The sequence below is a fragment of the Sarcophilus harrisii genome, chromosome 3 (genome assembly GCF_902635505.1).
Source record: "Sarcophilus harrisii chromosome 3, mSarHar1.11, whole genome shotgun sequence".
NCBI lineage: Eukaryota > Metazoa > Chordata > Mammalia > Dasyuromorphia > Dasyuridae > Sarcophilus > Sarcophilus harrisii.
This window is the reverse complement of record NC_045428.1, coordinates 151,599,802-151,731,001: the sequence shown is the minus strand read 5'-3', so window position 1 is coordinate 151,731,001 and position 131,200 is coordinate 151,599,802. Positions and strand designations below refer to the sequence as shown.

General features: G+C 32.6%; 2 protein-coding genes across 6 annotated transcripts; one reads left to right on the top strand and one right to left on the bottom strand.

The window, feature by feature from the left end:
* Window positions 1-11,134: 11,134 nt before the first annotated feature.
* Window positions 11,135-24,511, top strand: METTL21C (methyltransferase like 21C). Its single transcript, XM_003765760.2, has 5 exons — window positions 11,135-11,799; window positions 18,021-18,228; window positions 19,340-19,494; window positions 22,804-22,921; window positions 23,294-24,511. Exons 2-5 carry the CDS (start codon window positions 18,060-18,062, stop codon window positions 23,686-23,688), a joined length of 837 nt encoding a protein of 278 aa, XP_003765808.1. The 5' UTR covers window positions 11,135-11,799; window positions 18,021-18,059; the 3' UTR covers window positions 23,689-24,511.
* Window positions 24,512-28,183: 3,672 nt separating this feature from the next.
* Window positions 28,184-112,390, bottom strand: TPP2 (tripeptidyl peptidase 2). 5 transcript variants are annotated; one of them, XM_031958633.1, is made up of 30 exons: window positions 112,057-112,390; window positions 103,356-103,484; window positions 101,147-101,242; window positions 99,783-99,887; window positions 98,226-98,350; window positions 95,673-95,836; window positions 93,092-93,246; window positions 88,147-88,223; window positions 86,500-86,627; window positions 82,143-82,242; window positions 80,176-80,324; window positions 78,691-78,806; window positions 78,271-78,439; window positions 76,605-76,762; window positions 75,404-75,480; window positions 70,813-70,919; window positions 64,327-64,481; window positions 58,979-59,095; window positions 58,394-58,494; window positions 56,762-56,858; window positions 53,107-53,244; window positions 51,340-51,584; window positions 51,065-51,143; window positions 48,982-49,020; window positions 40,061-40,212; window positions 39,637-39,733; window positions 38,401-38,542; window positions 36,461-36,696; window positions 32,184-32,303; window positions 28,184-29,102 (listed from the first exon to the last, which is right to left on the bottom strand). In XM_031958633.1, the coding sequence occupies exons 1-30, from the start codon at window positions 112,219-112,221 to the stop codon at window positions 29,013-29,015; spliced, it is 3,828 nt and encodes a 1,275-aa protein (XP_031814493.1). In that variant the 5' UTR covers window positions 112,222-112,390; the 3' UTR covers window positions 28,184-29,012. The 5 variants fall into 5 exon arrangements, with proteins under 5 accessions (XP_031814493.1, XP_031814494.1, XP_031814495.1 ...); XM_031958634.1 differs by having other exon boundaries at window positions 36,461-36,671; window positions 38,412-38,542; window positions 112,057-112,221; XM_031958635.1 differs by lacking the exon at window positions 48,982-49,020 and having other exon boundaries at window positions 112,057-112,221.
* Between the last annotated feature and the right edge of the window lie 18,810 nt (window positions 112,391-131,200).

Genomic DNA, 131,200 nt, shown 5'->3' with positions numbered 1-131,200 from the left:
CTCTTCTACTTTCCAAATCCCTGCTATTCTGGTTTATTTTAGATGAAGATCTTTTTCTTTGATTATCCCTTTCTTCTTCTCCTATTCCTGTTCCACTCATCCCAAGCATATCCAAGACCACTTTGCTCCTGTTTACCTTCATACCACTCTGCCCTTGGAATTACCATTCTATCATAAAGACTCACCTAAGTCAACACCAAATTCAAACAGAAATATATCTCTGCAAGTCATGCATTGACTTAGAAAATCACAAATTAATATTATCTATTTTCCCTAAATGTTTTGTTAAACATTTCCCAACTATGTTTAAATCTGATTCAGATAACACTTGGGAGTTTTGCAGGTGGGCCTTGAGTTTGACACTCTACCCTAAATTATCAATGCATTTTAGTTGTCACTTCCATTCCTAACAGAAATACACTTATTTCTGAGGACACAATTTGCCTGAAAACTCTTTTCAGTGCAGGTCCCCTTCTCATTCATTCCTCCTGAATTTCAAATTGAGGCAGAAGCAATGACATACATAGCCTCTTTCAGAACATTGCTCTGTTATGCTCACTCAAAAAAACCTCTTCCTATTTTGAATTTTTTTTGGTTAAAAGTAATGAATCGACTCCTCAATGCAATTATTAGGGGTTCCAAAAATAATATGCACATATGCATGTGTATATGTGCACATATATTTAAACACATATGAATATACATGCATATGTATTACATATTCATGTGTATATATCAATAAATATATCTATGTATGTAAACTTACAATAAACCAGTTGCATATGCCACATATTATGTTTAAAAGCTATTATTATATTATATATAAAATCAAATATTTTTGTACCAATAAAATCAATGTAGATAGAGTCTGGGAAAATCTTTATATCAAATATCATTGCTAAACACTGGTATCTATACCTTAGATATATCTATCTATCTATACCTTAGGTATATAGACAGATAGATAGATATCAACATATGTATATATATATATATATATATATATATAAAGAGAGAGAGAGAGCTGACACAAATCTATGAGCCTATTCCCAACAGATAAATACTTAAAGAGTATACTTTTCAAAAGAAGGAATTTGAACTAAAAAATAGTCAAAGCAATCCAAATCACTAATAAGAAAAATGTACATAAAACTTGGAACTTTTACGTCATGATTTGTCAAAAATATCTAAAAAATAGGAAAAGTCAAAATTGGAGAAAACTCAGAAAGACAGGAATATTAATATACTATTGGTACAGCTGTAATTTAGATAGATTATTGAAAACAATTTAGAATTATTCAAGAAAGGTGAAAGATGTATATGTGTATATGCACACATATATTATACATACATGCACACACAAACACACACACACACACACACATATATATATATATACTTTGACCCCAAAACCTTATGAATAGGCAAATACCTCAAAAAAGTCAAAAAGAAACAAAGACTGGAAACAAAGGGAGTGTCTATTGAATGGGGGAATGACTAGACAAGTTTAAGAATATGAATATAATAAAATATTTGTGTTCAATTTGAATTGAGAGACATGAGAAATAAAGAGAAATGTGGAAATAATTGCAAGAACCAATATCAAGTGAAATAAATAAAACTAAAAATAACTGTCCCTCCAATGTAATGTATATTATAATGTACATTATACAATGCAATGAAAAAGAAAATTCACTAAAAGGAAGCTGAACACTGGAAAAGCTAATAATGATCCTAGAAAGGAGAAAATGAAAATAACCCTCCTCTTGGCAAAGAAATGGGAGATTACTAGAGCAGAAAATTGCATACACTGTCAGAGGCAATTTCTGTATTGGTTGTTTTTTTTTCTTTCATTTATTTTTTTATAAGAGAGGGTGTGATTCAGGGAGTCAGTTGAATTTGGGAAAACATACAAAGAAATAAAAGTTGACTAAATTTATTAAAAGCAAGATATATAAAAGTACTTCAGTAATGGGCTACAGTACCCATTTTATTTGGTAAAAATATAACAATCATGAAATATCTTTTGTAAAGTCAATGGTCTTGCATCTATACTATACTGTCTCTTGTGTATCATCCATATTTAAGAGTTCCTATAAAGCTGTCCTGGGCTACAGATTCCTTATCTCTGAAGAGACTTAGGATTAGTCTGACTTCTATACCAAATATCACACAAGTCAATGACCACTGGCTAATGGAATCTCCCTAAATTTTTATTAAAACAACAGTTAGTCAGTTGACAAGATTTCTAGGAATAGGCCATGATCAGTTAATCCGATCAAGAAGGAGGAAATGTCAAAGAGAAATTCCCTCACTGGCCAAACTGAATCTCAGAAAATTATAAACTCCTCAGTGATAAGAATGATTGCATTAAGTGCTGAGTTCACAGAACCAGGTAGTTTACTTTCCCAAATACATGTTAAACAATTGGATATTTGGATCAATTCAGGAACTATATGAATCCTCCTAAGGTACTGATTAATGGATTGATAGCAGACTACAAAGGAGAAGTGTACTGGAATGCTCTAGGGTCCTGCCCTTAGCCCTGTTGTTTTCAACATTATTATTACTGACTTAAAGGAATAAAAAAAGTTCATGCAATTTTCCCCAAAGAGTTAGTTTGAACTAACTCTTTGTTATTGCCTAGTTCACAAACTATACCTGAAGAACATTAGCTTTTTTTGTCTAAAGTAACATTTGGCTCATATTCAGTTTGTAGTTTATCAAACCCCCCCCCCCCCCAGGTCAATTTTACACATTGATCATTTAGGTATACAACTCTCATTATGCATTGCTGAAATGGACTTCTTAAATCCAAATTCAAGATTCTACATTTATCTTTATTAAAATAAGTATTATTATATTCTTTTGAGAGGTTTTGCCAAGAGAAAAACCACTTCTGAAAAGGAAGATTTAACTTTACCTTAAATAAATAAAATTGAATTTTTCCCAGAAATAAGTTAGATTAGAGATTTCTAGCATTTATTTCCTATAATACACATTTATTATGACTACTAATTGTTCAATAAATATTTATTGAATGTGTAAAGAGGCATATTCTAGGACCTTGCCAAACAAGCAACACTATAATTTTTTATGCCCATATTTCCTGTTATACTTAAGAATCTGAGAGATATGAACTCAGTGCAAACTGAGACAACATAACAGTATAGATGCACAATCATTGGAATTTGGGCAGAAATAGCACCTTCTGAATTAATGTTACCTAGGGAAAGCCTTTTTCTAATGATCAAAAACTCAGTGTGTCTAATGCAGACAGACAGCTTCCAACTGAACCATGTGAGTTGAGGGTCAGTGGGTGACAATGACCTATAGTGACTCCTAGGTATGATTTATCAGAAAGAAAAGCAAATTGATTATGGACTTTAGAGAGCCTAAGGCATACCCCAACAACATCCTTTATTAGGTTCTTCCAATATGGACTCATAGGAACTCTGTAACACTTAAAGATTTGAAGAAATAGAGTAACTTGCTATGATAGACAATGAATCCTAATTGATCATTTTATTTTTGTTATTTTGTGAAAAATTCCTGCAAAAAAGTAGTTCTGCTGCCCAAATGCATAGGTCAGACCTCTATAGGTTGAAGAGAAACCTGGTTTTGGATGAGGATGCTATAAAGTGATATATGTATACTACATCTTGTTTGATGCTCCCCAGTTTTGCCATGCCTTTATTAATTCAATTAACCTATTTTTCTTTGGGTTGTAATAGGATGTATAAGTGATTTGTTTACAATAGTGAAATCTGAAAAGAAGATATATTCTATAGAATGGGGACTAAGTCAATGTAGAGTATATTGGATTATGTAATAAATACAGCAACACTAATCCCTACAGAACCTTTTATAAATGAATAAATGAAGTTCCAGAAATACTTGGGCAAAAAAATCAAGACAATATGCTAGTATATAAGCAAGTTATCCTATGACTTTGGTCACAACTGTTAATTTCTACATTGTTTCTTCATCTCAAAAGTTACACAAAATAACTTCTAAATTCTCATTTAGTTTTAAATTCTGTGATAATTACATTTGATTTTTTAAAAAAAATATAGCCTGAGGTTCCTCTCAGCTCTAAAATTCTTTAATTTTTGGATAATTTTATAATCTTGCAAAGTAATCATATAACATCCCTTCATTTGTACAAATTTTCTAAATGTCAAATGCCTTAAACTCTATCCATCATATTTTTCTAATAACAAGGATTAGGAAATGAAAAATGATCCACAGTTAAAGATTAAAATAATACAGGTTATATCACAAGACAAAACAAAAAGCCAACAAAACAAAGAACATGCTGTGTTGGAATCAGGGAGGGACAACCTTTGAGAATAAGGACTATTTTGGCCTTTCTTATTCCCAGAACTTAGTACATGGTACATTGAAATTCCTTTAAAAATGCTTAATCACTTGATTTGTTTCTAATATCAAAATCTGGAGTCACTTTGGTGTATATTTCTATAGAGTGAATTCTGTAAGACTTGAGACAATATCTTTGCTGGGCTCAAGACTCTCCATTTCCACTTCAGAAATAGGTCCCTAATGCCTAATACTCTAACAAAAAATTCTTCCTTTATGTACAGTTTCAAGAATCAAGAGAATCCTAGCAGAACTTAGAAAATAAGCTTCATAAAAAAAAAAAAAAAAGCCTCAAAATGAGATTTAGGGCATGACAATAGGTGCTGAGGCTATTTTAAGGACAAAGTTTAAAGAGAATAGGAATTTGTCAAATAGCAGTGTCTGAGATAAGAAATTTGAAGCTATTTCCTTCTGGACCACCCTTTCCATTCAGTTTTGAAATGAAAAAACAAAGCCGCAATTGAAATAGTCAAAATAAGTTTGAAGTTGACTTTTTGGTTACCTCATTCTTCAAGAGTATAGAGATCATGAAAACTGGATAGGGGGGAGGAACAGGTAGGAGGAAACAAAAAGAAAAAAAAAAGAAAAAAGAAAACTGAGATGCATTTGATTTGAAATGATTTGAAGTAGAAGGTGCTCCAGATGTCGACCTTTATAGGTTAGTATGGACTTCGGGTGTGAAAAAGAGCAAATAGGTCATTATGGCTGGATCAGAGTCTCAGAAAACAGTAATGTGTTAAAAGACTAGAAAAACAGGAAGGGGCAGGTTATGAAGAATTTTAAATGGCAAATAAAGGATTTTATATTGTATCCTGGAAGTAATGGGGGAATATTGGAGTCTGGTTTTTTTGAATATTCATAGTGAATATGAGCAGATCTATGCTATAGGAAAAATGGCTTTGGCAGCTGGGCCAAGGCTGGATTGGAATGAGGAGAGAACCATGTGGCAGGAAGGCCAACTGGGAGACAACTGCTATCATCCAAGCAGAGTCATGAATATTTGAACTAGAGTGGTAGCTCTGCAAAGTGATGGTGGTGATCTCAGGAGAAGCTGACCTCAATGGAAGAAATTGAAATGAATAGCCTTCAGAAACCTGATAGAGGAGGAAAATGGTCACTATTATAGGCAAGAAAATATTTTCCATGATATAGAAAACAACTCTAGCCTCAAAGATAAAACTAAACTATGGATCTTAACTGAAAAATGTTAGGAACATGTCTAGGTGGTAATATAAAAATTAACAGCTGATGCTTTATGCCTTTCAAGTTGTTAATAAAAGAGAGGGAGATGATATACTTTATCTTTTCATCTCTCAGTTCTAGTTAGGAAAGTAGACTTCAATTAGTCACATTTTTTTTTGAGGAGATTGTTTTCTGTTAGTTAATGAAACAGGACCTCTTTGATTCAATATTGGAGGAAGGAGGAGATATGCTGACCTTCAGATCTCACAGAAATAGAATGCAAGAAATAAGATATTGTTTTTAATGTTTGATAAGGGAGAGGTAAAGAGAAGGTAAGAAAGAATATAATTAGGAAAATGTGACTTCACACAAGTATGAATGTAAAGATACAGGCTATAAAATGATAAAAGACTTAAGGATCTAAATTCTATAAATTATAGAATTTAAGAAGAAATTTGCAGTGACTTTTAGCAAATCTATTTTATGTTTCCGCTTATGACAAGTAACACTGTACATCATACGACTAGTAATTAACAAATAACTTAAAAACAAGAACAAAATTGACCTGAAACTTTAATGACTTCAAAAAAGCATAGAAATATTTACCACTTTAAATGATCAAATGAGGTAATGATTATAAATGATTGTAGAGCATTATATAGTGGCATGGATGGTACTATGTAAATTGTAGCTATTATTATTACTAGCCTCTTCCAAAAAAGAATGATTAGGCTAAGGAACAGAATAAAAATATTTAGTGTGAATTAAAACTTAAGATTAGTCAGAAGATGGAAAGAGGAGATGTGGTCTCTGTCAATAAACTTGCCACTGAAGAACACTGCATCCAAGGGTCTTCCTTTTAGAGATGATAAAAAGAATGGGGGAATGCATCCAAATTCTGTAAGCTATCATGGGGAAGGAAACATTCTTTGAAGATTTAGAAGTGTTTCAAAGAGAAAGTGAAAAAATATGAAGACATAGAGAAGAATCCTAACCTATGGTAGAAAGCTAGGGATAGAAAATTATGAAAAAAGAGCATGAAAGGAAAAAGGACCACTGAATTCTTGAAACTATGTGATTAGTATAAGGATCTTCTGTAAAGCATAGAATTAGACTCTGAGATTAAGAAACTCTTTGTAGATCAAATAAATATAATACTTGTTATCATCAGGTATTCAAAGAAAGGGGATCATTCAATAATAGTCACAGGAAGATTAAATGAATAGTAATGGTTTGTGATTTACTCCTGTGTGAAACCAAAATGGATATTTGTTGATCTGACATTAACAATAAAAAGGCTTTTTATTTTCCCTGGACAGGTATCCAGGACATGATGAAGAATCTTTTCAGACTTGTCAATTCTATGAGGACAAATTTGGAAACTTGATCAGAAGTTAATTTGAACCTGAAAAATCATATCCCTTATTCAAGAGAGAAGACAGATATAATTATAGCCTAGAGTCCTCTATTTTTGAGGAGAGCAGAGTGGAAAAACTTCTGCCCCCAATTTCTTTCTTCTCTTCCTGGCAGGAATTACAGTTTTCCTTAGAGAAGTGGAGAGAAGAAGAGGTTAGAAGTGTCTATTCTGCCTCTTTTTGAGTTGTAGAATGCCACCCTATGTTATATGCACAGGGGAAGGAACAATCCTTGCTACATAAGATAATAAGTCTAATAGTTTTTATTCAAGAAAAAATAAATAAAAGAGTATAATAGAGTAGAATTATATATTAAAACAATAAATTCATATATGAGGAAATCTAGGAACTTGTAGGTAAAGCATATTGTAAAGTATTTGGGCACAACTCAATGGAAAAATAAATAGATGTGACTATTTTTACAGAAGGAAGAAATAGATAAGGAATTCGAGAAACATCAGTTTTGGCACAGAGGCATTTTATTAAAGTAATAGAGTATTTTAACTATTTGGACATGCTGGTTCTGTCTCTGCTTTTCTCTGTGTCTCTATCTCTCCCTCTCTCTCTTTGTTTCACTTTCTCTCTGTCTGTCTCTGACTCTGTCTCTCACTCTTTTCCTTTCTCTTGATTTAGGGACTTATGAACACATATTCTGTACTTTTGTTAGGAAGGCTTCATCAGATCTTGTAAACTAAAGAATCATTGATGTGCTTGAGTGAGACAAGATTCAAATCCTGTTTCCAAGCCCATTTTTTCTATTTAACCACTTTGACAAAGAAACTCATGTAATTTTTGTAAATGCCACAGAGATTTAGGATCTACTAGTGTAAAATTAGATGGTTTCAAAACTTCTCAAATGATTTTATATAAGGAGCAGTCCTTTAATGATTTCATCTTCAGGAGAAGGCTGTCTTTGGAGAACTGGTCATGGTCCTGTGCTATTCAAAATTTGTATCAATGATTTGAATCAAAGCACAATTCCATATTTGTCAGATTTATAGATGATTTGAATTTGAGAGAAATCACACACACAAGAAAGACAAAAAAGAGAGAGATAGAGAAACAGAGAGAAATAGAGTGAGAGAGAGAGAGAGAGAGAGAGAGAGAGAGAGAGGGAAAGGAGTCACTCTGGATGACAGTTTATTTTTCTCTTTTAAAAGATTTTTATAGGTTGAAATATGAGCTGGATTTAATAAGTTAAAATTTAATAGGGATGAATGTAAAATTCTACACTTGGAATGAAAAAGTCAATTCACAAGTACAGGACAGGAGAAATACAGATATATAAAAATTGATAAGAAAGATCTGGGTTTTTTTTTAGTGGATTACAATCCAAGTATAAACAAACAGTGAGTGGCACTGTAGCTAAAAAAACAAACAAACAAAAAGCTAATGTAGCCTAGCATTAAAAGGTACACAGTCTTCAGGGAAGTAATAATTTAGCTCTGTTATTTTCTGGTCACATCACATATATGCTTGTGGGGTCAGCAATGGAGTCCTTATCATTATAAGTGTTCAAATAAAACTTGGATGACTACTTGTCAGTAATGTTATAGAGTAATACTCTCAATTCTTCTTTTTAGAATTTCTAGCTTTCTTCAAAAATTTGAAGAAAGTATGGTTTATATCCCTTTCAATATAAGACCTTTTCTAAACTCTTCAATTGTCCTTTTTTCTTACTTTCATATTTAAGTAGTATTCCCTGATAGAATGTAGCCTCCTTGAAGGAAGGGACTATGAATTTCTGGGGCCTACCAGAATACTTTGCTTATAGAAGTTGCCTAATAAATATTTAGTTGTATGGAATTGAATAGAGATAACTCTTGTTATGTGATATAGACCATATTAGGGATCATTACAACATATATCTAGATACTGAAGTGAAGCAAAAATTATCCACTCCAACTTTCTTCATTTTATAAATAAGGAAATGATATGACCCAGTTAATGTAGGTAGAAGATGACTGAGGTAGAATTTGAATAGAAGTCCTATGACTTTATGGCCAATGCACTTCCCATAGTATCCCAGGTGCTCTGACTTCTTAGGTCCTTCTAATGATGAGTTCCAAATTTCTCAGTAAATGACATGAGCCTCATACATATATAATCAGCTCATAAATTGCTCTAAATAGTACTCTTTTCATAAATCTTAACATTCTATATAAATGGGAGTTATTAGTATCAACACTAAAGGATCATTTTGAAATCTCAGAGTAATTTTCTCCTCTTTCCTCTCCCTCACCTTTCATATCCAAGTAATTGCAAAGTCCTGTTGTTTCTACCTCTAGAGTACAGCCCCCTTTTTTTCTTGTTCCCTCTACTCATTATAATATAATCCTATACCCCACTCCATTGCTTCCCACTTGAATTAAAATAACTGGTCTATATATGCTCAGTCTCTCTCTTCTCTAATTCTCCATTTACACAGTTGCCAGATATTTCCCCCAGTGTACTAGTTTGACCATTTCACTTCCCTGGTCAAAAGATACAATGTCACCTTATTGTCTATAATACAAAGAGTTCCTTCTTCATCATGATAATTAGGGCTCTTAGTTAATGCCAGTCATATTTTACACTGATGACATTTATTAAGAGACAGCATGATATAGTGGATAAAGAGCCAATGTCAAAATCAGGAAGACCTAAATTCAAATCTCACTGCTATGTGATGGAGGGGAAGTGATTCAAACTTTCAGAACCCCAGGCATCTCTTCAAAGACTATCTGTTACAGAGCAGTTCCTGATTTGAGTTGAAAGATGTACTTTCTTCCAAAAAGACTTCCACAAACTGATGAAATCATAGGTCTTAGAGATAAAAAAAAAACAAAGCAAAATCTTTAATAAATTTTCGAAAAGTCATTAAACTCTTATCATTTGGGGGCAACTAGATGGCACAGTGGAAAAAATGCCAGATCTGGAGTTGGGAAGATTCATCTTGCCGAGTTCAAATCCAATTTCAGACACTTACTAATTGTGTGACCCTGGGCAAATCACTTAAGCCTGTTTGCCTCAGTTTCTTACTTATAAAATAAGCTGGAGAAATAAATGGAATGACCCCAGTATCTTTGCCAAGAAAAATCAAAATGTGGTCATGAAGAATTGGACACAACCGAAACAACTGAACAACAAAAAACTTTTAAAGTGCTAGAATAGGCATGGGGATATCAACAATAAAAATGAAAAACATTTCCTTGTTTCAAGGAACTAACATTTCACCAAACTTCTTACAGTCTTTTCTCCTTACCCTTGTACAGGAGCAGAAGCTTACAAAACAGTTACTTCTGTGGTTGCATTCATCCAGGAAAAGGAAAATGAATTTAAACAAATGATTGATCTCCTTGATTAATCTCCTCCTGGAGCAAAGTTCAACAACTTGTCTTCTGCAACTTAGAGAAAAAAAAGTGTTTTGTTGAAGGGTAAATTGGTTGGTGTATATGGTTAGATAAAAAGGAATGAAGTTCTAGGGGAAAAAAAGGAAAACAGCAAGAGTGCTCAGCTTGTTTGAATGAAATACAAAAGACCTAGAAGCAGCTTCTGGAATGTTGGGTAGATCCTACATGGAAGATCAATTAGAGAAGACAATCAGAGGCACTGGTGGGCTATAATTTGAACTGAGGGAGAAAATACATTTGCAGATGAAAGTATGTATGTATTCATGAAATAATTTAATTATGTACATGTGTGTACTATTTTTTTCCCAATTGACTTTTTATTCCTTTTCTACTTTAAAGCAAGCCTAGGACAAGATGATGCCCTTTTAATTAGTGACAGGTATAGCTGCCACCTACTGGATAGGTAGCAAAACTTCAGGCACTAATAATAGAAAAAAAAATTCTATATTTGGTTTTAGAATTGGGGGTAAAAGAAACAAACATAACAAAGCAAACAAACAAACAAACAAAAACCCCAAACACCAGAATTAGTAGTTATTTGATATTTATTAATTACTGATAACGTCCCAATTCCAGGATATAATACAGAAAAATATATTTGACTCTATGCAAAGAGTACAATTTGAGAAAACAAGATAGCAAAGAATGGAAGTAGGGAAAGGGGACCGTGGAAATAAAGTATGGGATTTTATACTTATTAATATTAAATTAACGCCAACGTAATTTAATTCCCAGACTGGAAATATTCAGTAAATATACTTTTCATTATGTATAAATTATTTAAAATTTACATTTACTGGGCTTTCATCCTAGGCTCTTCTCTTTTCTTAAATGAAGAACCTTTTCCCTAATAGACTGCCTCTCGTTTGCCACAAAATAACTGCAGGAGCTTCAGCTAATTTTTTCCAGATGAGTGTTCCCTGATTTCCTGCTCCCTGCCGTTTGCCCCAAACACTTCATTTTAAGATCCAAATCTTGGTCTCGCTTGTATCCTTTCACCGGAGCGTTCTACTTTAATCTTGGGAGTTCCTGCTCACACTACCCTGCTTTATCTCTAATTTTATTCCACGCCTGTTTGGCGTAGGATCTTTGCAGGGTACCAGAGAGCAAACAAATCTTCCCTAATCTTCTCCACCCCCATCCCAAAGGAACCAAAAAGTTACATTTTTCAAATGACATCTCAGCAACAGAGCGAACAGTTCCCTTTCTGGATCTTTGAAGAGAGCTTAATTGCATGGCAAGAACTACATTAAGAAGTGTAACATAGTAACTTCCCTGTAAGAGCGGGTGGGTAATGATACCTTAAATAGAACAAACTTCTGCTGGCTGGCTTTTGTGCAAGAACTAATTCTTTCAGGTGCAGATCTATATAAAACCCAGAAGGGACTGGAGGATGCACAGGCAGCTTCAAACTTGTTCTGGTGCAGAAGGTAATGACGACATCTCCTTAAACTAACAACTTGGAATGATTGTTCTAAGCACTAACAAAATTATTTTGGAAAACTTTTCTGATCCAGTATCGGTCTCTTAAACGCTGAAATTGACCTTGTAAACTGATAATATGGGACAATCTTTAGCAATGGAGAGTCAGTAGTTATTTTCTAAGAGGTTTATCAATGGGCACTTGGTTTTGGAAATGGAAAATAAATCTCACATATTATTCAGTATGATGGAGGAGGATGTTATTCTTTCATTACACTACAACACGGGTCTCAAATGGCCCTCTCTTCATTGAAATACAATTGAGAATCGGTATGCATTTTATGGACAGGGTCCCAATGTGATGGATGGCATTATCTGTGCTTGACTTCAATCTTGCATGTCTAAAGTTTTAGCATTGGAAAATAAAGCCAGAATTTAATAGTTATTTAATGTTTTCTAACCACTGGTAAAGTTCTCAGTTCCAAAAGAGAAAAAGAGAGAGAGAGAGAGAGAGAGAGAGAGAGAGAGAGAGAGTGTGTGTAAGCAGAGAAAGGGAGCCATGGGAAAAAGGTGAAGAATTTTATACTTATTAAAATTAAATTAACTCCAAAGACTTGGATTTGATGACATTTTATGAATTTAAACAAATGATTGATCTCCTTGAGCAAAGTTCAACAACTTGTCTTCTGCAACTTAGAGAAAAAAAGTGTTTTGTTGAAGGGTAAATTGGTTGGTGTATATGGTTAGATAAGAAGGAATGAAGTTCTAGGAAAAAAAAATCCCACTCCAGATAAAACACATGAAGGGCTTTCCCATATTGAGTTGTCTAATTAGTGAGAGAAATGTGCGGGACAATCAATTCACATGTCTGACAGTGTGAAATATTTTTCAAGCAATAGTTTTTTTTAATGAGGTGAAGTTAGAGTTTTGGTTTACAAATTATGCAATTTATTATTTCTATATAAATTGTATAATGTAGATCACCTTTGCTGTATGGTACAAAAATACTTTACTGCTGGGGAAAAGTTGTTCAGTTATATCTGGCACATTTTTTCTTGATAACTTTCAGCTTCTGAACTGACAGAGCCTCTCATATCTTTATGGGCAAAATTGAGAGATGAAGGCTGAGTGGTGGCCTTTTCTTTTGAAAGCCAAGGGATTGAGACAGACAAATTTATCTTTTTCACTTGTACATTGGAAGAAATCAATTGATTTCTAAATACTTGGGGGTTTTGACAGGTTATTCTCCTTAGTAGATTATCCTAGTGTTTTCCATACAGCCAATGTCCTCAGGTGGATTTGAAAACGATTGAATGACTCAGCCCAAAAGTGGTTATTAAAGATTTTCAACATGAAAAGAGTTCTCTTCTTGTTCTCTACAACAGTTCAGGGAAGCTGTTTTTAAATTAATTCCACTCAACATTTGAATCAATAATTTGGATGAAAAGATTGTATGCCCATCAAATCTGGAGATAATAGAAACCGTATCTAGAAAAGATTTTGACAGGCAAAGGATGAATTGAATGTATAAAAGATGAAATTTAATAGAGATAAATACAAAGTCCTTCATTTGGGTTAAAAATGTATTTCTTAAAATTTTGAAATATGATTTACTATGTTCCCCTGAGTTCCCCTTAAATCTTTTTTGGCCTCAATTTCCTTAATTGTAAAATGAATGTGTTGTGCTATATGATGCCTAGGATTTCTTCCAACTCAAAATCCTAGGTCCTAAATATATGAGGACTATCAGTTAATAGAAAGATTATATTTCTTCTACATGGTCTCAGAGGGTATAGTCTAGGAGTTATGGTTGGAAATGGCAAAGAGTAAGAATGTAACTTGATATGAACAATCGCCTAAGATGTAGAGATGTTCTAAAGTGGAATGGTCTGCCTTAACAGGTAATTCATTCCTCACAACTTGAGGTCTTCCAATAAGAGATGTTGAGGGGATTGCTGCTTAGGCAAAAGTTGCATTAAATCCCAGCTTCTTAAACTGTGGTTGGTGATTCCATATGGAATCTTATAACTGAATATGAGGGTTGGGAAATTATGATTTATTATCAATAAAAGATTGATTTGCATACCTATGTACCCAGGATCACACAAATATTTCTTAGGTAAAAAGGGTGTAAGCATGTAAGCATGAGTGTAAGAAGCCCTTGTTTAGATGACTTCTGAGATCTCTTCCATATGAGATTATATGCTTCTATGTTTTATGTTCTATCTTCTATAGGATTTGGCAGGTATCAATTAATAATAATTTGTTAAGCATCCACTATGTGCTCAGTACTAGGTAAGTGCTGAGAAGACACAGGCAAAAAGATAAAAGTTCCTGTCCTCAAAGAGGGGGGAGTGGCGGGAGAACATACACACACACACACACACACACACACATATATATAATACATACAAAAATTACTTTGAATGGTAATCAAGAAAAGCTTTAAGTAGAAAGTTTGAGCTGAGTTTTAAAGGAAAGCAGAGGTGAGAGAAAAATGAGAAGGGAATGCCTTCTACTGATGGATGATAGGGCAGTAACAAATGGGAAATGGAAGAGGATGTAATGGGATTGTAAGGAACAGAGAGAAGGTCATTTTGATTTGATAGTAGGGTATAGGGAAAAGAATAATATAAAGTTGTAATCAAATTGTGCAGGTCTTTAAATGTCAAATGTAGGATTTTGTACTTGATGTTAGACGTAACAGTCATTGCATTTTATTGAGTATTTGAGTGATTTGGTCAGACCAGTGCTTTAGGAAATTTACTTTGGCATTTATGTAAAGGATGGATTTAAGAAGGAAAGACCAGAAGCAGGAAGGTCATTTAGGAAGTTATTGCAATAACAATAAGGCTAACATTGGCATCTGCTAAATGTCCTAGGAAAAGCAAAAAAACAGCATATAGCATTATCATCATCAAGTGTATACCCATGGTGTTAAATGGATAAGGTAAAAATTAATTTTGTGTAAAATATCTCAGTGTGCCAATTTTTTAATTTCAGTGGAAAACAGGGAAGAGAATTCATACTAGGCTGGCATCAGTGTCTTTTTCTTTATTGATTGTACAAAATAGTTGGCACTGCTCACCAATTTTTCAGTAGTGGTAAAGCATTGCAGATGCTCCTAAAATTGGCTAATTTTTGAGAATACTTTGAAAGCTGTCAGAAATCATTTTGAAGTCATCATCCATCCATATATCTTTCTCTTATTCATAAAAAAATTTCAAGATGCTCTACTAAAGTCAAATATCATTCAGAAGCTGAGCTCCAGGAGTAAATATGCCAATGCCAGACTCAGTAAGCTTCCCTTTGGCAGTAAGTCTACCTTTGTACTATGCAGCAATGATGGTCCATATCTGGACTATTTTTAACAGCATGATCTGAGAGGTTTGTTTTCCAGATTATTTATCAAAAATTGTATCAATGATATAATTGCTGGCTAGTTTATCTTAAGACTTAGTCCAGACTGTTATTAGAAATATGGCCTAGGAATCATCAGTTTTTTCCCCAAAAGATCCAAATTTAACAAAAGAGGCTCAAATGAAATGGTTAAATTGGATCAAAACAAATTGCGATTATAAGCTATAAAGGTCTTAAGGAAAGAGATTATTTCACTTTTACATTCATAACTATCTTGATATATGGTAAGTAATCTATAACAATTTTATTAAATGATAAAAATCAGAGATTTAACATGAGGAAGAAAAATCAGAAATCATTTGGATTAATACCTTCATTTTACAGATGAGAAAAACTAAATTAAGCCAGAGAAATTAAGTAACTTGCCCATTGTCATATAGTTAATATGTTCTAGGACCTAAGTCCTTTAATTCCAAATTCAACCTCAAAAGGTCATTTCTTCTAACTAAGACATAGTTAGGTGGAGAACTGGTAGGTGACTAGTTGAAGTATATCATAAATGAAAGACTTCATGCTAGAAAGGACCTCAGTAATCATCTTGTCCAACTTATTTTACAGATAAGAAAATTGAGATCTAGATCTGGGGAAGGAAGGAAGGAAGAAAGAACAGGGGAAAAAGCATTTATAGAGCACCTACTATATACCAGGCACTGTGCCAAGTGCTTTACAATTATTATCTTATTTGATTCTCACAACAACCTTGGGAGATGAGTACTATTCCTACTAATTCCATCACCATCACCATCACTATTTCTATTTCTACTACTAACACTACCACCACTACCACTTCTATCACTACTACCACTAGTATTATTACTACTAGAAAACATATATATAATGCTTATTATGTACCAGTCACTGTGCTAAACACTTTACAAATATTGTTTCACTTGATCCTAACTCCAAACTCTATTAATAATTTTATGAGAGTCAGAGTGATTAAGTGATTTGACCAGAGTCACATAGACACAAATCTTCTTGATTCCAGGCCCCGTGTTCTATTTACTGCACCACCCACCCATCTCTGACACAGGAGATATGATAGGCATGGTATACAATACCAACCCACATCCTCAACAAGAAATTCTCCAATAGGGAAAGATGGTCTCTCCCACTTCTATGTAAACTCTTTGAAGATGACAATAGGCTACCTATGGATTTACAAATGAGACTGAATTTATCCTGACTTGTCATAAATTCACTTTTATATTTAGAGATGCTTTTCTTCTGGCCTGCATCTGAAAAACCCAATGAGCCACTTGTATTTTTAATACATACCCATAAGCTTTCCTTTAGTTAGGGACTTGAGTAGCTATAATAGCTATGATTTGAATCTTCTGTTCAATTCAGTAGATTTTTTTTTTGAGCCTTTAAACATAATATGAGGCATAATATAGTCTCTGGAAGATCTGGAAGATCAAGCCCCAATGCTTATATACCAGCTGTGTGTCATTGGATAAATCAGTTGATCTCTCAGACAACTTCTTAAGGTTATGGATAATAATCAGGTATTGATCTGCATTGGTAGAGGAAGTTCCCTATATGAACCAGATCACAAGTGAGAACTTAAAAACACAAGATACTACCTTAGGTCCTCCAGAGGCTATCAAAATGAGAAGAGTTTAGTTCCTTCCTACCCTCAGGATTTAAATCATATGGTTAATTTCTGCACTTCTCCATGACTGCAAATTATTGCTTAGCATTTTGGAATGAGCTATGCTAATCTTCTTTCTTTCTTTTTCTTTTTCTGTCTCTCTCTTTTTTTAAAAGCAGATTCCCCCTGTCCTGTCCATTTAGAGTCTTCCCTAAACCCTGTAGATTACAGCTGCTCAGGGAACCTGCCATTACTTGTTAAATAATTCTAGTCCAGAAGGGACTTGATAGGAAAAGTCCTTTTTAATACTAGAAGATTGTTTTCTGATATGATTGTTGGCAATCTGATCCTTATGTGTGATATGCTGGAAACCAATAGGAGAGAACTGAATGTCCCGCCTACATAGGTAAAGTATCACTATTATTTTAGAGGTGTCAAATGCTGACTTCCCCATTATAGTTATATGAAATGCCAAAATATTATTAATATTGATATTTTATATCAAAACTGATTTGGCCAAATGTAATAAAAGATAGTGATCAGGAGGACATCAACATTATGAAGGGTAGCGTATATTTTTGTCAGAAATTCTAATTAATGATTCAATTCAATACATGTTTAGCAAGTATACATATGCTAGATATTATGCTAACAAGCTTACAATTTTATAGGGAAGACAACATAAGGATGGGACAATTAAGTAGGTACTTGGCATAGAGGAAAACTTCTTCTTGGAATTGAAACCAGGCAGAATGGAGTGTCCTAAAAGTCTGCTATCTGCCTTCTATAAAGGAAGACTTTCAGAAGAGTTTAAACTCTATCATCCAGCCTCCAATAAGAGGGAAGAGGCAGAGGGAAGTGGTATTCAAGATTTGAGTAGCAACGTGGTGATGAGATTAGATGTGATAAATTTTTCCTGGGAGGAACATCTTGTTTCAGGGAGTTGAAACAAAGGAAGGAGTAGAGGAAAAAGTAATAACTAAGTATTCATCAACTTTGGCAGCCTTCTAAGAAATGTTGTGTCTGTAGATAGACAGATTCTTCTAAGAGTGACTAGATTCATGAATTTGGCAAAAATGAAAGTTTGGAAAAAGAAATGTTTGTTCCAAGACAACAGAATGCTGTCCAAACTTTATATGTCTGTAACTTGGAGCCCCTAGAAAAAGATGAAATCTCAAATTCTAAAACTTGTATTTGATTTGTGCTTTGTTTCAGCTTTTTGTGTGGGTATTTCCCATCTAGCTAGGTCACATTATGGATGTGTGTTCAAATTCTGCTAAACATCCTGTGTTGCTTAAAGAATCAAAAACAGAAAATAAGGACAAATCTCAAGTCAAATTTCAAGAAAATGAATTAATTCCTAAGTTACAGGAGAATGATGTTTATTCCCAAGCTAAAGAAGAATGCCCTGACTCTAGAAAAGGTAATGTAGCCTGTTAACATAAATACACTATGATTTGAATGCTTGTATAACTAGTATGAAAAGTACACTTGCAACTTTTTTCAGGATTTTGATTGTTATTTTAATTGTTATAGAGGATTCTAATTTTGTAATTTTTCTCTAATAGCATTTGTGTGGAACAAAATAACAGTGTTTAGTAGGTAGGGAGGAGTCATCTGCCCTACTGATACTATTGATGATATTCCTTAGGTCTTTCCATCAGCCTTGTTACAGAACCCTTTAAGACATTCAGACTTTTGTGTCTGTCTTGTAGCTGACTTTGTCTAATGAGTTGTCTTCCCCAATTGAACTATGGGCTTCTTAAGATCAAGGACTATTTCATTTTAAGAAATTTGCACCCCCAGCATTTAGCATAATACTTGACACATTTTGAATAATAGAAAATTTACATTCATGTTTTATATCCAATTTGAAATCTATGTTGGATAGTTGTTGGGGTTTTTTGTTTATTTGTTTTTACTGATTAGAAAACAATATTTAAAATAGTTTAATAGTCAGAGCATATCTAGAGGATTATCTAGGATGGGATGATTTTTTGGTAGCTATTTCTATTTGAATAGATTTTTAAAATATATTCATTCTCCAGATGACAAGCAGACATAGAAACCAATTATCACAACATATGTAAAATGTTTTTCAAACTATAAAGCTCTAACTTAATATCAATTATAACCAATAGTGATGAGTGAACATATTATTAACTTGTTTCCTTCTATTCAGGGCTGTTTTTACTTGGATCTATTTGTTATGCAAACTGGCTCATATGACACCAGCGAATAGTTAGAAACTTGAAATCATATAAATGTTAGAAAAATTGTTAAATGTTTTAGACAGAGATCTAAAAAGTTTTTTGGATATTTTGAATTTTGCATATATAAATATTCATATTCATCCAGTTCATACAGATATTTCACTACCACAGTTATAATGGACTATGTGAATAAATCTGGTTTCAGAGTGACATTAAGTAGCATTTCTCTACCTTTAAAGAACTACTTGAAAAATGTTTCTATTACAATAACTCTGTGTACTATTTCAAATAATAAAGTGCATTTTATTTTTTTACCTACAGATTTCAATGACACAGGATCCTCTTCTCTTCCTAGTATCCAGAAATTTCTTCCTATAAATTATAACAGTTATACTAAGGAACATTATTCATATGCAGGCAAGAATATTATAATTCAAGAATCAATAGAGAACTACGGAGCTGTAGTGTGGCCAGGTGTAAGTTGTTAACTTTATGATTAAAATTTTTTGGAAGTTACCATACTTGTCATCTATATTTATCATATACATGTGTTTATATATGTTTGTGTGTTCAGACACACGGATACATATATACAAACATGGGCACAGCCAAACACACATACATATATGAGGGAGAAAGAAGCAAGGATTTATTAAGTACTTCATACCAGACACTGGGCCATCATGACTAGGAAAAACAGAACATCCTTATTTCAAAATTCCTTTGCAGCAAAAAAAATTCACTCTGACAGAGAACTTGAAAATTAAAGATAAGTATGTCTAGGAATGTTTGTGATAATATTGTTAACCAATATATTAGTTGCCATAGTCTAAGATCCATAAAAGAAGTGTCCTTACTAAGTTCAAAAATGCTTACAAATGAATTCAAATTCAAAATTCCACTCAGTGAATTTTTTTTTTTTGAATTGGAAAGATCCTTCAAAGTCATCTTCATTTTACAAATGAAGAAATAATGAAATGACTTGACCAAGACTAATTAGGTGGTCAATTGAAAGCTGGTATTGGAATCTAGATCCTCTGATTCCAGCTACATTCTTTCCCCTATAAAACTAATGAATTTGATGCATTATTCAATTAGTTAGTTTCACAAAGAATTTGTGGCAAAAACAAGAAGAGTGTTTGATATCTTGGGAAGAGAAATGCTTTCATACTACAGCTCAGACCTATTGGAAGTTAAATATCATTATGGTCAAAATACAATATATATATCAATCATTTAAACTAAATACCCCCAAAACTCTAAGGGGTAGAACAAAAATGATGTATATTTATGTTTTATACCAGGATATTGTTCTGAACATACAAATAAAAAACAGAATATGATTCATTTGTTTAAATATGTTATTAAACTTAGTGTTGATTATTTCAGAGGTAAAATTGTTCAGAAGTCATTCCAGTCATACAGAATCTTGAAAAATAAATGGGGTCAAGCATTTAAAATACAAACTTTTCTTTGGGAATTAAGTTGTTCAGTTTTGTCTGAATCTTTGTGATCCCATTTGGAATTTTCTTGGCGGATACCAGCGTGATCTGCCATTTTCTTCTTTGGCTTATTTTATAGATGAGGAAACTGAGGCAAATGGGGTTAAGTGACTTGTCCAGGGTTACACAACTAATCATTGCTTGAGACTGGAATTGAATTGAAAGAAGATGAGTTTGTGACTTCAGGCCTAGCATTGTATACATTGTACCATCTAACTTCCCCTTGGAAATTCAAGAATTTTGCTCCAGCCTATACTTTGATTATACATCCTTCCCTCTCACACTTTCTTTCCACTCTACTTAAACTAAAGCGTTTGAGGGGCAGCTAGGTGGTGCAGTGGATAGAGCACCAGCCCTGAAGTCAGGAATGTGGTCTCAGACACAACACTTCCTAGCTGTGTGACCCTAGGAAGTCACTTTGACTCCAATTGCCTCAGCAAAAAAACAGAACAAAAAAACTAAACTGTTTGTTGTTCTTCACAACACTCCTTCTTGGCCTATGTACCTTTGAATAGGTGGTTAGTCCCTAAAATATCCTTCTATGTCTCTTCGAGAATTTGGCTTAATTCCCCAGGTTATTACTATGCCCTTCTCCCCAATCATTGTGTAATTTTTGGAAAAGAGTAGGGTGGAGGAGAAAGAATGTTTCCCTTAACTATGTTTATTATCTAGTACAATATAAATCTAAGTGTAGAAATTGTCTCTTTTGTATCCCCAGTATATAGCTTTATAGATATCCTGAGCATGTAGTAAGCAGTTAAGCACTTAATATTTGCTGATTGATCTAGAATGCATGCATATGACACTTAATATATATGGCTGTCTTTGGGGAAGGAAAAATCTACACCACTGATAAAAAAAAAAAAAGCTACATTGCACACCTCATTGGCATAAGGTGCCTGGGGTGAGAATGCTTCCTCTACAATTTAAAGCAACAAATGCTTGCAAGTTTTCTGACTTACCCAAGGCTACACAGACCTCATCCCCAGTTCTGACTCTGAGGACAACCTTTGTCTACTATGACCTCATAGAACTCAATTTATTGATTTAAATTTCAATGCCACTTAAAACCCATTTTATACCTAAATGTCATCTGGGATATATCCCTCCTTACAAACCTCTTTATTCTAAAGTAGGGCTACTTTACAAAAAAAAAAACCAAAAAACAAAAACTTATGTATAAATCTCCACTGAATCAAATAATACCTTATATGAATGTAATTATAAAATGATCATCACAATAACCTTGAGAACTGGTAGCGTAAATATTATAGTGTACACATGCGGAATCTGAGGTTGAAAAAGCTTAAGATGATTAATTTTATACAGTTGTAAGTTTCAAAACTGGAATTTGAATACAGGTTTTCCGATACAAAGTCTATACTTCCTTCCATACCATACATTTTTCTACGGTGCATCAATACAAATAAAAAAAAAAAATTTGAGGTGAAAGCTAGGAAAGTTTTATATGGACCAATTTATATAGGTTATTAAGTAACTTTTTAAAAGCAGATTTTCTGCATCTACTCCAATTTGAATACAGCAAAAGAAGTTACTCAAAAAATTTACAGTAAGATGTTTAGAACAATTAGAGGATCGCTATGACCAATGAAAATGAATTTCTTCTAGTTAGCATCACAATTTATTTACTTTGTAGGAAACAAGATTATTTGATGGTGTAGGGCCACAGATGATTCCTTAAATCCTTGGGGATTGCTTTAAAAACTATCACACAGGATTATTATCAGAAAGTTCGGTGGGTTTTGTCATTCTCATTTCCAAGATTCTATACTACAATGATGCCTTTTAAATCTTTAAAAGTGGACTAGACTTAGAGTCAAAGTGCTAAGATTTGAATTCTTATGCCATTTACTACCTCTGTAACTTTTCGCCTTGTTTTCTCATCTGTAAAACAGGGAGCAGAGGAAGTACTAGCTAAATCACAATCACCTGAAATTCTTATAATCCTAGGATCTTACCCATCAGTCACTTTTATATTCTATATTCACAAAACTTCAGAATTCTATACTTAAGGCAATTTGGAAATGGAAAGGTATTTAAGATCTATATATTCCAAATCTTATTTTTTTTTAAACATATTAACAACTTCACATAGATTCATAGGTTTTAAATTCTGCAAGGATCTTGGAAGAAGTCCAATCCCACTATGAAGAAAATGGAGTCATGTGATTTGAAATGGTTTTCTCTCCAACTAGTTAAGTCTAGAACTTTGATCCCCAATTTCTTGGTTGTGTCTAATTGCAGTTTTCTACTGTTTCTTAGGCTGTAGCTTTGTGTCAGTATTTGGAGCAACACAGTGAAGAACTCAAACTTCAAGGTGCTGCAGTCATTGAAATTGGGGCTGGACCAGGCCTTGTGTCAATTGTGGCTAGTTTATTAGGTCAGTATGGAATTTCTATTTTAATTAGCTTAATAAAGTGCTAAGATTTTTTAAGACTTGCGCCATTGCTACAACAGAATTTGTTCAGATTAAAGAAAAATGTAAATTCCTAAGATAAAAAAAAAAAGTTGTCATAGAAACATGCAAAGACATTTACAAAATGCAGACCATAGTCAATGTGTATAACAGTCCTTAAATTTGTGAAAACTTAACTGTACTTTGCTATGTTCTAACTTCCTCATACCTCCTCATTATAGCATAAAACTTGGTCAAAGTATGAAAGCGTTTCTCTTTTATAGCTCCCCAGGGTCTAATAATTGCCCAGCAGACATCAAAACATTACCTGGTTAACTGCTGCCTTTTTTTTCCTAGGAGCACATGTGACAGCAACTGATCTTCCTGATGTGCTAGGAAATCTCCAATACAACATTTTTGAAAATACACACCACTGTAAAGTACACCAACCTGAAGTGAGAGAACTGGTATGGGGGGAAGATCTTGAACTGAATTTTCCTAAGTCATCTCACTATTACGATTTCATTTTAGCTACTGATGTGGTGTACCATCATTACTTTCTGGATAAATTGTTGACCACAATGATACATTTATGTCAGCCAGGGACAGTGTTGCTCTGGGCAAACAAATTCAGATTCAGTACAGATTATGAATTTTTAGAAAAATTCAAGGAAATTTTCAATACAACACTACTTGCTGAATTTCCAGAGTCAACAGTCAAGCTTTTTAAAGCAACACTAAAATGGGACTAAAGTAAAATGGGGAAAAATGTATCATACTAGCATGCTTTTTAAAGGAAAAGCTGATGCACTGTATTTTAGGCAAAACGGAGAACTTAAATTTACATGAGAACTCAAATTAAGATGAATTTAAGTTAAGTTAAGCTTTGGAGACATACTTAAGTCCAGAAACTAATGTTATGCCAAATTTTATATGTATATGTCTCTATATAAATACATATCTATATAGACACATCTCAAATTTTATAGTAAAGAAATCATATTACATACTTTGAAATAGTAATGTTTACTTTATAATTCACATTACAAGTACAAACTCACCTTATTGAACTTACTCCCATATATTAGAAACAAATGCCCCCAAATTAACTGAATCACAACTTATACTTTTTAAAACTATCTAAGAAACGAAATACCAAGCAAAGATATAACCAACAGTTTAATATAAAACCGAATTCTCTGTAAATTTGGCCAGAATGTGGTCATAGCCTTTTGAAACCACAAATCCAAAGCTCTAAAATCTACAACTTTACACTAAATTTGTAGTATAATGGACACATACTTATGTGTTAAAAGATGCATTTACTCAATAACCTAAATTTAAGACAATTCTGAGTAATTATTAAGATTAATGCAAAACTCTTAGAGCAATGAAGGATTTAGGGAGATAAAGATAGCTGCTAGGGACAATTAGGCTTTTAATTATGATGTAACACCAGGTTTTACTAAATTAGTATACTTTTGTTACTTTTATTAGAGGTACACTAAAAGCTTGGTATTACAAGTTTTGAAAACATTAGCTTGAAATAGTCCTTTCATTATTCAATATGCTGTATTTTTTAGCTTGGTCAGTTCTACTACACAAATGGCTTCTTTTAGATTGTCAATACAGTCAATGACACTATACTAAATTTGCTCATTTTACTTAGTACCTATGCAGGTTTTAGTGTGAAGCTTCAATTTCCTTTAATATTGGCAGTTGCAAAGAGAAGATTTAGAGGAAAAAAATTACAGGTTTAATTTATGCCAAAGCAATGGCAAAATAAATATGAAAGTGGACATTATACAAGAAACCCAGAGAAAGTTTGCCTAAAAGTTTTGGGTTAGAAAGGCAGCAGCCCATGAACTATTCAGTGCTCTTCTTGTGTAGACAATGCTCACAGAAGAAAATAAAATACAGTGATCCGTACACTTACTGTTTGGGATATTTAGTTATATATAATCCATTTTTAATTCAGTTACCTTCTACTACATGATTTCACTACAAACGTTTTTGGCAAGTGCTTGTTGCAGATGCCGAATTGGGATGCATTTTGTTGAAAAGTAGCATTTTGGTTGGATATAACTAACCATAAGCTATTAAATGTTGAATTATACTAACTGCTACTTTTCTTTTGTTAAAATAAGAATGAAGAGTATTTACTAAAAGAAGGGGAAAGATTGATGAGAACCAAACAGCTACTATTCATAGGAATTCATCAGGAACTTTTATCCCATGAACTCAAGAATACCTTTATTGAAATATAGGAAACACCATATACAAACACTGTACTTTAGGCCATTCTGTATCACAAATGAATATTGTGTTTGGAGCCTTTCACCCATGAATGGATACAAATACTTTATTGGAATAGAATAATAACTACAGATGATGTGCAAAACTGTGTACACATTAGACCACATTAGACATTGGAAGATGCACTAAGATGTCACCCTTTGTCTTTAAGGAGACTAATGTAGCAGGGATGATGAACCAAGTACACAAGCAAATGTAATAACAAATAGAATATATAATAGGCACATACTGTCATGTAGTTTCTAGGATATGTTTTTTTGTGAAGGGATCTGACTCAGTTACATGAAGTTTTTGACACTAATCATATAGCTATTATTCAGTTCTCTTCATTAAAAAAAAACCAGTTACAAAGTTCAAATGAATAAAAGGAACAAGTTGTATAATATTACTTAAATTGCATAAAAATTACTAAAAAAATTTTTAGATAGGATTTGAAACTATTGCATCTTGATTCATTTTTAATACATTTTAATACTGACATATTTTTATAATATCTATATACCAATGAAAAACCACTGATATAAAAACTTGCATCATAGTCTACTTTTGAGGAAGGCAATTCTTCCATGAAATAAAACTGGTCTTGGCTGATTGATTTTCAAGTATTTATTCAATCACAAATAAAGTATTCCAGATTACTTAATTCACTTAAAACATTAGGCACTTACTGTTTGCAATTCATTGCATTTGTTTCGGGGGAGGCAAAGAGGAACACCTCTGATCCCAGTTTATCAAACCAAGTGGTGCCAGGAAAAGGCTCTCCTTTCCTGATGGCATGATCTACAGTTTAATGTAGTTTTTAGAGAACCACCATCCTCCAGCAATTAGCACACTTCCCCACCCTGTTTGATGAGAATGGTAATGTTGCATTTACTCAAAATTGTGCTTTATGGTATTTTTGGAAATTCAAAAATAGTGTATTTTCCCTACTCCCAAGTTTGAAAAATAAAATTTTGTAACCTTCATTCTTCAAACTTTGTTATTGAAGGGAAAGGATATGTTTGTCTTATTGGAACAGAAAATATTCACAATTACCAAAGTACAAAGCTGATGATTTTTGCTCCAAATATCTTAAGTTTGTGCAAGCACATAAAAAGTGTATCTACACTGTACTAAGATGTTATATATTTACAGCTCTTCACTTTGTAATTCCAAGTTCCTTTGGTATGTCAGCTGGGATAGATAATTCACCCTAGTTTCTGCTACCAACAAACTGGGAAGTTATCAGGGGATCTCTATCTTTGCTACCAATTTATGCCCAGCTGACTGCCAGCTCTGTTGGTACTTCCCAAAAGTTCAATTCTCATTTCCCTATCTCACTTCATATCTCCATTACAAGACATTTCATATGAGTGAAAAATTCACCATCACCCTTTCCCTATTCTACTGCTACTTAATTCTTTTCTGATTCTGATTCTGAAAGCACATGCTTCAGGGGTTCCTTACTGTAAGTTAAAATATCAGCTCCTTTTTTGGCATTTAAAGCTCTTTACACAATATATCCCGGCCTATCTTTACACATTACTGCTTCACAGTACTTCTTACCTCCCACTCTAGAAAGGATAAAACTGACTTAGTTTGTACTGCATATTTCTTGCTATTATTCCTTTTTCCCATGGCATTGCTTCTAGTATCTAATACAGAATCCTTTGGCTGGCATTTGTAGTTTTCACAATATAGCTCCAACGTAACTTTACAGAGTGATTTTACTTTACTCTCCATTGTACATAACATGTCACAGCCAAACCATCATCCTATTTGCTGTTCCTCACATGATATTTGTCTCATTGTATATGTAATCAATCCAGCCAAGGATGGCCTATCTTCCTAACTTCATTTTATAATTATACAGTTAGTAGTGGTACCAACAATAGCTTCTTTAATAGTTACAATCTCAAGTCAAAATAATACTTTTATCTCATCTAATCACAAAACAGAAAAAATTAGGAAAATTAGCAGTAATCATTGGGTCTATGAGTTGGTAGGTTATGTTTAGTGGACATATTTTAGTGGGATATTTCTATTTGGTGTTATAAAGCCAATGGCACTAAATTTTTTTGGAGGGGGGTGGGGAGGCTTTTTGCTGAAGCAATTGGGCTTAAGTGACTTGCCTAGGTCACATAGCCAGGCAGTGTTAAGTTTCTAAGAGCTCATTTGAACTCAGGTCTTCCTGACTTCAGGGCTGGTGCCACCTAGCTACCCCCAATGGTACAATTTTTTTTTTTTCATACTGGGTTCAAGTGTAGGAATGTGGGAGAAATAAGTAGACCCTGTACCAAGACTAGAGGTGATAATTCAAAACATGAGTGCTTTTCATGGAGTCCTACTTTCAATAATGAAATCTAAGAAAAAACATCAAGAATTATATTGTTGGGAGCGGGGTGGAGAGAAGGGTCTTTGTCTCCAAGGTTCTTTGATTCTAGAACCCAGATATTCAGATACTAATTCAGTGGTCTACCTACCTATTAAAAATTGTAATAATTTTGTAATTTATTTTAATTTTACTTGTAATACTTGTATTAACTGTAATAAAAGAGTAAACTGTGGGTGAATAAGAATAAACTTTTATCATGATTACTTGAGTTCTGAGGGCAAAGAGAAAGAAAATTTAAAATAGCCCATTAAATAGTATAGTGAGAATTTAAAATATATGAAAATGTGATCATAATATTACAGATTTAAAGTTAGAAGGGAACTTAAAAGTCATTTGGTGCAATTCTCTCATTTTACATATAAGAAAATGGAGATTCAGAAAGATTAAGTGATTCCACAGGAACATAGTTGATAGGTGGCATAGCCAGAATTTTAGTAATTTCAATTTTACAAAGAACATTTCAACATAAAATAATGCACTAATGAGAATTTCCCATAGGAGTCAATGATAGCTAAGTGTCAAAATTTTATTTATGAAAAATTAAGACCAACTTGAAGTAGCTTCAATATTCACTTTTATTAATTATAAAAAAAATTTCCTTAAGGTATCAGAGTGCATATGGTGTACTTTGATCTTCAATTTTGCACATTTATTCTTAAGTGTTTTACATTATTTCAACTTTAATAAACATACCATATGTATAGCTTTACAATACCTGATAAAGAATTAGCTGTCTGGCACTTATACATGTATCAGTTCATCCTGATACTCTGAACTTCACGTAGATATTTTAAAAAATGATTTGTCTGAAATAAGTCCAAGATGAAGATTTATAGGAGGAGCTATGCTCCATCAAAAGATACACACTAGTTGTGACAGTTTTTCATTTGAATCCTTAATTAAAATGTAAACGTTTGCCAACAACAAAAAAATGAAATGAGGTTCCATTACTTTAGTCTAATAAATAATTTTAGCTACACCTAATGTAGCTTATTTTTAAGGCCTTCATACAATTGAAAAAATTAAAGTCAAGCATTTTAAAACCCTGTCCATTTATAAAATAAAAATAGAAATTTTACAGGTTTGCAGTTCAAAGTAACAGTTAAAAACCTAATATGCATGCAATAAGCTGCAACCCAACTGAAAATCCTTGGTGCTGGCAGTAAAGACACATCCCATTGCCAGCAATGTGATGCACTAAGAAAACTTCTTGATGTCAGGGGTCTGAGTTTACATGTATTAAGCCACACACCAGTGAATTTTCTGATAAATACACATCATTTTAATAGTGGATGAACATGCATCAGAATAAAAATGTCACAAATTTGTTGTATATCTGGTCACTATAAAACATTTTTTTTTTAATTTCAAGTCTTAGTTGATATTTCAGAATACACAATAATCAGGAGGATACATGATGGGGAGCCAGTTTTCAGTAAAAGATGCACAATGGGTCCATCCAAGTAACTTCATCAGCTAAAATGAAACATATAAATATATTGATAAAATAGAAAAAGAAATGACTTTGAACCATCTAATTCTTTTTTTTTTTTTGGTAGTTTTTTTTTTTTTATTTTTTTAAATTTAATAGCCTTTTATTTACAGGTTATATGCATGGGTAACTTTACAGCATTAACAATTGCCAAACCTCTTGTTCCAATTTTTCACCTCTTACCCCCCCACCCCATCCCCTCCCCTAGATGGCAGGATGACCAGTAGATGTTAAATACATTAAAATATAAATTAGATACACAATAAGTATACATGACCAAAACGTTATTTTGCTGTACAAGAACCATCTAATTCTCAATAAATTCTGCACTAAACATTTTATGAGAAAGCATCCACAGTACAGAAAATGGTATTTATAAACAAAAGTAAAAGGAAATAATGTTTCATTATGGCTTAAAATAAATTTATTTACTCTTTTAGTCCCTGACTAAAATAACAATCCATTGGTAGATTGAATCTGCTTCATAAGTGTCTACAAAAGGTCAAAGCAACTCTGAGATAAGGTAATTTGAATTTATACTTATAATTAAGCTCTAGTAAGTTCAGATCGGTAAAGCAGACTCAATCATTTCTGTTCTTTTCTGTACTTTTGCCCCTGATCCCCTCCTCCCACCCCGCTTTTGGAAAGAAGTAGTGGGCATGGAGTATTTTTTTCCCAGTTTCAAATTAAAATTTTCTTTTGGAAAAACTTTAGTCTTGCTTTGGATAAAGTAAAAATGAAATTTTGGAAACTCTAGTAAAGAATGATCATTGAGGTTAAGTATGATAAGCAATAGGACTAGGCCAATTCTAGGACGCAAAGAGTAATGGGAATTATGGTAATATATGATTCAAGGATAAAGATGAATTAGTTTCTTTCTTCCCTTTTCTCTCTTTCCATCTTCTATTACTTTGGCCATTCCCTCATTAACAGCAAGTTAACTAATACTAAATGCTATACTAAACTTATAAAAATGGGAAATCATTTAATGTAAGCTATGTCTTGTGCATCTAAAGCTCGTAATCCCAAGAATATATAATACTTTACTAGTTTTTCTTTTATGTTTGATACAGCTATTCCTTTGTATTCTTATCCTGGTTTATATAGCTATCCCTTCTATAGGACATCACTTTTATATTCTCTTGACATTTTGGCTTTCTCCAATTTCTGTATTTTATTCTGCCTTTATTTTTTTTAAACTCCTAATCTATTTACTGGGGAAATAATCAAGAGATCAATCAAAAAATAAAATAAAATAAAAATTTCAATCATTATTAGCAATTTAAAAAACCACTAAGTGTCTAACAGTCATTCCTGAATAGATAAGTGGTCATAAAATATGAACAAACAGTTCTCAAAAGAATTCCAAAATATTTGCAAATATGTGAAAGAATGCTCCATTCTTTCCCTAATAATAAAGAGATAAATGTAAATCAAAATGAATGGAGGTTTCACCTAATATCCTGTAACTTGGCAAAAATCACAAATAAATAAATAAATAAATAGGCAATAGTCAAGTGTTGGAGAAGCTGTGGAAAGATATGCACATTGATTCAATGTTGGTAGAACTGGATCATGCACAATAAAATATTTATCTCTCGATTTGGAAAGCATTTCAGAATTAAGAAATAAAAGGACAATAATGTCCTATTATTGGGCTATACTCTCAGGCAATCTATTGATAAGAATAAAACTCCATATACACTAAAATTTTTTTATAACAGCAATTTTTTTTGTTTGTTTTTGGTGACCATGAAGAATATTAAATAAAACAAAGGACCCTACATTGGGGAATAAGCTAACATTCACTGTGGGTAGGTACATGAATGTTGACATGTCTATAAGAAATGTGATGAATACAGAAAAGCATGGCAAGATCTATATGAATATAAATGGAAGGAATAATCATACATGCACTCAAAAATCAAAAGTGAAAATAATAAAATTATAATAACCTTAAATGAAGATAAAGGAAGGGACAACTCTAACACACCCTTTTGTGGAGATGAGAGGTTTACTGACATAACAACTTTTTGGGGTGTGTGATCTTCAATGTATTGATCAGTTATGCTCATCCCCCCCCCCCTTTTTCCTTTTGTTTTTTAAAAAAATACTACCTATTAAACAGGATGGTTCTCAAGTACGGTGCTAGATAATTATGATGACATAAAAATAGAAGAAATCAATAAAAACCGTAAAAAAAAAAAAAAAAAAAAAGTAAAATACCTAGTGTAATTTCTTTTTTCACAGAAGCAACTGAATTGGGGTTAAGTGAGTTGCCCAGGATCATACAGCTAGGCAGTGTCTGAGGCATTTGAATTCAAGTCCTCTAACTTCAGGGTTGGTATTCTATACACTGCGCCACCTAGCTGCCCCCAGTGTAATATCTAAGGACAATCTCATGATGCTTCACTATAAATTGCTGCAATACATCTTTGTTAGATTATGGAATAGTATAATGGACAGATCGGCAGATACTTCCTAAATCTATTCTGCAATTAAAATCAGTATTCTAAATTACTGTCATTACCATTTACATATAAGCAGGCATAATTTTTAAATAAATAATTGTTAATCATTTTCAGACAATGTCTCTACTAAGTTCTTCAATAAATATAAAATCTTCTGTTATCAAAGATTGCTATACACTCCTTAAAGTGAGATGAGAAACTAATAGTTCTATGAAGAGATAACTAAGGCATTCTCATTTTCTTTCCTTCTTTAGAATTTTACTTTTAATTACATAATTATATCTGTTGATCTTTATAAAAACCTTAAAAAATCCAGACTGTTCCCTCAATCATGTTATACTTGACTGAAATTTCCCTATAATTCTTTTATGATTTCTAATGAATTAAATTTTTATATCACATTTCACTTTGTAATACCACTGATTTATGTTATTTAAATTTTATAAAAATTTTAATTTATAGAATATATATTATATGACATACTCAAATAAAATATAGAAAGCATAATAAAAATGATTTTAATAAATATTTTAGTTATCTTTCCTATGAACACATGGCAGAGACAATTAAGATTTTTTTTGTGTGATTACTTACTTGGATACAATTTTTCCAATTTTCTTTAGTTGGCTTTTCTTCCACAAGTTTGGTTGCAAATTTGAGGCCTCTCCCATACATTTTATTTACTAATGCATGTTTATATGCAAATGTCAAAACCTGCAACAGGTAAACAGACACAATTTAAATTAAAATTTAAACATTCGTGACACTACAACATAACACAGAAATTATTGTATCAGGGTATACATAGAACTTTTGATGTAAAACTATTAAGACTCTTAAGACATTTATGAATCATCAATTACAGATTTGGTAGAACGCTTGATCATGAATTTAACTGAAATATCAATGCATTTATAAAGTATATTTAAGTGAAATGAGGTTTTCCCATGCTACCCTCACAATCCTCTATTTGGATTAGGGAAGGAGAAATAATTAACTTAAACCCCTAGCAGATATATACTTTACTCAAAGACCAGGCAAATCCCCAGGAACAAAGCATTCAACTAAATATGAACATAAAGGAAAATTTAATAAAACAATTAAGAACACCTCATAAAACAATGGAAAATAATTCTCCTCATCTTAGGATCCCCTGCTAAGGAGAAAAAAGGGAACAAATTTCTGATGTGGCTAGATAAATTCACACTTCAAAGACACAGGGCTATTTTGACTTGCTGCTAAAACAGTTCTCTATGTATATCCTTGCCTTTTCAGTCATTTGGTTAGGCTATACCTCAATCACAGTTGGTGGTCTCCTAGCTATTAACCCTCCTTTGCTAAATTCTTTTTATCCCAGTAATTTTCCTTAAACAAGTAACATATTTTGATGATTCTATTAGCATCTCTCGTACATTTGCCTCCTTTTCTTCACTTACCTATCAACAACTCTCTAAGACTATATATCACTCTATTGTTCAATATGGTTCAAAAACTCCCTATTACTTTTAAGATCAAATATATAAACTCCCTTTTGGGCATTTAAAGCCCTTCCCAACTTAGCTCCAGACTATCTTTCTAGGAACATTATACATTACATTTTTTTTGGTGTGTGTGTGTGTGTGTGTGTGTGTGTATGCATGCAAACTCTGGTTCAAATAAATTGGCTCTCTTTCAGGTCACAACTTATAAATGACCCCCCATGTTGAAATATATTTCTCCTTTCTCACCTCTATCTCTTAGGACTTCTAGACTTCTTCAAGTTTCAATTCAAACATCACTTTCTACCTAGTTCTCAGTAGCCACTTAGTACTTTCTTGCCAAAAACACTTAGAATCAATTTTGTATATACATGTGCTGTCTCTCCTTGCTAGAAATCTGCCTTACTTACAACTTCTATTAAATGAACAGGCAAACAAAGCAATGGGTTTTAAGAGAAACTGATAAACAACATGTAGTATAGTTATAAGACTATTTCACTAAGAATGATGAAACCTAAGATCTGATCTTGCTAAATTGTCACTAAATTGTTTTTGAGGAAAAAATCATTTAACTTCTCTGAATTTGTTCCCTAATCCATAAAATTAAAGCACTACTGTATGTATACTGTACATTTCTAGCACAAAAATCCTATGACTAAATGAGAGATATTAAAAAAATTTCTTTAATTCAGAATAGTCTTGTTAATAATGCCTTCCTCCCAAATCAATCAACAAGAACTTAAGAAGCACTTGTTAAGTACTAGGAATAGAAAGACAAAAGTATAAAATAGGAACTTTAAGATTATTAGGGAGGTAACAAACACATAAATAAGAGGAAGTGTAAAGTCACTATACACAGATTAACAGGATAGTTTAGGAGAAAGGACCAGTCTTTCCCCTCCCCAAATCCATCTCCATCATTTCCCTGCTCAAGAAGCTCCAAGAGTTTCCTCCCAATTACTTCTAGGATGAAATATGCCTTGGACAATCTGAGTGAAAATGAATAAGGTACTCAATCTTTTCTAAACCTCAGTTTCTGTCATGTAAAGAAAATCCTTATTATTTAATTTATAAATTTATTGTGGAAAAATTATTTTCTACATCTCACAGCTAAGGTTTAACTACTTCAGAGATAAAAGCCAACAATCAAAAATATTCATGTGGATGTCCAAAAAACTATTTTTTCCTCAATACTTTGATAACTATTGGACTACTTAATAACAAAAAAGAAACTGAATATATTGCAACTTTTGAGATCCATGATAATGCCAAAGAAGTCAACAATCTTAAAATTATATGAGTTAATGAAAACTAAAAAATAATATACTCCAGGAAATGTTAAATACTTCAGCCGGAATAAAAAAAAACCTGTACTAAGGATTAAATTCTGTTTTTATTTTATATATTTATTCATTGAAGGAGGTTGTTATCGGTTACTAGTAGGAGAGATAAAGAGAACGTTCTACATAGGCAGCAAATAGTAAATAGTTTTATCCAGAAGAAGTTAGAAAATGTTTGCATGTTATATTCTCTAGTATTATCTTCATAAAGAAACCATTAAATTTTTTCCAGATTTTTCAAATTAAAATTTCCTTGGTTTAAGAAGACAAATATCCAGACCCTTAAAAATGACCATCAAAAACAAAATAAAAGCTTTTTTTTAGGTGCTCTCATCAAGCATAATATATTGGAGGGAAAATGATTATTCCACTGTTCTAAAATAAAGTTTCTGTCTAACCCCTGTTAGTTTTAAATGGTTACAGTATAAAAGAGGGAAAAAAAAGTAATAAAAACTTTCTAAATGGGAATGTCTGTGAATCCCAATTATTAAAAAAAAAAAGTTTTTTAAAACCAATTTTGTAGTGACCTCTTCTAATGCTCCCTTTGTTTGTTTTTTTAAACAGTCCTCCATAAAATTACAAAAAAAAAAAATTTAAGTTTCTTTTCAGCAAAATGATTTTTGATCTGAATTAAGAAACTCAATTCCAGCATACATTTAAAGCAAATATTGAAACAGTATTTTAAGTTAAAATTTAGAGATAAGGAAATATAAGTAGATTCTGAAGTCTACCATTTGTTTCAAATCTATTCAACTACCTTCCCAAAATGACATGTTATATAAAAAATATTCTAAGTCACTATTGATCAGAGAAATGCATTTTAGGTGGAGTTATAAATTGATCCAACCATTCTGGATTCTGTAGAGGAACTTGGGACTCTGCCCAAAAGGCTTTAAAACTGTGCATGTCTTTTGATATGCATACTGCTAGCTCTATAGCTCTATATCCCAAAGACATCCAAAAAAGGGGGAAGACACCTATCTACACAAAAATATTTATAGCAATTCTTTCTGTGGTAGCTAACAATTGGAAATCAAAGGGATGCTCATCAATTGGGGGAGTGGCTAAACAAGTTGTGGCATATTATTATAATGAAAGATTATTGTTCTAAAGAAATGAGAAGCAGGATAATTTCAGAAAAACCTGAAAAGATTTATGTGAACTGATATATAGTGAAATAAACAGAGCCAGGAAAATGTTTTACACAGTAACAACACAATTTTTGGATGAAGAATTGTGAATGATTTAGCTATTCTCAGCAACACAATGATTCAAGACAATCCCAAAGGACTAATGATGAAACAAAGTTTGACTCCAGAGAAAAGAACTGATATGATTGAACACAGGCTTCAGCATGCAATTCTTCATTTTCTTTAATTTTTTTCCTTCTTTTGAGTATTCCTATACAAAATGATTAATATATAAATGTTTTATATAATTGCACATCTATAACCTATATCTAACTGCTTATTGTCTCAAGGAGGGGAAAAGGGAAAGAAGGATATAAAACTTTAAATATATTTTTAAAAATTGGGGGGAGGGGAAGGGAGAGAAGGATGATATATATTGGTGATGTTTAGAAGCTACTCAATTAAAAACAAATGAGAAATAGAATCAGTTTGATAGAAAGTAATTTTTTAAGATGAAAATTCTTATTCAGCAATTTGAATTTCATAAAAGGGAAAATTACAATAATTCCCTGAATTTTCTATGGTTAATAACTGTATTGATATTTGTTAAAACTACAAATATTCTTAAATTGTTTTCTAAGGTTGATATGATTAAAGAATTTCCATTTCCATGACTAAAGGAATACCAGAAAACTTGGCTAAAGAGAATATAAAGTATTCTCAAGATGAAGAATTAAAAACCTCATTTTAGCTTCTGGTGCTAGTTCAGCCAAGCAATAGGGTGTAGCAATAAAAGAATAACTGAACAGATAAGGTATCCAGTAGTAGATGATTAGGAAAATATGCTTTGGAGCTAGGTAGGCAGAGGTAATGTATTACTTAGCAATTTAATGAAAACAAAAATGTAAACATTAAAAAACTACCTTAGTATCAAAAAGGTCAGTCCATTTTGTGGTTTCCCAGAAAGTTTCTGTCAGAGAATCTAAATAACTCTCTCGATCGTCCTCCTTTCCTTCTGTGTCACTTGATGAAACAGCCCCTTCTTGAGCTTGCAACTGAAGAAGTTGGTCAGCCAATGCACATCCTTTTCGACAAATAGCATCTACTAATGTAGATTTCTGTTTGTCCATGTCACTGCAAATCAGAGGGGATATAAACCCTGACAGTGAAATTTCCTAAATGCTGTCTATATCTACAATAAAGCTAACATATTTTCTGCATTAATTGTGCATAAAATCTTAGACTTTTATTTTAATTAATAAAAATCAAGTGAGCTATTACATACTGACTGATCCACTATGCCCCAGAAACCTTGCAGGGAAACCTTGGTGTTTACACCTCATCATTATTCTTTGCTCCTTTGAGAGGATACAAGCCATGAAATCGCCTTTTTTCCCCACTTGGCTACACTACTTTGGGACACTTCTGACTTGTCTACCATACCCCCATGTCAGATACAACTTCCTTTTATGAGGCATTAGATTATAAACTCCATTGAGATTGTAAGCTCATCTTTCTTTTTCATATTAGTATCCTCAATGCTTGGCATATTGCCTGGTACATAGTTAAGTGCTTAATAAATGTTTATTGACTATTATATATGATGTAAGTCATGGTATCCTTAAATGTGGCTGAGGAAGAGAGAACTCAAAAAGTAGACCATGGAAATAAGGGATAGTTGAAATTACTGTCTAGTTATAACATAATTCTAGGCTCTTCCTATCTATTCAATTTTCTATTGTGAACAAATATGAAAAAGACAAGGTGGGGGGAAGAACATTAAATACAGTAAGGATGTGTTCTATGCATCCTTTAAGAAAACTTGGATATACAAAATAATTTTTTCATGATCACAAAGACAAACATTTTAAACACCACAGAAAAGTTCATAACTGATGAAACAAACAAATGTATTCTGAAGTCCTAAAATTCAAACTTCATTTTCTTGTTATTTAGCTAGTAATTTGACCTTGTCATAGCAAGAAAAGCTGTAGTTTTCAATAATTTCAAATATGGGACCATGTATGAGTTTTGGCACATGAGTATAATATCAAAAATTGTTTTATAAAAGCAAGGCAGAATTCATTTAATTAAAGAACTTCTTGGAAAAACACCAGATTTCTCCCTCTACCCCTCCCCCAAAATCACAGTAAAACCAAAGTATAACAAAATCACTACAGAATCAGAACTGGAAGGAATCTCAGGTACTTGAGTCCAATCAATCTGATGTTAGAGATGAGGAAATTAAAGTCCAGTTTCAGTAACTTGCTTCAAGTCACATAGTATGTAGCCAGTCTATCCCCTCTTCCCCCTCCCCGCAAAGCCCAACAGCCTCAGGAGGGAGGTAGTTTCCCAGTATAGGAAGACTTCTAATAAAGGCTGGATGCATAATACTTTGAGAATTAGTGGAAGGAAATTCTTTCTTCCAAATCTAAGATTCTTCTAAAAGTACTTTATAACTATAATTAGACTGAATTCTTCTAGCAAGATATGCTAATATCTTTCCTAATTCAGTTTAGTTAATGTAACTATCCAAGCACAGAATAATTTTTAAATCATCTGTACAAGAATGCTATCCATTTTTCGTGCTAGTATATTTGAAAGTATATTTATTTTCCAATATAACCCCACACAATATCAATTGATATATCAGATAATAAAGATCACATATTATCACATATTTTCATATTATCATTTTTCTTATATCACAAATGGTTTAAAGCACTTAGACCCTCAAAAACAGAGAATGCAGATACTAGAAATAGCAAAATCTAATACTATTTTTTTTCTTTTTCTATATTCTTAAAAAGTATTAAACCCTATTTTAAGTGATTAAAAATGAGATGCAAGAAAGAGTATTTACTGGTCAGGTACTTTTTTATAGTAGCAGCATCAGGCCTGGGATCAGTCTTCATTGCAATATAAACTGCCAGAGCTGTTTGGTCTATGTGAGCAAGAACAGCATTTGCAGCTTCAACAATTTCATTAAGTCTTTTCATTCGTTCCTAAGTTGGAGGAGAAAAAATTTAAAAGTAAAATTTCATGTGTCTGCTCATTGAAACAAGTTTATTTACATTTGGATATCTCATTTCTGATGTCTTAATCACCTAGGAGATATAATAAACCATGTGTTTACACGTATTGATAAACCCTAGAGGCTGTATTCTGTTACCCAAAGCATTGCCATAATCTTTCATCTCTAAAAAAATCTAACTCAAATTTTAAAAAGCCTCATGTGCCTTTGTCAGTAAAACTAATGCTTCCTTTTACCTTGTTTACAGCCAGTACCTGGTAGAGGATTAGGAAGAGAGGGAACCACACAATTGGCTAGGGGAAACAAGAATCTTAAAAAAAACAAAACAAAACAAAACAAAACACAACACAACACAGCAATAATTTCTTTCTGAGGAGGCAGTGCAACTGACAGGAATTATGGCAATCTTAGTAAAATAACCATGCTTATAAAGTGTAATCATTGGATATGGAGCTTAAAAATATCTAATCTATCCCCTCATATTATACCTAAGGAACTGAAGATAAAAATTTTAAATTATTTTATTATATTCTATCTCTTCAAACAGCCTATTTAGAATAACTGTTTGATAAAGTGAGATTAATGCTCATGTCAACTTTTTCCTAAAAAGGGAAATAAAGCAATAGTTATTAGTTTCTGTGATTGCTGTTTTAATCTCAGAAATTTGTTCTCTTTTTTTGTAAATCTGATTCCTCTCTAAAATCACCTTCTGCAAGTACTCTAAACTTGCAGATATTTAGTTGGTTCTAGTTACGTTAGTTTTAGATATTAAACAGATTCCTATGTGTTATAAGCACCTGCGAGATTAAGCATTTTTAGAACTAAGTTCAAGTTTCTAAAAAACTGAAGTATTCTAAAATTACAAGTTCAATTCACAAATACCTTCAAACAGTTCATTAATGTAGATAACACAAAATAGGGTGTGTTATTAAATGTTAACACTGAATAAATACCAACTCCACTCATTCATTGTGCCTTCCAGGTTAATGCTACTCTCATCACAAAAATAAAAATTAATCTAAATTTCAAACACAAGACTTATCTATAGTATAAATAACTCATAACCTTTTCAGAATCCAGTTGATGAAGTCGTGCAACATACAAAGGAAGGTGATTAGGGAAGGTTTCTCTCAATTCGTTATAAATATCATTAGTATCCAACCTGCAAATAAGAGAGAGTCATTATTTTGTTTCCTTTAAAAACTGAATATTTACCAGGGCAGCTTTTCTGATTTGGAAGATGATCATAATGAGAAAATAATGAATCATTTATAAATGTAGTTCCTTAACAGATATTTATAATGGGCTTGAGCAAAGGAACAGGTAAGAAAAACATTAAAATACCTCTGCTGAACCCTACAATTGTAAAAAAGATAAATTCTCGAAGAATGAAATTAAAAGATGTGCCCAGATTTCATCACTCATTTTCTACTCAATTCTACTTTATATCAAGTTTTTAAAGCAGCATTAAAACCAAAACTTAACATACTTTGTCATCCACTGTATTTTAAGATCTCTCAATGCTTCAGCAAACTCTTCTTTGATGTCCTTTTCTTTTTCTGAATCCTTTTCTTTGTCTTTACTGCCATTCTTTGTCTTTGTTGGTGCAGGTATTAAGTAGTAATGAACAGGGATTATATCCTGTGTATGTGGGGGAAAAACATATCAGTTTCTTGGATCAAAGTAGGTAAATTAATAGCTTTGAAAAAACAATGTCCTGGTGATGATTTAACACATGAAATACAAGTATATTTACATATATTTTAGTGTGCTGTTGAAATGGACTATCCAAGTGTTCCAGAAACCAAAAATGAAGCCATTAATTCCAATGTGCACTGACTTTAAACTTTTTATCTCTGAATTCTAAATGAAAAAAATCATATTCTACTAATGGCATCAGAGAAGATTCAACAATAGAATCCATAGAGTAAAAAGTTAAAAGGGGAAATGAGGGTTCTAATTTTCTAACTAGCAATGGAAAGAGATACTAAAAACAAATAACATAGCCCCAGCTTTCTGTCAGGCTGGAATTAAAGTGGAATTGTAGTCATATGTAGAACTGGGGCATATTCTTAAAAATTCTTGGTTGTTTTAATTCTATCTGTAGTTAAGAATTATAGTTCCCCCTCCCCCAATAAAATTCTAAGTAACAATCATCAATGGCCTCAAATGTCCCTTCACATATTGACATTCCTTTATTCTAGCTACTATGATAATATATATCCATTTAAGTTTTGAAAAGTCAATGTTAAAAATTCACCAGAAAATAAAATTGCATACTACCATTATGAAATGACTGCTAAGATGCATTTTTGGACTATAATATCAGATGTTCCTAATGCAAACAGAAATAGTTAAATATATTTCTCAGTTTACATATAATACATAGTATTTTTACTGTACTACAAATTTTTAATCTTAATGCTGACTCTAAATTCCCCACAAAATCCTTAAGTATGTAACTGAAATGTTTTACTAAATTCTAAGAAAAAGCAATATAAGGGTAAGCAAAAGTATACTGAGGTAAGTAAAAGTTGGCTAAAAAAAAATGTGACTTTCATGCAAAGTATTTAAGAGAGGATTACAAGTGAAGGGAGGGAAAGGTCATCTAAATATAGTCCATAGCAGCATATCCATTGTAATACTTTTCACAATTAACTAATATTTTAGGGCCTAGCTTGTGTAAAGCATCATACCATCCCACCACCCAAACCTAATGCAATAATAAAACCAAAAGTATTCTTTTTCATGTTAATATTTCTAAAAACCATGCAACTTGAGAACATATTAAAAAACCTTAAGAAAAAGAAATCATTAACTTCTTCACTTGCTTATTAGCTTTACTATCTTACTAAATGTACTGTACCTGTGATGTTAAGTTGGGGGATTAAAAGATACATATAGGAAATTCTACTATGGAAATGTAAATAAAAGAAGATCATCATGGTGAACTAAAACAAGTACTACAAATGTCTGAGCAAAACTCTTTCCAAGGCTGATAACAAAGCTGAGATTTCAGATGTACTGTACTTAAAGACAATGAGAATAAAAAAAGCAATTAGAATGCGTTGAATTCTCTTGATTTACATCATTTCTGTTAACATTTTTTATATTAAAAACACTTGAAGAAAACAGATTTCCCAAAATGAATCAAATTAAAGAAGCAAAAGAAATTTCTTTTATATTAGAAGTTCAGAATAAGGAAATTATCATAACCAACAAAATATAATGATTACTTCATTTTCTTAGCAAAAAATAAAAGCTGAGAAAATGGTGACAGTATGTAAAACCTTTTTCCCTTCAATTAGACTGCTCTAGTTTTTTTCTATCCATTTTGAGTTTCTTTCCCAATTTTCTCTATTTCCCACTTTGTGTCTTTTTCTACCCATAACAAAGAACGTCACCCTGAGATTCTTATCTAGATGGCTTTTTTAAATTATTCAAGTACTGTTTATATGACTAATTTGAAATATAGTGGGAAGCAGAGAAAACAATTGTACATATACTGATTGCATACTGTTAAGTGTACTAATTGTATTGATTTTAAGCATGTGAACAGAATAGGAAAAAATTTCAGAAAGATGTAGTATATAAAGACCACTGGACTCAGAGTTAAAAGACCTGGTTTTAGTTATAGTTTAGCTTCTTAGTAGATGCATGACTTTAGACAAATTAATTATTCTCTATAACCCTAAATTTTCTCTTCTGTAAAATAGTGGATAATACCTCTAGTACTTACTACACAGGGTTGTTGAAAGAAAAGAAATAATGTAAACCACTCTGTAAACTAAAATGCTAGAGAAAATGAGCTATTATGATACAAGAATACATTTAATTGGACCATAAAACACACTTAAACTAACTTAAACTTGGGGAACTTATATTTTCAACATGACATTTTTTATGAGCAATTTCCTAGCATACTTCACATCTTTTAACATTAGCACAATATGGTAAATAAAATATAGTGGTTCTGAGTGAAAACTCCATTTTTCATTCTAGTTGGCTAAAAATTGTGAATTTTTAATATTTACTTTATTTACTACCTTCCTCCTTTATTGAAATCCTCATGAACTAACTGGTCCAAATTTTATAAAAGTGCCATTTTATTCTCAAAAAATGTTATTGTTAATGCAGTTACTAAAAAGTACTTGACAACAGCATATAGGTAAATAGTGATCTCAAATGGTATGTAAACTAAAATTTTACTACTACTACTACACACACACACACACACACACACACACACACACACACACACGTAAGTATGTATGTATAAACAATCCTCTCAGTCACATACAGAGAAAGCAGCCAAGTGAAGAGAATTAGGAGAATTAACATTTGACTATTGTAAATTATTTCTAAGCAATGAACATTATGTCATTCTATTCTTTTTACTTTCTCGTTAGGCCCATTAGGTACTTTATAATCAATATCCTCTTTAATATTAATTACCTTGATAATTAATTTACAATAATATAATTAATTTGCCTTGATAAGAACACCAAAGTTCTTAAAGTGTCTTATAATCAGGAATTGTCTATACATATCTTAAATAAGTACTAGCTTTCCTACATAAGAGAATATACAGCAATATAACTGCTTTAGTTTTTAAAAAAATGCAACCACAATTTAAATTGAAGTAATCCTGCTTTCTTTCTAGAAATATGTAGCTGAGATGTGAATGAGGCTAAGGATTCCATTTTAGGGGACTGGCAATTGTTTGAAATTCCAAATAAAAGTACATACAAAAATGACTTGTAGTAGAATAGGAAGCAGAGAAAACATTACTGTACATATCCTAAGTGTGTACCACTAATGACTTAATTTTTAAACTTTAAAATTTTAAAGAATAAGCAAACAAACTTAAAAATGAAGTAAATTATGTATCACAGCAATCTCTTTTCTCATAAATAGAGAAATTAATGCAAGTAATTTTATAAAAGATCCTAAGGGCTAAAGAGAAAACCATTCCATTTAAGCCCTGATGACCTATATTTCACACAGAAAAATTAAATTAAACCAGTGACAAAAGGATAATTCATTATTATAGTACCATATCAATAAAATGAAAAGGTGATTATTTAAAATATAGCAGAACAAATTTGATTTGGAAATACTGCCTGATTTCCAAACAGAAGAAAAAAACTTAGGTCTTTAGTAAGTTTATATTTGCTTTACCAAGCTCAAAATTTATTCTTTCAATTATTGACTATAACTATTATGATTTAAACAGTGTTAATTTAAAACAAGCAGAAGTAGCTATTTCTCATTAAATTTTGAGAAATCAATCTATAAGTTATTAGGACTGCAAAAAACAAATCAAACCAAAACAAAAAAACCAAACCCCAAACCACCCATAGCTATAGAGTACAGACACTTTTAAGTATCTGACATTTTTTATTAGGTCAAACTGTTTTGGCTGACCTCTGAAGCAATATTCATTAAAATAATTTTACCTATGATTTTCAAAGCACAATAAAACAAATACAGCTCTTGTTTTCTATTTGTAAAAATTATATCACTTCTCTACAAAAGTTCTACCTACTCCAGTCCCTCACTATGTAATAAACTTGACTTTACAATGCTATATTAGCAAAGAGTAACAAATATGGCCTAAGTAACAAATCATGCCACTAGACTCATCTCAATTATGTTGGAACAAGTCATCAAAAGATTAGTCAAAGGGTGAATTATTTTTGACCATAGTGAATATGGAATAAACAAACCCCCCAAAATAGGCCTATGTGGTAGTCTGCCACTTTTACAATAAAGAAAATCTAATTTATCAGGCTACCTACAAGGAATTGACCCACATCTATAACTAACATCAATAGAGATGAAACTAGAAGACAAAACTGCCTTAGCTAAATGGTAAATTCATGGATTCTTTTCAGAAAGATGAATAAAAAGCTTGGTTGGAGTTGGATTCATTGTGTAACCAGAGGTAACAAGAAACACCATTTCATGGGACACATCATCCTCCTTGCTTGACACTGCTAACAGTAAAATATGACAAATGCTATCCCATGAAAAAAAAAAAATACAGCTTTATGCACCAAAATCTACTACAGAAGATAAAGACAAAAAGGAAGATCAATGAAGACCCTGACAAGATCCTCTAAACTAAAACAATAAATATGTTGTCACACATATCCTGTCAGTTACTCCACTATAAAGGTAAATTAATTATAAGGGATGATGGTGAAAATGTTAGCAAATATGGTTTAAAATTGAGAAATTTAAGAAGCCAAAAGCTTAGAGATTATTCAGACTTATTCATCATAAACATTTTCTACAAGAATAGTTGTAGTCAGATCAAATTGTTAGTGCAAAGGTCAAAATATCAAATTAGAAGAAGAGATAAGATGAAAAACAAAATTACAGCTTTCAATCATAACACTCCAAATCCAATCTGCATAAATGACCTGTCCAACTACGAAAAATGAGAAATAGAAATAATTGAAGGCACTAAATATAATCTTGTCTTTAAAAAGGTTGTTTGTAATACAAAATAATTGCCACAAAAAGAAGGCCAACTGAGCTCAAACTCATCTGTGACAGCAACAATTTAAGGGCAATGTACAATCAGCATATAAATTCATTTAGTAAATATAACAGAAAAAGATAATAGAAGATGATGAGCACTTTAATTTCACATAAATGACAAAAAGCTGTCGAAAAAAAAAAACAAGCTTCTGGTTTGGCATTAATCCTAATTAAGCTATCCAAAAGCATAAATTGGAAGGACAAATACATACAAAATGAAACAGATCTGTAACTATTTCTACGGTGATCTATTAAGGAGTGGAGAACCTACATTTAGACTATGATAGAGCACTGGACTTAAAAGTGAGGAAGATCTGAAATCAAATCCTGCCTCAAAGGCTTGTTAATTGTATGACACTGGGCAAGCCACTTAAACATCTTTCTGTCTGTTTTCTCTATTGTACATTGGAGAGAGGAATATTAATATCTCTCACAGTTGTGTAAAGTGCCATAAACATGCTATCACATTCTACTATGTGTGGAAATGATAGTGGTATTTAAGATGATGAAATCAGGCAGAGTGAGCTGGATTTGAACCAAATAAATATAGAAGAAATCCATTTTGGTGTTAATAGCATATTGGAAATAATGGGAATTTATTTTCAAGTCAGTTCAAAGAGGGGAAGGAAAATTTCAAATGAACTAAGTTTACTGACAGAACTTTTGTTCCCCCCCCCCCCCACCAAAGATGACAGATTTCATCAACAACTACGAGCCCATATGCATCCCTCAAAGATACTCTTGATAAAAAACAAAACAAAGAGACAAGTAAGAATGAAATATCCAGGCAGGTTTGGTTTTTCAAAGGTGACCACTGTCACACATATGAATGAAAGTCTTAAAGGATGTAAGATGGTTAATGATTATTGCCTTCAAAAAAGCATCTGACTCAAAAAACAAAATAAAGATTTAAAAGCTTTTTTGTAAACAAGGTTTCCCATTCATAAAATCGCAAAAAATTCTATCAAAGAGTAACCATGGAGCTAACATTGTTCTCATGAGTCACTCTATATCAGCATCAAGCAAAAAGAATAAAATAAGGAAATATAAGTTCACCTAAGTTATCTGCCAATTAAATGAAAGATGACCTTTCTTAAGGAAACTGATTAAGGTTGATAACCAAACGTCAATTCTTATCTAAATAAACCCAATGATCTTTCTCCTCCTGAAGCTATCAGTACTAGGACTAACCTAAAGAAAGTTAGGTTCTTCCATTAAGGAAGGTGCCTTCTCAGCTTCTTATTCAAAAAAAAGTCACAATATAGATCTGAGAGGAGCCTCCGTTCATTCTATAGGAAAGTGATTCAAGAAGGAATGAAATTTTAACATATTAGAATTTTCTTTTTGAAGATTTTTATAAAAGTTACTTAAAATTATCTTAAGTTAAAAAATACTATCAAAGAACTTAATGGACGTGCCACAGTTTAGAATTTCTCCAAGACAGAAATACTTAAGATAGTAATATGAAATTGTTTCTTTTTAATATGAATTTTTTTTCCTTTTACAATACTAATTGCATTAAACCTTGGATATTATAAAACCTCAAGGAAAGCTAATAAACACATTAAAGGCAGAAAGACAACTAAAAGAGAGGGACAAAAATAAAGAGAAAAGTGGGAAGAATCAATTACAGGAAAGAACAAAAGTGACAAAAAAACCCAAAAAACAAAAAAACAAAAAACCAAACCATATAAGAAAGGAAAATTGAAATAAACTGTTAAAGGCAGAGATAGGTTTAGTGGGTTTTAAATTATTCATGTTAGTCTCAAATTATATATTTTTGGGTTCAGGTAATCAATGACCTTTAAACATCGATGTAACATTATTCACAACTGCAAATTTTAAAAATATTACAAAATTCACTAAATGAGCTAATAGAAGTAGCCCTTTAGATAACATAGCAAAGATACTAACAACAGCTCATACTTATTTAAATAGCTCTTTAAGGTTTTCAAAGTGCTTTACATGTTATCTCATTCAATCCTCACAACAATCCTGTGAGGAAGCTGCTATTATCCCCATTTTACAGATGAGGAATCTGAGGTTAAGAAAGATTAATTTACTTGCCCAGTCACACAGCTAATATCTGAAGCAGGATTCAAACTCAGGTCTTCCTGACTCCAAGTCCAGTGATCTACCCACCATGCCACCAAACAATTGCAATGATAAAAAGCCACTTTCATGAGTTCCAGTACAAAGAAACAGCTTCATTATGCAGACCCTTCAATATCTAAGAGATTATCTTATAGAAACAATATTTTGTTATTCTGGTTCCCCCATCACTCCCAAATTCTGACTTGTTACCAATACTTTTCCTAATTCTTTTTGATGTAGAAAGCATTCTTCATAATCAATGAACTTGGTTGTATATTGTAAATAATCAACAAGCATTGATCAGGAAGTGATACTATGGCCTAAATACTATGTTATGTATTGGGAACGTAAATTTAAAGAGAGAAAAAAAAGGGGGAACGATTCCCATTCTCACAGAGTTCATTAAATTGAATTCTAATAACTGAATTACTTATGTATCTTTTATGTTCCTATATTAAATAGCAATAACTCTTTAAAACCTTTCACCTTTAAAGCAACCAAATCTTAAATGCCATTAACTTTCAAAATGACATCCAAACATATAAGAGAAAAATGGCTAGAATGTTATCTGTCTTCTATAGATTTTCACTTGTTAATTGCCTGCAGAGTTTGGTCCTTAACTATTTCTAGGGAAATTTTTTTAAAAAATCAACTTAATGTTATATAATAAGAATGTTTTTAAAAAATTTTCTACTTGCTCTTACAAAATGGTGACTTCTAAATTTTGTTACAAAAGTTTTCAAAAAAAAGAACTACACTTTAAAAAATACATCCTGGTAAATTCTAATTTTCTTTTTTGTCAACTACTGTCTGAATCTGAATTTCAATTACCTATTTCCTTCTTTGTATAATATGATAATCAGTGAAACAAATGAAAATCTACTATTATACAGGGATAAAAATAAAGTCTGACCAATGTTCTCAGGAGTTCTTGTCACCTCTCCACCAAACTCCCAATATTTTAATCCTTTTCTTGACTTCCTTTTAACAGTCTCATTAAAATAAGAAATCAAAGTAAAATTTCCTTACTGGTTTCACTGTGGCTCTACGAGCAAGAAATCATAAGACTACATTAGAATTCCCTATTTGAATAGATCTTTAAGGGAATATGTATTCCATTCACAGATCTTGTTTTAAATCCTGTAGGATGCTCTCCAGACAATAATTAACTAAAGATTACTACTATTCTGTGCTAGGTTTATTTCTACTACTCTCTTCAATATCCCTAAACTGTCTTACAAATAAGTAGCAAATTTATTTCAAAGAAGAGAATATTTCATCAAACTAAATCCTTCAAGAGAATTTCTCCCTTAGATGACTGACAATAAAAACCAAAGTAAACATGTACTCTTACCTATACATACCAAGATCACAGATTTAAAAACACAATTTTCTCCAAATACTAAGTAATGTAGTCAGAAATATAAAATACAATGGAAATGCTTTGTACAAGGACAGAATAGCAGAGCACTTTATCCTAGAATACTACTAACTCAACATCATGAATATTTAAGAGTCTATGATTAGAAGAGGTAACAAAGACAAGATATAAAGAACTGGGGTCTTATAGCAATTCATGCTGCTAAAGAGATTTAGAAAAGCAGCATGTCAGTTTTTATAGGAGGTGTGGCTAGTAGCAATGAACTGTAGAACTTAAAAGGAAAGGAAATTGAGGGGAAGGTTTTAAAAGATATACGGACAGAAAAACGTTAAGTCATATGCAAAAAAGGCTTTAACACATCTTTTTCAAGAACTGACATTCAGTACCTTTTTAAATTTTCCTTGTCGTTTTGCTGCAGACTGCCCCTGGGAGTTAGAACAACATTCTGTAAGAAAACATGCACACACTACACAGGATGGAGATACCACCTCTGTCTGAATATGGTCTCATTTACTTTCCACTGGTATGGATTATACTACTTGAAGTATCAAGTCTATGATGAAGATTGACATGCTTTTAAAGCACTACTGCCTTTTCAATTTTTTAAAAAACTAATGTGCTTAGGCACAATTGTCTTTTACATGGTAATTATTCCAAGGCAAATGTTTGTAAACACTTCTCTCAAAGAACAAGCAGACCAAAAAGTTCATGATTATCAAAATAAATCTTTTTAGAAAATCACATTTAGCTATTTGTTCACAAGATGCTATACAAGTTATTTTTCTAAGGCTAGTTTAAATGACAACAATAGCACAATTTCTATTCATATGTTGTTTCCCAAAAAAGGACCATGCAAAGTAACGTACCACTTATGGTGGCCACAATAAGAAAAATTATGAAAAGTAACCTTTTCAAACAAGAAACTCCATAAAAGCTAAAAATCTGCTGAGGAATGATTATGAGAATGAGGTGGAAAATAAAATTAAGTCGAATGAGGGCTTTTTCCTCTTCTACTTCAAAGGAGACAGGATTTTATTAAATCTGACAATAGCTACTAGCATATCTCACAAGTTTTCCAAGTTTCTTTGATTGCCCAATTGCCCCAGAAGCTAATCAAAAACTAGTAACTAATTTTCATTTGCTAAATTTTATTAATGGAGCAAAAAAAAAAAAAAAAAAAAAAAAAAAAAAAAGCCACCTTTTAAATTAAGAGGATCTTGTACTATTTAGGCCTCACAAAATAGTTAAAAACAAATAAGTGATCTATAAACAAAAAATAAACCTTCCATTTCAGATTGAGAGCCATATTTATAAAGTCTGTACGTTAAACCAGTGTTTCTAAAAAGCACTGTACCAATAGATTCTACTCCCATTATTTCTACAGAACATCTGAGACAAAAGTTGAGGCAAGTGACGCCAAGGCAAAGATTTTTTTTTTTTTAATGTGCAAAACAAACCCTAAGAATACTGTTCAAGGTCAATGGAAAAATGGGAACGTTTAAAAATGGCTAATACCCTTATGAAATCTGTCCATTTCAATAACATAAACTCCACAAACTCCAACATGAGGAAATCAAAAGACTGACTTAATTTTTGCAGATATTATCAAGCTGCAAAATGATGAAAGGCTAGATTAGCTTTTGCAGGTCAGGTCAAGCTAAAATTGAATGAAATTATGGCATTTGACGGGTAATGTTCAAGAGAAGTGACTATAGAGAAATGTCATTTCCAGAAGAGAAATCTTAATAACACTACAGTGGATGAGAAAAGTTAAAAAAAAAAAAAAAAAAATTCTATAAAAAGAAAGCCTGAAACAGCATTTATCTGTTAAATAAAAGGCTTCTGTAAACTGTTAAATAAAAATGCAAACCAAATAAATCTCATTTTTACAAAACATGCATGAACAAAATGTAATCCAGAAATAGCATACCTATATATTTTAAATTATATTTCTCTACTCAATTATTCAAATCTTCATTCCAAAAAAAGTTTTATAGAACTATAGAAAAATCCTGTTGTGCATTATAGTATTTAAAAATAAAATTTTAGAAGCATCTTAATGTAATATTTTGATCATAGTTCAACAATTTTATTAGTCTAACAGAACATCTAGGAATAAGATGATTTTAGTTTTTTGTTTTTGCAAAACACAGTTTTGCTTTTTAAAAAAACACTTTAGTTCGAACTCCTTTAAAAATGCACATATAGTAATATAAACAGGAGATTCAAGCTAAGTTTAGCCATTCAAAATTTTAGGCAAATGCCTAAAAAAACCCAAGCAAATAATTCTAAAACTCATACAACAAACAAAAAGGAGCAGCAATATTGATAATATACAAAGAAAGTGATAGGATTTTTCATATCCAATTTTGTTTGTTTGACTTATCTGCAAGCCTGGGTGAATTCATATTTTTGAAGAAACATGATTTTTTTAGAATAGCATATTCATTAAGTAAAATAGATACTCACAGCTTTCTTTCCCAGATCAGTCTTTGATAATGTTAAGGATCCTGCAAGATAACATCCTGGCCCTGCCCCTTTGGGTATCCTAAAAAATTAGTTAAAAGGAGAGAGTTTTTAAAAAAATCAGAACCAACATTAAATTGAAATAACTGCTACATCTCTTGAAATTCTGAAAAGTACATAAGGAAGAAACCCTCATATATTAAAAATAAAGTTTATGAAATACAAGAAGTAAACTGTGATAACTATATGATTTATTTTATTAATTTAGTATTACTTACTTGTCATCAGATAAAGATGTAACAAAGAATGGCTGGCTATGTTTTGGCGGTAATGTTAAACTATTTGACTTCTTCTTCCCAAGGAGAGCAAGGCTATGGTTCTCATGAATATCTAAGCTTAAAGTATTAGACAGTCTATGAGAAATAACAAATGGAAGATCTTTAAGACGATCCAAATCACTGATTTGTTCATGACGTATTTGTAATCGAACCGTATAATCACCCTTCTCCAATTTGACAGAGTACTGAAAAAAGAAAAAAAAAAAAAAAGTTTTAAGAAATAAACATTAATCAACCAAATATATCAAAGAAAATGAATTCTAGTTTTAGCTAAAGGACAATTTATTTTAGAAGCTTTGTAAGAATAATAATATAATTCTTCCACTTCAGAGACACAGAATCACAGAAAAGGGCTTCAGATGTCATTCCAATCTAGTATCAAAAACTCACAAGTTCCCTTCTACAACATCCATGACAAGTTGTCATCTACCTTTCTTTAAAGTTAATTATAAGGAAACCACCAAAAGGAAAACAGACTAACTTAGAAGAAATGAGAAGCAAAGACTTTCATAGGAAAATTTTAACTGCTAGGGGATTTTTCTTTATATTACGTCTCAATCAGTTCATTTGTAAATGTCTACCCATTTTCTTGGTTCCTCCCTCCGGAGGCTGAGTAGAACAAATCTAATTCTTCTACACAGAGAGTTGCCATTGACTTTCCAAATCTTCTTTTACCTAGGCTAAATATTGATAGCTCCTTTAATTGAAACTTAAATGACATGATCTCTAATTTTCTCACAAATGTAGTCACATTCTGAAAATAATACAGCCTATCAACATTTTCTCTAAATAGCAATATTCAGAACTAAATACAATTCTGTAATTGAAGGTTAAACATTCCTGAATTGACAAATTGTGGGGAAAAAAATATTTCTTTATTGAGTATGGTTAAAAGTGCACTTAAACTCCCAGATTTTTTTCACACAAATCATCTTTTGCTAATTTCTCTAGTATCCTCTACTTATATTAGCTTTCTGAACATGAGGCTTAAACTTGGTTAAGATAGAAATGGATAAGAATAATTAAATGTAGATTCAGCCTACTCTTCTGGGCAATCAAGAACCTTGGGGATCATGACCATTCTTCAATGTTAGCTATCTCCAAGTCTGTAAATTTGATAAGATTATTGTTTAAGTTTTCATCCAAGTCATTGACAAAAATGGTGAATACAAAAGAGCTAAGAACAGATTGCTAGTGACATTCCTTCATGACTTTTCTTTGATTCTCGTACAACCATCTAACTAGGATATGTCTATCTAATCCACAAGGATGTCACAAATAATCTCCTTAAATAAATAAATGCCTTGCTGATTTATCTGTAGTTAAAGAGTTCTTAACTTTTTTGTAGGTATCACAAACCTTTTGGGCAATCTAGTGAGGTTTTTGGACCCTTGTTAGTATGTGTTTAAGTTAATTAAAAATACATGGCATTACAAAGAAAACCAATTATGATGCATACAATTAAGTGATCAAAATTTTTTTAAAAATCCTAACACCTGCTTAAATTGGGCCTGTGGACACCAGGTTATGAACCCATTATTTACAGGATAATCTATGCTCTATAAATCAAATGATAATCATGAAAACTGACATATATCAGAAACACAATTTTTTTTCTTTTTTGTAAATATAACATGATGAAAATATACGTTAAATAAAATGACTATATTTACTTCACAATTAATCAAGAAATTATTCTAAAGATACCTGGTGAGGATAGGCATCACCTGATCCCATTTGTCTCTTGTTCTGGTCAAAAATAATCCAGAGTTGGCTGTCAAATTCTGATTCATATAACAATTCACAAAGCAAAGGACAGCTTGGAGTTACTTCCCCACTCTTAGGCTACAAAAAACAAAACAACAACAACAAAAAATCAAACATTTCTTCAAGAAGAAAGTTAATCATTAAAAACCCGTGTAAAACAATACTATGAGATGATCAATTCTGATGGACCTGGCCATCTTCAGCAATGAGATAAACCAAATCAGTTCCAATGGAGCAGTAATGAACTGAACCAGCTATACCCAATAAAAGACCTCTGAGAGATGACTAAGAACCATTACACAGAATTCCCAATCCCTATATTTTTGTTTGCCTGCATTTTTGATTTCCTCCACAGGCTAATTGTACACTATTTCAGAGTCCGATTCTTTTTGTACAGCAAAACAACGGTTTGGACATGTATATTTATTTTGTATTTAATTTATACTTTAACATATTTAACATGTACTGATCATCCTGCCATCTAGGGGCGGGGGTGGGGGGAAGGAGGGGAAAAACTGGAACTAAAGGTTTACCTATCCATATATAACTTGTAAATAAAAAGTTATTTAAAAAAAAAAAAACCTTATAAAAGAATGTCTAAGATAATATCCCTAAAACTAAATTTAGAACAAAACCAAAACAAAAAATCATTCTAAGATGAAATAAATTATGGGAAGAAGGAACTTCACAAAGTATAGTGCTAATTAGGCTTATACTTAACAAAAGATTAGGGATTTCCCCAATATAAAAATTTCAAAAAAGTAAAAAACAAAAAATACTATGATTAAATTAAAATATTTAGTTCCAATACAAGCACAAAGGAATGATTTTACTAACTTCTTACATCAAGAGAGTGAGGAGAACATACAATTAGATCTTTAAAAAACATTCCTGAATTGACAGATTGTGAAGAAAAAAATACTTAAACTGAAAACTTTTTCATCAGTTATAGCCACAAATGAATGCCTTTTATAAAAATGTTTCATTTTTCCTCCTGTTTATGAGACCAAAAAATATCAGCATCTTCCATATAGAAAGATACTCAAGGTTCATTATAAGTATAATTAAAAAAGGTTCATAAATATGTAATTGCATATTGTACCTGATATGATAATATCAATTCTTTTTTTAGATAAAAAGAAACCTGAAGAAAATGCTGAGGGTGATTTTCTACAGAACCATAAAATCTTAGGCACATTACTTGGCATATACCTTATGCTGCTGTACAAAAAAACTAATGAAAGCTTACCTATTAGAAATTGTATAGCTGTGAAGGAGTATATGGGCGGACATATTAAAGATGCTATTCCTTTTCCCCCCTCATTGTTTAATACTGGTAAACCTAATGATAGTTTTATAATAAAATTTCCAAAGATATTCATGCCTCAAATGATAAATTTTACTGGTGCCAAGTAACTTTGGTACTTAAATTATGGGACTACATGATTTTATAATAGTGTCTGCCCTCTATTATACATCACATATCTATAACAACCTTTTCACTTTTTTCTCTTTATGAAGGCTTCTTTGATCCCTTCCCATAGAATCAACTGTTTTTTATCCTTGATTCTCTCAAGCCATTCTGCTTGAGCCCTCTTACATACTTTACCATTTTACAATTTACGTAATACTCAGATGTATACATTCACTGACTACTGTTTTTTATCTTTGTGTGTGTGTAGACATATATGCTGTACCATATATATATATATATATATATATATATATATATATATATACATATATATATAGTTAACAAAAACTGAATATATATGCTCAACACAACCCCACAGGTGATAAATTATCCCTGCTATCTATTCCCCTATATCTCCTGCTTTTTGTAGCTGGCTTCCTTAAGAAAAGCATCTATGCGTCCACTTTCCTTTTCTGGCTTCCAACTTCATTAAAATGAAACTGTTCTCCAAAGTTACTAATGGAGAGCAACTAGGTGGCACAGTGGGACAGAGCCAGCCCTGAAGTTAAGAGGATCCGAGTTCAAATTTGGCCTCAGGCACTTAACATTTGCTAGCTGTGTGACCCTGGGCAAGTCACTTAACCCCAACAGCCTTGCAAAGAGAGAGAGAGAGAAGAAAAAATAACACAACAAAGTTACTAATGTTATCTTAATTATCAAATGCATTGGCTTTTTCTTTTATCTTTCTTACCCTATTTGTAGTTTTTGATCCTATCAATAAACATCCTGTACTTAATACTTTCTTATTTCTAAGTCTTCATGATTAAATTACTTTCTGTTGCCTTTCCTACCTACAGGCTGCTCCTTTCTCCTTCTCAGTCGTCTTTGATGTATCTTCATCTTGCTCACAATAATGAGTCTCTGTCCTGAGACACCTCTTCTTTTCACCCTATAACACTATATCACTTGGTGATCTCATCATGAATTCAATTATCTCTATGCTGATGACTCTCAAATCGTTGTCCAACCTCAACCTTTCAGGTGATTGCCAGGGCCTAACTTCCCTATAGACATCAAGAACTAGAAATCTTGTAGATAACTTAAATTCAACTTATTTAAAACTGAAGGGATACACTCATCTTTTCCTCTCTCTCCTCTTCTTAACTTCCCTACTGCTGTCCAAGATACCATCACCCTTGCATTCAAGATTGAAATGTTAGTCCCAACCTCAAATATTCACTCAACCTTACAACTCATTATAACAGGTCAAGTCCTGTCATTTTTACCTTTTATAACATCCCTTTAAGAAAACTCCCTATCTCTCTGACAATGCTATCCCTTGGCACAGGTCCTCATTTCACCTCATAGCTGAACTTCTACAACAGCTTCTTGATTGGTCTCTCTGCCTTCTGACTGCACTCAAGTCCATCCTCCATTAAGTTACCAAATTATTCTTTCTGTTCTCTGCTTCCTTCTCACAAATTACCCTACCCTAATCATTATTCAATAAAATCCAGTGGCTCTCTATTATATCTAGAATCAAATACAAAATCTTTTAATTGGTTTTTAAAGCCCCTTCATAAACTGGTCCCTTCTTACTTATGCATACACCTTACTCCCCCACTACTCTGATTCAGTGATGCTAGCTCTCACTCAAATCTCTAGACTCTGAGTTTTTAATGGCTATTCTATACCTGGAACTCTTCTTTTTATCCTTCTTCTGGATTCCTTCATATTTCAGCTAAGCTCTAACTTTTTTCAAAAAGTCTTTCTCAATCCTCCTTAAACTTAGTTCCCCAACTCTGAAATCACTCCCAATTATCTTAGCACATCTATCATATTTGTACAGTTGTTTGCATGCTGTTTCTCCCACTGTACCATGAGTTGACTGAGTGTAGGGGCTATATATTTTTTTAAAACCTTTATCTGTATCTCCATTTCTTAGCATGGCTTAACACATAGTAGGCATTTAATAAAGATTATCTGTCTATCAGGAATTATGGAAGTATAACATATGAACTACTTCTAGAATGTTTTAGGATAAATAGTTTTGCTTATCATGCTCCAGCTCTGATATGCTATCCTTACTTTTCAATTATGATGATTTATAGAAGAAACAATGCAAACTTGGAATATCACATACTTTCAATTTAACATGTTTTCCTTTATGCAAATACTTACTTGATGAAAGTTATATGTCAAGACCATCTCATAAAGTTGACGATTATTTGGTAAAACATCTCTGGATCCTAAAGGTTTTGTTTTTGCACTTACAGGTCTGCAATTAGGTAATTACAGTTTTATTTAAATAAAATGATATTTATTTAATTAAATAGCACTTTATATTTCTAAAACTGGAATGTGACATTTAAATTTTAACAGAAAAAGATTAATAAACATATTTAACAAGCAAATTAATCTCTGAATAACAAAGATTTTTAAATGCTCAAAAATAATTAATTTGTTTAAACAGCAAATATAATCAAGACTCGCACAGCATAGGGAGTTTGCCTAAAAGGACTGGCAGTGTGCCTTTAATACCCAGATCATGTATGTAAAAATATTAAGTTGGAAATAGGGGTGAAATATTCCTTTTTTTTGTAAAAGTGATTAGAGAAAATATCAACTATAATTCAAAGTGATCCTTATTTTTTTTTACATTCTGAAATCTAAAGTAAGCATCAAGATAAAAAAGGATGCATTTAAAAATATTTTGTGATTTTTTTCTTAGATATTTAGATTACTCTATTCAAAAAGTCATTCCCAATGTTTTAAAACTAAACTTTCTACATTATTTATCCAGCTTTCAAAATGTGATGTTTAGGAAAACAAAGATAGTGAAGAAATTAAGATTTTAGTTCCAGTTAAGTCTAATGATTCAAGTGTAATCAAACTGGATAAAATAGCAGAAGCGTAAAGAATCTAAAATAAGACAATACTTAACATAGACAAAATAATTCTTTTTATGAGAATATCAAGATACTAATAGTTTAGAAAGAGAAGAAAAACAGTTTTCAGTACAATATGTAAATTGTTAAATAAAATTAGTTGTGAGGATCATCTACTTCCCTGAGATGCAGTTCAATTTTTGGTATTCAGCCTTAAAATGCTGACATGTAGTAACTTGGATGGCTGAATATCTTATACAACTTCGACTTTTATCATGCTTTGTTGTCAATTCTAGGTCATACTTCTAGATATTTTGTACATCACCAGGAGATTTCTTCCCAGCATTAGATTACTTGTAATGTACTTTGCCAATAGCGCCCATGCTGATATGAGTTAAGATCAGATTCATCTGAACAATAAAAATAAATAACACTTCCTTGTATTTACTATTGCTGTTTTTACAAAGAACTTTCACTTGATCTCTAATTCATCCTCATAGTTTAAATGTGAAATAAGCAGTTAGCATTCATTACTATAGTCATTTTACAGAGAGTTATTTGGGAAAGGAAATACTAAATTACTGCTATATTTGTACTACTCACAAATACTTTGAAGCTTTAAAGTTGTCTCTGAAAATATTGCATGCCCATGAAATAAAGTTAAAAATAACAAAGTTCTTAATTTTTAATCTAGTCATTGGTATTTTTAGCATACAATAAAAAGGTTAACTTCCAACATACCTGTTATACCCAGCTCATCAAACACAACTAATTTAAATGGCTGTCTTGATTTGGTCCGTGTGGGTAGTTCTAGTATTGGGAATATGAGGGTATTCACAAACTAAACTATCAAAGTTTTGAATAAGAGTAGTACCTCCCCACAAAAACTATTAATATTTATGGCTCACAGAAATACAATTAATACCGTAGAGTTTGGACCCAGCTCTTCAAAGTTATGCAGGGGGCAAGATCTTCATATTTCAGGGAAGACTGAACATCAAAACGATTTATTCCTTCTGAGGCATGCTACCACAAAAAAAAAAAATTTTTTTTAAATTAGTTTCTATATTAGCTTTAAAATGTTACCACTGGCTTCAAGGTGAGTCATATACCCAAACTGAGCTTCAAATTAAACTAAAAATTTTAAAGAAATACATCAGAATAATTTTGAAGCTAATTAAAACAACACTTGGAATTAGAACCATGGTCACTTTTTCATTTAAACTCAAATAACTTAAATTTCTAGTATACAAGATGGATTAATTTTTAATCAATATTTGGGGTTACAGGCCCAGAAGATTTCTGCTCTGCTATCTGCCTTAGTAGATTCCATGAGACTGAAAGAGCCTAAGTAGGTTTCAACAGACTTGTTATCTAAAATCAATCTAATCACAAAAAAGAAGCATCACCCAATTTGTAACCAATTTAGGTATGACTGCTATTACAAGACATGGTCTTACAAAAAAACAAAGAATTCTTATTTTAAAAGATGCAATCAGATTATACTTACAATGTTTAATTGAGAAGCAGTACAAACTATTCCATGGAACGAAATTGTATAATCAATATTGACATCGCTAAGACTTGCCCACCATCGAGCAATACAAAATTCAATTGCCTTTCCACCCTGTGAATAAAAAAATGAAAAAATGAAAAACAGCCTTTCCCAATATCAGAATATTAATATTCAATGCTTGAGGAAAGGCATACATCTAAAGTAGAACCTAAAATAACTCAAATTTAGGACAGGAGTACTCTGATAATGAATGATCAATTCATTATATTCTTGGCCTGAGTTGCCCTATGTTTAAGGGGGAAAAAAAACAGTTAATAAGAGGATGACAATCCACTAAAAAAGTTTACATCATGAAGTAACTATATGCAAAGAGTAAACAAAGAGAAAAACTAACAGATTTGAAAAAAACTATATAGACTATAGAGAAGACACAAAAACTAAAAGTCCAAAAATAAGATAATTTGAAATTTTTATGTTAGTATAATTTCTGTTGTTGAACTGGGGAAGATTTAGTATTTAAATTTGCAAAGAGTAAACAAAGAGAAAAACTAACAGATTTGAAAAAAACTATATAGACTATAGAGAAGGCACAAAAACTAAAAGTCCAAAAATAAGATAATTTGAAATTTTTATATAAGGTAGTATAATTTCTGTTGTTGAACTGGGGAAGATTTAGTATTAACATTTTTCAATAAGGGAAATTTTCAAAGATTTTGATAATAATAGACAATAATATTCCGGATGAAAAAGCTAAATATGTATCAGCAGATATGTGAAAATATTTCAAAGAAGAAACTATATAATAGACTGGAAGTGACTACATTATAAGTAGTTGAGAAAATGAAATAATCATGAAGCAAGGATAGAAAATTCTCCAAAAATATGAAAAGTAATCATAATTTAACATTTACTTTAATTCCTCTTCAACTGAAATTAAATAACTACATGATCACAAAGATAATTTTTGCACAATGCTACTCCCTAATTAAGACTTTGGTATAAGGTAAGTTTATTACTGTTACCCCTTTGTTTTGTTATTTAAAATAATTTCCTGAAACTGCTAATGTGAGCTGCACATATTTTAATTTTAAACTGGCAAGAGTTATTACTATTTATTTACAAAAGGAAAATGTTTAGTAAGAAGTAGATCTCTACCCATAAGTAATTAAATAAGCACCCTTGACCTAATTATATGGTAGTTTCACCAAAGCCAATAATCTAGGGAGATACCACTAAATTATCTAAATTTCATTTTCTGAAGTAAAACAGAAAATACCAAAAAGTGATTGACATTCATAGTGAAAAGAAAGAAAAAGAGAAACTCAAAATGTGTGTAGCATTGATGGAATCTGATTAGCTATTATAGTACATCAGGACTACTCAAAATTACAAAAGTTCCCCATCCTTTTAGATTCTACTTTAATATCCTAAAATATCAAATCTAAAATTCAAATAAAAGTTAATATAAAGTATCAATTTCAGATACTTTACAGAAAAATTAATATCAGGGAACACAGAAAATTACCTTTCAGATATATAAATAAGGGAAAAATTCATGAAAGAAAGAGAGAAGTTCATGATTGGTAAAGGGTATGATTACATAAAACTAAAGAGCTTTCTCCACAAACAAAAGCAAGGTCTGCCAAATTAGAAACTTGGGGGAAGGGGGGGAGAATCTGCAAAATCTTTTGCAGGAAGTTTCTCCAATAAAGGAATCAGTTCTTCAACACATGGAAAACTGATCCAAATTCATAAAAATAGGAGACATTCTCCACTTCATAAATGGTCAAAGGATATGAGCAAGCTAAATTACAAAAAAGCTAAATTAACAAAATGCCAGAGGGGATATAGAAAAAACATACATTAAAGTACTTGTGGGTGGAGCTTTCTGGAGAACAATTTGGAACTATGCCCAAAGAGGTATAAACTGTGCACATTTCTTAACCCAGCAAAATTAATATGAGTAAAACAAAACAAAATAGAAAAAGATACACATGTAAAAAAATATTTATAACAGCTCTATTTGTGGTGACAAAGAATTAGAAATAAAAGGATGTCCATCAATTGGGGAATAGCTGAATAAGTTAAGGCACATGATTGTGATGGAATACTATTGTATTCCAACTGAAAAAAAATGATAAAAAGAATGATTTCAGAAAAAGCTGTCAAGACTTTTATGAACTGTTGCAGAGCAAACAGAACCAGAACAATCTGTACAATAATCACCATATCATAAAGATAATTAACGTGAAAGGTTTAGTTAATCAATACAAAGATTCATTATATCTCTAAAGAACTGATGAGGTAAAATGCTGTCTACCTTCAACAGAAAACTGATGATCTCCAGAGTGCAGACTGAAGCCATGGATTTTTTTCCTCCTTTTTCTTTATTCTTCATCCCCTCCTGCCTTTTTTGGGGAAACATGGCTAACATGGAAATGTTTTGCATGACTTCATACATAATGAGTACTATTTCTTGTAACTAATGGGTGAGGAATGGCATGGCGGAAATGATATAATTTGTAATAAAATTTAAAAAAAATCTTTTTTAAATAAAAAAATTGTTATCACATAAATTAAGGAATGAAAAGGTATTTATTAAAAGCTTGCTCTGTGCTAGGTACTTTGCTAAGTGATAGAAATACCCGAAAGCAAGATATGTTCTAGTAAGAGTAACAAAATCTATGTACTCATATTTATACACGTATACACAAAGAGTGAGAGAAAGAGAGTGTGTGTGTGTGTGTGTGTGTGTGTGTGTGTGTGTGTGTGTGAGAGAGAGAGAGAGAGAGACAGAGAGGGGGAGAGAAGGCAAGTACCTAAGTGTAAGCATAAAGCATACATTTCTGGACATGGCCAGTGACTGTGCATATTTATTACAAGGTTTTTTTTCCCCTAAAACTCCCCTAATTCCATGGTGAGGTGGGAGAAGGGAGAAATCATAAATATTAGCTTGAACCAAAAAATAAAATAAAAAGTAAAGTGACATTTCTGAAACTTCTTCTGAGCTCATTTTCAAATTGTGTAAAATGAGACTGCAAAAACGATGCATTCTCTATTAAGTGAAAAATTGTATGGTCAATTCTGTCAATAAATTTAAAATTTTTTAAAAATGTAACACATAAAAAGGAAGTATAAAGTATAATGGTAAAAACAGAAACATGGTTGGGAAATTATAAGGATGCTTGGGAAAATAAGATGAAAACTACCACAGCTCAAACTGGCAGGGATAGATTTCAGGTTTGGGGCAGAGTTTTAGAAGATACCTGGAATATAAGTTGCATGGCCAGGAGATCTTAATAGTTAAGAATTTAAAGGGACATGGGGGTAAAAAAGGCAAGAAAAACAAAGCACTATTAAATTTCACATTCCTTGTATTTCTTGAATACCTCAATTACCACTTCCATGAACCACCCATTACACCCTGCCTGGCATATTATTCCTCCTTTTCTTACTTTCTATGACTTCCTTATTCAAATATCACCTCTTTAGGAGAATTTTCTTGGTAAACTCTACTAGCTAGAGCTACCAGAAATATACAGAAATATTTTTTCTCTTTTAATATGACTTGGTTATTATATATAGTCTCCTTCACTAGAATATGAGCTCCCAGAGGGGAAGAACTGTTTTGCTTTTCTTTATATTCAATACCTGGCATATAATAAATGTTTAATAAAAGCTCATTGATTATGTGTGTGCATGTACAGGTGTGTGTATTTATGTGTGTATATAGACATATATATATATATATACACATATATACACACACACGTGTGTACACATATATGTGTGTGTGGTATATATATATATATACACATATATAAAATAAAAAGTCTTTGTCTTCAAAATTATTAGGTACTAGTTAAAAAATAGAAAAGAACACTAATGGAAAAGGAAAGACAAGTTATCTCTTAGGTTAACTTATAGAACTCTTGCCTTTAGCTCTAAGAGTAAAGACAGAGTTCAATAACCTGAGAACACAAACCAGTGGAAAAAAGACTTCTTTTTACATGAACTTCTAGAAAACTGAAAAGCAAATGAATGAGAAATGACTTTATGCTACATGTTGCAATAAGCTTCTAATGTCCAAGCAAAATAAATACAAAAGATTACTTCAAAAAACAACAACAAAAAAAAAACTTCTAATGTCCAAGCAAAATAAATACAAAAGGTTACCTCAAAAAAAAAAAAAAAAAAAAAGGGGGGGGGGAAGGAGGGAAAAGAAATAAAAAGAATTTCCTTCAATACCAAAAATTAGGTGGAAAATTCATAAAACAAGGGATTAAAAAAAATTGGTCAAAAACAAAAGTAGATAATTTGCAAATAAACAATGCAAATTGAGTAATACATTATCAAATGGAGAAAAAAACCCTTTTGTTTCAAATATCACAGAATAAAAAGTCTGATATAAATAGTGATTTGAGCACAAATGAAACCCAAAAACCATATTCCAATTAATAGGTGATAAAATTATGTAAAATTATCAAAAATAAAAATCATACAGAAATGCTCAAAATCAGTAATAAAAGACAAATTTTAATATTCTAAGATTTTGTAACATTCAGAAAAAAAGGTAAAAATGCTTTTAAAAAGAAACAATATTGAAAGACCTATAGGAAGACATGTACACTAATTCACTAGTGTGTATTAGTGTACTATGATACTGGTGGAACTTTGAAGCAGTGCAATGCAATCATTCTGGGAAACAATTTGATATTACTTAAGAAAAGTTACTAAACTGCTGATACACAATGAACCGAATGATGGGCTTATATCTTAAAGAAGTCAAAGACAAAGAAATCACATATACCAAAATATCCATAGTATATTTTATAAGAGAAAACTGAGAGGCAATTCTGACATATACAGATGACTATGAAATTCTAAGTCTCTTATATGTTGTAGAAAAGGTAATGACTGCAAAGGAAGTTTCCTTATTTGGGACTTCTCTATACCAATGAAATCCTAGTTCTTAATTCAGTCCCTTTAACCCCAGTGCCAAAGGGTATCAGGCAAAATCATTGTGTTAGACAGTTTTGATTGACTGTTTATAACAATAGCAGATTCTACTGAGGATGCAAAGAAGGATATCAAAAATATTTATGATATAAAAGGCATCAATAAGAACAAAAAGCATACTTACTAGCTATGTGAGAATACAAGCAAATCACTTAAAACTTCTGAGAGTTCAATTCCTTCATTTATAGAAACAGTCTACCTCAGAAGGTTTTTATGAAGTAAAGTATTTGATTAATTTCAAGTCATCACATGAGTTTGTTTACTACTATAAGTTCACATAACAGTAAAGTTTCATAGTAGTTCAAAGTATTATATTAACTTACTAAAACAGGAAATGCTTCCGTCACAGTTCCTTTTTCTGGAAGGGAAGAAAACTTATAGAATTCATGACTTCGATATGCTCTTTGCTTCATAAGTTGTACAGCATGAAGAACAAACTTGGCTGACACATCAGATGAACATGAACTTACTGTAACTTCTAAAGTAAGAGAAAAGATTGATCTTTAAGTATGATAATATACATTAATATAAACTTGAACTACATCTGGAATGACAATAAGAATAATACTTTTTTGGCTATAGGATTATCAAGGTATGAAATTATACATCTAGAAAAAAGTCTCATCTTTTCTAAAAGATGTAATTAGCCAAAGTTTGTAGAAAAAACTAAAGGCCAAAGTAAAGGGGATCATATTGGGGTAATTAACCGAAAGTTTTGATAGCATAAAGCCTGGAACAATAGCCATAGATGCACACACTTTTATCCTTCATAGACATATGCTATGAACCTACCTAAAATTTGCTAAACAGAAAATTCAGCCCACCCTATTTTTGACTATTAATATTACTCAAAGACTTAGTTAAATTCCTTCTCTTTCAATTACTCTTTCATGCTACTTCACACCTTCACTTCCACAAAGTAGATTAAAATGATACACTTCAATGATCTCAGTTGTCACACATAATAATCTCCTTTTGATATTCAGCTTTCTCTGCAGCCTTTGACACAATTTCTCTTTTCTCCTGCATATTTCTCCTCTCTGCTATTCCTCCTAGTTTCCCTACTTGCCTGACCACTCCTCAGGCCCCCTTTCTGGATCTTCATCTAAATCACTGCCACTAACTATGGATCACTAAAGGTTCTGTCCTAGTCCCTCTTATCAGTTCTCCATAGATCTTTTCCTATATCTATCTGGCTGTAATGTCTCTTGTGACTTCCATTGTCATATCACCATCTGTTTATTGGACATTCTGAATTCAGTGTGTCTAAAATAGAACTCATCTTTCCCCTCTTTTAAAATTCCCTATTACTGTCAAGGATATTATCACCACCTAGGCTCTCAACATCAGCAACACTGTTGATTCCTTACATTTATCCCAAATATATCCAAACTGCTGTCAAGACTTTCTGTTTCTACTTTCATAAAAAGTATTTTATTTTGTATATGTCCCCCCTCTTCACTTACTTAGCTACTATTCCTGGTGCATGTCTCCCTTACTACATGCCTAGACTACTGGAATACCTCCTAGCTAGTGTCTCTGCCTTAAAGTGCTCCCCCTACCCCCCACTATTGGCCAATTTCCATTTAGTTGTCTAAACGATGCCTTACCCCTCCCCCCCCCAAGAATAAATTCCAAAGACTCTTGGTTACCTCTAAAAACCAAGACAAAATTCTTTGGATTAAAGCCCCAACCCCTTCTTCCCTTTACAGATCAACATGGATATTCTTGTTATTTATCATGTCCAAGATTCTATCTCTGACTCCATGCTTTTCTACTGGGTATTTCTTACTCCAGAAATGCTCTCCTCTTGTGATTTTTTTCAAGATTCAGTTCAAATGCCACCTTTTGCCAGAAGCCTTTCTGTCTACCTCTCTCAGTTCCTTCTGAAATTATGTCTCAATGACACTCCTGGACTCAAAATTTGTATCTAGATACATGGTATTTTTCCATTAAAAAGTGAGATCTTCTAGAACAAGGACCAAATTTTTGCCTTTCTTTCCCTAGTGCTTGGAATGATACCTCATAGATAGGAAACACTTCACCTTACTGACCAGATAAAGTTCAGAGAGAGTAGGGATGGATATACAAATTTGGGAATTCTCTCTCTGAATGTATTTATGAACATACATACATACATACATATATATATATATATAAAACAACCCCACCACCCTGCCCCCACCCAACAAATAAAAACATAAATAAATAATAGTTGAAACCATGGGAGTTGATGAGAAGACTGAAAAGAGGTTTTAAAGAATGCATCTTGAGGTACACTCAAAGTAAGGGGATGTAACAAAGATAAGATGAAAACCAAGAAAGTAGTGTCACAAAACTGAGGAGTGAAAATACTCAGGAGTCAAAAGTAGCACATGCTGCAAAAAGATCAAGAAAAATGAGAACTGAGAAAAGACCACTGGATTTCTGTTAGGAGATCACTGGTAACTTTGAAAACAGCAGTTTCAATTGAGCAATTAAATGTGAAGCTAGAATTAAAAAGGATGAGACTTGAGAAAAGGCAGCAAATGAGTATAAATAGCTTCTTCTAGGAGTTTGGCTGTGAAAGAGAGAATATATAGCTTACTGGTTGGATAGGAATAGGCAATAGAATAGCCAAGTGAAGGATTTTGAAAGCATACTTGTATAAACCTAGGAAGGAGCCAGTAGATAGAGACTAAGGTGAATAGGAGACAGGATGAAGGTAAATGAAATACAAACTAGGCACAGGGATCAATGGAACACGTAGACAGCTAGACCTTGGTAAGAAAGCCACATTTTCAATCAAGTCTGGAGAAGGAGAGAAAGAAGAATGATATAACAAGGGGTTTTTGAAGATGAAGAAAAAGGGAAAAGAGGGAGCAATAGTAAATGGACTATTTTCTCAGTAAAGTATGAGGTAAGGTATTCTACTAAGGAAGAAGCTAAGTACGTTATGTGGGAGACTTGAGAAGAAAAGGCTTGAGCTGAATGGAATAGGGAAGAATCAATCAGCTAAGAATAAGAGGATTGCCCAGAAATGAGAGCCCATTTAGAATTACTTAAAATAAATTTGTAGTGATTCAGCAGTGAGACTTCTACCAGCAATATGGTGGCATATAAGTTGGTACAACTACCTGTAGGACATATTAATACTAATCTGTTCTATCATTACCTAAGAATGCTCTTTGGGGCACCTCTCCTCCACATTTTCATGGGTGCCTGAAGGAAACAAACTAATTTAAGTATTAGTCTAGACAAATCATAAAAATGATGGTAAATAAGGGACAGTAACAACTTTGGAAGCTAATTTTAAATGACTCAGATTTGAATTATCTATGCTATTGTTTCCCTTTATCAATGCAGATAATCCAATTATATCTGAATTATATCAGGAATGTGTATCTACGCACGCACATATACATACACACACCACACACACACATTCCACACACTTTCATTTTCCTCCTTGAATTATATATGATTTATTATAATTTAAGGAAGCATGAAATGCCAAAGATGGGACTTCAGAGGTCGCCTCATTTTAATTTGAAGCAAAGATCTGCTTTACAATATTCACAACAAATGACCATTCATCTTCACTTAAATAATATAATCACGATACAATGCCAATTACGCACAGTCTTATGCTGCAGTAAAGACAAAAATGGTACAAAGTTCCTATCTTCAAAGAATTTATACCCTAATGGTGGGAAGGCCTGGGATAGGTTACAACCCTTAACACAGATGAGTATACTATGAGGTATTTGAGAGTGCTAATAAATGAGAGGGCGGAGGAAAGGCTTCACAGAGGTAGGTGGTACCATGTGAATTAAGTCTTGAAAAGAAAAATTCTGTCATGTGAATTAAAGGATAGAACAAAGGATGCTCCAAGAAAGTTAGAGGGCTTGCAAAAATAGAGACATAGGAGAGAGAATGTTAAATTAGAGAAAAAGTCAGTTTGATTATGCTGGAAAACGGCCCTCCAAAGATGAGGATCGCTACAACTCTAGGTATACAACTCCTCTTCTGGAGACTCTAAGTGAGCCTTCTTTTTAATGTTAGGCACTGAAACCCAAAGACATCTAGTGTCTGTGAAGGAGATGCAGAGCCAGGATTTAACTTAGACATTTCTGACTCCTCTGATTCTTCCTATTATAATACATGGAGTCTCTCAGGGAGTTACGAGAATTTCTGAAGGTCACATAGGGAGTCATTGGGGGCAAATCTGAACCCAGGGCCTCATAACAGTGTTTTTTCTATTATACCTACTAATCATTTCTGTGGACTACTGAATAAAATACAAGGCTATTCTTCTTATTTTGTTTCAATTTTTTACCACAATCATTCGTTATAGTCTTGTCCACTTAATGCACTGATGCCTATTGTTTCCTTGATCACCTAGCTATTTCCAAAATAATTTTTTAAAAGTTATTTTTTATATTTATAGCATTTGCTACAAACCACATTTGAAGAACAGATGCATTTACCATCCCAATTTTATGGACGAATTGTCTGGTAAGTAATTTATCTAAGGTCATATAGCTACTGTATCTGAGAATAAATTTGAACAAGTCTTCCTGACTTCAAATCCAGCATTCTTATCTTCCACACTATCTAGCTTGTCTCTGAACATTTTCTCATCTGTTACACTAAAGTTCAGAATTTCTCTCAAGATTATAACTAGTTATTACTTCTTCTATCACAAATTTCATAGCAACACAGACACTTACTAATAATGTTCCTATCATTTCTACTTTGGCTTCCTGTTATTTGTTTTTAGAGTAAAGCAAATCAAATAATTAATTAGCAGTTATTAAGCAACTAGTGTATTTATGAGACAAGTATTATTATGGGCACTAAGGATACAAAGACAGAAGTGAAATGATTCTTACCATAAGAAGCTATTGTTCTTATGGTCTAGAATAGTGCGTGCTAACTTCTATTTCTTTAAGAACAAATTATCTCAGTATCTTTCTCACATATTCAAGTACAGTCAGTTTTCAATGTTCCATGTAAGGATTATCTTAATTAGTTATGCTAAAACTCTCATTTCCAAGGTTATGGACAAAGCTTCCCCACTGTCCAGTGTTTAGTTGCACTTTGGCTGTTTTAGTCTGTTGTTTTCCCTATTTACCCTTCAAACAATTCTTTTTTGTCTTAGTGCTATTGCTGTCATTTCTAAAACTATAGCAAATAATAATTGGGAAGATGGGGAACAGATATCCTTTATTTGCTCTTGTACTTACTGGGAAAATTGGATGCTTGCTTTCGGTTTTTAATACTTATTATAGTATTTTTTAAAATTCCTTAGGGCTATGTGCCTATATTGTATAGAATTTTCAGCATAAATAAATGTTGTTCTTTGTCAAAGGTTTTTTCTGCACCTAGTACAATCCTGTGAGTTTTGGATTATTTTTTTTCTCCCAAACATCATTCATTATGCTATTTTCCTAGGATGCAAAACCATTTTGCTTCCCTAGTATAAATCCAATTTAGTCAAAATGAATGATTTCTTGGATAAAATACTATAATCTGTTTAACATAATTTATTTTAAAATTTTTGAATAGATGTTAATTAATGATACTAGTTTATACTTTAATGTTTTATCCTTATCTGGTATAGGTATTAGGAATACCTAATGACTATTTTAAATGATCTTAATTTCAAAACTGCTAAATCCTTGGAGACTAAATTTTGCTTATAGCGGTGCTCTCAAGTCCCAGAAATGTCTGGTTTACAGGGCAGGGTAGAAGAGATTGGTGGGAAACTGGTTATAGTTTGTCCTGGATTATATCTTCCAAAAATAACTTATTTTTATCCAAGTGAATAAGAACACCAAGCACAACTTTATTTAAATGTGTACATAATCCAAAGCAAAACAGCAAAGTGTCATCTGCCATTTCAGATCCATTACATCTATAGTTCTTTCCATTTAATGGAGATAATAAACAAATAACAGCATACTTTCTTTTGCTGCAAGTAAATGTATGACATATCAACATCTTAAAAGCACTAAAGTATTTAATTTAATAACACTGAATTAATATATCATATCAATTTTCTTTTCTTGGATATAGTGGATGGAGCACTGAACTTGGGAATCAGGAATATTCTAGTTCAAATCCTGCCTGAGACATCTTTAGTTATGTGACCTTGGAGCTAGGCACTTAAAACCTCTACGAAACTCAGTTTTCTCATCTGTAAAATGTGGTTAAAATGTGGTAAAAAGCACCCACTTCCTAGGGTTGTTGTGAGGACAAAATAATATTTGTAAAATTCTTTGCAAACTTAAAATGCTCTATAAATGCTATTTTTATTATTACTTTAAATCCCAAACAACAAATTAGAACAAATTAAAATATACCTCTTAACATATCCAAAAATGGAATATTTTGGTTACTTTGACCTATAAGGATTGTTATAACATTATGTAATTTTGTGCAATGGTAATAGAGACCTTACTTGAACTAAAAATTGAAATCATATATGTTTAACAATCTTTTCATTATTAATGTATCTATGAGATGACAAACTACCTTAAGATTATATTTTTACATAAAGAAAAATAAATTTCTTCCTAAGAATAAGATGGTTTATGTACTTATAAAAAAACATTCCAAAGTAATAAGCATACAATGCTTTCTGAATGAATATGTATTATCATTTTTCTTTTGGTTGACTAATTAAAACAAAAATGTGGCTGTAATCTTCATGTGAAAACAACACAACAATGACGTTCTTTTTGATGGCCTATTTAATTAGTGAACAAGGAAATAATACATATAAAATTTTAGTAAAAAAAAAAATTGTTTTTCTTTTCACTTACCAGCCCAAGTTGCCCCTTCTGGAACTTCAATAAAATGCCTTCGGATTTGGCCAGGTTTAAAATGTACATCTGTAAAGGCTAGGTCATAATGTGATGATTCATTTACTCTGAAAAAAATTAAAATTCACATATGTGAAAGCAGTTAAAAAAGAACATATGACAACGATTCGCTAAGATAAACTGTGAGATGTTTTGATTTTTTAAAATCTTAAATCCATTTTTTTTTCAATGTTTAAATAATCTTCAGGTAGAGAATAATTTTCAAATCTACTTGTGTCTAGAATTACTATCCATAAGACTGAATGACCATTCTTTGCAAAGGAATGTAATATTCAACAAAGAACAACATAAGTAATATTAGGATCTTGGAGACAATGTTACCTTAATTATTCCTGAACTGTCTTAATTATTATAAAGGTAGCATTAACTTAAGTTCTCTCTGGAATAAGTCATCCTTCCATACCACCCAGATGAAATAATATTCAATGAACAATCTGAGTAGCTTAATTTATTTTTTAGCTCTCTCCTCATGGCAGCAGGTGTGGTTAGTGCAGTAGTTCTGTTTTTCATAATATCCCATCCATTTAAGAAACAGTAAAAGAAAAATAAAATATTTTTATGTCTTCCTTTGTAATCAAGAAAGCACATGAAACATCCACGTCAAAGGTTAAATGTACAACTAGACATTGCATAAATTCAAACATACCTAAGGATAGGACTTAAAGAGTACTCTAAAATCATATTTATATTTCTAGTGAGTGCTTAATCAAATTGTGTGCTATTTATTCACTTGGCACTCAAATTATATACATAAGAGTCCCATCCAAATGTCTAGTTCAAATAATGGTTGATTGATTTGGGACTTTAAAATTTCTTCACAAGAACTGCACATGTTTAACCTACATTGTATTACTTATTGTTTATAAGAGGGGGCCAATGATCTAGGGGTGGGGGTAGGGAGTAAGAGGTGAAAAATTGGAACAAGAGGTTTGGCAATTGTTAATGCTGTAAAGTTACCCATGCATATAACCTGTAAATAAAAGGCTATTAAATAAAAAAAAATAAAAAAAAAAAGAGGGGGCCAATGGGTAGGGAGGGAGAAAAATTTGGAACACAAGGTTTTTCAAGGGTGAATGTTGAAAACTATGTTTGCATGTATTTTGAAAAATAAAAAGCCATTATTAAAAACATATTTCTTCACAGCACTAGTTTACATTCATAATCTCAACTTTGTTCTCCAACCAACCCTACATGGTAGAAAGAGCAAGAATTAGCAATTAAATTCTAGAGATCAAATAAATGAGAGGCAGTATTGCTTTAGAGTCATGGATTTATATAAAGATAAATAAGATAAAGTACAATACAAAATAAATTGTACTTATTATCAAGGAACTCATAATTTTGTAAGAAGCCTGAGACAAGTATGCAAATGACCACCATAAAACAGGGAAGTGATTCTAGGTTATTATCAAGGAGGAAGGCACAAAAATTTTCATGGGGGGAAAAAAAAGATGTCACTGGAGCTGGACCTTGGTTTCTGCAAAACTTCTGCAATCTAGCCTCTATCAATCTACAGAGGTTCTTAATCTTGGATCTATAAACCTGGTTTTTAATCTCCCTGTAACTATTTCTGATATAAATATTTGGCTTTTGACCTATTTTATGCATTTTAAAACATTACTGGGACTGCCAAAAGGGTTCATGATACACTCAAATTCCTGTAAATCAAATTGCTATCTCAAATGTCACCAACAGTCTCCCAAATGTTGAATACAATGACTTTCCTGTAAGTCATCAATTCAGTTTTTCTGAAGCACTTAACATTTCCTTCTTATGTTATATTCTTATCCTTTATCTTCAGATACTGCTTCCTCCTGATTCAGTTTCTACCTCTCATTTCTTCCTTTCATTCCCACTTAAGTATCCTCCTTTAGTTCAATTGAATGTGGAAGAATAAGAATAATGAAAAAAAAAAATTAAGGTATTCTAGGTTTTGATATTTTTAAACTCAAGTATAAAAATCTGTATTTCTCTCTACTGGATTTCGCATGGACAGTTTCACACTGTTAATTATCTTTCTGGATTTTAAATCTGTTAGCTATCCCATCCTAGTTTTGTGTAATTGAAAAAAATCTGACAAAACAGGAATAGTCTGACCTTTTCCCCATTATCGATTCATATCTTATCTCCCTTATAGAGAGTGAGACTCACATGAGAAGATCTTCATATTCTTACCTGATTTACCCGCCAAAGAAAGAATGGTACTGGAAGAGTGAGAAGATTAAGAAAGCTTTAGGATACTACAGCAAGATATGCTACTAAGCATCCATAAGTGTGGATAGGTAGATGGTACAGCAGATAAACTGACAGGTCTGGTATCAAGAAAACTCCTCTCTTCATGAGTTCAAATCTGGCATCATACACTTAGCAGTTTTGAGACCTGGGCAAATCACTTAACCCTGAGTTTATAGATGAGTTTCCTCATTTATAAAATGAACTGGAGAAGGAAATGCCAAATCACTCCAGTATCTTTGCCAAGAAAAACCCAAATGGGATCATAAAGTCAGACATGATGGACATGATTGAAACAATGTAACAGCAACAAAATAATATCTACCAGCACACTAGAAAAAAAAAATACTGAGAAACAAGAGTAAATGAAGTAAGTGAATACCAGCTGAAGCTTGGATAACACAAATATAAATAAATCCAAGAGTAGAAAAGAACTAAGATTTCCTATTCAAGATTCAAAATAGTTATCTATTCAATCTCCATTTGAACAGTGGATTACAGAAGTTCATTACTTTGGCAAGTTCGATCATGTCTCTAGCTTTACATATTTTTGCTTCCTTCCCACTGTCTTTCATTATATGTCCATTGTAAAAACTACCAACACCAGCCTGATATAACAGCATGAAACTGTAATCTAGTTTTTAGTGCATCTACTAAATGCACTAAAGTTTTCAGCATCTAGACAGGGATAGAGGAACTTGTTGCCTGAAGACTTTCTTCATTATTACTTTCATTCAACTTGGATTATGATCTGTAACAGTGTGATTACATGTTATACTACCTACTGACATTTCTTAGTGACTTTGGTCTTTTGAAAGAAAAGGGGTTCCCCATTTCTGGTCTAGAATGTGAATGTGATCTTATAATTAATTATATATGAGAAGAACAGTGGAGTTCCCCCCCTCCCCTTTTACTTCCTTTGATGTCTATCCACGATTCAAATATATTCCCATCTCTTCAGTCATGCACATATCTTCAGCTATACAAAATGGAGTTTAACCAGAGTACAGGGGTTATGTATATGCTTTTTTGGGTCAAAAGAGATTGTCTGCATTCACCTGTCTCCATGGTACCATTTCTCACTCTCATACCATATGCTAGGATGAATACAGAATTCAATGCATATTCAAGCCTCAGCTATTTCAATATTCTCTCTGGGTCATAATTCTGAAATGGTATTGCCAGACCAGAAAGCCTGAGTTTTAGGTTTATAAAAAATATATATATATATATATATATATATATATATATATATATATATCTCCTTAAAACATTTAAAACCAAATATTCTCCTTTCCTATAAATCTGTTATATTAATGTTGCTAAGAACAATGTGCAGCTATTTCAACCATTACTTGTTTAAAATCTGTTAGTTGAAGATCTTTTAGGTAAGAATAGGGAACAGGAATGGTGAATCTGTTATTACTGTACAAATGCTTTAATGGTATACAAATATGTTACTTTTATTCTAAAAAGTAATCAGAAAACGGCCTTTTGTGTGCTAATAATGTCATATACATATATGTAATTTATCTCTGTTGCCATATAGTCATGATAAACCAGAATAAAGATTCTGTTTTTGTGTGCTTTTTATTAAGAAAATTAATACATTAAAGAAAATCTTGCTGATCTTATTATAATGTACCAAATTTTGAATGTCTATCTCTAAACTTTTTAAAATCAAGGTAATTTTTAAAAAATGAATGCTATATTTACAAATCATTTCCTAAGTTGAATGATATTTGCAAATGGCTAATCTTATTAATTCTAAATTGATTCTCACTGGTTTTCATTTTCTATGGCAATTTTTTTTTAAGTTCATTCTCTCACTGGGCAAAAAAATAATTTAAAAAATTTATTTGAGGTCTAAGACTGTGGGTCCAAAAATATAATTTTGTGATTTTCCTCTACTAAGACTTAATAACTCAAAGATAAGATCAAAGAAAACCTTATATATAGGAGGCAATTAAGGTCCCAAATGACAAATATAACTTGTTTGAAGCAAAAGAATAGATTGTCACAGTTGGAAAGAACTTTAAAAGATTACCTAGTGATCTGATTTTACATATTATGTATTATAGGTAATATACTATAACATATTATAGTCAGTAGAGTTAAAAAAAAAAAGAGTCCAAGTCTTTTAGTTTTAGTGCAATGCGCATATCTAAGGCAGTAGTAAACTTTACATTAGAACTCAGTCCTCTTGGATTCATCTGTTTTTCTATGTTACCACATTACTTCAATAAACATTCCACATTTGTTTGAAAACAATATCCTATAATATGCTATATATACTCACTTTGCTGATATGATGACAGTTACTGGAATTCTGAATAGAGGGCCGGCTTTAGGTGATGATGTGTCATAACCACATACCTTTAAAAAAAAAAAAAAAAGAATAAAAAGTTGTATTATTTAATTGCACAATCATATTGAAAAATAAAATCAAGTATTAAAATGCAAATGTAGCATAAATTGATCCATATTTACAATTCAGGGACTTAAAAAACTCAATATACATAATGTAAACACAAGCATATTTGTCTTATCTACAGATATTGAGATAAATGTTGAATAAATTAAATGGCTGAATAATTTTCCAGTTTGGCATTTTTTAAAAAGGATAGAATCTCTGTGATCTATTGTGATCTCTGTGATACTGACAAACAATTTTTACCAAATTATGAATCAATCAAATGCATGGATCTCACTAGTTCACACAAATTCTTTATTTAAAAGAAAAACAAGGATAAGGAATGGATCTGTGACTTCAGCTGCCAAGGTAGTTCTGCACTTTCTCTGGAATTGAGTTTTTAGAATTACTCAGTACACTGAGATACTTAGGAATTTGGCCAGGAATACTGACTGAGCTATTGTGTGTCAGAAGTGGAATAAACTCAGTCTTCAGGCTCCAATGAGAATTTTCTGTCCCCTATGTTATTTAAAAAGTAATGAAAGTTTAATTATTCTATATTAAGTACTAGCAAGTTGGTGACATGCATAAGAATTTGCATCAATAACAATTTCTATGTTAAATGGCTACAAATATCACCCTCCACTTAACAATGTTTCAGTATTCATTATAGTGCATTTCCTTCTCCATTGTGTCCTCATTTTTACATAAGAGGAACTGAGACAAAGAGGGATTAAGTGACTGCTCAGAGTCACACAGTGAGGATCTGAGGCTGGGTTTGAATTCAGATCTTTCTGACTCCAGACCTGGTCCTCTATCCACTATACCACTTAAAGCTTTATTTTACCCATGTTTTAAGCTTGAAAATTTCAAATTACAAGGAAGTTTAAAACATATTTTACTGTAATTAAAAGCATCAAAAGCATCATGACCCACAAATTTTTTTTAATGCATAATATTATTAGCAGTTAAATTGGTTAAGTTATAAGAGTTATTTCCTAGAAATCAGTAATTATTTTGGAGTTTTCCATTTAAATATGAAAAGGCAGAAAGAAGGAAAATTTTAAGAGAACTTAAAAAAAAATACCTCTGTAAAATGTAGTCCTTCTCTCAGGCCCCGAGGATCCACTCGTATATTTACATGTCTACATTGATTCATGAGCTCTAGATGAGTAGGACATTGAACCCATGATGAATTTGAAGTTAAAGCTAAATGAAGCTGAAGAGATATTCTTTCAGAATTATCTGCCATTAAAAAAAAAAGCTACATCATCAATATTTTTGACATTTAATGTTCTTATTAAAAAAAAAAAAATCTAATCCTTGTCAATAGATTTTTACAAAATTATTGCAAATAACCCAGGAGGTTTGATCTGCTCTGAGTAACCTGTGGATTCATCATATTGATACTAGACTTAGTGGAGGAACCTAACTTAATGACTACCAATGTAGAGTGCAACTAATACATAACCTTCTTGTACTGAGTTATTCTTACCCATGTCCTTTTAATAAATCTCCATAAGAGAACTAATCAATGTTCTGAAGGCTTTCTCTTAACTCATTATTTCAAGCACATCAGTCCCATACTTATGCTGTCTAAATATTCTAATCTCATTCTAAATGACTCCCAATCAACTGCATTTCATAATCTGGACAATAAACATTTTATTCACTTCTTCCTGTTCTTCATGTAGGAACTGCTAGGCCATGAATTTTTCTAAAATGACTAAAGAATATTAGAATATGCCCTGAAATCAGGATAATGTCATCTGTAAATAAGAATTTCTGGAAAATTCCATAATTAACCTGGAATCCTTTCATTTGATTGCAGAAGAAATTCTTTGGTGAGTATACAAGCTCCTGTTTGTGCCTTGCTTTATACTGATAATCAGAGAACTTTCCTTCTATATATATGAAAAGGAATCTTTAATATATGTGATTTCAATATCTTTTCTTAGACTATTTAAGGGTATTTTTAAAAAGCATTGTTTATTATTGTGTATCTAATTTATATTTTAATGTATTTAACATCTACTGGTCATCTTGCCATCTGGGGTAGGGGGTGGGGGGTAAGAGGTGAAAAATTGGAACAAGAAGCTTGGCAATTTTAATGCTGTAAAGTTACCTATACATATAACCTGTAAATAAAAGGCTATTAAATAAAAATTAAAAAATAAAAAAATAAAAATAAAAATCAGTGTTTATAACTCAAAATCAATTGTATCACTGAAGATGTAGTATACTCAGAATCATTTACAAAACCATATTATCACCCAAATTTTCATCAAAGAAACCCTCATTATATACAAAGACTTTTAAAATTTTTTTGTAGAGATGAAATTTTTAAAGAAATTCTTGGACACATATATAAAGTCATAAATTTAAATATTTAAAGGATATGCCATTATAGTTCTGCCTATTCACTTAAGAAATGAGGAAACTGGCCCAGAGAGGATGATTTGTCCAAGCTTGAACCAGGATCTGAACTCAGGTCCTTTCTAAACTAGCATGTTTTCTGCTGAAATATGCTACCGCCTTAACTCATATAGTTATTATTATTTTCTGTCTGTCCTATACTATGATTATGCATTTAAATAAATTTTTTAACTAAAATAGCTTGAATATGCATCTCTAAACCTGGAAACTGATATATTTTCCTTTTGCTCCTGTATAGAACCTAATGCATAGTACACATTTATCAAATTTGACTACAAATACTTCTAGGAAATTTATTTTATTTATTAACTACTTACCAGTATTCTCAGGAAATACAGGTTCTATGCCAACCCCATGATCTGAAGGTGCAGCTACCTGGACAGGATCTCGGAGGTAGATGCCACGGTTACTTCCAACAGTAATAGTAAAACCTATTTTATTAGTGAATGATGTATTTTGAACGAGGTAGTCATATGCTTTATCAACCTAAGCAGAACAACAAATTGACAATTAGGAAAATGTAAATTTAATCCTAAAAACTAGTTTGGTGGCAAATCACCAGGAAATTACAATTAAACAAAAGTTTGTCATAGAAGAAATTACACTAAATCAAAGAATGAAATATTCAACATAAGATCTATACAAATAAGACAAGTATTAAGGCATCATTTTTTAAAAAAAATCTTGTGCTGGCCTGTCTTGTTTATAATTCATTTTCTAGTCCATGAAAATAATACCTGAATAATACCATGTCCTTGAGCAAATACTTCTATATTTTCAGCCTTCACTGCAGTATTTTCCAGTGCTCTTCTGACTGAATGAACCGTATAATGAATGTCATTAGCTTTCAGTCCTAAAATATCAGAGAAGAAAATCCATTTACAGAGACATGGCTTCAGGAAACATTTTCTTTCAACTTGGGTTCACATGTAGGTTTTTTTGTGTTTTAGACCATCATTTCAAATTTGAATAAAAGGCAAATGAATAAATGAAAACAATTTTACTGATTAACAGCAAAACTTTACATGATCCTTTGAGATTTCTAAAGTATTTATATATATATATGGTCTTATTAATAAAAACTTGTGAAGAAGATGCCACTATTATATTTTACATATGAGGAAACTAAGAAACCAAACTAATAATGAACTGTGGCAGGATTTGATTTCAGGTCTTTCAGAGAACTATCCATCCTCTAATCCCTATTGCTTCCTGGTTAGCACTTCAGCTACTACATCACAGTATCAAAATAAAAACTTTGGATGGCCAAAAGAAAGATCTAACTATATCTAAACCAACCAAAGGGTAACTAAACCAATGATTAGTAGGTTAACAAAATTTATTATCAACAATAACTTATTTAAACTACTTCCTTGTAAAATGTAACAAAATATGCCACCCATGCATGACATGATGGGTATGATCAGAAAAGGTTTGTCATAAAACATGACCAAAATACCTATGCTGCCTGCTACCCAAAAAATGTTAAAAATAACTAAAGAATTAACCCCTAATTTGGACAATTACAAGCCTACCACTTCTCTACTCAAACTCCAGTGGTTCACTATTGCTTTAAGACTAAATATAAATTTCTCTATATGGCATTTAAAGCTCTTCCCATTTAGCTCCAACCCATCTTTCTACGACAATCACATATTTCCCTTTTATATTTTGCCATCTAAAAAAATGACCTTTCTGCTGCTCCTCACACATGACATTCCATCTCCCCTCTCCATACTTTTGTATTGCTTATTATCCATGATTGGAATGTCACTATTGCTTCAACTCCACTTCAAAATCCCCTTGTTTCCTTCAAGATTTTCTTTTACACCCTATCTTCTAACTAAGCCTTTACTGATTTCTAAAAATTCTTAGGTCTCCCTCCTCCTCCCTTATTTTGCATTTATTTTGTATGGACTGTGCATGCTTTCTTCTACAACAGAATGCACACTCTTTGACAAAAGAGACTGTTTCATTTTTAGTTTTGTGTCTCTGTGTCTAGGAATGCTGAACACAGAACAGATGTTTTAAAATAATGTACTGATTGACAGGAGATTTCCTACGAAGATTCAGGGGACAAATTCTGGAAAAAATCTGCATAGTATGAAAAGACATGAATAGGTTGTAATTTTTATCACTGAAAAGAATACCTATATATATGCTTCCACAGTTGCATTAAAGAATAGAAATAATTTATCAAGAGGCATGTAAGATTTCTTTACCTGAGAGTATCAAAGCAATGCCTCCACAAGCATTAGGAGAGGACATAGATGTTCCATTCATGAGCTGGGTTCCCCGTAATGTCCAGTTAGGAACAGAAGCAATAGCTCCACCTGGTGCACTAATACTCACTCCAAGTGCCCCATCCGTACTAAGCATAAAAATAAAAATTATTAATCTTAATTAAACAATATAGGCAATTATGCTTTGAGGAACAGCAATTCATTATAGGGCTAATGCTTCTTTCTTTTCTTATCTACACTGGAATAATGGTAAAATGCTGGGAAATGCTAAAATACCACATTATTTACAATCAAAGGCAGTGTTGTATAGTAAAAAATCTATCAGACTTTAAATTTAAAAGACCTAGGCTTATATTCTGGGTCCACACCAAACATATGAACATAAAGTCATGTGACCATAAGAAAGCCTCAGTTTCTTTATCTACAAAATGAAAATATGTACACTTCTTATTTATTATACTGGGCTTTTATAGAGAAAGCACTTTATAAACATGAAGCATTTTACATGCAAATGTGAAAAGGTTATATGATCCTACACTAAAAATGCAAAGGCTTTAAATGTGATTGCAGTGAATGACTGAATGTCTACTCTATATGGACCAATTTAGCTAAGTTCAGAAAAGCTTATCATGAAATGAGCTTCAGAGTGATATTTTTTTTAGCTCCAGCAACTCTGGAAGACTAATGGGTCACTATTTATATTCTGCAAAGACAATATATACACACACAATGATAAATTAATAGATCTTTTACATATAAATAGTAGTGTGTTTCTCATTATAATGCACTTTTAAGCCATGAACTTTATATAAATGCTAGCTATGTTATTTTGGTTATCTCATTTTATTCCATTAAAATACAATATGTTCCTGGCCTCAGTTTCCTTAAGTACAAAAGTAGGGGTTTAGAATGACCCTGAGTTTTTTTCTAGTTCTATGACAATGCAAACTAAAAAGTTGTCAGGTGGTAATTCTCCTAAGAATGGTACTGTTTGCAATGAAAAAGAGGTAACTCTAGAAATTTATACAGCCATCACCTAAGATCACATAAGGTAAGAGCTCACTTTGACTACACTATTTTCTGCCCATTCCAAAGCCCAGGGGAGAATTACTTAATTATTATTTTACCAGATGACTGATCTCACTGCATTCACTCACCATTACTTTGAGAAAATAAGTGTATATTATCTCTGGGATTCTACTTTCTAGCTCACAAAGGGCTTCATGATCTAAAAAAGAAATAATTCTATCCACTTAAAATTATTCAGTTGCTTTAAGTCCTCAGACTAAAATTTTCCCAACCCAAGATATTACTTTAAAAGCTAATTTTGGAATTGGTCCTCAAAGGACTTATAAATCTGTAATTTTAATGCAGCTCTTCAAATGCCTGAAGAAACATTTGACTTTATCACAACTCTAAGCTGTAATACTATAAGGTAAAAATACCTACACAATTATCCTAATGATATCAAGACTGTAAATGTTGTAGCTATTCACATTATAGTATCTGAGACCTGAGAGAAATAGAATTTATTCTGTATTTTAAAAAAATTTGGCCAAACTATATATTGAAAATACATTAAGTTAATTGAACTAAGCTTCATTCTTCTATTCATAGTTTACTTTGTGCTAATATTATCAATAAAATCAGAAACTGCCAAAAGAACAACAAATAAAATTAAACTTCTATCTAGAGTCCAGGTGGAGGCAAAAAAATAATTTATATATGTAAATCACAAATGAACTCCTGTGTCCCTTCAGGCACTAAATATTAAATCCAATCATTTTAGAGATGAGGAAATTGAATTCCACAAAGGAAAAGTAGTTTAGTCTAAGGCCATACAGTTGTTAAATATAAGACATGGATTAAAATCCAAGTTCTCATACATCTTCTTTCCATTGTACCATAATACTTTTAATACCTTCAAGATACTAATTTTGACCTACCTAGGTCCTCTAGAAGACCAAGTATATTGATTTGCAGGTAATTTTTCTCTTAGTGAATACTCAGCCACCATCATATCAGGAGAAACATAAGCACCAACACCTACAAAAAATAACAAAAGAATTAGAACAAAAACAAAAATACTTTCCAATGTTATATATTATGGAAATAAAAATTATTTCACAAAACATCACTAGGTTTATTCCACAACATATAACTACAATATTTATTAAACTATATTAATAGACAGAGAAAGTTGCAAAGAACAGATGACTACATTTGTTAGCAGAGTTCACAATTTGATGAAGAAAACTAATGTAAATAAACCTAAGAAACAAACTAAGGTATGACAAATTTTGACAGCATAGGAAAAATATACAAGTTGAACCATTCAAAAAGAATATAAATATTCAAGACTTCAGACCTAGAAGAAACTTTAGGAATAATCTAGTCCAATCCTCTTATTCTGCAGATGTGGGCAGATACATTAAATGATTTTTCTTACAGTCAAAAGGCAGTAGAGTGAATTCCCAAACAAATGAATATCCTTTCATTTATATAATACTGCCATGGAACATAGGTGTCAAAGGCTGAGAACTCAAGACAAAATTACCAATAGCTTCTAAACATGTGTAGTACTAAATACGTTAAACAAACTGTTTCCTTCCCTATTCCAACAATTGTTATAAAACTAACTGCTTGATAAAAATATACCGTCTTTTTCTTCATCATCATTAGAAAACACAATTATTTTATACAACTTAATACCACAACTTTATTAAGTGGCATCCAGTGGTTTTTCACCCGATGATCCTATTGCTTTTCTCCCTTCTTCATTTTTAGCTATCACAGCACAATGTTAGGTTCTAGCAGATCTTTTCTATTTCTGATTTGTTATCTTTAAGAAACTATTGGAAAAACTGATACACTTTATTAAATCTGCAAAAGTAGATAAATGTCTTCAGTCTCTAATAGTTTTATAATTTTGTCATTTTAATTCTGGCAGAAAGAAAAAAGGCATCAATTGAAATAGATCACGAACCACTTACTCAAATCAACAAATACTTGATATAAACATATGTAAGGTATTTTATAGGTACCAAGAACCCAAAGATAAAAAAAGGCATTCCTTCATTTTTGAAGTACTCAAATTTTACTTAGTACTCAATTCTAATGGGCAGACATACAACATATTCCAACTATATAGAAAGTAATTTCAAAATGAAGAGAGTGAGAATACCTGAGAAGATTATGAAAATTCATATGGAAACTACAATCTGAGCTGTGCTTTAAAGGAAGGAGCACATTTCAGACATAAGGGAGATAAGGGAGGATGAGTACAAAGATATTGCCAGGATAGGAAGAGAAATTCCATGTAGCAATTAAAGTTAACAGATCAGTATATTACAACAATGTGTGTGATGGTGAATTATATTAAAAAAGAATGAAAAGAGAGATGCGAACCATATGATGAAGGGCTTTTGATAAAGGAAAACTGTAGACACTTTAAAGGAAATAAGAAGGAAACCCACCAAATAAGAAAAAAACTTCCACAAAGGAAACGATCTACCAGCATGAGGTAATATAGGAAATTTGCCTGTCAAAGCTAACATTATGGCAAAGGAGTTTTGATACAAAAGATTAAATGGAAGATGAAAGGAGAAAAAAATTTTTAATACTGAGTTCTTGAAATGAAAGAAAAGAAAGCAGTTAATAGAAGGGAAATGTACTGTTTAACTGAAGACTTTCAAAGGAATCACAAAATTTAAGAATTTTACAAATAAAAACCAAGAAAACAAAGGTCAAACACCTAACATCTACTTAATAGCAAAGCTGGTATTAGAGCTTAGCACTCCTAGTTCTTCCACAGTATTATATCACATTATTAACTTTAGATATTTCAAAAGTTATTACTTTTATAGAATTTTGCTGGAATACAAAATGAAAAGACATTTCTATACATGAACAATGTAAGGATTTATTATGCTTGACTATGCACATTTTGTTTTCTTTTTTAATTGAAGGGAATAGAGAAAACAAATTCTTATTAGCTGGGGGAAAAAAGAAAAGAAATATACAGTTACACTGGAAAACTGTGTTCACAGATGCCATCTTGAACAAAGGAAAAGTTATGTTGAAATTATCATTCTCTGCTGCCACCTCTTGGTGGTGACCTAAATCTGAATTCTTTCAAAACTATTAAAGTTACAGGTTCATGATGAAAGGTTTAAAACAATATTTCTGCTTTTACAACTCTAAGCCAACTCCAAACCTTCAAATAACTAAAAGATTTTTTAACCAAAAATTGTCTTATTCTTTTTATTTCATGACAGATTTAAAACTCCTCTAATTTAGTAGCAGCTAAATAAAATTATATTTCCATAGGATGGATTAACCATCTTGGATATTTCCTCTTCTCAGAAAAGGGAGATGAATTAGAGGAAAAAAATGTTGTATGTGCTGTTAAATGCTTGTTTTACTTTATTTCTTGGTTAAAAAAAAAAAAAAGTGGGAGAGTCTATAGAGAAATAAAATTGGTAACAAAACAGCATAAAAATTTTAGAAACTAGAATACACTATAGAACAAGGTTATTTTGCTAAAAGCCTTTTCTTGGGAAAACTAAAAATATTATTTAATATTTAAATTATGATAGCAAATACAGCAATGTCATGACATGCCCTCAGAGATGACAGGAATCTATTTGCTATAAAGAACATATCAGCCACTATAAATCTAATTAGTGAATTTATTTTAGACTACTAGAGAATGGGTGAGTGAAAAGCAAGATAGTTTCCAAGACCTGGCAAAATGCTGGGGATGAAATTATTTGGAGACTTAACAAAGGAAAATTCTTACCTAATGATATAACTGAAGGCAAGGACAATGGCTAATATGAGAGAGGCAAATTGGATACATTCCTGAAATGAATCGCAAATATAAACTACTTGTTTGAGATTGCTGGAGTAGAAAAGAGGTCGAAGTAGATTTTTATTTTTCAGCCATATCTGACTCTCTATGATCCCAACTGGGGTTTTCTTGGCATAGGCACTGGAAAAGTTTGCCTTGTCCTTCTCCAGCTCATTTTACTGATGAGGAACTGAGACAAATGTTAAATGACTTGCCCAGGATCACACAGCCACTAAGTGAATAAGACAATGGATTTGAACAGGCAGATGAGTTCTCCTAACTTCAGGCCCAGCACTCTATTCACTACGCCACATAGCAGCCCTAAAGTGATATACACAGTACATAAAAGAGGTTTTGCCATATCAAGTGCTAAGACCTAGATAGGGAGATTTTAGAAGCTTTTCAAATTTAATCCATGTCATTTGGAAATGCACAACTCGATTTATCTAGTATTCAGCCCAAATGAAAATGGAAAGGTTAAAGAAAAGTGAGAATCAATTATTTAAATAAAATATTAGAAACAAGGACTAAACAAAAACAAAAAACCCCCAAAAGACCAAAACCTAGCACATATAGGACAAGAATTAACTGATAATAACATTTTTATAATTCTAAGCTTTTCAAATGCATGTATAAGTCTTCCCAAATAAGCTTGCCTATAGCACTTAGTAACAAAAATCCCAAAATCTTTGGGGGAAAAAGTTATTTATGTTTTTTAAGGAGGCAAGCAAAGGAAAATAAAACATTTGTGTGATAGGTGACTTTACCTTATAAAGACAGAAGGTGTCAATAAAGTATGAGGAGGATCAAAGTTCAGAGTTTTAAAGTCTTTTGATGGAAAATGACTATTAATCATCTTTACTTTTGTTTATTATTATATGCATACAGAACAAATTTAAAATAATATAAAAGGCTGAGGTAACATTCAAACTTTCCAGTCACTCTTGTTTAATAAATGCCAAGTGATAACAAGAAACAATGCAATTCTAATACATATATCATTTACCATTGAAAAAAACTACTCTAACTAAAGACTTCTATATCTGTCTTCCCCAATAGAAATGCGAACTCATTTAAGAGAAAAAAAAAAAAAAAAAAAAAAAAGATTTAGGTCTAATATTTTTGGTACTTTTGCTGGGTGCTATAATTAAAAAAACAAAAAACAGTGCCCGAACCCAGAGACTTCTTGAATTCTTGATGGTAGAAAATGAATATGGGCAGGTGAAGGGACTTTTACAATATATCTCTCAGCTTTGGATTTTCAGACTGTGCAATAAGAATCCAAATTAAGTTCAGTTTAAAAAAAAAAATCACAATAAAAAAGGTCCCCTCCCCCACCCCTCATCAGATACTCTGGCTGCCATTCCTCACAATGAACAAATCTTATAAGTATCAATAAGTAATTTTAGAATAAAATATGCACAAATGGCTTTTTTAAGCAAAGAACTAACCTATTACACTTGAAGTAGTTCCACCTGGACAACCTACTGTGGAGAGACAAGGACCATTATTCCCAGCACTTGAAACATAGATAATATTATGCTTCCACACAGCTTCATTAATAACTTCACAAATCCTCCTGAAAGAGAGACAGAAGCCTTTTGAATACACAAAACATTTTCTATGGAACTCAAATACTAAGCTGTTTTGTAGTAAGTACATGAAGATGAAAAAAAAAATATTAGAGCTTAAGTTGTGTCATTGTCGACCTAAAAGAATTATTAGTGATGACCTAAAACAGTAAAGAGAAAAAAAAAAAAAAAAAAAGGCAGGAAAAATGGTATCCAGAACTTGTCTGATCTAGAGGGGAACTGAGAGATTATCTTGGTAGAAGAGATGGAAGAACACAGATTAGAGAGAAGAAAGAAAAAAATCAATTCAAATTTATTAAGTGCTTGACCATGTGCAGTATGCCATGCTAAAGGCTAGGGATTCAAAGATAAAATGAAGCAAGGATCCTACCTTCTTACAACTAAAGCTATAATGGGAAACACAGAATTGGGTTCATCATGAAAAGGATTACAAGCTAGAGGAAGAGTTTGAGCACGTTACAAAATAGTAAGCCTGAGCAAGAGCAAAATAAAGAGGAAACTGATGAAATTTCAAAATTAAGGAGATGGAGTTAATATAAATAAGCTTTAAAAGAACACTGGCACAAAATAAGTAAATAAATTTATCTTAAAAATAAAGAGCACAAGGTTTATTCAGATAATAGGTGTTAAGAGCATAAGTAAGATCAAATACAAAAATGAAATGATATAAGATGTTATAAAGGATGAACAATTAGCAGGGCAAACCGATTTCTCAGCAAAGGTTATAGTTAGATTTGATTAATGCCTTCCCTAAATGTATTTTATTTAAATAAAAGAAGGATGAGTTTAATGGCTTATCTTCATAATTCCAGAAAATATACTTAAGTAATGAATGACCTAGCTATATTTAATGCTTATCTTCTAGTTACTGCTTATCATATTATCAGTGATAACATTCAGTATGATCATTAACAAGTTCAAGAAAGTTGGCTCTACTGCATGTTTGAAAAACATGTAGATCACTATTATATTACTTAGGCATTTTTAAACCACTTAACATGTATTTATTGGCTCATTTTTTTATATGTCAATGCTAAAAGTTTGGAGGACTATCTCAACACCACTTTTCTCATGAGCTTAGTGGCTTTTATTGCTTGATTTTTGTGTATCAAGATGCTAATGTAATATTTTGCTGTTCTTCTTCATTCGGATTTAACTCTTCCCGACTGCATTTGAGGTTTTCTTGGAAAAGATACTGGAATATTTTGCCATTTTCTTTCCAATTCCTTTTACAAATGAGACATATAAAGAGATTCAGACAGAGAGTTAAGTGACTTGCCCAGGGTCACACAGCTAGTTAAGTGTCTGATAGATCTGAACTCAGGAAGTTTATTAAACTTCTTGACTTCAGACCTAGCACTGTCTTCACTGTGATATCTAGTTACATCCCAAAGGCATGTAAAATCAAGCAATTAAAACCATTAAGCTTAAGAAGAAAACGGGGTTAGGAAGAAAGGTTTTATAGATATGATCACAAATCATTAGTCAAGTTTTATTCATACTCACCCAGAATTTGGCCAGTGGGTTGCTTCTCCATAACTATAATTGACAAGATCACATTTATGATTTATGGCTTCTATCATCTGTTTAAAAAAAATGTTCAGAGTTTTGCTTACATTCTAATCTTAGAAATAGAGTACTTTCTGTAGACCAAGCTCATGCTATTTTTAAAAATTCAAGGTTTCAGATAAAACATGCAAACCTATACAAGTGATTCTTAAAACAGTTCATAACCATGAACCACAATTTGGTTATAAATTAATTTTGTAGGTGCTATTATCCTCAAACAATTTTGAGTTTTGTACCTCCAATATTGATCCTGTAATTGAACTTAAAGAAATCAGAGAATTTTAACTCACTCTATTCTTAATTTCTATTTCTGCTACAGATTTGCCATTTTATCCAACATCACCACACAATTCTATAGCTCAAGTTTTGATGACCTCTTCAGAATTCATCCACCTGCATTTCAGGAAACCTCAATTATTGGTTTTGGAAACAATGCTCTAAAAATCATATTGTATTTTATCCAAAAATTATATGAAAAACAATTTTTTTAAATCAAAAAATTTCAAGGATTTTACTTCTAAAAGTATTTTATGTAAATTATTTTTAAAAACTTGGAGAAAATAATTAACTTTTAAAAATAAATCTTTTCAATAAAAATTTCCTAATCACTTCATCATTTACATTAATAACTATAGTTCATATTTTCCAGCTATCTCAGAAAGAGTTTTTATTTTTATAGATTAAACACTAGACATAAATACTATACAATAGCGGAAAAGCAAGGAAATTCCAGGAAGATCTCAATTCTAATTAACATGATATAAGATAATGTTAGATATGTTTAAATAATTTGAAATGTTAAATGAAAGGAATAGTATAGTGAGCATTGTGGTATAGTGGGAAGAATCCTGGTCTAGGATCAGGAGAACTGTGCTCTAATCTCAGTTCCACCACTAATTAACCTCTGGGCAAGTGACTTGAGCTCTTGAGGGCACAGAGTCTCTTCTTTCACTGACTGGTACAGAAATAGATGATTTTCTATGTTGCTCCTTTTTCAGGTTCTAAAAATTTACTGTAGGCAATATTTAGTTTCACAATAAAACTCATTTTTACAAAATGAATTTAGGATCAAGGTCACTATATGTTAAAAAAGAAAAAAAATCATTCAGGAAAACAAACGACAAAATGAAAATCTCCACTAAAGTTGTTTTTGCTTACCTCATAAAAATTTTTATCCCCAAAGATCTTTTATCCCCCCCCCAAAGATCATGGTGCCAAGTTAGTGTGCCAAGTACAAATCATGTAATACCATATGTAGCTAAATAATCATAAGCACATTTGAATAAAGAACAGTGATTAGTAGGCATAATAGAAGAAAATGAGAAAAAATTTCAAAGTAGCACAAGAAAACAATCTCTACAGAAAATATAGACTTGGAAAGGACCAATGAGAAATATATTCCAGGTAGTCACTCAATAAAAACTTATTGAGCACCCACTATGTGCCAAACACTGAGCTAAATAAATAACAAGAATACAAAGAAAGGCAAAAGAATCTTTGTCCTCAATGAGTTCACAATCTAATGCCACGGGAGATAGTTTTGGGAAATTGAAGGAAGTAGCAGACATATCAAACTTGGGGAATCTGATGTGGCTGCATTACACAGGATACAAAGAATAATGTGAAATAAAAATCAATTTGGAGCCATATTGCAGAAAGCCTTAAATGTCAGGCTAAGGAGTTTGCCTCTTATTCAACAAAGAGGAAATAGAGAGACTTGCAAAAGGTATGAGGCAGGAGTATAGCAGTTCAGTTTGTGTCTTTTAGGAAAATTATTTTAGCAATTGTGTGGAGAATGAACCCCGGGGGAGGGGGTAACCAATTAAAAGGCTATTTAATAGTCTTATAAAAGTCAAGTCAAGAAGTGATGGGGAACTGAAGTGGTAGCCAAGTGAGCAAAACAAAAGGCAGAATACAAGAGATATTCTGGAGATGGAATAAAATTTGGCAAGTGGTTGATTTGACAGGTAAAGACAATGAAGAATCAAGGATAATGAAATTATAAGATTATGTCAAGATTGGTGATGTCTTCTATAGAAATAATGAGGGGTTAGAGAAGAGGGTTTGAGAGGAAAGATAATTAGTTCAGTTTGGGAGAATTCAGTTAGCAGTCAATAGATGCATGCCTGGGCTTCAGAAAAAGACAACGCAAGGGGAAAGCACTGAATGTGTAATCAGAAGACTTAGATTCAGATCCCAGTTAGACTTGTTATGACTTTGAGGTCAGTCTTTTAACCTCCGAGATCCCTTGTAGCTCGCTCAATCTGATTTTATAATCTTATTATTTTATCCTAGTGTCATAGAATGAAAGGGAAAAAAAGAATACAGAAGAAAAATGTGAAAATTTCAAAGGCTACAGAAAAGTTAAGAAGGATAAGGGCTGAGGAAAAGTTCCTGAATACCAAGGAGATTTTAAAGTACATAAGAAAAATACCTTATGTTCTATGCCAACACAATACAAAGTATAACACAGCCTCTAAGCAAGCTGGAAAGGTACTATCTTGTGCACTCTGCCAACACAACACCAACTGTAAAAGGCTCTATGCAAGCTGGAAAGGTAACATGTATAGGCCCAAAAGCACTCTAAAGATTTCATGGCCTAAGGAAACAGAATTAAAGGGGAAGTACAAAAAGCTGGTCATTAAGTAATAAGTTTTAGGGTCCACAACCACTCATGAAGACTGCCTATTAAAAAAACAAATGAAATACCCCACATCAATAACTTCTCTGATATTCTGAAATACTGAAGATAAAAAAAGGTTTAATAATCATGTTCTATAATAATGCTTTTCCATTTTTTATTTTATTAATAAGTCCAGGAAAAATTTTAAAAGACATAGAAGCCTCAAAAATATTATTCAATTTTTTTTCACTAATCACTTCAATTTCCCAGGGTGGGGATGGTGCATAAATAAAGAGAACACAAAAAATGTAATTTTGTTAATCTTCTTCTCAGTTACAGCATTCCCACAAACTTTTCAATTGTGAACAAGGAACATTAAACTAAAATCTTTCATACTTCCTTGGCTTGTCAGAAACATCTATAAAGAATGAAACTATCAGTAATTGATACTAGTCTACCAGTAAAGCACATTAAGAAAGCTTAAAAACAGTTTATTTCAATACAAATCTCCTGTATCTAGCACTGTTAGGGAATTGTTATCCTATCTATATCAGTTAATTGTTAAAGTGCCTTAAACCAACTCCTTTAAAAGTGAAAACATTTTAAGCCATTTTTTCTTGGAAATTTAAAATACAGTATTTATTTATTTGTCATGTTAAACAGAGTATGCTAAATACAACTTTACTTTTTCATATCACCTCAGGATTATCATTATATAACAACATCAATGATCTTTTTTTCCTAAAATATATATATAGAACCATTATGGACTTCTGAAAGATTTGGGGCTCTTTATCACTAAAATGAACATGCCCAGGCTACTGTGCTTCTTTTTACAGTTTTTCTATACACTTTCTGTTTTAAGACAATAGTTTCACTTCCTGCTGTTATTACCATGTTTCTCATAAATAATCAAGTGCATGGATTTGGTATATTTTGTTGGCATGGCCTTTTTCACTTAACTGTTTTAAATTAGGTTTCAGCCAATTGAGGCTGCTAAAGGTTAATTTCCAGATATAAGAATGCTTTTTTAAAAAACTTTGTTTAATGGTTAGCACCATACACGAATTAAACATTTAATATTTTCATAATGATGACCTCATTAGCACTACAAATCCTAAGATGGGAAAGAGGACTTTTCTTAAAAAAATCACTTTAGGAATACAGAAAACTGGAAAAGAAAAAAGAATAATTTAAATAAAGCCATATGATAAAATTCTGGCATGCCTACAATAAAAACATGTTTTCTATATTTCCATGTGCCAATCTACATTTCCTTAGTCATATATTCCTCATTCAAATCAAATCATCTTCTCGGTCAATTTTACACCTTTCATCATCAGTCATACTCCCCATTCAAATCAAATCAAATCACCTTTTCGGTCATTTACACCTTCCATCACCAATCATATTATCTGTGTATATTCTTAAGTGCTTGACATCAGAAATATATCTACTTATCTGCAAACAAAAAAATAAGAAATGAAGTATTCACACACCGAAAAAGGTCTATCCTTGAAAAGCTAGAAGGGGAGAGACATGGCAGTTGTATGAACTTGACCGAGTCACTGTATCTCCAACGGCCTCAATTTCTTATCTGGAAAATGATGAGGAAGGTCAATTTGATCTCTAAAGTCCTTCTAGCTATATTACTTCATGATTATAATAGAGGACAGAAGAATTTGATCACTTTCATTCCCACTTGCTCCATAACTTTACTTTGACTTTGTGGCCTCTAGATTAGTTAGCAGGAATAGAAGGTAGACCTAAGAAGTTCATAACTAATTCAAACTATTCAAGCAAAGCCTAGATAACTACTGTGGGGTGATTCTGGAGAAAGAGATTCACACTATGGGTAGAGTGTTACAGCTCTAGGATTATGTGACTAAAAAAACAAACAAACAAACAAACAAACAAACAAACCCCCCCCAACAAACTACGGGTCTTGAACTCAGAACCAACATAACATTTTTTTACAAGACATTTTAAAAAAGTTAGTCTATGTAATTGATAAAAAAGACCCATCTATTACATAAAAAAGCTTTAAATTCTTGATAGTTTAATGTAATGAAAAAAAATGTGAAACTGAGAATCAGTTCAAATCAGTTCAAAGAATTTTATTTTTCTTTCATTCCCTGATGGAGGGGCTAATCAGACATACAAGTGAGCCAGCCAACAAGTAAACAGGCAATTAGAAGGCTATGTTAAAAAAAAAAATCTTCTATATCCAAGGTCTAGATTAATATATTGAATACTCACAGCTCTTATAAGACCTGTGCCAGTTTCCATAGTGCTTAATCTTGTATCACCAATTTTGATTGCAAGAATCTGAGCACCAGGAGCTATACCATTTCGTTCAGGGTCTTGTGGAAAGTATCCAGCAGCTATACTAGCTACATGTGTCCCATGAGCTCCTATGAATAAGAAAAGAAATGCTGTATATCAGTAAATTAAATTTTATAATGATGATTTTGCCAGTTTAATTTACACATCTATAATTATTAAAATGAAAAAATCTTTAACTTTAAATTACTAAATGAGAATAACATTTTTCTGAACCTGGCATATGGTTATTCGAGTACCTAATTCATATCACTAACTCAAGAGCATTAAAACAGTTTTCTAACCCCAGGCCTAGAATTGCATCACTTCCTTGCATTATATCCCAGAATTCTCAAATGATGTACAATTAAGATTAACTAAAAGCCTTTTTTATTTAAGACTAGATTAGTATTACAGGAATTTAAGGTTCATAATAATCCCAACTATATCTAATTAAAAGTTGACCTATATGACAGATAAAATAATATATAAATTTAGACAAAGGAAATATAACCATAGGCTAAGATCAATCAGGAAAGGAAAATGTGTAGTATGAACTATTCATCAATGAAAACTATTCATCAATGCACTTTTTAAAATTTCCTACAAAGGCAGAAATCTGTCACCAGCAGTGGCAAAGTACAAAATTTTATTGTCATTTATAAAATGGCAGGATTTAGATCTGAGACTAGAGATGTAATTCAAGTACCTTACTTTGCATTTGGGAAAGAAGAGCTGAAGTTAAATGCTTTGTTCAAATTCAGATATTAAATATCAGATTCGATCGCACAACATTCAATAGCCTGTTCTCCTAGTTTTTTTCACCTTTTAAAAAACTTTTGTTGCAATTAGAAGTAGTGACATCGGGTAGTACCACTGCAGCCATAGCCACACAAATCACACAATAAAGCTTATGGCATAACAAGTGTAAGTAGGCAAGATTTTAAAATTAATATAAGCATAGTTTACTTTGAAAGGAAAAAAAAACATCTCACTAAAAACAAATGAATAATTGTCTGGGGAACAGATGATTAAAGGGTGATATAATGTAATATGATTGTAGAAAAAGCATTGATTATAAGGAAATTCAAGGAAATATGGAAATGACTATGAATTGATTAAAAGCAAATCAATCAGGTAAAATCAGACCAATAATATACAAAATGACTATAGCAGTGTAAATCAAAAAATTACTAAAAGGAAGCTGAACTATTAGCAACTGAAAAATCAATAATGATGCAAGAGAACAGGAAATGAAATATATGTGTATAAGTGAGGGAATACTAAATACTATAGTAGAATGTTATATACACTATCAGATATGGTTCTAAAGGATGTTTTAACTTCTTTATTAAAATAAATGTTTGGGGATCAGAAAAAAAAAGTAAAAACATTATCAATAAAACATTTTTAAAAGTACAAAATAATCTTAAAACCCTAATCTTAATAAAGTTCTTTCTTATTCAATGGTAAACTGGTACCAGAAAAATAGGACTCAATATTTCATAGCAAACAGTAGAAAAGAAGGTTTAATTGTAAATTTATTCAAAAAAAAAGTAAAAATTATTAAAATTTATTTTATTCACAACAATATTTACATTACAATAGCAATTTGTGCTTTAAAAAAACAAACAAACAAGAGATAAATCAGTGTTGAAATTTCTGATGTAATTTTTCCAACAAAATTGTATGAGGGCAGTTATGACACCCTATAGTTTTCTTTTAACTTTCAAAGCAGGAATATATATGTGACTCATTTGAAACTATCAATTTTCTTAACCTTTTGCTATTAAAACCAATTTTTAAAAGTACCTGACCAACAAAAATTTCAAATGATGGGTAGAGCAGGGGATGAAGAGAAACCGTATTACAGTATTCCAGGAAAGAATCATTAGTAACTATGAGTTGTGATAATTTTTGCTCCCCTAAGCCACCTCACAGAAAAAGAACATGCCAACCTCAAATCAGGAAGATTGAAGTTCAAATCTTCCTCTGGAAAACAGTAGTTAGATGGCCATTTAACAAAGGCCAAGGCATTTAAATCTTTCAATGATCTAGGCAACTTTTTGTAACCTCAAATTGCAGAGCACTTGCTGATATGCACTGGCAATTTTCCTGACAGAAATATCTCTACAACAATAAATCACAAATATATATTATAAGAAGCAAACTTTTAACTATAAATACCTGATGAGTATATGGATACCTCATATGGATGAGTATATGGGTGAAAATAAGCTGACAAGTAAAGTACATTCAAACGTGGAAACATTTAAAATTTGGTATTTATATTAGTACTTAAATATATATATAGTTTATATACAGTTTCACAATTTTTAACATGTTTTCTTTTTAAACATATTAAAATGGTGACAACTATTTTATTATAGGCTGGAAATCAGGAGGCATGAAGTTTAGTTCCACTAATTAGCTGAAATAATCTAGGATTTGGATATTTTAATCCTTAGCTTTAAGATACTTTATCATTTATTAGCTACATGGATTAGAGAAGAAATACCTCCACTTGTCACAATAGAAAGTAGGTTTCCGTCATCATATATATTAACAGAGTAATTCAACATCTCAGCTGTGCCAAAAGAACCATATTCCTGGGCTTCTTTGTAGTTTCTCAATACAGTACTGTTACTTAAGTCCCCACCTTCATTTGAATCAATGCAGGCTCTGTGAATTGAAAAAAGGACTAATTAATATCCAAACTTCCATTTTATAGACAATTGTGTCACCAACTATACAATCTCTCTTCACCTCTGCCCACTTTCTTCAAATAAATTTATTTATATTTCTGAAATTCTCATAATCTCTATTCCTTAACGACAACAATCTACCATAGTTATTTCTAACACAAAGCTTCTTAAAACTATGAATCACGACTCCATGTTGGGGTCATGAAAAATTTGACAAGAGAAAAAGGTACCAAACACTCTGTCAAGATTTAATTCTTTATGTAAAAATGAATAAGCACATCCGTCTCATTAGAATGCAAATTTGCTTTCATCTTTAATAAATGGTAAATTTATATGTATACCAATTTCTTTATGATTCTTCTAAGTAAATATTTGATTTGTATATCTATTTTATATATCCAGGGTCTTGTAAAAAATTTCTCAGGTAAAAAAAAAAAAAAAAAAAAAAGAATCAAGAGTGGAAAAGACTAAGAAGCCCTGATTTAATGCATATAAAAGCAAATGCCAAATTTTTACCTCTTCATTCAAAGGACTTTAAGAAGAGAGTAACCAAATAATCAACTAACACCTATTAGCATAAAAGAAATCATATTTTGTTGGCTACAGCTTTAGTGCTATTTAAAGTGAAAGGATTAATTGATTCACCTCACTAAAAGCCTATAAATCTATGATTGAACCATCAGCAAAAAGACATAGTAGAGGAGAACTGGCCCAACCTAGGTTAAAGTTCTGCCTCTTGACACTTTAAATGCTTTGTTAATTATGAGAACATGAGCAAATCATTTAGACTGAGCTTCAGCTTTCTCATCTGATATCTCATTTCAAATGAGATATTATCTACCAAATGAGATTAATGTGAGCCTCAAATGAAAGCACTTTGCAAACTTTAAATAACTGTTAGTGATGATCATTTTATATCAGCCTTATGCTGCTTCCTGAACTCAAGTTCGTATTATCTATTTGCATGTTCCTCTAGTACCTCAAAACCAATATGTCTAAAACCAAACATCTTTCCCTTAAAATCCATCCTTCTTTATAATCTATCAATATCTGCTAGTACTGCTACCACCTTCCCAAACACACATTCTTAAAGTTATCTTCCTTATCCTTCATATCCAACAATTTATGAAGTTTTGATGATTCCACTTATACTATCTCTTTTCCAATTCAATGCTACATTCTAACTAAAATCCTTGGAATATTACTTATTGGTCTTCTGATCATATAACTAGTCTATCTGTCATACAGCTGAAATAATCTTTTCTAAAGTATAGGTTTAACATATTCCCCTGCTCAAAAAAAAGCTTCAATGGCTACCTAATACCTACAGGGGCTTTAAAAAAAAAAAAAAAAAAAGTCTCTAAGCTTGGGATTAAGGTTCTTCCAAAATATGATTCCAACTCTACTTTTCAACTTTATTTCATACTATTTTCCATCATACATTCAGCTTCAGCCAAACACCACATTTCACCTACATAATTCCCCTTTTCCTTTAGAGCTTTCAATACTCAAACCAATCAGAAAATAACTGGTAGGCACTATTGGATTCCCACCCTCTTCCAACTTGGGGCAAGGTCCTGCCTCAACTAAAAAAAGTGGATTAGTATAGCTGTTAGTAAGGAGGGAAAAAAAAAAAGGATGTGTGTATGTAAACCCTACTGTACAGGGTAATAGTACCACATCAATGGAATTCTTCATTCCCCTACCCCTACCTACATGAGAATCCCCAAATATCTAGGGACCAAGGAAATAGGATAGGGTAGAAACAGAACGCAATACCATTAAAACACTGCATTGTCTCATATCTCTAGAAAAACCCAATTTAAGGTTTTATAGTTAAGTTTTTTTTTTTTTAAACAATTATGTCTTCTTTCATTTGTAATGAACTATCTATAAGCACAGTGCATCATATAATGTAATTTGCCAAACATCATCTTGTTTGTGGAACCAGTTAATTTCAGTTAAATATTCATAACAGTTCCTTTAAAAAGTAACTACATTTAAAACAATTAAAATTTCAAAATCTTCACTTAAAATACAAGTTATTATATCTGTGACAAAAAGTGAAGTATACTTCTTTAAAAATGTAGTTCCCAAATGAACAGTACAAAACTCTTAGTGCATTTTTATGTTTTAATAGCCTAAAACTGCACTAAGAGTTTTGGGACACATTGTACAACTAAGCATGCAATCTTTCCAAATGCTTCATACAAAAATAAATATCAACTTTGTTTTCACATGGTTCAGGGTGAGCGTAATTACTGTTACATAAGACAATAATCAGGAGACTTTGTATGATTTAATTTTGCTCTAGACTATATTTAAAAACTTTTAAAAATAATATATAAGACACAAAATATGTTTACCTCCAAGTTTCACCATCATGCCAAACTATGCAGTCATACACAGGGCCAGGGTCGCTATATTTTTTCTCAAAAGAATTTAACAGTTCTATTTGACTTTGAAGCTCCTCCTTGATTAATTTGCTTAACTAAAAAAGATAACACAAACATACAAATTTGGGGCACATTTTTGCTTCTAAAAACTGAAATATATAATACTACTCCACTTATTAATATAATCTACATAAATACAAGACTTTTAACACTTTGTTGTAAGAACTTTATTCCAGAAAAATAAAGATCATTTTTATTTTCCTACCCTAAATTATGATTCCATCTAAAGAGTTAGTGGTAAATTAAAATCTCAAAACTTATGATAACAATGTGTATATTCTCTTATTTGTATAGCAGTTAATAAAATAAACAGCTACAAGTGCTCTCTAATTAGTTTCATAAGCTATTTTAAGAACTGGTTATAAAAGAACTCATATTACTTAATCCATCAGCTCATATTACATAGGTTATTAAAGATGTAGAAAAAACCCAATTTCCTTAGGTAACCAGTTATAGAAACCATAGGTTTTCTTTTTACTTTAATAGGACAAAGAAAAAAACAGTACTTATTAGGTTAAGTAAATATCTATTTTAGAGTTTTGAAATCATGCATAAATCCAGAATGTTTTTTAAAAGATTTGAAATAACAAATATGTAACAAATGGCTAATAGCAGTCATCATTTCTATTACAAAAAGCTTTTTTTTAATCTAGAGCATTCATCAATGCACATATAACATTCCTATGATTAATCAAAACATTCAGTGGTAAATTAGGTCTTTTATAGAGTTCAAAAATGAGATTTCAAAATAAAATCAAAAAAAAAAAAAAAGAAAGAAAGAAAGAAAAAGGTTAAATTGAGCTGAAAGAAATCTATATGATTCTCTGCATAGACAGAAAGTGTGAAAATTATATATGAGAATGAAACTACATGAAAAATAGTATTGAATAAAAGTACACAATACTTTCAAGTTTGTTACATAAGCTCACTGAAAAAAACAACTGCTATACAATATAACTACATTTTCACATAAGGGATTAATTTTCTTCAATTAGTAGAAGTAGTAGTAGTAGTATTCAATTAGCGGAAATTGGTATTGTCCTAAGTGTTCAAAAAAGATCTATTCTAATGATTAGTGAAGAGAAAATGATTCTCAAGTGTGTCAAATTCACTGTTTTAGTCTTGTCCTTTAATAATGCTTAACATTCCATTATTTAAAATTATTTCCTATCAATGAAAAAAGTGGCAGAATTTTTTTTTTGTTACTGAGAAACAAATGAAATGAAACAAGAACCCACTTTTAAACTAAAGTTTTGTATAGTCAAAGACCATATTTAACTAGTTTAAGGTATAGAGTCCATGTCAACTTTTAAGAGAAATGGTATTTCAAATCACAAAAAAAAAAAAAAAAAAAAAAAAAAAGAAAACCACAACTGCTTTTCAAGAAAAATTTCTAAAAATAGAATTTTCATTCCCTAAGGAAACATATTGTTTACCAATATTTTTATTTAAACTATTAGCACCAACTTGAGAAGAAGAGCTGTTAACAGCATCAAACTCTTCTTGTTTCCTACAAGCTTCTGCAAGTGCAACTCTATGAACAGGGTCCCAAATTTTCTCCTTACGTTCTTTCTGAAAAACAAAGAAATTACCTGAATATTTTACAGTATTTTTTTTTTTTTGTCATTTTAAACAATTTTACTTTGCAAGTCTTTCTGCTCTTGCATTTGGATACCTTATACAATTAACATAAAAAAATAATAAAGTTAGAAGACTATGAAAATACCGAAAAGGAAACTATAGTTTTCATTAAAAGCTTAAGATATAACCATTTATAATGATTGATAGCTAATGAACCACAAGCACTGTAATGCATTTAGCATTTGGGTTTTTCAGTAACTTTAAACTTATACTGATTTTTAAAAACTATTTTGACTTTATAGAATAGTTGAATATAGACAAAAATACCTGCCATTTATCACCAACTTTTTCCACTAAGATTTAGTTAGCATTAACACTAAAGCTTCAATTCTGATAATATATGGTGTCTTATCTGAACAAAACAAAACAAAAACCACCTAGCAACAGATGCAATTATTTATGCAGTTTTAAAAAAACACACACAAATTTTACTTCTGAATATCAAATGGAATTTTAAATGTAAAAAGGATCTTATTAGTTAAGAAAAGCCTACTCTAAGCAATAATCTATCCCTTTTTGACTAAACTGAAGTCTCTAATTGCTACATCAAGATAATCTTAGGATTAATGTGCAATTCAATATGCCACTGGAAGAAAATTTGGGTTCATTAATTTTTTAAATACAATTTTTAAATAAAATTTACAAAAGACAGAGAGTGAACTGTCTTAAAGCTTGCATATATGTAGTTTGTATATAGTAAACAACCTCCCAATTAAACTGGAATTAAAGAATTAGAATACAGGTATACTAAGTTCCCTTTCATGGCCATTTCCTATACCACTACTTCTACTAATAATCTACTCCTTATAACAGCAATTTTAAAATAATATTTCCAACACTAGCAGACAAAGTTCATGAAGGTTAGAACTAGTGAGAAAGATCAAGAAGGAAGGAAAGTCACAAGTAGCTGCAAGTAAGGAGGACTAAATCAGAAAACAAGTAGAAAAAGAGAATACAGTTCCTAAAAAGACGGCTTTCAACTAGTCTGGCACAGACCCTTACTTCTTAGAGAAGCCTAACAGCAACAGTGGTTGGCACACTAAAGAAAGCAAAAACACCAATGTCTATGAGACTATATAGGGAAAACATTTTCAAGTAGAAGTGAGGATTCATCATCAGAGTAAAAAAAGAGTAAATATAGTCTTCATTGGCATTAACTCTGAATACAAATGACAAGTAAAATACATTACCTGCATTCTCTCTTTAAGAGCTTTAGGATAGAAGTCATAACCATTTTTTATACCAATATGGTATTTGCCTGAAGGATTTATCCAATTCGTTGGAATCTAAAGGAGGTAAAAATGAAATAATTTGTTCTTTCATTAAATGTTCTCCCTTAAATTACACACTATTCTGAAAATTGAGATTAGAAAGAATGTTATTGTAATGACAAATCTGATTCTAACGTGACAACAAGCTGGTTAGACATCTTTCACAGGGAGAAGAAAGACATAAAAAGACAGATAAGGTGAATAATTAACATTTAAATTCAGATACTGACATCAAAAAGTCTCCAAACCTGGGATTTCAATTCTACCTGATTTATTCATAAGTAGTGTATTCAAAGGTATTTATGATTTGCTTACCACTGGAAAATACTTCAGATCACTTTTTTCTATGTCATATGAAGTTGCAAAAATCCCAAAATTTTTGTGCTATCTGGAACCAGTCCTACCTTAGCGTAAACTACCCATATGTACAACTTTTCAGAACTGATCAAAGAGAGGCCACAGAATGGTAATGAGGTAGATACATGTCTTGTATTCTTTGGATGAGAAGTTAAACCATTATTATTTGTGGAATCAATTTCATTACTTTATATAAGCTAGCCCCTAAATTTTCCTGAATCCTTAAAATAATGAACATGGTTTAGTCTTTCCCTTTAGTGTTACATGTCATTTTCTCTACATTTAACACCTTTCTTATTCTTCAGTTTGCCATTTCAAAATTATTATATGCAAGACAATCATTTAACAAATAAACACATTAAAGCCAGAAAGAGCTACAGTTAAAAGGGACCTCAAAGAATCTATGATCAACTATCAAGTAGTAATTGATTATGCTAAAAACAAAAAACTGTAAAGATTACTCTTGGTCTCAAGAAGTTAAGAACATTAACTTATGAGTAATACAGCTTATGAAAATCCTAAATGAATAATATGGCTGACTGGAGGAAAGTGAGAAGTACAGCACACTGCTTGAAAAAAAGAAGTGATTCCCTCCTTTCTTGAGAAGAAATAATGGTAGCAAACACAATAGAAAAATGTCAGAATTTTCTGATGCTAAATTTGCTTAACTTTTTTTCCCCCTTCTCTTTTAAATCCTTCAATCTCTAAGTTACTATATTCACCTCTCAGATTTGTAATATTATCTTAGACTTCTCATTCTCTTTCCATGGATCCAATCGGTAATGCAATCTTGCTGTTACTATATCCACAGGTTATACATATTATATCCAACTCCTCCTCTCTTTACTCTCACAGCTACTAGTTTATAATTCAGGCCCTCATTATCACATTACCACGTGCATTGACTACTGCCAATGCCCTAATTGTCTTGTACTAACTTCAATCTGTCCTCCATCCAGATGCCAAAATGACCACAACACTCACCTACTAAAACTCCATCCAGGGTCTACAATTCTAATTGTCTCTAGGAAAAAATATAAACTTCTCTTGTTATGTTTCTGAAGCCCTTCAGAGCTTATCTTTCCAATTTGATTTTATATCATTCCCCATCCCCAGTTTAACAAAACTATACTTCTTTCAATTCTTTCCGTACAATGCAACATTTGTATGGTAGCAATGTGTTGGCCTATTGTAGACTTGCTTGGGGTTTTAGTCGGTGGAAGATATGTGTGAAATATCCTAGTATGTTCGAGAAGTTGTGTGTATGGATTAGGGGTTTGATTGGTATTTTGTTTGTCAGGGTGTTAAGTTCTATTGCGATTAAGATGCCCATGATGGTTACGATTAGGGCTGAGAGTTTTGTTAAGGTAGGTATGGTTATTGGAATTATTGTGGTACTCTCTTCATACCTTTGCACTAGCCACCTTTCCATGCCTGTTAACTCCCTCCTCCCCCTCATTTCTATATAGTATCCCTAACTTCCTTTAATGCTCAGTTCAAGCACTACTTTTTTTTCATGTTGTCTTTCCCGAACTGGCCAAGTCACAACCTCTGCTTTAGTTTCCTTACTTATAAAATAGAGATAATAATGGCACCTATCTTTCCCAAGGTTGTTGTGATGATAAAATGAGATTTGCAAAGCATTTTACAAACTTTAAAACATTATAAAAATGCTATTATCATCATCATTCCAAAGATCGTCTGAAGTGAGATTATAAGGACACTAAAAATATAACATGAAGAAGTAATAGTAACAACAAATAAGTATTACCTTAAGAGTTCTTCCTGAAAGCCCAACAATTTCCCCATCTTTTGATTCTACTATTGTAGAAGTATTCACATCTCCACTTCCTGTTGTATCTATGATATCAATGATTTTAGGTTTCCCATCAGTAGTAATCTGAAAAAAAGAAATAATTTTTATGAATTGAAGCTTTTAGTGGAGAAATGACTGTATTACATACTTAAGATATCATATAATGAGAAAACAATTCAAGAAACCAGGATCCTTATAACTGAATTAAAAAAAGATAACACTATTAAGTAAAAAAGACCAACACACCCAAACTACTATTCAATAACCATAAAAATATTACTGAGTAAGTTTATTGCATAGACTTGCTTTTGCAAGTAAGACTTTGAACTAGTATAATATGAAAGACAGGACCCTGTAATTTTTTTCAATCTGTTTGTTCTTTTATAACATGACTAAAATGGAAATACCTATATGAATTTGCTTACTGTCTTTACAGAAGTACTTACTGCTTTACTGAAGAAAGGAGGAAAGAATTTGTTTTTACAAAAAATGAATATTAAACACTGTCTTTTACATGTAATTGGAAAAACAAAATACTACTTTAAAAAAGAGAAAGATGGAATGAAAGAGAATGAATAATTTATTAAGGATATAATAGATTGGTTCAAAAACAACATTAACTACTGAGGGATATATTTGAATTAAGATTCCCCATCCATATTGGCCGTCAACCTACAAAAAGGTTACTTTCTAAAAGTCTGTCTCAATTCCTGTTTAAAGTTAAGAATAGTGTTCCCCCCCCCCCCCCCCCAGAGACAATGCAATAGGATAGCTAAATACATTTTCCCTTTGGATCCAGGAGAACACTTGATCTGAGTTTCAATCTGAGAACTTGGGATGCTAGGGAACAGTCTCAACCAATAACTGGATGAAGGAAATCCTTTTTATCCTCAAGAGAATTCCCCTCTAAATTGGGTGGGGAAGAGGATGTCATCCAAACCTAAACCCCATCCAAACCATTGTTGATAGGAGAGTTCCTTATGGTGGCAGAGGGAGTATGGCAATCAAGTGTCAAAAAGGGATGTGCCTCCGTAGAAAGATGTGCCTCCAGACACCTGTTTATATTCATATAAAGTCATGTTTCAGAGACTGCCTGAGTTAGCAATAATTGAATGGCACGGGGATTATATACTATGCTTGGTGGATAAAAACAGTAATATTCCACAATAATCGTATTATTGAAACCAGACCCAGCTGAAAGAAAAATATTAATAAATCAGAGGAAATAGTATCCACTCTACACACAGCATGGCTCCATTATGAGTTTTTATATTTGTAGACTTTGAATGGAATGGTAATGGGGGTGTGGTTGGGGGGGGGGGGGGGGGGGGAAGCTAAGATGTGATAGCTTCCAAGAAATTCAGATGGATACAGTTTAGAGCACATGCTAAATGAACATGGTAAAAATTATTTGCTTGTTATACATATAATGTAGAAAAAAGAGTTCCCACAACATTTTAAAAAATGCTTATCATTCTTTGCCTTATCAGTCATACAGTCCTGTCCAGTACTCCTGGTGAACTAGAGTTTAGAAAATGTATCCCGGGCAAAGCAGATGTGATTACTCCCAAGAAGAAAACCTTATAAGCAGTAGTGTGAATGAAGTTTGTTTCAGTGGTTCTTTTCCCACATAGTCTTTATTTATACAGAATTTCATTGCAAATGCTCATGGGTATATCTTATTATAAGAGGTAACACTGGTAATGTGTGTAGAGTATCGATGTGCAAGCCAGGAGAATCCGAAGTCTTTTTAATAATAGGGGAAATCACTTAATCTCTCTGAGCTTCTTTCTTCATGTGTCAAATAGTTATATTAATTTCACAATAGTGTTTTATGTGCTATGTGACAAACAAAATAATACAAGTGCTATGTGAACTTTAAAAGTTACATAACTATTTGCTATTATGCAAATAAAGGAATTCCTGAAAAGTTGTGGGTAATCTAACTTCCCATAAATAGATTCATTTCCCTAGGTGACTTAGATTTAAGAGTTGATTTATGTTTGCTTTGATAAGTTGAAAGTAGTTTTTACATTTTCTTATTCATCATCTAAGAACATAGATTATATAATGAACTTCTGAATTTAATACTCTAAAAACTTTATTTAAAATTATGTTTAAACTATAAATTAGCTCTTAGTGATAGGGCTTGAGAAGTTCTTCTTTGAATCAAGCACTTAAGCTCTAGTCCCTATATTTTGTGGTATCCATTTTCACTACTCAGGACCTTACTTTGGGGTTTTTGTCAAGGCCTTCCCCCCTCCAAGTGAGGTGCTATTGTTTTCCTCCCTAAATCAATGTTGAATTCTTTTTAAAGTTTTTAATATCTGTCAAAGAAAAAGGCCAAATATTCACAAAAATCCTAGATTTAGAATTGAAAGTTGAGACAGGCAAATATACAAAACAAGTTACAGGTAAAATTTTAAACTTTATCTTCTAATTCCAACACTAATTTTCTTTCCACTTTAACACTGGCAAGTATTTGAAAGAGGTTTTTTTTTTTTTGTTTGTTTGTTTTAAAGACATTTCTCTTAAGTTTAACATCATGTTATATTTGGAAGGTTTTATTTTCAACTTTATAAAAAGCACCACGCTAAATACAAAATCTCAAAAATTCTTGCAAAACTTGGAAAAAACTAATTTGTCACAACAATTATCAATTAATGACAAGTAGTTATCAGTGACTTTCAACCACTCAAAAGGCAATTTTTTTTTCCTTTTCTAAGACTGTCATCTAGAATTTTCTGGTCAATTTTAATACTAGTTAACTACTACTAATATTAATCCAGGTTTATAAATCCCAAGAAATATTTAACTGAAAATAAGAGATTAAATTCTGTCACAATGGGTCTCTACCTAATCTAACTTCTGTTTCTCTGCATACACCTTGCATTCTAATCAAGTTGGTCTCACTTCCAAGAATGTGCCACTTTAGCTTCCTTATCTTAGAATAATACCAGCCTTCCCTAATTCTGGAATATAATCTCTGTTCCTCTATCTAAATCCTACCTAACTCTGGTCCCACTTCATTCTGTAAGCTTTTAATAATACATTATTCTTCATGCTTCTGAAAGCTAACCTTTTCAGCATATAGAATTGGTTTTGTGTATGATTTTGTATTTATTTATGCATATATCTTCTCCAAAGTATTATCAAATCTAGTCAACAATCATAGCAAATACCTATTCCTGGATACACAAGGAAAGGAAAAAAAATTCCTATCAAGGAGTTGTTCATAATCATAGCGGGATGGAAGTAGCATTTAGGGAAATTCCTAAAGGCTTCTTACAAAAGGAAGTCAGAGAAGCCAGAGATCAAAATAAAAAGAGAATTCCAAGCTTGGAGAGATACCAATGAAAATGTCTAGTCAAGAGATGGAATGTACTTTATGAGGAGTAGCAAGAAGGTCAATGTCACTGGATTGTAAGTGGAAGAGACAAAGTTGCAAGAAGACTAGAAAGGTTGGAAGAAATCAGATTGTGAAGCATTTTAAAAGCCAAACAATTTATAGTAAGGATTCAAATACTTGATGATTAAAAATTTGTATTTCTTTTCTTCTCTTCAGTTGTTCTATTTCTTGCTTGAGAGAGTTTTCCTGTATATGGTTAACTCCTCCTTCTGGAGAGAGAGGGATTCTGGGTTATCTCCCGGAGTGCTCTCTGGCCCTAAGGGAGGTGTGAATTCGGATATCTCATACTAAGCCTGAAATCTCCCAAATGTGTGAACTCCATCGAGTACTTAGATACTTATGAGCTCTAAAGGTGTGAACACAAGCATTGTTTCCATCAGTTGTACTTAGTACCTTGTTTCAAGTTCTGGCCCAAAATATCTCCTTCTAAGATCAAATCAATCATATTGAACCATGCTAAATTAGATAATTATTGTTTCTCATCAACTCTAATGGCTTAACACTTTGTAAAGATTCCAACACCTTTCCTCCTAAAAATGACAGAAGATTAGAGCAGCTAGTTGGTGTAGTGCCTAGAGCACCAGCCCCTAAATCAGGATAACCTGAGTTTAAATCTGATCTTAGACACTTAATACTTCCTAGCTGTGTGACCCTGGGCAAGTCACCTAACTCCAACTGCCTCAGTCCTGTCCCATCCCACCACACCCCACACACCCCCAAAAAAGGAAAAAAAAAAAAATCAGAAGATTCACTATAAGGAAAACTGTGCCAGGAAGAAAGAACAAAATGTACGGTGTTAACATTAGATTCTCATTTTCAAAAAACAGAATTACTAATGCCTTTCCTTAAGATTCTTTGTTCTTCCAATTTTTGGTCTTCCTGAATATACCACATCCTTGCCTACTCTAATATTTTCCTATGCGATATATTTCCTTATATTTTCAATTTAGAAGCAAAAACAAAAACACTTTTAAAATGTCTAAGTAGCAAAAATTCCATATTTGGAAGATAACACTGTAAATTACTCAAATTTCTTTACAAAATGATTTTATCAAGTCTCATGGATTCAACTATAACCTACATGTAGATTACTACCAGATTTTTATAGCTAACCCAATCTCCTGAAAACTACTTTAATAATACATTGTAAATTCCCTATTTGACATTATTATGTCAAATTATTAATTTGACATTTTAAGACGTCTCAAACTCAACATGCCCAAAACAGAATTCATTATCTTTTCCTCCCAAACCATTCCTTTTGTAAATTTCGTATTTTTCTGTTGAGTGTGGCTGCATTCTTCTAGTAAAACAAAGGTCTGCAATCTTTGTGATCATCAAGTCACCATTCTGAACCCTTGTATTCCAAATAAGTTGCCAAGTCTGGCTGACTTGCCACAACATTTCTTACCTCTCTTCCTTCTTTCCACTCACAAGCTACTGTTCGTTAGGTCCCTATCACCTTAAACTTAAATAGTCTAATTGCTCTCTTGCCTCTCTGCTCTCCAATCCACACCAGAGGTGCCAAACTGCACAATCCTGACCATATCACATCCTGCTCAATAAATTTCAGTGGCTTCCCTCCTTATTCAAAGATATAAATTCCAGTTTCAATTTTAAAGTTCTTCAAATCTATTCTAGTCTACTTTCTTGGGCTTATCATACTTAAACAGTCCATGTTCTAATCAAATTAACTTACTTGTTCTTCTTCATAGGTAATATTCTTAGTTCTTTTGTACAATCTGTCACTCATGACTAGAATGCACTCCCCCCTTTACCTTACCCTCCCTTCCTTCAATATTATTTCTGTAGAATGCCTAGCCTGATGTCCATCAGTTGGAGAATGGCTGAATAAATTATGGTATATGAATATTATGGAATATTACTGTTCTGTAAGAAATGACCAACAGGATAATTTCAGAAAGGCCTGGAGAGACTTACATGAACTGATGCTGAGTGAAATGAGCAGGACCAGGAGCTCATTATATACTTCAACAACAATACTATATGATGACCAGTTCTGATGGACCAGGCCATCCTCAGCAACGAGATCAACCAAATCATTTCCAATGGAGCAGTAATGAACTGAACCAGCTATGCCCAGAAAAAGAACTCTGGGAGATGACTAAAAAGCATTACATTGAATTCCCAATCCCTATATTTATGCCCACCTGCATTTTTGATTTCCTTCACAAGCTAATTGTACAATATTTCAGAGTCTGATTCTTTTTGTACAGCAAAATAACGTTTTGGTCATGTATACTTATTGTGTATCTAATTTATATTTTAATGTATTTAACATCTACTGGTCATCCTGCCATCTAGGGGAGGGGGTGGGGGGGTAAGAGGTGAAAAATTGGAACAAGAGGTTTGGCAATTGTTAATGCTGTAAAGTTACCCATGCATATATCCTGTAAATAAAAGGCTATTAAAAAAAAAAAAGAATGCCTAGCCTGATGTTGGCCCCAGAAATTGCTTTGTATAGATTTTTTACTTACTGACTTAATTTTTCCTTTGACAGATCTTTAAATATCACAATATGAATGTTCCTAGAAGATGCAGGTTTAGATTTACATTTGATTTCATCATGTTATCTATCAGGTTATTATTTATTAATTATGTTAATATATCTAGTGTATAATCCAATGACACTGAAACTGAGGATATGTTTAAGACCTACAGTAAGTCTGTCAATAAATTCTACTACTTAAAAAAATAAGTGATTATATGATATTATTCTTGAGCACTTTAAAAGCTCACATATAATTTAATCCTTACCTCTAATTAATTTTCAAAGCAATCCTAGGGATGAAAACAATATTGTTGTTTTGTGGGGGGAAAAAGAAAAAAGAAAAATTTGATGGACAGGTACATTTTTGTATTCATTTATCTCAATAAACATTTATTATGCACTTACAAAGTGCAAAGAATTGTATGGAGATATAAAGTTTAAAAAAATTCAATTCTTTGCCCTGGAGAGTTTTACATTCTAAGGAGTTAGAAAAATACCATATTATAGTGGCTTCTAAAGATTTTCATTTCTTAAGCTTTTTGATACACTTATACGACAAGCTAACCAGTGAACTTTATTAGCCTTTAATATAAAATTCATAAAAGCTAATGTGAAGACTCAAATTCTCAATGAGAATATTAAGGAAGTGATTTCTGAAGTTTTTTTTTTTTTTTTTAAATTTAGTGTTAAGGCAATTGTGAAATACTAAATCCTTTAACAGACCTTTCAAAAATCTGCAGTACTCTTAGATATTAACAGTAACTCCTACCATTATACTTGGAGAATCATTAGGATCACAGGATTGTACAGAACTGGAAAGGACCTCAAAAATAAAATCCTGTTTAAAAACTTCATTTTACAGCCGAAAGATCTGAGACCCCAAAATAGCAGAAATCACATAAAAAGTAAAGTTTTAGAATTCTTTGTTCTAAAAACAGAGCTTTAAGGATTGCAAAGCACTTTAAAAATAATAGTTCATTTATCTTAACCACAATTGTGAGGTAAGAGATATTCATTCACCTTATCTTACAAAGGAGGAAACTGATATTAAGTTAAGTAACTTGTCCAGGGTCACACACCTGTGTAAGTAACTTGTCCAGGATACACACACAAGTGTATCAGGTTGGATTAGAACTCAGGTGTTCTGATTCCTGGTCAGGCGTGCTGTCCAATAAGCCACATTGCTTCCTAGTGAGGAAGCTCATAAAGAGCTGCATATCCAAGAGCTAAGACTCAAAGAATGCTGCTGCTTACTACCTAAACTTTCACTCTTTACTCTTACCAAAGATACCAGATCAAAACGCTAGAAAATCGTTGAAGGAACAATATTCAGTTACAAGTCCACTCACCAAAAAAAAAAAAAAAAAAAAAAAAAAAAAAAAATCTGGACTACATTTCAGCAAGATTTTCTTTTCAAGTACTGCAAATCACCCAAGCTGACAGCATATTTAACAGCCGATAGAACAATATTAGTGTAGAGTCCTTAAGAACTAGTTAAGGAAACCAGAAGTTCACCTATCTTTGAAACAAAAGTTAAGTAAACGATATGAAGTAGCAAGAATACACCGTCTGGAAGGAATGCCAACTAATAGAATAATCAATCCGAGCATATTTAGTCAGTTCTTGTAAGCGGGTTAAAAGTCTGTTCTTTTCCCAGTGGATCTTAAGGAAAAAGGAAAAAAAAAAAAAAAAAGCTAGCTATCCCAATGCCCAAATTCTGATCTTAATAGTATTACTGATCAACAAATCCCAGAGCTCTCTGTAAACTTTAAATGCCTTTTAAAAGTCAGAATGTTTGTAACTATAATAAATATGAGAAATTCTTTCACTGGAATTCTATCTTTTCTCTAAAGATTTATCAGTTGGCATAATAAACTTTTTAAACAATTATTTAAAACAACTTCTTCCCCACGTTAAAACAATAACTAAAACCTGACTCAACTTATCCTCAAGTAAAACAGCACAATTTGTAGTAACTTCATTTTATTTCGCCATTTTATCTCATGCAATACAGATTCGAAACAGACCATAGAAAAAAGGAAAGCACTAGATTTATTTAAAAAAAAAAAAAAAAAGGACAAAACTACACTTGGGGAACTTTCCGGAAGCTGTCTAAAATTCGCGCCTCCACTAAAGATAACTTAATGGAAATCTCGTTTTGATAATAAATGCAAACCACCTTTAAAAACTCCCTCACCCCATGCAAAACCACACTAATAAAAACCAGGAACTTCAAAAATATAGTTTTCCCCTGGATTACCCATTCAAAACGATTCTCCCCATTCCCAGTAATCGGGCACTGAAAAAAGCAGAAACCCAGATTATTTATATAGTCCAAAGGGTTCATGCAGAGAGGGTCACCAGGCAAGGAGAGGTGGTAGCCCTTGGGCACAAGTCAACAAGAACCTGCAGGGCCCGCTACAACGCTATTGTCTATTTGAAGTGCACCCTCCGGCCCTCCTCTCCCCCTTCTTCTCCCAAGAGCCTCGGACATTCCCGCCCCCCCCCCCCGCCCCCGAACCCACGGCATGCGCGCGAGGGTCAGTCCCCACCCTCGGCTCTGCGCGCGATCTAGTCCTCCCCTCCTTCCGCACACGGCGGCAGCGACCCCAGCAGCCTCGGCTGCGCCGGAGAGGCCGCGTTCCCATCTTCCATTCCCCGAGAGCCCCTCCCCTCGTTGCGCCGGGCCTCCAGCGTCCCCATCCCCGGGGCCGCGGCCTCCGAAGCTCCCTCACCTGCATGCCCTGCGCCCCCGGGTCTACCCCGGTGTCCAACACGGCGATGAGCACCCCTCGCCCATCATACTCCGGGTAGCGGGCGAGAAACGAGGCGGCCCCAGTCTCCTTTTTCGGGAGAAGCCCGTGAAAGGGGAACGGCTCCTCGGTCGCGGCGGTGGCCATGGATAGGAGGTGCGAGGACGAGGACAAGGCAAACTGCCAGGCGGCGCGCGGAGGAGCTCGAGGACACCCTGCGGCTGGGGAAGGGGGCGGAGAGAGGAGGCGGGAAGTACGAGGCCCCCGGCTGGCCAGCCAGTCCCTTCCATGCAGGGGCGCGCGGGGAAGAGCGCGAGACTGCGACGCCGCCAAGAGGCGGGACCCCGCCGTCGAAACAGCCAATTGCCGGCGGTCACGCAAGCAAAGGGCGACACGCGTCTACGTGTTGCGTCATCCAGAACGTTTCCATGCCTACCGCTGGGGGGGGAGGGGAAACAAGAAAGAAGAGAGTGTCTCGGAACCTACCTCCTTGGGTACGGAGACGAAGCCCGAGGGCCCTTCAGGAGACTTGGTCTCCTAGAAAAGTGCTGTCCTAAGAGAACCTTTGAAGATTCCCGGCAAGTCATTTTGACGTGAGCTAAGACGTTGGCTGGATTAATTTCGGGCTAGTCTGTCAACCCTCTAAAAGCTAGAATTGAGCTTCGACATTCTGGAAGCAGCGAAGGTGGCTTTCGGGCCTGAAACCTCGGTCCTCAGCGCTGAGTTCTGGAGGGAGCAGGACAGGGCCCCAGGATAGGTGCGCGCGAGCTCGAGTCTCGGTCTCCGTGTCCGTCTGTCTCCCCATACTTCCCCTCCCCCCATTTCGCCACAACCAAACTTTTCTCCGGGAAGCCCTGGACTCGTATGACAGTTTTCAAATTCATTCGTCTTAAAATCTCGTGTTTCTAAAGCGGGAAGAGTCCCTCTGAGCCTCCGTGAATCCTTTGTAAAATTAAGTAGCGTAGTGTGTGGGCACGTGCACATATAATACCGATTTCTCATTTATAAAATGAGGGGGGTGGGTGGGTGTAAAACACAGACTTTTGGTGTCCAAGAACCAAGACAGACCCCAGTTGCTTCTTTTGTAAGTTGTGGATATTGTAAAAACACCGGCTTTTGTATCTTAAGTTGTGGGTTCAAAGCCGACTTCAGCTCTTAAATGTCACTTTCACTTGTTTCATGAATTTCATTTCATTAATTTCATTCATTTAATTTCACTTAACTTAATTTAACTTAAGCAAGCGCCTAACCTGTGCCAGGCACTCTACTATGTGCTTGCATCTAAAGGGGAAGTCAAGAACTACGCAAGAAAAGTGGGAAATAACTAAAAGAAGGAAAACGCAGGAATTAAGAGCGGTTAGGGGAGGCTTCTTATAGAAAATGGCTTTTTAATAGGCTCTTAAAGGCAATCCAAGAGATTAGTTGTATGTGTGGAGGAGAGAGAGAGAAAATGTTTGGAGTGGAGAAATGGAGAGTCTTCTTAATGGGACATCCAGGAGGCTAGTGCCACTGGTCCAATAGTTATGTTTTGGGGAGCAAGCCTCCAAGCTATACTGTACCCGGCTTTGAATGCCAAACTGGAAGTTTTGTCTTTTCCCCTGGAAGTGATAGGCCATTGGAATTTATTGTGTAAAAGGGGGAGTGACTTGATCAGAAGGTAAATTGCTTTTGGTCCTGTTTGAGTGCAGGTGTGTTTAAAAGCAGAATTGAATTAGCCCAGAAGAAAGATGTGAGTTGTGCAAAGTTAGAGAAGCTACCCCAAATGTTCATGTGGACTGTTTGGTGTCCCACTTGTGGCAGAGTATTTGGAGGTCTCATAGGTCTAATCAGCCACAGTTGGACATCCTGCGATCAATTGTAACATATTAGTATTATTTTGGTTCTCTTCCAGAACAAAGGACAACCAACCATTTTCTCTCAACTTATAGTTTTTGCCTATAGTAGATACTTCACTTATTGGAATTGAATTCATTAAATCATCAAGAGAAGAACAAGTTAATAAAGAGGCAACACAAGCTAATAGAGAGGCATCCTAGTATAGTGGGGGAAAGGCAGGAGTCTTCATCTTGGCTAAGTCATGATTAACTGATAGTCCTTGGGGAAATTTACTTAACACTGGAGTCCTTGTTTTTTCCATCTGTGAGCTTGGGAGATCTTTGTGGCCAACATTTATATAGCATTTGAAGATCTTCAAAGCACTTTAGATGTGATCATCTCATTTTATCTTCACAACTGTGAATTGCTAAGAACCATATGAAGTTTAAGTAATTTTTCAAAGGTCACACATCTAGCAGAATTTGAATACAGGTTTTCCTAACTACAAGTTTTGTCAGTCAGTTAATAGTTATACATTAAATGCCTGCCATGTGCCAGGCACTGAGCTAAGTACTGGAGATTCAAGGAAAAGCAAAAAACACTAGCTCTTACCCTCAAGGAGTTCATAGTCTAATGTTTGCAGCATGTAAACAACTATCCAAATAAAAAAAAAAATGGAAGATAAACTGGAGATGTTCAACAAAGGAGAGGCAGTAAGGGGGAGGGTGTGTGGAGCAAGATTTTCAGTATAAAATGTGATTTTAGCCTGGGCTTGAAGTCAGAAGGGACAGATAAGAAAAGAGAATTACAAAGCTTGAGATACAAGCAGTAAAAATACACACAGGAGATAAGAGTATCTAGTATAAGGGGTAGCAAGGAGACCAGTGTCACTGGATCACAGAGTAAGTTGGAAGAAGATTAGTGGTAGAGTCATGGAGATAGGAAAAAATTATAAAGGGATTTGAATATCAAATAGAAGTTTTGTATTTGCTCCTGGAGGTAATAGAGAGCCAGTGGAATTTACTGAACAGAGGAGCAGCATGATCAAGTTTGTGCTTTAGAAAGATCACTTTGACAGTTTGATGGACTAAAGTTGAATATTGTAATGGACAGGTCAACCAACAGGTTATTGAAATAGGTTAGGTGTGATGTGAAGGACCTGATTGGTGATAGTGTCAAAGAAAAGAAGGGGATGTATTTGAGAGATTTTTATAAAGGTAAAATCTACTAGTCTGGGCAAAAGATGGGAGATGGAAAGCAAGAGAAATTAAGGAATCAAGGATGACACAAAGACTGAAGGGGAAAGTATAAGGGGAGAGATAATGAGTTCAGTTTTAGACATTTGCTTAAGATGTCTACAGCACATCTAGTTCTGAGGCCCTTAGACAAATGGAGAATAGAAACTGGAGATTAGCAGAGAGGTTTAGGGCTGGATAAATAGATTTGCGAGTCATTAGTATAGAGTTAATAATTGAATCCATAGGAGATGATGAGATCACTAAATGAAAAAGTGTGCAGTGAGAAAAGAGCACCCAGGTTTCCTAAGGGATAGTCCCAGCTTGGTGAAGATCCAGCAAAGGAGACAGAAGAGTGGTGAGTTAAATAGGACAGTCAGGAGATCCTCTGGAGAAGAGAGTATTAAGAAAAAGGTAACTGACAGTGTCACTTTTCAAAAATCGAGAGGTATGTGGATTGAGGAAAAATTATTAGAATCAGCAATTAAGAGATTGTTAATAATTTTGGAGAGAGCATTTTAGGTTGAATGTTGAGGACAGAATCTAGTCTGGACAGAGTTAAGAGATTGAAAAAAATAGAAGTGGTGATATCTCTGTATGTGTGTGTGTGTATGTGTGTGTGCACATGCATGCACTTATGCTTGTAAGACACAGACCTATTTGGGGCAACCTAAGGAGAACCTATAAATATTTAGCCAAATTTATGTTGGTTAGTAATTTGTACTGTTTTATGTTACATGCCTACTATTAAGCAAACTTAATAATGCCTGAAAATTTTAAAAAGCAGTGGAGTAGGTAGTACAGTAGATGAGAGCATGGAATTCAAGAGGACCTGAGTTTAAATTCAGCCTCAGACACTTACTAGCTGTGTGACCCTAGGCAAGTCACTTAATCCTTATTGCTTCCAAAAAAAATTGAAGATTATAGAAAAGGTAAAAAAGTTGTGTGGCATTATAATGCAGCAAAGCAATGCCTCAAAAAAGGGAATGAAAAAATACACAAACTAGAAACCACAGGGCAAGAGAGGAGCAGAACAGGGTAGGGATAGTCAACATAACTATCATTCTAAAGGAGGTAAGGATTGGTTATGTGACAGAGAATGAGCTATACTCTGGTGTTCAAAAAAAAGGAAATATAGAGTCAGACTTGCTGGTCGTCTTCTATTATTTCCCCTATCAAGACTGCTGGCTCACCCCAAAAGCCAATACAATTAACAAATTTTCAAAGCTTTTACATATATTTCTGAAGTATTTCATGAATCATTTCTTTAATAAATATGAATATATGTGCTACAAATGATTTATGTATATAGATTGTTTCTAAACACCTAAATTGTGCAAGAGTCCTTTGAAATTCTACTACTGATTTGAAGACTTACTCTCCCCCCCCCCAAAAAAAAAAAGAAATAATGAATTAGTTTCTATTTTAAGGCTAAATCTTGAAAGGGTTTTTCTGCATTTCTTTTCAAGATTTTCCATATTCATCATACTGCATAATAAAAATCAGATCAAAAGGTGAAAGAAAAAAACATGGAAAAAAAACCCACAAGCAAACAATAACAAAGTGAAAATACTATCCTTTCATCCATATTCAGTCTCCATAGTTTTCTCTTTGGATGCAGAAGGTTCTCCATTATAAGTCTACATACAATCTTGCTGTTGCTGTGTACAATGTTCTCCTGGTTCTGCTCACTTCACTTAGCATCAATTCATGTAGGACTTTGCTAGAGTCAGTCTGTTCATCATTTCTTATAGAATAATAACATTGCATTGCATTCATAATTCATCTATTCTCCAATTGATGGATAGCCACTCAATTTCCAGTTCCTTGCCACATGTGGGTCCTTTTCCCTTTTTTATGTAAATCTTGAAAGTTTTGACACTCACTATTAGAAACTAACATATATTCATGTGGGCTTTGATTTGGTATCTTTTTGTTTATTATTTTTGAGTTTGTATAAAACATATTACCATCACTTTTTCAATATTCTGTTTTTATTTTGAAAGTCATATTAATTAAACAAATGTATTTGAACACAATTAATGAAAAGGCTTAAAACTATATTTCAGGAAAAGAACTATTACTTAATTCTGAATATTTCAAAATGCATAGTCTATGCTTTGTTGATATATTCTGTTCTGTACATTAACATATAGTATTTGTCAGTCTTTTAGGTTCAGGTTCATAACCAGAAGGGTTTTTATACAGGATGTTTGAGTTAGAAGGGACTGAAGTTTCTGGAGTCATAGGACCAGTGTTCAAATTCTCTGATGCCAATTACATGTATGACTTTGAATTCTTTATTTAGCCTTCTGAGCCTTTCAGTTTTAAAATGAGGGACTTGGATTAGATGATCTTGATAGGAGAAATAGGACAGAGTAATTTAGTCCAATTCTCTCATTTTAAAATTGGATAAAAACTATCTTGATATTTGACAGCATTTGTCTTTCATTATGATGATGATATTATATTTGTAAAGCACTCAGTATAGTACTGGGCACACAGTTGCCACTTAAATACTTGTTTCCTTTTCACTTCTGTGTATAATCTAGATTTGAACCACAGTTCTGCTACTGCTTATGTGAACCTACTTAACAATTTTGCATTTTCTCATCTATAAATTGAGGTCATTAGACTATATAGTAGATTTCTAAGGTCCCTTCAAGTTCTAAAACCTATGTATCATCTCTGTGAGTGACTATAGATGGCCAGAATTCTGGTGAAGTATATTTAAAACAAGGATACTTACAGCAAGGTGTTAACTCAGTGGAATTGATGAGATGATGGTTCTGTAGTTCACATATATACTTAGTAATGGTTCTCTAGTTCACACATATTCAGTATGCTGTAATGATGTAATCATACCAAGGCATTTAAGGTCTGAGAAGGACTGGAAATGAGACATTCCATTTTTGACCATCCTCCTGATGGCTCTCCTGGTTCCTGCACTCCTCTACTAAGATCAAGACTGGGCCAGAATAAAGAGTAGACTATATTCCTGACCATTCTTGTGATGTCTATCCTGCTGAGACCAAGGCCCATCTGAAGGACCTCCAGAAAGCTAGCCCGAACATTACAAGTGACTCTCAGTAACTTTTAATGACTAGCCTCATATTTCCTTCTGCCTTCTGGATATTTCAATTTGTATTTTGTACCATTACCTCAGACCTAATATATCAAAAAAATGATATCCATCATGTTTTATCCCAAGTCAACTCCTCTTTCTGACATTTCTAATGTAGTGGTTCTTTTATTTTCTTCTTCATACAGTCCCAAAGTTTTCAGTCATCTTTGTTCTCTAGCCTTCCAGTTTACTAGTCATTAAGTAATGTAAATTCTTCCTCCAGAATGCTTTTGTCTCATCCTCAGAATGTGTGACTAAATTATTTAAGTTTAATGAATATCACCAAGCCCAAACATTCAAATAAAAGAATATGTAAAATCATAAACTTCAAACTATTAGTTTAACAAAAAAGTATATGACAAAAATAGCAATGACATTTGCCATTCTGTGATATTAATTTATTTATATATGCAATAGATCTTTAGGATTTCTATTCTTTTATATTCACCAAGCACATCTTTAGTCAGGAATTTAGAAGCATGGCAATCTTTTTTCAATATTTTTCCAAATATATATATAGTTTTCAACATTCATTTTTGTAAGACTTTGTGTTTGAAATTCTTCTTCCTCTCTTATCTCTCCCCCTCCCCAGGACAACAAGAAATCTGATATAGACCAAATATTCGCAATCCTTTTAAATATGTTTCTGTATTTGTCTTGTGCAAGAAAAATAAAACCAAAAGGGGATAAGAAAAACCACAAGAAAGAATTATTATGGTCAAAATACAATGCTTTGATCCACATTTAACCTCCACAAGTTCTCTCTCTGGATGAGATTGAAATTTCCAATCCAAGTCTATAGGAATTGCCTTGAATCATCTTGTTGAATGGAAAATCAAGTTCATCATAGTTGATTATCACCTAATGTACAATGTTCTCCTGTTTCAGTATCACTTTATGTAGGGATTTCCAGGCTTTTTTGAGATCAGCCTGCTTATCCTTTTTTACGGAGCAATAACATTCCATTACCCCATAGATTCATGTACCATAACTTATTCAACTATTCCCCAACTGATAGGCATCCACTCAATTTCTCGTTCCTTGGCATTACAAAAAGAGGTCCTACAATCATTTTTGCACATGTGAGGTCTTTTCCTCTTAATATTATCTCTTTAGGATAGTGAGACTGCTGGATCTAAGCTATGCAATTTTATAGTCCTTTGAGTGTAGTCCCAAATTGTTCTTCAGAATAGTTGGATCATCTTACAACTTACATCTTACAACAATGTATTAGTGTCCCAGTTTTTCCAAATCCCCTCTAGCATTTAGCATTATCTTTTCCTGTCATTGGCCAATCTGAGAGGTGTGAGGTGGTACTAAGGAGTTTAATTTGCATTTTTCTAATAAGTGATTTAGAACATTTTTTTCATATGACTAGAAATGGCTTTAATTTTTTCATCTGAAAATTGTTTATTCATATCCTTTGACCATTTGTATTTTTATATGTTTGAATCAGTTCTCAATGTATTTTGGAAATGAGATAGCAATTCTTAAAAATGGGGCAGATCGTTTGAAAGCTTTGTCCAGAATTGAGGGGGAAGGGTCTATGTGTTTTGATTTTGATTTTGGAATCAAATATATATCCCCTAGCAGTTCTGCAACCTCACAGTGTTGTTTGGATTATGGGGTCCTGAATAGGTAAGTATAAGAAATCTTCATACATATTTACAATGATTTCTAGAGTACAGGACTTGAAGGCAGAGGTCTCCAAAAGTCTATTCCCTTTTATCTGTGTGGTCTTGGGAAAATACTTTTTTTTGGATCTCTATTCATCTATAAAATGAGACAATTAAACTAAATTGACCTCTGAGGTTCTTCCTGTACTAAATTTACAATACTAAACCTTATTTGCATGTACATTTTTATGAGATTTTGTTATTTTATATATATTTACGATTTTTGCATAGTTTTATTTCGTAACTGTGCTTCTGTATTTGTTCTGTATCACCTAATAAAAGTCTTCCATATTTATATTTTTAATGTTTGACATTTCTTATGCCACTGTAAGGTTTTTTCTTATTGGTATTCCCCAATTTATCCATTTCCCAGTCATTGGAGCATAGAAGTTATTTCTAGTTTTTCACTAGAACATAAAACTTCTATAAACTTTTTTTTGTGTGTGTAGCAAGGCCTTTTTTCCGCCTTTGTTAACATCTTTGGGTTATAATCTGACTACTGGGATCGCTGGGTCAAAAGTCATCAGTTTTATACATTTATTTTTTAGATTGCTTTATAAAAGATTTATTCACTTATAATTTTACCACAAATTTCTAAAATTGCTATCAATTTGTATCACTAATTATGCAGGAAATATTGTGTGCTTTCTTCTTGCTTCAGCTTTCATGCAAATGAGAGTATAAAATGGCAGCAAACACCCAGTTATAGGCACACAGGGAAATAATTTATTATATATATATGTGCATATGTGTAACATATATAAAAAATGTAAAATCCCCACTATCAACTACACAATAAAAAAAACCCAACTTGTTTATAAAGTTGAAAATACTTCATTGTTTCTTAAAAATACATCTCTCAAATGTTAAGGCCCATGGGACAAGCAAGAACCTCTTCACTTGACATTTTCTCCCTACTCCCCGGCTTTTAAAAGCTGACAACAGTCAATATAAACTACTATTCTTATGCCCAGTGCCAGACTAGGGCAGGCTCCTCTGCAGCTGAATGACTCCCTGAACACTCCCTTTACTGCATTCCAGTAATACATGTCCAGAAGTTACTATCCCAGCTTCCTTTTCTCTTAAGGTCTGTGGGACTTGGCTATATATCCTCTCAATGGACTAGGGCCTGTGCTTGAGGGATTTTTTCTCCAGTGCTCTATCCCAAAGCTCCTATCAGAGTGCCTCCCACTATTATCAATTTTGTCAGCCAGATTTCAGGAGCTTTTTCAGAAGAGGGAACTTTACTAAGGTGATATAACAAAAAAGAGTTGGCCTAAAAAGGTTCCCTACCCCAAAAGTCTGATTTTTTCCAGTCTATACATACAGAGTTCAGGGAATCTGGGATCAAGCTAAGCACCCGTGGCAAGTAACTCAAAGTTCCTAACTGGTGGAAGTCTTTTTTCCCCCTTGTACGGTGCTCAGTAAATTCCTCTTAGAAATGGCATAGTATCTTTCCTGGGTTCCTTGTGGGGCCATGGATATGTCCCATCAATCCTTGACTTCCAGGGAAGACACTGCTCTCAGATGATGTGGACACCTGACTCCATGCTGTGCTACTAGAACATCTGTGGGAAATCTGAAATCTGGTTAATTCTTTAGAGCTTGCAAGGTAGTCTTCCTGCCAAAGGAGAGAAAGGGGAGGATAGAAACTTAGACCAAGGCTTTTCCATCAGATTCATTCAAATCTATGGAATAATCCTATTTCTAAATTAGCTTGATGTTTCATAGATGAACCCTGTTTTGAATAGGACCCAGTTCCCTTAGCCAATCTGAACTGATTCCTATGTAATATCACTTTAGCTCCAAAACTCTTTTTCACTTAGTCTAAAACCTATCATTGAAACTTGTTTATGATTGAGATTATTTAATCCTATTCTCAATTTATTTAGGTATTAGAGCATCTTAACACTTGTCTTAAGTGGGATGAAATGATTCAGTTGATTTGCTTAAGCAATATCCCACCTTTATCACCAGAAAAAAAGAAAAATAGCAAATACTAATCATTCCCAACCATTGGGAAGAAAATATAGAGAGCAAAAGGAAGAATCAGGCAAATTGAAAGTACTCATACCCAAGAATCAAGCTTGAGGAAAAGGGAACTGGAAAATCAGGTGAGACCATTTCAGTTCCCCAGAGGTTACTAAAGAATGAGAATTCTGTTTCCTAAGACAAATATGCTGAAGTAACCCTGCAATAGAAACTTGATGATAGCTATAAAAAAGATACAGGAAAGACTAAAAATTGACAGAATTCAAAGGGAAAAAAAACTAAGATGCCAAAGATTAAAAAGTAGCTAAAACAACAGAATAAATCCTAAAAGCAAAATTGAGTAAAACTTTGAAGAAAATTAAAAACTTACTTAAATAAAATATGAAGTAAATAAACTACAGGCTGAAGGAAGAATCCTGTGGATTCCTCAGCATGAAACAACTCAAAAATCCTGTCAGACTCTAGCATTATTGATAGTTTCATTGCTACTAAAGTACATTTTTAACATATATATGATACCTGATGATTTTTGTATATCATCTTGTTCTCAAATATTTGTTGGTTAGCAAACAGAATAATATAACAACCAATGTCACGACCAACACTTATTAAATGCCTACCTTTGTATTGTGCAGAAAATCAAGCAAATAATACAGGCCACACCCTCAATTTCCCAGTTCTCAGAAACATCAAAGAGAGTTTGTATAATAATTCCCTGTGTCTAAGCATAGTCTAACAGCAAGGAATTTCTATAGGTTCAGGCCATGGCTTGTTTATACCACAAAAATTTGCTGTCATCAACAACTCAACTATCCAACTAAGGTAGAAAACATAAAATCCCATTGTGCTTATTGTTTCTAGGTTTGAAAAAGCAACTGATTAAGTAGAACAAAATGCTCAATGGTTCTCATCCAACAAGTTGTCTCATTCATACATTAAAACAGTTCAAAATTCTTTGAAATATATAACAATAGAAGTTATTTTTGATTAAAAACATGAGGTGAGGCAAAAAACAGAGATGTGCTTTCCAAAGGTGTTTGCTAATGTAATTGAGGAAATTCAGTGCAAAAAGTTGAACAGAGATTCACTGCAAATGATGAAGTCTTTCAGATGTCCTTTTAAAAATAGTTAACACTGTGCTAGTTGCATCTAGTGCCAGAACATTTCAGAACTTCCTGGAAGAGATCTATGCCATTCAAAAGAGTTTGGCCTGTCTATCCATATGAGAAAGACCAAATAGATGAAAAATGCCTATTTGAATCCACATTATAACATTCATTTGAATGAATATATGTCATAAACTCAGGCACTCTGGGTTATTTTGTTTTTCTTTACTGGTAAGAGAATAAATGTAGTTCTACACATAGAAAATCCCCTCAGTGGAGTGAGAAGAGGTCCTGGGGGATATAGTTTATTCTTTAGTAGCACACAGAGTTTTCTGAACTTTTCTGAATCCAGGCTTTAGAATCTATCTTTAAAGAAAACTAAGCTAAAATGCCAATAAAACATTTATTAGGGAAACTATTAACTATGTTCTTTGTCTTATATTTAAAAATGTAATAATATAAATAAAATAAAATTATTAATGGATCCATTAATCAAACATTATCTTGCTTAAAGTCAAATTCCCCAATCCAGTGAGATGATTAGATATTTAATATTATCAATTTGCTGAAATTTTTTTTCCAAAAAAGAAAATAAAACACAGGATAAAAAGCAGTAAAACCCAGTCACTATTCTCTATATGTAGTCAGCTATTTGGCTTGGCTGCTTTGAATTATGATGAATAGTTTGAAATAATTTCCCTTTACCTGATAGTGATTCAGATAACTCATTTTATATTAGTTAGGTTCACCCCAAACACCTCTACCTGTTTGTGTTAACATTTGTTAGTTAATATTTATTAAAGGCATAGTGAATAGCACATTGCAATAAATAAGCACTATAGTGTTAATAAAGATAAAAGACTGATCCTTGCCATAGAGACTTTCTAATGCTAATTAGATTTCTAATAATATGCAATATAAATATAGATAAGCATTTACATGTATTTCCGGGGACTGTCATGGTAAATATGATGATTGGAAATAGGTAGTATTGGTTTGGAAGTCTTCATAGAGGAAGTTCTGAATGACTTAGATAAAAGCTTATCACATGTGCAGAAGACACAAAGTTGGGAGGGATAGCTAACACATTGGATGACCATTGGGATCCAAAATTATTTTTATAAGCTTGTGAGAACATTGGTCTGAAACTAGTCAACTTAAATTTAATAGGGCTAACTATAAAGCCTTACACTTGGGTACAAAAGAAATCAGCAAGTGCAAAATGGAGGACTTATGGTTAGATAATAGTTCTTCTGAAGAAAATCTAGAGGTCTAAGTAGTGCAAGTTCAGTATGAGTCAGATGTAAATAACTTAAATAAATGAATAAACAAAAAACAAATGCAATCTTGGGCTCAAATTAAGATAGGCATAGTTTTCTGAGACAGGAGGTTGATCATTCCATTTTAGCTTTTATCACATCTCATAAAGAGTTCTTTATTAATATCTTGCAGGTTTTTGAAGGATAGTGATAAGTTAGAATGTCCATAAGACAATCAAGAAACTAAGGAATCTTCAGTCTGTATTATATGAGGAAATGTTGAAGGCACCTGACATGTTTAGTTCAAAGAGAAAAAAGACTCAGGGAGAAAAAAAATTTTCAAATATATGAAGGATTGTCACGTGGAAGAGGGATTGAATTTACTTTGGCCTCAGAGTACAAAACTAGGAAAAAATGGATAGCAGTTGCAAGGAGGTCAACTGAAGCTTGGTGCCTAATTATTAAAGCTGGGCAGAAATTTAAAAAGTGCTTCAAGGAATGGGGAGTGGGGAGAGAAACATTTTCTTTTCCAGGATGTCTTTGAGCTAAGCCTGAACTTGTCAGGTACTTTATGGTGAGGATTTCTTTTGCTTATGGATCATGGATCGGATTAGATAGCCTCTGGTATTCCTTTTAACTCTTAAATTTTATCATTCTGTGATTCTGTGAACATAGTCCTAAAGCAAGGAAGAACATATTTTGATGCAGAAATGCTTTGTTTAATGATGCCTAAAAGAGAAAAATTATGTTTCCCTAATTTAAAAAGGGTACATACTTTGGGATGAGAAAATTCCTAAGAATTTTAAAATAATAACGTACCTCTGTTTATTACTGATAATTTCCATCACCACTGCTACCACTATCACCCTAACTCAGCGACTTAAATGGTTGTACCTCAGAAACACTTGAATTTACATTGAGTCATTTTATATTAGTCAAATATGGTTATTGTTGGTTTAAATGTAATTAAGAAAGGAAAATACGTGTCATAAGGTATAGTAGAAGTTATAGGTAATATAAGAATAAGAAAAAAATGATGATGATACATGACACTTTCTATAAAAATATTCTTTTCTTTAAAAAGAAACCAGAAGTTCTGTTGTTGATCAGACTTATTTCACTGTTGTTGCTGTAAGTATTGAGATTTGTTCACAGTAAAGCTGAGGAGGCTAGGACATTCTCCAACAGAATAAAGAAAGCTTTTTGTTTACAAACACTGTTAGCTCTTTGGTTTTATGTTGTTTTGATAACTGTGTGAGCAGTGATTAGTGAAAAAAGGAAAAGAACCTATATTTTCTAAAAATATTTATAGCAGCTCTCTTTGTGGTGTCAAAGAAATTGAGGGGGATGCCCATCAATTGGGGAATGGCTGAATAAGTTGTAGTATATGATAATGATAGATAGGGAAAGAAAGAGTTTGGAACTCAAATGTAATTAAAATAAAATAAAATAACCACATATTTTAGAATTAAATCTCAGAGAAATTCAAGTAACAATGATGTATGTATGATGCATACATTATAAAATCAATAATATGTGTTGTGATTTCAATGATGTATGATGTATGCATTGTGTTATCAATGATATATGTATTGTGACAAGAATTTTTCTACTTTCAGTGATACACTTTTTCTCTTCCTATTGAAATTATTAGTAATTCAAGAAATCTAAGAATTAGAAGAACAAAATCGTCTTTCCATCTTTGCCATCAAAGAACTACAAATAGAAATTTACCTTCAACCCTGTATTTCTTGTTGAGGTGATTGGGGTTAAGTAACTTCCCCGGGATCACACAGCTAACAGTTAAGTATCTGGGATCTGATTTGAACTCAGGTCCTCCTGACTTCAGGGCTGGTGCTCTATCCACTACACCACCTAGCTGCCCCAACCCTATACTTTTTAAAATACATTTCCACATTTGTCATATTATGCAAGAAAAATAAGACCAAAGGGGGGAAAAAAACATGATAAAAATAAAAAAAATTAGCAATCAAAAAGGGAGAAAATACTATGCTTCCATCCATATTCAGTATCCATAATTCTTTCTGGATGTCGATAGCATTTTCCATCCCAAGAATATTGAAATTGCCTTTAACCACTGCATTGTTAAGAGCCACGCCCATCACAGTTGATCATCATGTAATCTAGTTAGTGTGAACAGTGTTCTCTTGGTTCTGCCCTGACTATTTCTGAAACATTTTCTATGTAAAAGGGTCTGTGTTAGGTCTTGGGGATGAAACAGTTCCTACCCCTAAGAAGCTTATATTCAATTTAAGGGAGAGAAGGAACACAACATATATACAGATAAATACAAACTAATTTCATTGAGGGAATGGAAGGTTTATTAATATTTTTAGGAAAGAAGCAATCAGGAAAGAACTTGTGTTGGAGATGTCATTTAAGCTGAGGCTTGAAGGAAGCCAAGAGATTTGAGAGACAGAGGTGAAGAGAGGTCCCAAGAATGTGGAATGACAGCCTGCACAAAGGAAAACAGGAACTAACTAGTTAACATGTGTGTAGTGAACAGCAGTTTAGTTCCTGACTCAAATAGAGTACATGAAGTGAAGTAATTTGAAATTATTTTGAAAATAGATTGGAGCTAGATTGTAAAAGGCCTCAAAGCTCAGCTGGAGGAGTTTGCATTTCATCTTAGGAAGCCACTGAAACCTGAGCAGATGAATAACATTCTTCTCATACAGACAAATGACCTGGTCAGACCTACATTAAAAAAAAAAATCACATGAAAGTTGTATGGATAATGAATTAGAGAGGGGAAAAAAAGGGAAAATCAATTAAAATCTATTGCAATAAAGCATATGAGAGAAGTGACAAGGGCCTGAATTAATGTGTGTGTGGGGTTTATGGTTTTGTTTTGAGAATGGAGAGAAGGGAAGAGATACCACATATTTTGTGAAATTGTAGCAATTTATTAGCTGTGGTTCTATGGAAGAGAGAATAATGGACGATGACTTTAAACTTAGGAAACTAGATTACTGGACAGAATTGGTTTAGGAAGAAAGATAATGCTTTTGATGCTTTAAAAGATACCACTAGCTATTCTTCAAAAAGCTTGTTACTTTGGAGATAGTGATTTAATTTACAAGTTTTGTGAATTATGATTTAGGCAGTATACATTTTCCCATCCAACAAATAATGCAGTTATGTTAAGGAACTAGGCCACTTTTTTTTTTAAACAGTAGTTCTCACAGAATAACAAAATTCTTAAAGTAAATGACTAGAAATAGGTAATAATACTGATTAGCCATGTACCACCTGATGTCTAAAAGAACATAGCAAACATCTGGATTGTAGCACTGGATTCTTAGTCTTTTCATCTTAAGTTTCTTCTCTTAGAATTCATCGGCTATGCTTCTGCTAAAGTGATTGTACTTATGTGCTGATCTAATTGTGTCACTCTCCTACTCAATAAACTTTAATGGCACCCTATTGCTTTTGAGATCAAATACCAGTTCTTTGGTTTGGCTTTTAAAGCTCTTTACAGCCTGCCCCCAAGCTACTTTTATAGCCTTTATTCTTATGGACCTCATATTAATTTAGAAAATGGCATATTAGCATTATCTATATTCTCTTGCTTTATTTATATTGTTAAATATTTCTCAATTACATTTTACTTTTTTTTTTTTTTTTTTACATTTTATCCACTTTGGAGTATTGGTAGATACCTCTATTTTATGTCATTACTCTTGTGATTTATAGTCCAGACAAACTTCCTTCTACTCTTCCTCACACAGAAGATGTCCTTGCACTAGCCATCACCCATTTCTGGAATACACTTTCTTTTCAATTCTGCCTCATATACTTTCTTGTTGCCTTTAAGTTTCAGATCAGTTGCTTTCTTCTCTGAAACTTTTTCTGCTGCCTCCCAGTATTCCCCCTCTCTAAACTACTTTATACTTATTTCATATTAACTGCATATTCATATGAATATCTCTTGTATATTCCAATAAAAAATAACATCCTTAAGAATAAAAACTATTTTTTTCCTATTCCTTGTGCCTAGCCAAATAGCTAACAATAGAGTGTAATAAATGCTTATTGATTGATGTTATGAGAAGTATAAAGTAGATATTCCTGTCCTTTATGTTCCAAAGTTAATAAAGCTTTTCAAAAAATGAAATTAAGTGCTAAACAATATTTTGTTCAATAAAAGCTGATTTAAAATTACTTTTGATTTGCTGGAATGACACTGAATTTTTTCTTTTTTTTAATCTTCAAACCTATGAAACAGGCCTCAGGTGATTTATTGGAAAAGAATGCTTAAAAATTAAAAAAAAAAACTCGGAGTCACAACTGACAATGATCCTTTTAAAATAGTTTTTTTTCCCCCAAAAAAGGTAAAGAAAAGTTTCAAAAATAAAAAATATTCATATATATGCATATATATATACACATATGTATGTATATTTTATTTATTAAGGCTTCACATCCTTAAGTAAATATTGGTAATTTGTTAGCTAAATAAAGGGATGTAGTATTCATCTCTTCCATAAGATTTCTTTGTGCTCTTGGATAAATCACAATCTTCCTTGACTTTGATTTCCTCACCTTTAAAAGGAAGAAAATGGGTGAGTTGAGCTAACTGTAGATTCCTTTCCTCTTTGAAGAAAATCCTATAGATTCTCTTGCTGATTTTGGCAATAGAGATCTGACAACTTTTTTGAGAAAGAATATCACAGATCTAATACTGGAAGAGACTTTAGAGGCCAGCTAGAATGAAACTTTCAATTTACAATTGAGGAAATTGAAGTTCAGAGAGGTTGTCACCTAAGATCACATATCAGAATTGGGATTTGGACTCAGGATCTCTATCTCCAAGGCTATGGTCCTTTCTATTATACAACACTTCCTTTTGACTCTTGTCTTCCTCAGTCTGCCCTCCTTTCTGTCAGCTTCCCTAATAACTTACATAGGATAAGATCGATTCTTTACCTGAGTGATTATGCAATGCTTTCACGTAGACCTGGCTCCAAAACAATGGTTTTATTTCTAACTTAAGAGCTAAAATGACTTTAATTTAAAAAAAAGTTTGGGAAAATAGGGCAAGAATTGACTATGGCTGATCTTTGTGAATGAGGGGATCCCTTTTGCTAGAATGACAGCATTTGGATGTGATTATTTTTGCTTTGTTTAAATGCCTTCTATTGAAGTACTATCTATAGTTGTACTACTTATCCTCAGTGCTGGCCTTTCATTATTTGATTAGTATTAGTATTCATGAATCAAAGGACATTAACTGTTCATTAATGTAATACGTATTGGACATCATTTATATCAATAAGATTCTTTTATGTTAAAAACAAATACTTCTTTTGTATTATTGAAATGAATATTCACATTAATAAATAGATCTCTCTGGAGTCAGAAATAATTAACTAAAATTTTTGTTTATCAGTTCCAGGACTTAATTAGTCATTAGAGGAGCCATAGATGACTAAGAATGGAGACCAAATGAACATTCTTTAATGGAGCAGGAAAACAGTCAAGGTCCCAGTCATATCTAATCAGAAGACATCTAGATATGGGGGTGGAATATTTGGGAGTTGACTTTAGGTAACAGATGGTTATTCAGCTGCACAGTCACATCTGAAAGATCTAGAGGTGGGTGTCCTGCCATTCCTTCAGTTAGATGAGTTTATGACCTTGCCCTACATACTTGTGCCATATTTTACCCTACATCCCCATATCATATTTTAAAACAAGCATTTTTGATTTCTACGTATTTTGTTCACCACATTTGATTAATTGTAAAGTCTACATCTGAAAAATTTTTATCTCTTACATCTCTCTCACTGTCTTCTCACCATCTTCTTGATATCCAGCTTGCTTCCCTAAAGACTGAGGAATTTCCCCTTGGGTGAGATTGGGGCTTCTCATCTTAGCTAACATCAGATATCTCATGGGGATATTTATTCACTTTGTATATTGTCTAGTAGTAGTTATCTGTATAACTACTGATTTGTGTTTGTCATTTACTTGACTAATTTCATTTACTCATTATTGACTATTTGTGATAATTTTTGTGTGTGACCTGCATTGATAGTGGTGTGTAAGAAACACAATTCCTTACTCAAAAATGATTATTCAGAGATTTCTCAAAATGAAAATAAGAAGTTTTATTAGAATCTCATGAGAAGCAGGCGATTTTACAAAGGCTAAGAGATGATTTAAATAATCAAAAACCACAGAAACCCATGATCCCCTCCCCTCATCTGGTTAATTTTCACTGCCTGCTCAGATAAAAGTATCAAAGGTTTGCTAAATTCTAGAATTTAGCAGTATAGTTGACTTATTGCAGATGTATTTGCCTAAATTTACTGTGGTCAGCTTGTTACTTTTGCAAATAATTGCTTGAGCTGATATGAGCACTCTATTGTAATGTTTGTACAAAGAAGAATTTCATTTTTCCCAAACCCATCAGGCCTTCATAAACTAAAATTTAGATTATAGATTCAATCTACCTTGCTAATGATTTTTTGAGCAAACACATAATCCCTCACAATAAGATTTATTTAGAGTTAAGTAATCGATTAAACTAGATGGATTAAAGGTTTCTAGAATAACTAAAGAGATTTAGTTTACCTCAGGCTTTCTCAATCAACAAATAGAGATCTCTAGTTTGGAGGTTTCTCGAATATCTCCAGGCTATTAAATAATTAGGTTCTTCTCTAAGCAGTTAAGTAAAGGTCAAGGGGGTTATGTCAGGTATTTCTGCTAGAAGAGTAAGTCTTTTGCTCTTCTTCTTAGAGCCTTAATGATTAACAGATCCTTGGTGCTGAGTCTTAAATTACCCAAAGTTATTCTTCTGAGAAGTCCTCAGTTTCCCGTTTCACTTAGTGGGAAAAAGCCAGTGAGTGAATCCTTAGTGCTCCCCTTCTCTCTTGTAGATACAGCACCTAAG

Bases quoted from the DNA above. Each gene is read 5' to 3' on its own strand.
- METTL21C (XM_003765760.2), top strand. From the start codon at position 18,060: ATGGATGTGTGTTCAAATTCTGCTAAACATCCTGTGTTGCTTAAAGAA. The intron at 18,229-19,339 runs GTAATGTAGCCT...TTTTACCTACAG, and splicing joins ATGCCCTGACTCTAGAAAAG to ATTTCAATGACACAGGATCC. The intron at 22,922-23,293 runs GTCAGTATGGAA...TTTTTTTCCTAG, and splicing joins AATTGTGGCTAGTTTATTAG to GAGCACATGTGACAGCAACT.
- TPP2 (XM_031958633.1), bottom strand. From the start codon at position 112,221: ATGGCCACCGCCGCGACCGAGGAGCCGTTCCCCTTTCACGGGCTTCTC. The intron at 88,224-93,091 runs GTGAGTATTCAA...TTTTTTAAACAG, and splicing joins GCACAGGTCTTATAAGAGCT to ATGATAGAAGCCATAAATCA. The intron at 58,495-58,978 runs GTAAGTATAATC...TTTTTGTGGTAG, and splicing joins CTGCTTCTCAATTAAACATT to CATGCCTCAGAAGGAATAAA.